The following is a 144,179-nucleotide window of genomic DNA, read 5'->3' as shown; positions in this document are numbered from 1 at the left end:
AAGATTCAGTAACCGTTTTAAAGTTTCTAGCCGCCATAACGCCACATTTTTCTCGTTTTAAGCCATGTTTAAACCAGTTCCAATTACGTACTTCGATTTAAACAATGAAAATCTGTAAATTGGACAACCGAGCGGATATATATCGCCAACTATATCTGTACTTCGATTGCTGATTTCTAATTCGAACCCCCTGTTTCGATCCCGACAGGTGTGGTGGTTTGGTCTGTAAGGGACACTGATCAAATCGAAACAAATCAAGTGAAATCTACCTATTAAATGAACTTCAGGGTCAATGACTGCTTTAAGAGTTTAAGAAAGATCAGTTTTTCGTTGTAACGTGGTCTTTTCGGGTTTTACCTGGTTTTTCGTTGAAACCATATTTTCTTGATCTTAATTCGCAGTAGAAAACGAAAGGTTAGATTTTACTTTATCTGAAAATACGGATTGACCCGACTTAGTGACCAGTTTATTCCAGTTCAGGATTGGGTCTTATCTCATACCTGTAAATAAATTGTCAAATCTCCATCTACCGAGACCCGATAGATTATGTCCCACCTGTAACGTTTTAGGCGACGAACTACATTTCATTTTTGACTGTAAATTACTTACCGTATTCCGTGAAAGCTACCTAAATTCAAATACCTTTCGGAATCTTGATGTTTTAAAAAATCCAACTTTTAAACTTGCTAAATTTATCAAATTAGGTCTGGTTGTATATAGATCCCTCCGGTAGTGTGTGTAAATAGTGTGTTGTAAATAACGTTTGTTATGTTTCAAAGTGCTTTTATCTACTGTTTTTGTAAATAATTGTAAATACTGTTTTTTCCTCCATTTACCATGGGAATGGTTGGAGTGTAATGAATATTCGTATTCGTATTCGTATTCGTATTCGGGCCAATACGTCCAGAACGAAACCCTAGTTTTTGTTCCCGCAATCGAAAACTCTTTGAACCACCAATGTGTCCGAGGATCCATTTCGCGAAAAATGTCTAACTTCGCAACAAATCTATTGGCGGCTAGTTTACAGAGATATGGCCAAGTAAGTAAAAAGTAACTGAAAGAGCGCTCGTTGAATGTAAGATTTAGTAACCGTTTTAAAGTTTCTAGCCGCCATAACGCCACATTTTTGTCGTTTTGAGCCATGTTTAAACCAGTTCCAATTACGTACTTCGATTTAAACAAAGAAAATCTGTAAATTGGACAACCGATCGGATATATATCGCCAACTATATCTGTACTTCGATTGCTTTGCTGATTTCTAATTCGAACCCCCTGTTTCGTTCCTGGCAGGTGTCGTGGATGGGTCTGTAAGGGACACTGATCAAATCGAAACAAATCAAGTGAAATCTACCTATTAAATGAACTCCAGGGTCAATCACTGCTTTAAGATCTTAAGAAAGATCAGTTGTTCGTTGTAACGTGGTCTTTTCGGGTTTAACCTGGTTTTTTTTATTGAAACGATATTTTCTTAATTCGCAGTAAAAAACGATAGGTTAGAATTTTCTTTATCTGAAAATACGGATTGACCCTATAACTTATTTGATTGGTCGATTTCGTTTGTTTGTTTTTGTTTGAGTTGGTCTCCTCGAAAGGTTGGTGGTTTTAACGTGGCGTTAAAACGAATAGTGTAAAAATGTATAAAAAAGATTAGTGAATATCGAGTGTCGTATCTTTTTTAATATGGCCCGAATCTTATTGTCTTTCTGATGAATTTTTATGTTCTCTTTAAGATGAATTTCGATCGCAATTAGGACAACATTGAATTGAATATTCGATATAAATTTACTACCTAAATGTGATCAGTGAAATCTGAATACGAAATGCACCGCCGATGCGGTTGAGTCCTGGTATCATATTCGTTTAATCCCCCTGTTTTAACACAAACGTTCAGTTATTCATTTTCGACAATATAAAACAATGCATTTTATCGTTCAAGGCTTCAATAAACTGAGTTAGTTAGTTTTCTTGTTTAAAGCTTCAACAACATTATTATCAAGTGAAGAGAATTGATTAAATGGTACAGTTTTAGCGATATTAATATCGTTTATTTGTAATGAGAGTTTATCTTGCTTTAGAGTTGGATCTTGGTTTCACCACATACTAACCCTGTTGGGTTATCCATTTATCATGGTTTCACCTTCAGGATGGGATTAAGGCCCCGTACACTGTACACAGCCAGCAGGACTCAGCAGAACCAGCTTGTAACTTAGCGCTGAACTGGTTTTCCCAAGGCTAACCCCGCGGGATTCTATCCCGACGGGACCAAGGTCTGCAAAGTGTTGCCCGCACACTCTATAAGCAGCCAGCAGGACTCGAAGCCCGCACACACTATATGCAGGCAGCAGAAATCGAACCCGATACCGCTCAACACTGATAGTGAATGCATCTCGCCTTATCCCACTGACTACTGGGACTGACTCGGAACCGTTCGGCGACAGTTACAGCGGAAAACACCGACAAGTTTGTGTCGGAAAACTCTCAGTGTTGTTACGTATATAAAGAAATTCACGCAGAAAACGCACTGTCGAGGAAGCGTTAATATCCGGGCTAATATATTCCACAGCATCCTAACAAAGAAGAAAATGATGGGGATTGTTCTAAAAGTGATTTTGAAGCCATTAATTCTCTGCACTAACGAGGACACCAAACTGGCCAACTTGTCCGTACAGTCACATATAGCGTATGGTAGAACTAGTACCAGATAAACAAGAAGTATTAGTAGGAGTGTTTTACTGGTTTCAGTTTTATGACGACTGTTGCCGACTGAGGCGCCAATACGTGTTTTACCTCCCCGGCGAATTCTAGCAGTTGCCACTGATGTTGTTACTACAATCAAAGCCGGGACTATAACCCGAATAAATACCGCAACAGATCTGTATGTTTGAACCATGACAGTGTTGTCAATATTACTGTAATGACTACAGTAGAACTCGTGGTCACTACTTAAAAATTTTAAGAAAGATCAGTTGTTCGTTGTAACGTGGTCTTTTCGGGTTTAACCTGTTTTTTTTTGTTGAAACCATATTTGCTGATTCGCAGTAAAAACGAAAGGCTAATTCTTTCTATATATTAAAATACGGATTGACCCTATAATTTATTTGATTGGTCGATGATTTCGTTTGATTTTTTGAGTTGGTCTCCCCGAAAGGTTGGTTGTAACGTGGCGTTAAAACGAATAGTGTAAAAATGTTAAAAAAAAATGATTAGTGATTATCGAGCGTCGTATCTTGTTGAATGTGGCCCGAATATTATTTTCTATCTGATGAATTTTTATGTCTTCTTTAAAATGAATTTCGATCGCAATTAGGACAACATTGAATTGTCGATATAAATTCACTACCTAAATGTGACCATTGAAATCTGAATGCGATATGCACCGCAGATGCGGTTTAGACCTGGTATATTGACCATATTTTCGTCAAATCCGCCCTGTTTTAACAAAAACGCTCAGTAATTCATTATCGACAATATAAAGCAATGCATTTTATCGTTCAAGGCTTCAATAAACTGAGTTAGTTAGTTTTCTTGTTTAAAGCTTCAACAACATTAATATCAAGTGAAGAGAATTGATTAAATGGTACAGTTTTAGTGATATTAATAACGTTTTATTTCAAATTAGTGTTTGTCTTGCTTTAGAGTTGGATCTTGGTTTCACCACATACTAACCCTGTTGGGTTCATTTATCATGGTTTTACCTTCAGGATGGGATTAAGGCCCCGTACACTGTACACAGCCAGCAGGACTAGAACCTGCTTGTAACTCAGCGCTTTACGTCAGTTGGATCTTAATTTCACCACACTAACCCTGTTGGGTTAATTATTACCATCGTTTACATTAGGATGGGAAGCTGGATTTGTGATTCTACACCGGATTGGTTTTCCCAAGACTGCCCCCCCCCCCCGAGATTCTATCCCGACGGGACCAAGGTCCGCGAAGTGTTGCCCGCACACTCTATAAGCAGCCAGCAGGACTCGAAGCCCGCACACGCTGCAGGCAGCAGGACTCGAACCCGATACCGCTCAACACTGATAGTGAATGCATCTCGCCTTATCCCACTGACTAACTCCCCGTAAAATAAACGAAAATAAATTACATAAACCGTGGTTATCATCTGGATTATTGAAATGTATTAAACACAAAAATCGCTTGTACAGAAAATCTTTGCGTAATAGATCACATTTGAAAAATTATTTGAATTACAAACGAACCTTGTCTCGTACACTCAAATATGCCGAGAAAAAGTATTATGAGACTAAATTACTTGCAGCCAAATCCGACATGAAAAAATCATGGAATATCTTAAACAGTCTAATTGGAAAATCTTCCAATGATCGGTGTAGATTACCTTGCTCTTTCAAAAGAAACGGTATCGTTGTAAACGGCTATGAAAATATCGCTAATGAATTTAATTCTTTCTTTGTAAATATTGGTAGCAACCTAGCCAATCAAATACCAGATACAGGTGTCAACTTCAGTGAATATCTGACAGATCCAGTAAATGAAAACTTTTTCTTTTTCCCGACCCACCCTGATGAAATCAGTCAGATTGTAAATGATTTCTCACCCAGCAAAGGCGCTGGTGCTGATGGTTTCTCTGTAAAAGTAGTTAAGAAAATAATTGATTCTGTAAAATACCCGCTAACTCATATATTTAACTGTAGCTTAAATTCCGGTATAGTGCCGGCTGAACTGAAGGTAGCGCGAATACGTCCACTCTATAAAGCTGGCAATAATGACTCTTTTGATAATTACAGACCGATATCCGTACTGCCTTGCTTTTCTAAAATTCTCGAAAAGATAGTGTATAATCGATTAACCGAATATTGTAACAAGTTTCATATCATTCAACCAAACCAGTTCGGCTTTCGAAAGAACCATTCAACTGCCATGGCCTTAACAATGATAACTGATGAAATTTCACAAAATTTAGAAGAAAACAAATCAACTATTGGGGTATTCTTAGATTTATCAAAAGCCTTTGACACCGTTGATCACGAAATCTTATTAAGAAAATTATGTTTTTATGGAATAAGAGGCATCTCTAACAACTGGTTTGAAAACTATTTGAAGAATAGAAAACAATTTGTTCAAATTCAAAATTATAAATCCTCGTTATGTACCGTTAAAACTGGAGTACCCCAAGGCTCAATTTTAGGTCCCTTGCTTTTTTTATTATATGTAAACGACTGTATTAAATTTTCTAATGTGTTAAAACTTATATTGTTTGCCGATGACACAAATGCCTTTTATAGTGACATTAATTTAGACAGATTAGTACGTACAGTAAACATTGAATTATCAAAATTGTATACCTGGTTTCAAACAAACAAGCTGTCATTAAATGTAAAGAAGACGTCATTTATGGTGTTCGGTAAACTATTGAAACATAACTTGAGAATATCAATTAACAATATAGAGATCAAACAAGTCAATGTCACAAATTTTCTTGGAGTTTTTATTGACAGAAATTTAACCTGGGACGATCACATAAAATCAGTTGAAAAAAAAGTTTCTCGAAGCATTGGTATAATAAATAGAGTAAGACATAAGCTGCCAGTGAGTTCTCTTCGTACCCTTTATTTGTCGCTTATTGATCCTTACCTCCAGTATTGTAACTTAGTTTGGGGACGAAATTTTGAAAATAAACTTCAGCCATTAATTGTATTGCAAAAAAGAGCTATCAGGCTAATTTCTAATTCCTATTATTTGGCGCACACTGACCCTATATTCAAAGCTTTTAATATCCTCAAGCTCAAAGATATCAATAAACTTCAGCTAGGTACTTTTATCTACAGATCTGTCCACTCCGAATTACCGAAATCATTCGAAAATTATTGGAACCAAAATTTTCAAATCCACAGTCACGATACTCGGCGACGTCAAGATTTACAAACACTTTCTTTCAATAGTCTAAGAAGAAAATTTTCAGTAAAAGTATCCGGCCCTTTACTTTGGAATAACATCAGTGAAAATCTAAAAAACATGGAAATTCTAAACTGTTCCTAAGAAATTATAGAAAGCAACTTTGTGCTTGATTTTATCATACAGTTATTCGAACTAAAATTATTGTTTTTGGAATATTTCAGAAAATAACTGGCTTATTAAATGATTATATCTTAATCGAGCTGTTATCATAGTTTACTTTGATTGCATTTTGTGTGTTAAGGGTTGACTGTGAGCATATTATTTTCTTTATTGCATTTCTCTTTTTTTCTTTTCTCTTTTGAGGGACCTGTTTTATACAAACTATTCCTTAGTTTCTACAGGCCCCTCCAGGTCTAATTTACTGTATTTTGTATTATGCTTTGTACACTATGCTGTAAATTATATTTGAAAAATAAAGTGTTCAAATCAAACAAATCAAACTACAGGGACTGACTCTGAACCGTTCGGCGACAGTTACAGCGGAAAACACCGACAAGTTTGTGTCGGAAAACTTTCAGCGTTGTTACGTATATAAAGAAATTCACGCAGAAAACGCACTGTCGAGGAAGCGTTAATATCCGGGCTAATATATTCCACAGTTTCCTAACAAAGAAGAAAATGATGGGGGTTGTTCTAAAAGTGATTTTGAAGCCATTTATTCGACGCACCAACAAGGGCACCAAACTGCTCAACTTGTCCGTACAGTCACATGTAGCGTATGGCATTACTAGTAACAGATAAACAAGAACTATTAGTAGAAGTGTTTTACTGGTTTCAGTTTTATGACGACTGTTGCCGACTGAGGCGCCAATACGTGTTTTACCTCCACGGCGAATTCTAGCAGTTGCCACTGATGTTGTTAATACAATTAAAGCCGGGACTATATCCCGAATAAATACCGCAACAGATCTGTATGTTTGAACCATGAGAGTGTTGTCGGGATTATTATAACTACATAAGTATAAGCCAATCTTTGATAACCTAATTCGATTAAATATCGGTAAATCCAAGTTTAAAATGAAGGCAAAAACGACTACAATTATTATGGCGAATCTACGTCGAGTTTCTGTGAAATGTTGCATGTGAAGAAAAGGAAAACGAACGGAAACAAATCTCTCGATAGAAATCACAACGATGATATAATTAGACACAGTGATCGCTTGATTATTGAACAAATTATCGATGTAACAAACCGGAGTATACCGTTCAATTACACGATAGAAATAATGCCAATAATAATAAATCGATGGACATGATGCGATGCCCTTTTGACGCCCAAGTAGTGTCCAACTTTTACATTCCGGATAGTATCCTAATCCACGGGTTAGGATTGACACAATGGTGTTCGCGAATTTCCTTAAACCAAACAATACGACAAGTTGATCCGAAAACGCTAGTGTTATGAGATAGGGGAACGTGTAACGAACCGACTGAAATCTGCGACACTTCATCAGTAAAATGATCGTCAGAAAGTTGAACGCGCTTCCCAGCGGATACAGGAACAATACTTCAGCGATATCAACGCGCATAAAAACATTGTTTTCGTAGAGGAATTTATTGAAAGCCCTGATAAACTGCGGCATTGGCCGCGAAGGTGGCGGCCGTGTCGGTAGTAGCTGTCGTGTCGGTAGTAGCTGCCGTGTCGGTAGTAGCTGCGGTAGCGGCGACAGCGTAAAATTTCTCATCGTATATAAATCTCACGAGCGTTTGAGAAATAACCTGAAGTTTTCCTCCTTCGCGTCAACTGATTCAGTTCTACGTAACATCGAGTTTACGATATCTCTCCCTCACTCTGCCATCTCTCTCTCCTCCCTCTCTCTCTCCAACTCTCTACTCCCTCTCTCCTCCCTCTCTCACTCCCTTACGTCAGACTGCCGGTAAGCTCTCTAAATTGACACTCACTATCTTTTTCCATACATGGTTGTTGAACGTGCTTCGAATCTGTCGGCTTTATGCAGCAACATGCAAATTACAGACGAACTGTGAACATATTTCTCGTCGTGTATTATTTTTGAAATCACACGCATAAATATGTATATACATATAACATGTTCTATTTGGTGGTTTGATGCGTCAATATGAGAGGAATTTAACTATGTTGTTGTAGATATATATTCACCACTAAAGCTACAGCATAACTTCCAGAATTTCCAGAACCAATCCATCCAACTGTCCGTGCTTCGATTTCCGATCGACTTTTCAAATCAAACCCCTACATTTCATTGAATCACCAGTGTCCGAGGATCCATCATTTCGCGAAAAAATTTGCTGCCATGCCCCCAGAGAGATTTGAACTCTCGACCCCTGGTTTACAAGACCAGTGCTCTAACCCCTGAGCTATGGAGGCTTGTCGTCAAGTTTGCTTCGGGGCATCGTGTCACATCTGGATGATCTGTCGTGATTGATATTACCCCAACTGTGGTTATAACGGTCACACGTGGTTGAAAATTGATTTATAATCAATATACCAGAAACATTGAGCCTATCTTGTAGAACTTTGCTTATTAGATTCGACAATCTGACTTGACAATTTAAGAGATGTTTTCGCAATTTTTGAAATCGGCCGCGTTTTCGCCACACTGGGTTTCGCCAGATGCTCGGTCGTGTTTGTCGCATTACAATAAACAGGTGACCGGTCACTTTGTACCAGTCCCTCATATATCTTTCACCGCTGCATTCAACTACACGAACCACGACACAGAACACTGTCCTTCCTAGAACGTTTATGACGTTTTGCGATAAACTGGAACCTCGCAACAAATGTATAGACAGTTTAGATAGAGATGGCCAAGTAAGGAATAAGTATTTGAATGAGCGCGCATTGGATATAAGTTTTAGTAACCAATTACTAGCCGCCATTTTGTTAGGGTACTTTTGTCCTGGATTCAGTACCTGACTCAGAGTTAACTCATTGGAAATGAACTGATTTTAACTCAGAGTTAACTCTAACTCATGACTGTCGAACAAGACCCTGTTTGTTGTGCCGTTTCTTTTGAGAAAATATTTGTACCACGTGTTTCTTTATATTTCATAGGTCCCGAGATCGATTTTTAAAACTATTTTCAAACTGGTCACATTCAAAATCGCGTTAATGTCTAGTTTTCAGGGAGATGAAATTCATTTCGCTAATTTGCAACTACGCGACATGAGAGCGATTGAAAACAACTGACGACTTCTTGAATCACGCGTACAATTTCAGTGTTCTCAACTTCGAATATAGTTATTTTGACGCGGTTTTATTCAATGTTGTTCTCGCGGTGTTCAGTCCACACGACAAGCGATTTACCTTATCGGAATATACATTTCTAAAGTTCGCTAACGTTTTCCATCCATAACTTGAGGAAATTAGACTCGGGATTATCTCATCAACTGAATCCGGAAACCATAAAAGGAAGTGCGCACAGAAGTCTGAAGGTCGTTGGCAATAATCATTGTTTGGTAAGTAGGATTTCTGTTTGTTTTAAAGCGCAACCATTTTTGAAATGCAAATGTTGTTTTCACTGCATTTTTTACTTCACGCTCGCTTTTTAAATGGAAATCTTTCTTCTAACTTGTAACGAAACAGAGACAATGTTTCGACCTTCCTACAGAGTGTGGAATCGTCCATATACGAACAAAGCTTAGGACTTTTTAAGGGAATCGTCGCCTTATCCCACTGAGCTACCGCGGGACTGACTCAGAATCGTTCGGCGACAGTTACAGCGGAAAAAACTGACAAGTTTGTGTCGGAAAACTTTCAGCGTTGTTACGTATATAAAGAAATTCACACAGAAAACGCACTGTCGAGGAATCGTTAATATCTGCGTAAAGAATGGCCACAGCATTACTGTATAAAAGTGAATGGTGGGGGTTCGTTGTTCAGTGATTCTGAAGCCATTAATTCTATGCACTAACGAGTTCACCAAATTACTTAACTTGTTCGTACAGTCACATATAGCGTATGGTATTACTAGTACCAGATAAACAAGAACAATTAGTAGAAGTGTTTTACTGGTTTCAGTTTTATGACAACTGTTGCCGACTGAGGCGTCAATACGTGTTTTACCTCCCCGGCGAATTCTAGCAGTTGCCACTGATGTTATTACTACAATCAAAGCCGGGACTATATCCCGAATAAATACCGCAACAGATCTGTATGTTTTAACAATGACATTGTATCGGTGATATCGGTAAATCTATGTGTAAAATAGTAGCAAACACGACTACAATTATTACGGCGAATCTACGTCGAGTAACGGTAAAATGTTGCATGTGAAAAAAAGGAAAACGAACGGAGACAAATCTCTCGATAGAAATCACAACGATGATATTATTAGACACAGTGATCGCTTGATTATTGAACAAATTCTCGATGAAACATATCGGAATATTCCGTTCTATTACACTATAGAAATAGTACCAGTAATAGTAAATCGAAGGACATAATGCACTTGCCTCTTTACTTTCAAACACCATCCAACTCTTACATTCCGGATAATATCCTAATTCGTCGATAACAATTATCATAATGGTGTCAGCGAATGTTCTTAAACCAAACAACACGACAAGTTGATCCGTAAACGCTATAGTTATGAGATAGGGAAACGTGTAGCGAACCGACTGAAATCTGCGACACTTTATCAGTAAAATGATTGTCAGAAAGTTGAACACGCTTCCCAGCGGATACAGGAACAATACTTCAGCGAAATCCATGCGTCTATAAACATCGTAATCACGGAGGAATTGCGCGAACGCCCGGATAAACTGTGGCGGTGGAAGCGGACGTGGTGGGGGTAGCGGTGTTAGGGTTAGATTTCTCATCGTAAATTAATCTCACGAGCGTTTGAGAAATAACTTGAAGTTTTCCCCTTCGCACAAACTGATTCAGTTCTATGTAACATCGAGTTTACGATATCTCTCCTCACTCTCTCCTCCGGTAAGCTCTTTAGATTGACACTCCCGGTTTTTTCCGTACATGGTTGCTGAACGCGCTACGAATCTGTCGGCTTTATGCAGCAACATGAAAATTACAGACGAACTGTGAACATATTTCTCGTCGTGTATTATTTTTGAAATCACGCGCAGAAATATGTATATACATGTAACATGTATGCATATTCTATTTCGTGGTTTGATGCGACAATATGAGATGAACTCAAACTATATGTATTCACTACTAAAGCCGCGGCATAACTTTGAATATCCAGAACCAATGCTAAAACATCCAGCTATCCGTGCTTCGGTTTCCGATCGATTTTCAAAATCGAAACCCTAGTTTCTCGTTGTCGCAATCGAAAACTCTTTGAACCACCAATGTGTCCGAGGATCCATTTCGCGCAAAAATGTCTAACTTCGCAACAAATTTATTGACAGCTAGTTTACAGAGATATGGCCAAGTAAGTAACAAGTAACTGAAAGAGCGCTCGTTGAATGTAAGATTTAGTAACCGTTTTAAAGTTTCTAGCCGCCATAACGCCACATTTTTCTCGTTTTGAGCCATGTAAACCAGTTCCAATTACGTACTTCGATTTAAACGAAAAAATTCTGTAAATCCGACAACCGATCGGATATATATCGCCAACTATATCTGTACTTCGATTGCTAATTCGAACCCCTTGTTTCGATCCCGGCAGGTGTGGTGGATGGGTCTGTAAGGGACACTGATCAAATCGAAACAAATTAAGCGAAATCTACCTATTAAATGAACTTCAGGGTCAATGACTGCTTTAAGATTTTAAGAAAGATCAGTTGTTCGTTGTAACGTGGTCTTTTCGGGTTTAACCTGTTTTTTTTTATTGAAACCATATTTGCTTAATTCGCAGTAAAAAACGATAGGTTAGAATTTTCTTTATCTGAAATTACGGATTGACCCTATAATTTTTTTGATTGGTCGATTTGGTTTGATTTTTTTTTTTGAGTTGGTCTCGCCGAAAGTTTGGTTTTAACGCAGCGTTAAAACGAATAGTGTAAAAATGTAAAAAAAAGATTAGTGAATATCGAGTGTCGTATCTTTTTTAATATGGCCCGAATCTTATTGTCTTTCTGATGAATTTTTATGTTCTCTTTAAGATGAATTTCGATCGCAATAAGGACAACATTGAATTGAATATTCGATATAAATTTACTACCAAAATGCAACCAGTGTGAAATCTGAATACGACATGCACCGCCGATGTAGTTGAGTCCTGGTATCATTTTCGTTTAATCCCCCTGTTTTAACACAAACGTTCAGTTATTCATTTTCGACAATATAAAGCAATGTATTTTATCGTTCAAGGCTTCAATAAACTGAGTTAGTTAGTTTTCTTGTTTAAAGCTTCAACAACATTGATATCAAGTGAAGAGAATCGATTAAATGGTACAGTTTTAGTGATATTAATAACGTTTGATTTGTAATGAGAGTTTATCTTGCTTTACGTCAGTTGGATCTTGGTTTCACAACATACTAACCCTGTTGGGTTATCCATTTATCATGGTTTCACCTTCAGGATGGGATTAAGGCCCCGTACACTGTACACAGCCAGCAGGACTAGAACCAGCTTGTAACTCAGCACTGAATTAGTTTTCCCAATGCTTACCCCACGGGATTATAACCCGACGGGACCAAGGTCTGCGAAGTGTTGCCCGCACACAATAAGCAGCCAGCAGGACTCGAAGCCCGCACACGCTATAAGCAGGCAGCAGGACTCGAACCCGATACCGCTCAACACTGATAGTGAATGCATCTCGCCTTATCCCACTGACAAATGGGACTGACTCGGAATCGTTCGGCGACAGTTACAGCGGAAAACACCGACAAGTTTGTGTCGGAAAACTTTCAGCGTTGTTACGTATATAAAGAAATTCACGCAGAAAACGCACTGTCGAGGAAGCGTTAATATCCGGGCTAATATATTCCACAGCATCCTAACAAAGAATCGAATGATGGGGGTTTCTCTACGATTGGTTTTGGAGCCATTAATTCTCTGCACTAACAAGGACACCAAACTGGCCAACTTGTCCGTACAGTCACATATAGCGTATGGCATTACTAGTACCAGATAAACAAGAACTATTAGTAGAAGTGTTTTACTGGTTTCAGTTTTATGACGACTGTTGCCGACTGAGGCGCCAATACGTGTTTTACCTCCCCGGCGAATTCTAGCAGTTGCCACTGATGTTATTACTACAATCAAAGCCGGGACTATATCCCGAATAAATACCGCGACAGATCTGTATGTTTGTTTCATTAAAATAATGTCAGGATCATTATAACTACAGTAGAACTCATAGAAGCCACCATCATTCCTTTTTATTAACCTAATCCGATATAGTATCGGCAGATCCAAGTTCAAAACGGTCGCAAAAACGATCACAATTATGATGGCGAATCTGCGGCGAGTTACTGTGAAATGTTGCATGTGAAAAAAAGGAAAACGAACGGAGACAAATCTCTCGATAGAAATCACAACAATGATATAATTAGACACAGTGATCGCTTGATTATTGAACAAATTATCGATGTAACAAACTGGAGTATACCGTTCAATTACTCGATAGAAATAATGCCAATAATAGTAAATCGATGGACATGATGCGACGCCCTTTTGACGCCCAAATAGAGTCCAACTTTTACAATCCGGATGATATCCTAATCCATCTGTTATGGTTAACACGATGATGTGAGCAAATGATCGTAAACCAAACAATACGACAAGTTGATCCGAAAACGCGAGAGTTATGAGATAGGGGATTGTGTAACGAACTGACTGAAATCTGCGACACACTATCAGTAAAATGATCGTCAGAAAGTTAAACACGCTTCCCAGTGGATATATTAATAATACTTCAGCGATTTTAACGCGCCATACAACATTGTATTCGTTGAGAAAATGTACGAAAGCCCTGATAAACGGCGGCGATTGTGGCCGTGGCGGATGTGGCGGCCGCGTCGGTAGCGTAAAGTTTCTCATCGCGTTTGAGAAATAACTTGTTTTCCTCCTTCGCATCAACTGATTCAGTTCTACGTAGCATCGAGTTTACGATATCTCTCCACCGATAAGCTCTTTAGATTGACACTCCCTGTTTTTCCCGTACATGGTAGTTAAATGCACTTCGAATCTGTCGGCTTTATGCAGCAACATGCAAATTACAGACGAACGGTGAACATATTTCTCGTCGTGTATTTTTTTTTTTAAATCACACGCAGATATATGTATATACATGCGACAATATGAGAGGAATTTAACTATATGTTGTATATATATATATATATATATATATATATATATATATATATATATATATATATATATATATATATATATATATATATATATATATATATATATATATATATATATATATATATATATATATATATATATATATATATACATATATATATTCACCATTAAACCTACATCATCACTTTATACGTATAGCTTCTCGCTATACGCACTTCGATTTTCACAGTCGACCCCTAGCGTTCACAGTCGACCCCTAGCGTTCACAGTCGACCCCTAGCGTTCATTCCCGCAATCGACAACTCTTTGAACCACCAGTCTAAACAAATTCCCACAGAGAGATTTAAACTCTCGACCCCCGGTTTACAAGACCAGTACTCTAACCCCTCAGCTATGGAGGCTTGTCATCAATTTCGCTTCGAGGCATCGGGTGACATCTGAATGATCTGTCGTGATTGATGTTATCCCAACTGTCGTTATAACGGTCACACGTGGTTGAAAATTGATTTATAATCAATATACCTGAAATATTGAGAATAATCTTGTAGAACTTTGTTTATTTGATTCGATAATCTGACTTGACAATTTTTAGAGATGTTTTCGCGATTTTTAAAATCGGCCGCGTTTTCGCCACACTGGACGTTTCGCCAGATGCTCGGTCGTGTTTGTCGCATTATTACAATAAACAGGTGACCGGTCACTTTGTACCAGTCCCTCATATATCCTTCACCGCTGCATTCAACTACACGAACCACGACACAGAACACTGTCCTTCCTAAAACGTATAATATGGTGTTTTGAAATAAAATTGACGCTCGCAACAAATGTACAGACAGTTTAGATAGAGATAGCCAAGTAAGGAAAAAGTATTTGAATGAGCGCGCATTGGATATAAGTTTTAGTAACCAATTACTAGCCGCCATTTTGTTAGGGTACTTCTGTCCTGGATTCAGTACCTGACTCAGAGTTAACTCATTGAAAATGAACTGATTTTAACTCAGAGTTAACTCTTACTCATGACTGTCGAACAAGACCCTGTTTGTTGTGCCGTTTCTTTTGAGAAAATATTTGTACCACGTGTTTATTTATATTTCATAGGTCCCGAGATCGATTTTTAAAACTATTTTCAAACTGGTCGCATTCAAAATCGCGTTAATGTCTAGTTTTCAGGGAGATGAAATTCATTTCGCTAATTTGCAACTACGCGACATGAGAGCGATTGAAAACAACTGACGACTTCTTGAATCACGCCTACAATTTCAGTGTTCTCAATTTCGAATATAGTTATTTTGACGCGGTGTTATTCAATGTTGTTCCCGCGGTCTTCAGTCCACACGACAAGCGAGTTACCTTATCGGAATATACATTTTTAAAGTTCGCTAACGTTTTCCATCCATAACTTGAGGAAATTAGACTCGGGATTATCTCATCAACTGAATCTGGAAACCATAAAAGGAAGTGCGCACAGAAGTCTGAAGGTCGTTGGCAATAATCATTGTTTGGTAAGTAGGATTTCTGTTTGTTTTAAAGCGCAACCATTTTTGACCGGCAAATGTTGTTTTCACTGCATTTTTTACTTCACGCTCGCTTTTTAAATGGAAATATTTCTTCTAACTTGTAATGAAACAGAGACAATGTTTCGACCTTCCTACAGAGTGTGGAATCGTCCATATACGAACAAAGCTTAGGACTTTTTAAGGGAATCGTCGCCTTATCCCGCTGAGCTACCGCGGGACTGACTCAGAATCGTTCGGCGACAGTTACAGCGGAAAACACCGACAAGTTTGCGTCGAAAAACTCTCAGCGTTGTTACGTATATAAAGAAATTCACGCAGAAAACGCACTGTCGAGGAAGCGTTAATATCTGGGCTAATATATCCCACAGCATCCTAACAAAGAAGAAAATGATCGGGGTTGTTCTAAAAGTGATTTCAAAGCCATTAATTCTATACACTAACGAGGACACCAAACTGCTCAACTTGTTCGTACAGTCACATATAGCGTATGGCATTACTAGTAACAGATAAACAAGAACTATTAGTAGAAGTGTTTTACTGGTTTCAGTTTTATGACGACTGTTGCCGACTGAGGCGCCAATACGTGTTTTACCTCCCCGGCGAATTCTAGCAGTTGCCACTGATGTTATTACTACAATCAAAGCCGGGACTATATCCCGAATAAATACCGCAACAGATCTGTATGTTTGAACCATGAGAGTGTTGTCGGGATTATTATACCTACATAAGTATAAGCCAATCTTTGATAACCTAATTCGATTAAACATCGGTAAATCCAAGTTTAAAATGAAGGCAAAAGCGACTACAATTATTACGGCGAATCTACGTCGTGTTTCTGTGAAATGTTGCATGTGAAAAAAAGGAAAACGAACGGAGACAAATCTCTCGATAGAAATCACAACAATGATATAATTAGACACAGTGATCGCTTGATTTTTGAACAAATTATCGATGTAACAAACCGGAGTATACCGTTCAATTACACGATAGAAATAATGCCAATAATAGTAAATCGATGGACATGATGCGACGCCCTTTTGACGCAAAAGTAGTGTCCAACTTTTACATTCCGGATAGTATCCTAATCCACGGGTTATGTTTAACACAATGGTGTGAGCGAATGATCTTAAACCAAACAACACGACAAGTTGATCCGAAAACGCTAGTGTTATGAGATAGGGGAACGTGTAACGAACTGACTGATATCTGCGACACTTTATCAGTAAAATGATTGTCAGAAAGTTGAACACGCTTCCTAACGGATACAGGAACAATACTTCGGCGATATCAACGCGTATTAAAACATTGTATTCGTTGAGAAATTTATCGAAAGCCCTGATAAACGGCGGCGGCAGCGAAGGTGGTTGCCGTGTCGGTAGTAGCTGTCGTGTCGGTAGTAGCTGTCGTGTCGGTAGTAGCTGCGGTAGCGGCTGCAGCGTAAAATTTCTCATCGTATATAAATCTCTCACGAGCGTTTGAGAAATAACTTGAAGTTTTCTTCCTTTGCGTCAACGGATTCAGTTCTACGTAACATCGAGTTTACAATATCTCTCCTCCCTCTCTCATTCCCTCACGTCAGACTGCCGGTAAGCTCTTTAGATTGACACTCCCTGTTTTTTCCGTACATGGTTGTTGAACGCGCTTCGAATCTGTCGGCTTTATGCAGCAACATGCAAATTACAGACGAACTGTGAACATATTTCTCGTCGTGTATTATTTTTGAAATCACGCGCAGAAATATGTATATACATATAACATGTTCTATTTCGTGGTTTGATGCGACAATATGAAAGGAATTTAAACTATATATATTCACTACTAAAGCTGCAGCATAACTTTGAATATCCAGAACCGATGCTAAAACGTCCAGCTATCCGTGCTTCGATTTCCGATCGATTTTCAAAATCCAAACCTTAGTTTCTTGTTGTCGCAATCGAAAACTCTTTGAACCACCAGTGTGTCCGAGGATCCATTTCGCGAAAAATGTCTACCTTCGCTACAAATTTATCGACAGTTAGTTTACAGAGATATGGCCAAGTAAGTAAAAAGTAACTGAAAGAGCGCTCGTTGAATGTAAGATTTAGTAACCGTTTTAAAGTTTCTAGCCGCCATGACGCCACATTTTTTCTCGTTTTGAGCCATGTTTAAACCAGTTCCAATTACGAACTCCGATTTAAACGAAAAAAATCTGTAAATCCGACAACCGATCGGATATATATCGCCAACTATATCTGCACTTCGATTGCTTTGCTGATTTCTAATTCGAACCCCCTGTTTCGTTCCCGGCAGTTGTCGTGGGTGGGTCTGTAAGGGACACTGATCAAATCGAAACAAATCAAGTGAAATCTACCTAATTAAATGAACATCAGGGTTCATCACTACTTTAAGATTTTAAGAAAGATCAGTTGTTCGTTGTAACGTGGTCTTTTCGGGTTTAACCTGGTTTTTTTTATTGAAACGATATTTTCTTAATTCGCAGTAAAAAACGATAGGTTAGAATTTTCTTCATCTGAAAATACGGATTGACCCTATAACTTGATCGGTCGATTTCGTTTGTTTGTTTTTGTTTGAGTTGGTCTCCTCGAAAGGTTGGTGGTTTTAACGTGGCGTTAAAACGAATAGTGTAAAAATGTAAAAAAAAAGATTAGTGAAGGTCGAGTGTCGTATCTTATTTAATATGGCCCGAATCTTATTGTCTTTCTGATGAATTTTTATGTTCTCTTTAAGATGAATTTCGATCGCAATTAGGACAACATTGAATTGAATATTCGATATAAATTTACTACCAAAATGCAACCAGTGTGAAATCTGAATACGACATGCACCGCCGATGTAGTTGAGTCCTGGTATCATATTCGTTTAATCCCCCTGTTTTAACACAAACGCTCAGTTATTCATTATCGACAATATAAAGCAATGCATTTTATCGTTTAAGGCTTCAATAAACTGAGTTAGTTAGTTTTCTTGTTTAAAGCTTCAACAACATTAATATCAAGTGAAGAGAATTGATTAAATGGTACAGTTTTAGTGATATTGATAACGTTTTATTTCAAATTAGTGTTTGTCTTGCTTTAGAGTTGGATCTTGGTTTCACCACATACTAACCCTGTTGGGTTCATTTAACACGGTTTACCTTCAGGATGGGATTAAGGCCCCGTACACTGTACACAGCCAGCAGGACTAGAACCTGCTTGTAACTCAGCGCTTTACGTCAGTTGGATCTTAATTTCACCACACTAACCCTGTTGGGTTAATTATTACCATCGTTTACATTAGGATGGGAAGCTTGATTTGTGATTCAACACCGGATTGGTTTTCCCAAGACTGCCCCCCCCCCCCCCGAGATTCTATCCCGACGGGACCAAGGTCTGCGAAGTGTTGCCCGCACACTCTATGAGCAGCCAGCAGGACTCGAAGCCCGCACACGCTATAAGCAGGCAGTAGGACTCGAACCCGATGCCGTTCAACACTGATAGTGAATGCATCTCGCCTTATCCCACTGACTACTGGGACTGACTCGGAACCGTTCGCCGACAGGTGCAGCGGAAAACACCGACAAGTTTGCGTCGGAAAACTCTCTGTGTTGTTACGTATATAAAGAAATTCACGCTGAAAACGCACTGTCGAGGAAACGTTAATATCCGGGCTAATATATTCCACAGCATCCTAACAAAGAATCGAATGATGGGGGTTTCTCTACGATTGGTTTTGGAGCCATTAATTCTCTGCACTAACAAGGACACCAAACTGCCCAACTTGTTCGTACAGTCACATATAGCGTATGGCATTACTAGTACCAGATAAACAAGAACTATTAGTAGAAGTGTTTTACTGGTTTCAGTTTTATGACGACTGTTGCCGACTGAGGCGCCAATACGTGTTTTACCTCCCCGGCGAATTCTAGCAGTTGCCACTGATGTTGTTACTACAATGAAAGCCGGGACTATATCCCGAATAAATACCGCAACAGATCTGTATGTTTGAACCGTTAAAATAATGTCAGGATCATTATAACTACAGTAGAACTCATAGAAGCCACCATCATTCCTTTTTATTAACCTAATTCGATATATTATCGGCAGATCCAAGTTCAAAACGGTCGCAAAAACGATCACAATTAGGATGGCGAATCTACGGCGAGTTTCTGTGAAATGTTGCATGTGAAAAAAAGGAAAACGAACGGAGACAAATCTCTCAATAGAAATCACAACAATGATATAATTAGACACAGTGATCGCTTGATTATTGAACAAATTATCGATGTAACAAACCGGAGTATTCCGTTCAATTACACGATAGAAATAATGCCAATAATAGTAAATCGATGGACATGATGCGATGCCCTTTTGACGCCCAAGTAGAGTCCAACTCTTGCATTCCGGATAGTATCCTAATCCACGGGTAATGGATAACACGATGGTGTCGGCGAATGATCTTAAACCAAACAATACGACAAGTTGATCCGAAAACGCTATAGTTATGAGATAGGGGAACGTGTAACGAACTGACTGAAATCTGCGACACTTTATCAGTAAAATGATCGTCAGAAAGTTGAACACGCTTCCCAGCGGATACAGGAACAATACTTCAGCGTTTTTAACGCGCCATACAACATTGTATTCGTTGAGAAAATATACGAAAGCCATGATAAACGGCGGCGGTGTCGGAGGTGGCGGCCGCGTCGGTAGCGTAAAGTTTCTCATCGCGTTTGAGAAATCACTTGTTTTCCTCCTTCGCGTCAACTGATTCAGTTCTACGTAGCATCGAGTTTACAATATCTCTCCTCCCTCTCTCATTCCCTCACGTCAGACTGCCGGTAAGCTCTTTAGATTGACACTCCCTGTTTTTTTCCGTACATGGTTGTCGAACGCGCTTCGAATCTGTCGGCTTTATGCAGCAACATGCAAATTACAGACGAACTGTGAACATATTTCTCGTCGTGTATTATTTTTGAAATCACGCGCAGAAATATGTATATACATATAACATGTTCTATTTCGTGGTTTGATGCGACAATATGAAAGGAATTTAAACTATATATATTCACTACTAAAGCTGCAGCATAACTTTGAATATCCAGAACCAATGCTAAAACGTCCAGCTATCCGTGCTTCGATTTCCGATCGATTTTCAAAATCCAAACCCTAGTTTCTTGTTGTCGCAATCGGAAACTCTTTGAATCACCAGTGTGTCCGAGGATCCATTTCGCGAAAAATGTCTAACTTCGCAACAAATTTATTGACAGCTAGTTTACAGAGATATGACCAAGAAAGTAAAAAGTAACTGAAAGAGCGCGCGTTGAATGTAAGATTCAGTAACCGTTTTAAAGTTTCTAGCCGCCATAACGCCACATTTTTCTCGTTTTGAGCCATGTTTAAACCAGTTCCAATTACGAACTCCGATTTAAACGAAAAAATTCTGTAAATCCGACAACCGATCGGATATATATCGCCAACTATATCTGTACTTCGATTGCTGATTTCTAATTCGAACCCCCTGTTTCGTTCCCGGCAGGTGTCGTGGGTGGGTCTGTAAGGGACACCGATCAAATCGAAACAAATCAAGCGAAATCTATCAATTAAATGAACTTCAGGGTCAATCACTACTTAAAAATTTTAAGAAAGATCAGTTGTTCGTTGTAACGTGGTCTTTTCGGGTTTAACTTGTTTTTGTTTTGTTGAAACCATATTTGCTGATTCGCAGTAAAAACGAAAGGCTAATTCTTTCTATATATTAAAATACGGATTGACCCTATAATTTATTTGATTGGTCGATGATTTCGTTTGATTTTTTTGAGTTGGTCTCCCCGAAAGGTTGGTTGTAACGTGGCGTTAAAACGAATAGTGTAAAAATGTAAAAAAAAAAATGATTAGTGATTATCGAGCGTCGTATCTTGTTGAATGTGGCCCGAATATTATTTTCTATCTGATGAATTTTTATGTCTTCTTTAAAATGAATTTCGATCGCAATTAGGACAACATTGAATTGTCGATATAAATTCACTACCTAAATGTGACCATCGAAATCTGAATGCGATATGCACCGCAGATGCGGTTTAGACCTGGTATATTGACCATATTTTCGTCAAATCCGCCCTGTTTTTAACAAAAACGCTCAGTAATTCATTTTCGACAATATTAAGCAATGCATTTTATCGTTCAAGGCTTCAATAAACTGAGCTAGTTAGTTTTCTTGTTTAAAGCTTCAACAACATTAATATCAAGTGAAGAGAATTGATTAAATGGTACAGTTTTAGCGATATTAATAACGTTTTATTTCAAATAAGAGTTTATCTTGCTTTAGAGTTGGATCTTGGTTTCACCACATACTAACCCTGTTGGGTTCATTTAACACGGTTTACCTTCAGGATGGGATTAAGGCCCCGTACACTGTACACAGCCAGCAGGACTAGAACCTGCTTGTAACTCAGCGCTTTACGTCAGTTGGATCTTAATTTCACCACACTAACCCTGTTGGGTTAATTATTACTATCGTTTACATTAGGATGGGAAGCTGGATTTGTGATTCAACACCGGATTGGTTTTCCCAAGACTGCCCCCCCCCCCCGAGATTCTATTCCGACGGGACCAAGGTCCGCGAAGTGTTGCCCGCACACTCTATAAGCAGCCAGCAGGACTCGAAGCCCGCACACACTATAAGCAGGCAGCAGGACTCGAACCCGATACCGCTCAACACTGATAGTGAATGCATCTCGCCTTATCCCACTGACTACTGGGACTGACTCGGAACCGTTCGGCGACAGTTACAGCGGAAAACACCGACAAGTTTGTGTCGGAAAACTTTCAGCGTTGTTACGTATATAAAGAAATTCACGCAGAAAACGCACTGTCGAGGAAGCGTTAATATCCGGGCTAATATATTCCACAGCATCCTAACAAAGAAGAAAATGATGGGGGTTGTTCTAAAAGTGATTTTGAAGCCATTAATTTTCTGCACTAACGAGGACACCAAACTGGCCAACTTGTCCGTACAGTCACATATAGCGTATGGTAGAACTAGTACCAGATAAACAAGAAGTATTAGTAGGAGTGTTTTACTGGTTTCAGTTTTATGACGACTGTTGCCGACTGAGGCGCCAATACGTGTTTTACCTCCCCGGCGAATTCTAGCAGTTGCCACTGATGTTGTTACTACAATCAAAGCCGGGACTATATCCCGAATAAATACCGCAACAGATCTGTATATTTGAACCATGACAGTGTTGTCAATATTACTGTAATGACTACAGTAGAACTCGTGGTCACTACTTAAAAATTTTAAGAAAGATCAGTTGTTCGTTGTAACGTGGTCTTTTCGGGTTTAACCTGTTTTTTTTTGTTGAAACCATATTTGCTGATTCGAAGTAAAAACGAAAGGCTAATTCTTTCTATATATTAAAATACGGATTGACCCTATAATTTATTTGATTGGTCGATGATTTCGTTTGATTTTTTGAGTTGGTCTCCCCGAAAGGTTGGTTGTAACGTGGCGTTAAAACGAATAGTGTAAAAATGTAAAAAAAAAATGATTAGTGATTATCGAGCGTCGTATCTTGCTGAATGTGGCCCGAATATTATTTTCTATCTGATGAATTTCTATGTCTTCTTTAAAATGAATTTCGATCGCAATTAGGACAACATTAAATTGTCGATATAAATTCACTACCTAAATGTGACCATTGAAATCTGAATGCGATATGCACCGCAGATGCGGTTTAGACCTGGTATATTGACCATATTTTCGTCAAATCCGCCCTGTTTTTAACAAAAACGCTCAGTAATTCATTTTCGACAATATTAAGCAATGCATTTTATCGTTCAAGGCTTCAATAAACTGAGTTAGTTAGTTTTCTTGTTTAAAGTTTCAACAACATTAATATCAAGTGAAGAGAATTGATTAAATGGTACAGTTTTAGTGATATTAATAAAGTTTTATTTCAAATAAGAGTTCATCTTGCTTTAGAGTTGGATCTTGGTTTCACCACATACTAACCCTGTTGGGTTCATTTAACACGGTTTTCCTTCAGGATGGGATTAAGGACCCGTACACTGTACACAGCCAGCAGGACTAGAACCTGCTTGTACCTCAGCGCTTTACGTCAGTTGGATCTTAATTTCACCACACTAACCCTGTTGGGTTAATTATTACCATCGTTTACATTAGGATGGGAAGCTGGATTTGTGATTCAACACCGGATTGGTTTTCCCAAGTCTGCCCCCCCCCCCCCCCGAGATTCTATCCCGACCGGACCAAGGTCTGCGAAGTGTTGCCCGCACACTCTATAAGCAGCCAGCAGGACTCGAAGCCCGCACACGCTATAAGCAGGCAGCAGAACTCGAACCCGATGCCGCTCAATACTGATAGTGAATGCATCTCGCCTTACCCCACTGAGCTACTGGGACTGACGCGGAACCGTTCGGCGACAGTTGCAGCGGAAAACACCGACAAGTTTGTGTCGGAAAACTCTCAGCGTTGTTACGTATATAAAGAAATTCACGCAGAAAACGCACTGTCGAGGAAACGTTAATATCCGGGCTAATATATTCCACAGTATCCTAACAAAGAAGAAAATGATGGGGGTTTCTCTAAAAGTGATTTTGAAGCCATTTATTCGACGCGCTAACGAGGACACCAAAATGGCCAACTTGTCCGTACAGTCACATATAGCGTATGGCATTACTAGTACCAGATAAACAAGAACTATTAGTAGAAGTGTTTTACTGGTTTCAGTTTTATGACGACTGTTGCCGACTGAGGCGCCAATACGTGTTTTACCTCCCCGGCGAATTCTAGCAGTTGCCACTGATGTTGTTAATACAATTAAAGCCGGGACTATATCCCGAATAAATACCGCAACAGATCTGTGTGTACGAACCATGAGAGTGTTGTCGGGATTATTATAACTACATAAGTATAAGCCAATCTTTGATAACCTAATTCGATTAAATATCGGTAAATCCAAGTTTAAAATGACGGCAAAAGCGACTACAATTATTACGGCAAATCTACGTCGAGTTCCTGTGAAATGTTGCATGTGAAGAAAAGGAAAACGAACGGAGACAAATCTCTCGATAGAAATCACAACGATGATATAATTAGACACAGTGATCGCTTGATTATTGAACAAATTATCGATGTAACAAACCGGAGTATACCGTTCAATTACACGATAGAAATAATGCCAATAATAGTAAATCGATGGACATGATGCGATGCCCTTTTGACGCCCAAGTAGAGTCCAACTTTTACATTCCGGATAGTATCCTAATCCACGGGTTAGGATTGACACAATGGTGTTCGCGAATTTCCTTAAACCAAACAACACGACAAGTTGATCCGAAAACGCTAGTGTTATGAGGTAGGGGAACGTGTAACGAACTGACTGATATCTGCGACACTTTATCAGTGAAATGATCGTCAGAAAGTTGAACACGCTTCCCAGCGGATACAGGAACAATACTTCAGCGATATCAACGCGCCTAAAAACATTGTTTTCGTAGAGAAATTTATTGAAAGCCCTGATAAACTGCGGCATTGGCAGCGAAGGTGGCGGCCGTGTCGGTAGTAGCTGCGTGTCGGTAGTAGCTGTCGTGTCGGTAGTAGCTGCGGTAGCGGCGACAGCGTAAAATTTCTCATCGTATATAAATCTCACGAGCGTTTGAGAAATAACCTGAAGTTTTCCTCCTTCGCGTCAACGGATTCAGTTCTACGTATCATCGAGTTTACGATATCTCTCCCTCACTCTGCCATCTCTCTCTCCTTCCTCTCTCTTTCCCTCTCTCTCTCCAACTCTCTACTTCCTCTCTCCTCCCTCTCTCACTCCCTTACGTCAGACTGCCGGTAAGCTCTCTAAATTGACACTCCCTGTTTTTTCCGTACATGGTTGTTGAACGCGCTTCGAATCTGTCGGCTTTATGCAGCAACATGCAAATTACAGACGAACTGTGAACATATTTCTCGTCGTGAATCTTTTTTGAAATCACGCGCAGAAATATGTATATACATATAACATGTTCTATTTCGTGGTTTGATGCGACAATATGAGAGGAATTTAAACTATATATATTCACTACTAAAGCTGCAGCTTAACTTTGAATATCCAGAACCAATCAATCCAACTGTCCGTGCTTCGATTTCCGATAGGTTTTACAAATCAAACCCCTAGTTTTTTTTGAATCACCAGCGTCCGAGGATCCATTTCGCGAAAAAAATTGCAGCCATGCCCCCAGAGAGATTTGAACTCTCGACCCCAGGTTTACAAGACCAGTGCTCTAACCCCTGAGCTTTGGAGGCTTGTCGTCAAGTTCGCTACGAGGCATGGAGTAACATCTGGATGATCCATCGTGATTGATGTTACCCCAACTGTCGTTATAACGGTCACACGTGGTTGAAAATTGATTCATAATCAATATACAAGAAATATTGAGCCTATCTTGACAATTTTTAAAGATGTTTTCACGAGTTTGAAATCGGCCGCGTTTTCGCCACACTGGGTTTCGCCAGATGCTCGGTCGTGTTTGTCGCATTACAATAAACAGGTGACCGGTCACTTTGTACCAGTCCCTCATATATCTTTCACCGCTGCATTCAACTACACGAACCACGACACAGAACACTGTCCTTCCTAGAACGTTTATGACGTTTTGCGATAAACTGGAACCTCGCAACAAATGTACGGACAGTTTAGATAGAGATGGCCAAGTAAATATTTGAATGAGCGCGCATTGGATATAAGTTTTTGTAACCATTTTCAATCAAGTTGCTAGCCGCCTTTTGTTAGGGTATATTGTCCTTGATCCAGTACCTGGCTCAGAGTTAACTCATTGAAAATGAACTGACTTTATTTAACTCAGAGTTAACTCTAACTCATGACTGTCGAACTGGACCCTGTTTTTTGGGCCGTTTCTTTTAAGAAAATATTTGTGTCACGAGTTGCTTCATATTTATTTCATCGGTCCCGAGATCGATTTAAAAAACTATTTTCAAACTGGTCACATGCAAAACCGCGTTAATCTCTAGTTTTCAGGGATATGAAATTCATTTCGCTAATTTGCAAATAACTGACGACTTCTTGAATCACGCGTACAATTTCAGTGTTCTCAACTTCGAATATAGTTAATTTTGACGCGGTGTTATTCAATGTTGTTCCCGCGGTGTTCAGTCCACACGACAAGCGATTTAACATATCGGAATATACATGTTTAAAGTTCGCTCGCGTTTACTCTCCATAACTTGAGGAAATTAGACTCGGGATTATCTCATCAACTGAATCCGAAACCATAAAAGGAAGTGCGCGCGGAAGTCTGAAAGTTGTTGGCAATTAATGATTGTTTGGTAAGTAGAGTTTCTATTTTTCGATCGGCAAATGATGAATTTCACCGCATTTTTTACTTCGCGCTCGTTTTTTTGAATTGAAATATTTCTTCAGTCTTATATGAAACGGGGACAATGTTTCGACCGTCGTACAGTAGGCGGAATCGTCCTTATACAAACAGTATTTTTGAAGGGAATCGTCGCCTTAACCCACTGAGCTACTGGGACTGACAAGCGGACTACAGCGGAAAACACCGACAAGTTTGTGTCGGAAAACTCTCAGCGTTGTTACGTATATAAAGAAATTCAGGCAGAAAACGCACTGTCGAGGAAGTGTTAACATATTGGATAATGTGTTCCACAACGTTAAAACAAAGAAGAAAATGATGGGGTTTTCTGTAGGAGTGATTACGAAGCGATTAATCATAATCGATAACGAGAACACCAAATGGAACAAATTGTTCCAACATTCACATATAGCGTATGGCATTACTAGTACCAGATAAACAAGAACTATTAGTAGAAGTGTTTTACTGGTTTCAGTTTTATGACGACTGTTGCCGACTGAGGCGCCAATACGTGTTTTACCTCCCCGGCGAATTGTAGCAGTTGCTACTGATGTCGTTACTACAATCAAAACCGGGACTATATCCCGAATAAATACCGCAACAGATCTGTATGTACGAATCACGACAATGATGTCGAAATTAAAACTACTATGACTACAGGAGAACACATCGTAGCCACCATAAATTGTTTTTACTAACCTAATTCTATTGAATATCGGTAGATCTAAGTTCAAAATGATTGCAAAAACGACCACAATTATTAGGGCATATCTACGGTTAGTTGCGGTGAAATTTTTCATGTGAAAAAATGGAAAACGAACGGAGACAAATCTCTCGATAGAAATCACAACAATGATATAATTAGACACAGTGATCGCTTGATTATTGAACAAATTCTCGATGTAACATATCGGAATATTCCGTTCTATTACACTATAGAAATAATACCAGTAATAGTAAATCGATGGACATAATGCACTTGCCTCTTTACTTTCAAACACCATCCGACTCTTACATTCCGGATGATATCCTAATTCGTAGATAACCAATGTCCTGATGGTTACAGCGAATGTTCTTAAACCAAACAACACGACAAGTTGATCCGAAAACGCTAGTGTTATGAGATAGGGGAACGTGTAACGAACCGACTGATATTTGCGACACTTTATCAGTAAAATGATTGTCAGAAAGTTGAACACGCTTCCCAGCGGATACAGGAACAATGCTTTAGCAAAATCCATGCGTCTATAAACACCGTTATCACGGAAAAATTGCGCGAACGCCCGGATAAACTGCAGCAGTGGAACTGGACGTGGCGGAGGTAGCGGGGTTAGGGTTAAATTTCTCATCGTAAATTAATCTCACGAGCGCTTGAGAATTAACTTGAAGTTTTCCTCCTTCGCGTCAACTGATTCAGTTCTATGTTACATCGAGTTTACGATATCTCTCCTGCCTCTCTCCTCCGGTAAGCTCTTCAGATTGACACTCCCTGTTTGTACATGGTTGTTGAATGCGCTTCGAATCTGTCGGCTTTATGCAGCAATACGCACATTACAGACGAACTGTGAACATATTTCTCGTCGTGTATTATTTTTGAAATCACGCGCAGAAATATGTATATACATGTAACATGTATATACATGTAATAAATGTATATGTATGTATTTCGTGGTTTGACGCGACAATATGAAAGGAATTTAAACTATATATATTCACTACTAAAGCTGCAGCCTAACTTTGAATATCCAGTCTAGAACCAATGCTAAAACATCCAGCTATCCGTGCTTCGATTTTCGATCGATTTTCAAAATCCAAACCCTAGTTTCTTGTTGTCGCAATCGAAAACTCATTGAACCACCAGTGTCCGAGGATCCATTTCGCGAAAAATGTCTAACTTCGCAACAAATTTATTGGCGGCTAGTTTACAGAGATATGGCCAAGTAAGTAAAAAGTAACTGAAAGAGCGCGCGTTGAATGTAAGATTCAGTAACCGTTTTAAAGTTCCTAGCCGCCATAACGCCACATTTTTCTCGTTTTGAGCCATGTTTAAACCAGTTCCAATTACGAACTCCGATTTAAACGAAAAAATTCTGTAAATCCGACAACCGATCGGATATATATCGCCAACTATATCTGTACTTCGATTGCTGATTTCTAATTTGAACCCCCTGTTTCGTTCCCGGCAGGTGTCGTGGGTGGGTCTGTAAGGGACACCGATCAAATCGAAACAAATCAAGCGAAATCTATCAATTAAATGAACTTCAGGGTCAATCACTACTTAAGAATTTTAAGAAAGATCAGTTGTTCGTTGTAACGTGGTCTTTTCGGGTTTAACCTGTTTTTTTTTTGTTGAAACCATATTTGCTGATTCGCAGTAAAAACGAAAGGCTAATTCTTTCTATATATTAAAATACGGATTGACCCTATAATTTATTTGATTGGTCAATGATTTCGTTTGATTTTTTGAGTTGGTCTCCCCGAAAGGTTGGTTGTAACGTGGCGTTAAAACGAATAGTGTAAAAATGTAAAAAAAAAAATGATTAGTGATTATCGAGCGTCGTATCTTGTTGAATGTGGCCCGAATATTATTTTCTATCTGATGAATTTTTATGTCTTCTTTAAAATGAATTTCGATCGCAATTAGGACAACATTGAATTGTCGATATAAATTCACTACCTAAATGTGACCATTGAAATCTGAATGCGATATGCACCGCAGATGCGGTTTAGACCTGGTATATTGACCATATTTTCGTCAAATCCGCCCTGTTTTTAACAAAAACGCTCAGTAATTCATTTTCGACAATATTAAGCAATGCATTTTATCGTTCAAGGCTTCAATAAACTGAGTTAGTTAGTTTTCTTGTTTAAAGCTTCAACAACATTAATATCAAGTGAAGAGAATTGATTAAATGGTACAGTTTTAGCGATATTAATAACGTTTTATTTCAAATAAGAGTTTATCTTGCTTTAGAGTTGGATCTTGGTTTCACCACATACTAACCCTGTTGGTTTCATTTAACACGGTTTACCTTCAGGATGGGATTAAGGCCCCGTACACTGTACACAGCCAGCAGGACTAGAACCTGCTTGTAACTCAGCGCTTTACGTCAGTTGGATCTTAATTTCACCACACTAACCCTGTTGGGTTAATTATTACCATCGTTTACATTAGGATGGGAAGATGGATTTGTGATTCTACACCGGATTGGTTTTCCCAAGACTGCCCCCCCCCCCCGAGATTCTATCCCGACGGGACCAAGGTCCGCGAAGTGTTGCCCGCACACTCTATAAGCAGCCAGCAGGACTCGAAGCCCGCACACGCTGCAGGCAGCAGGACTCGAACCCGATACCGCTCAACACTGATAGTAAATGCATCTCGCCTTATCCCACTGACTACTGGGACTGACTCGGAATCGTTCGGCGACAGTTACAGCGGAAAACACCGACAAGTTTGTGTCGGAAAACTCTCAGCGTTGTTACGTATATAAAGAAATTCACGCAGAAAACGCATTGTCGAGGAAGCGTTAATATCCGGGCTAATATATTCCACAGTATCCTAACAAAGAAGAAAATGATGGGGGTTGTTCTAAAAGTGATTTTGAAGCCATTTATTCGACGCACCAACAAGGGCACCAAACTGCTCAACTTGTCCGTACAGTCACATGTAGCGTATGGCATTACTAGTAACAGATAAACAAGAACTATTAGTAGAAGTGTTTTACTGGTTTCAGTTTTATGACGACTGTTGCCGACTGAGGCGCCAATACGTGTTTTACCTCCACGGCGAATTCTAGCAGTTGCCACTGATGTTGTTAATACAATGAAAGCCGGGACTATATCCCGAATAAATACCGCAACAGATCTGTATGTACGAACCATGAGAGTGTTGTCGGGATTATTATAACTACATAAGTATAAGCCAATCGTTGATAACCTAATTCGATTAAATATCGGTAAATCCAAGTTTAAAATGGTTGCAAAAACGACTACAATTATTACGGCAAATCTACGTCGAGTTCCAGTGAAATGTTGCATGTGAAGAAAAGGAAACCGAACGGAGACAAATCTCTCGATAGAAATCACAACAATGATATAATTAGACACAGTGATCGCTTGATTATTGAACAAATTCTCGATGTAACAAACCGGAGTATACCGTTCAATTACACGATAGAAATAATGCCAATAATAGTAAATCGATGGACATGATGCGATGCCCTTTTGACGCCCAAGTAGAGTCCAACTTTTACATTCCGGATAGTATCCTAATCCACGGGTTAGGATTGACACAATGGTGTTCGCGAATTTCCTTAAACCAAACAACACGACAAGTTGATCCGAAAACGCTAGTGTTATGAGATAGGGGAACGTGTAACGAACCGACTGATATCTGCGACACTTTATCAGTGAAATGATCGTCAGAAAGTTGAACACGCTTCCCAGCGGATACAGGAACAATACTTCAGCGATATCAACGCGCCTAAAAACATTGTTTTCGTAGAGAAATTTATTGAAAGCCCTGATAAACTGCGGCATTGGCAGCGAAGGTGGCGGCCGTGTCGGTAGTAGCTGTCGTGTCGGTAGTAGCTGTCGTGTCGGTAGTAGCTGTCGTGTCGGTAGTAGCTGCGGTAGTGGCGACAGCGTAAAATTTCTCATCGTATATAAATCTCACGAGCGTTTACGAGTTTACGATATCTCTCCCTCACTCTGCCATCTCTCTCTCCTTCCTCTCTCTCTCCCTCTCTCTCTCCAACTCTCTACTTCCTCTCTCCTCCCTCTCTCACTCCCTTACGTCAGACTGCCGGTAAGCTCTCTAAATTGACACTCCCTGTTTTTTCCGTACATGGTTGTTGAACGCGCTTCGAATCTGTCGGCTTTATGCAGCAACATGCAAATTACAGACGAACTGTGAACATATTTCTCGTCGTGTATTATTTTTGAAATCACGCGCAGAAATATGTATATACATATAACATGTTCTATTTCGTGGTTTGATGCGACAATATGAAAGAAATTTAAACTATATATATTCACTACTAAAGCTGCAGCATAACTTTGAATATCCAGAACCAATGCTAAAACATCCAGCTATCCGTGCTTCGATTTTCGATCGATTTTCAAAATCCAAACCCTAGTTTCTTGTTGTCGCAATCGAAAACTCTTTGAACCACCAGTGTGTCCGAGGATCCATTTCGCGAAAAATGTCTACCTTCGCTACAAATTTATCGACAGTTAGTTTACAGAGATATGACCAAGTAAGTAAAAAGTAACTGAAAGAGCGCTCGTTGAATGTAAGATTCAGTAACCGTTTTAAAGTTTCTAGCCGCCATAACGCCACATTTTTCTCGTTTTGAGCCATGTTTAAACCAGTTCCAATTACGAACTCCGATTTAAACGAAAAAAATCTGTAAATTCGACAACCGATCGGATATATATCGCCAGCTATATCTGTACTTCGATTGCTGATTTCTAATTCGAACCCCCTGTTTCGTTCCCGGCAGTTGTCGTGGGTGGGTCTGTAAGGGACACTGATCAAATCGAAACAAATCAAGTGAACCTAATTAAATGAACTTCAGGGTCAATCACTACTTTAAGATTTTAAGAAAGATCGGTTGTTCGTTGTAACGTGGTCTTTTCGGGTTTAACCTGTTTTTTTTTGTTGAAACCATATTTTCTTAATTCGCAGTAAAAAACGATAGGTTAGAATTTTCTTTATCTGAAAATACTGATTGACCCTATAACTTATTTGATTGGTCGATTTCGTTTGTTTGTTTTTGTTTGAGTTGGTCTCCCCGAAAGGTTGGTTGTAACGTGGCGTTAACACGAAAAGTACAAAATGTAAACAAAAAAATGAATGATGAATATCGAGTGTCGTATCTTTTTTGATGTGGCCCGATCCTTATTTTCTATCTGGTGAATTTTTATTTCTTCTTTAAAATGAATTTCGATCGCAATTAAGACAACATTAAATTGTCGATATATATTTACTACCTAAATGTGATCAGTGAAATATGCACCGCGGATGCGGTTGAGTCCTGGTATGATATTCGTTTAATCCTCCGTGTTTTAACACAAACGTTCAGTTATTCATTATCGACAATATAAAGCAATGCATTTTATCGTTCAAGGCTTCAATAAACTGAGTTAGTTAGTTTTCTTGTTTAAAGCTTCAACAACATTGATATCAAGTGAAGAGAATTGATTAAATGGTACAGTTTTAGTGATATTAATAACGTTTTATTTCAAATTAGTGTTTGTCTTGCTTTAGAGTTGGATCTTGGTTTTACCACAAACTAACCCTGTTGGGTTCATTTATCATGGTTTCACCTTCAGGATGGGATTAAGGCCCCGTACACTGTACACAGCCAGCAGGACTAGAACCTGCTTGTTACTCAGCGCTTTACGTCAGTTGGATCTTAATTTCACCACACTAACCCTGTTGGGTTAATTATTACCATCGTTTACATTAGGATGGGAAGCTGGATTTGTGATTCAACACCGGATTGGTTTTCCCAAGTCTGCCCCCCCCCCCCTGAGATTCTATCCCGACGGGACCAAGGTCTGCGAAGTGTTGCTGCACACTCTATAAGCAGCCAGCAGGACTCGAAGCCCGCACACGCTATAAGCAGGCAGCAGGACTCGAACCCGATACCGCTCAACACTGATAGTGAATGCATCTCGCCTTATCCCACTGACTACTGGGACTTACTCAGAATCGTTCGGCGACAGTTACAGCGTAAAACACCGACAAGTTTGTGTCGGAAAACTCTCAGCGTTGTTACGTATATGAAGAAATTCACGCAGAAAACGCACTGTCGAGGAAACGTTAATATCTTGGCTAATATATTCCACAGCATTATAGCAAAAAAGAAAACGATGGGGGTTTCTGTAGGAGTGATTTCAAAGCCATTTAATCGACGCACTAACGAGAACACCAAATTGTACAACTTGTCCCAACAGTCACATATAGCGTATGGCATTACTAGTACCAGATAAACAAGAACTATTAGTAGAAGTGTTTTACTGGTTTCAGTTTTATGACGACTGTTGCCGACTGAGGCGCCAATACGTGTTTTACCTCCCCGGCGAATTCTAGCAGTTGCCACTGATGTTGTAACTACAATCAAAACCGGGACTATATCCCGAATAAATACCGCAACAGATCTGTATGTACGAATCATGACAGCGTTGTCACGATTGCTATAATAACTACAGTAGAACTCGTGGTAGCCACCATTACGCCTTTTTGATAACCTAATTCTATTGAATATCGGTAAATCCAAGTTTAAAATGACGGCAAAAGCGACTACAATTATTACGGCGAATCTACGGCGAGTTACGGTGAAATGTTTCATGTGAAAAAAAGGAAAACGAACGGAGACAAATCTCTCGATAGAAATCACAACAATGATATAATTAGACACAGTGATCGATTGATTTTTAAACAAATTATCGATGTAACAAACTGGAGTATACCGTTCAATTACTCGATAGAAATAATGCCAATAATAGTAAATCGATGGACATGATGCGATGCCCTTTTGACGCCCAAGTAGAGTCCAACTTTTACATTCCGGATAGTATCCTAATCCACGGGTTATGGTTGACACGATGGTGTGAGCGAATGATCTTAAACCAAACAACACGACAAGTTGATCCGAAAACGCTAGAGTTATGAGATAGGGGAACGTGTAACGAACTGACTGATATCTGCGACACTTTATCAGTAAAATGATTGTCAGAAAGTTGAACACGCTTCCCAGCGGATATATGAACAATACTTCAGCGATTTTAACGCGCCATACAACATTGTATTCATGGAGAAAATGTAAGAAAGCCCTGATAAACTGAGGTGGCGACGCAGGTAGCGGCCGTGTTGCAGGGGGCGTTGGTAACGACGGCAGCGTCAAGTTTCTCATCGTACATAAATCTCACGAGCGTTTGAGCGATAACCTGAAGTTTTCCTCCTTCGCACAAACTGAGCCAGTTCAGTAGCATCGAGTTTACGATATCTCTCCTCCCTCTCTCTCCCCTCTCTCTGTCTGTCTCTCTCACGGCAGACTGCCGGTAAGCTCTCTAGATTGACACTCCCTGTTTTTTTTTCTTTTCCGTACATGGTAGTTGAACGCGCTTCGAATCTGTCGGCTTTATGCAGCCGTAGGCACATTACAGACGAACTGAGAACGCAGAGAACGAGCGCGCTTTGAATGTAAGTTTTAGAAACCATTTTAAAGTTGCTTGCCGCCGTTTTGTTAGGATACTTTTCGTCCGGTTGGTTGAGCCATATTTTCTCTTAAATAAAAACAAATATTTGTGTTGCGTGTTTATTCATATTTGATCGGTCCTATAATCGATTTTGACAACATTTGGTAAAATTCTAACCGTGTGAATATCTTGCTGGCATCAGACAACAATTAGGTTAGCAGCTCGAAGGTGCGTAGGGCCGGGCCCCAAAAATAGTACCCAGGAAGAAAGACACTAAATATTTGGATGGATATATGAAAGCTGTGGGTACTGGAGTGTGTATAGGGTAGTGTAGTGTGATCTGTGTGCATTTGTGGCCAGCACACAGATCACATTGTTCATTGGGGTTTGGTCCAGGACTCGCGAGATTTTCAACGACACGGAAGTAACGTGTAATAAATGATGACTTGAATTGCATGACTACCTACCACCCCTCATTATTGTTGGAAAACTAAACGTTCCGCACTGACTAAAAATAAGTAATAACATTTTAGAAATGGCCAGCTTAACTTAGGTTCTATCTCATTTTTATTTTACAATTGCGATTGGTATAATTTTTTTTAAACGGCCGTTAAGGCTTCATGTTTCGTCTGCAATTCACTGGAAATAGTTACGCAACTACGCACATTTCAGTGTTATTGGCAGCTGTACACTCAATCGGCACCGTTCGTGACTAGCTTCACTGCGGAATTATCATTAATTAACATCGCCATATCACATCATCAACTAGTATTGTGCCTTAAAACCCTAACAGCCGAAATAATTGAAATGCACACACGATTTCTATCATTGAAAATTGAGAGAGTGGCCATGTTTGTGTTCTGCTGCTTCGCATAAATCCCGCGCGGTGGCGCAACCGCGTGGCGTGGGGCCGATACGTCCAGAACGAAACCCTAGTTTTTGTTCCCGCAGTCGAAAACTCTTTGAACCACCAATGTGTCCGAGGATCCATTTCGCGAAAAATGTCTAACTTCGCAACAAATCTATTGGCAGCTAGTTTACAGAGATAAGGCCAAGAAAGCAAAAATTAACTGAAAGAGCGCTCGTTGAATGTAAGATTTAGTAACCGTTTTAAAGTTTCTAGCCGCCATAACGCCACATTTTTCTCGTTTTGAGCCATTTTTAAACCAGTTCCAATTACGTACTTCGATTCAAACAAAGAAAATCTGTAAATTGGACAACCGATCGGATATATATCGCCAACTATATCTGTACTTCGATTGCTTTGCTGATTTCTAATTCGAACCCCCTGTTTCGTTCCCGGCAGGTGTCGTGGGTGGGTCTGTAAGGGACACTGATCAAATCGAAACAAATCAAGTGAAATCTACCTAATTAAATGAACATCAGGGTCAATCACTGCTTTAAGATTTTAAGAAAGATCAGTTGTTCGTTGTAACGTGGTCTTTTCGGGTTTAACCTGTTTTTTTTTGTTAAAACCATATTTTCTTAATTCGCAGTAAAAACGATAGGTTAGAATTTTCTTCATCTGAAAATACTGATTGACCCTATAACTTATTTGATTGGTCGATTTCGTTTGTTTGTTTTTGTTTGAGTTGGTCTCCCCGAAAGGTTGGTTGTAACGTGGCGTTAACACGAAAAGTACAAAATGTAAACAAAAAAATGAATGATGAATATCGAGTGTCGTATCTTTTTTGATGTGGCCCGATCCTTATTTTCTATCTGGTGAATTTTTATTTCTTCTTTAAAATGAATTTCGATCGCAATTAGCACAACATTAAATTGTCGATATAAATTTACTACCTAAATGTGATCAGTGAAATCTGAATACGAAATGCACCGCGGATGCAGTTGAGTCTTGGTATCATATTTTCGTTTAATCCTCCGTGTTTTAACACAAACGTTCAGTTATTCATTATCGACAATATTAAGCAATGCATTTTATCGTTCAAGGCTTCAATAAACTGAGTTAGTTAGTTTTCTTGTTTAAAGCTTCAACAACATTGATATCAAGTGCAGAGAATTGATTAAATGGTACAGTTTTAGTGATATTAATAACGTTTTATTTGTAATGAGAGTTTATCTTGCTTTAGAGTTGGATCTTGGTTTCACCACATACTGACCCTGTTGGGTTATCCATTTATCATGGTTTCACCTTCAGGATGGGATTAAGGCCCCGTACACTGTACACAGCCAGCAGGACTAGAACCAGCTTGTAACTCAGCGCTGAACTGGACGTATCGGCCCCACTCCGCGCGGTTGCGCCACCGCGCGGGATTTACGCGAAGCAGCAAACACAAACATGGCCACTCTCTCAATTTTCAATGATAGAAATCGTGTGTGCATTTCAATTATTTCGGCTGTTAGAGTTTTAAGGCTCAATATAAGTTGATGATGTGATATGGCGATGTTAGTTAATGATAATTCCGCAGTGAAGCTAGTCACGAACGGTGCCGATTGAGTGTACAGCTGCCAAAAACACTGAAATGTGCGTAGTTGCGTAACTATTTGCAGTGAATTGCAGACGAAACATGAAGCCTTAACGGCCGTTTAAAAAAAAATTATACCAATCGCAATTGTAAAATAAAAAAGAGATAGAACCTAAGTTAAAATTCTGGCAATTTCTAAAATGTTATTACTCATTTTTAGTCAGTGCCGAACGTTTAGTTTTCCAACAATAATGAGGGGTGGTAGGTAGTCATGCAATTCAAGTCATCATTTATTACACGTTACTTCCGTGTTGTTGAAAATCTTGCGAGTCCTGGACCAAACCCCAATGAACAATGTGATCTGTGTGCTGGCCACAAATGCACACAGATCACACTACACTACCCATTACACACTCCAGTACCCACAGCTTTCATATATCCATCCAAATATTTAGAGTATCTTTCTTCCTGGATGTCTTACAGTCGTTTCAATGCCCAACACTTTCTAAATGGAGGTCAGACGTCAAATATGGCCACCAGGGTAGCCATCTTGGATTTCTTGTTCAGCACGATACAGACTGGAATATCTGATGGATATCGATGAACTTGAGAGTTAAGACAAGCAGGTTTATCTTTTTGAGAAAAAAGCAAAAATGAGCTTCAACCTTTTGCGGTTTTTCCGAAAAGGGAGGGGTTAGGGTAGTGTGTGTGTCGATGACGTGCACTACGTCATCGATATTGGCGTTTCACAAACCGGCGTCAATATAAAATACAGTTGAGAACATTTTGGCCATTATTTTACAATAAGCAAAATTTTGTGAATTATATTTTTGGTAATGAATCTTAATTGACTACTAGGATTCCATTGGGGCAATATTAGTTGCCGATCAATATTATCGATTCAATGGATTGAATTGATGATATGTTTTTTTTCTACCAAAACATGGCCAGTGAGATCTGAATACGCCGTACATCGCAGATGCGAATGAATCTTGGTATCATATTCGTTTAATGCTGTTCCCATTGTCATTCAGTTATTCATTATCGAAAACATTAATCAATATATTTCATCGATCGAGGCTTCAATAAAACTAAGTTAATTTCCTTGTTCCTAGCTTCCACGACATTAAATATCAAGTTTAGGTAATTGATTAAATGGTACAGCTTAAGTGATATTAATATCATTTATTTCAATCCTTTTGGATCATTGATTTACCATCATCTACCGTCACGATTGGACAACAGCCCCGCACGCACTGTAAGCAGCCAGCAGAACTCAAACCCGTTTGCCACTCGACACTGATAGGGTAGTGAATGAATGCAACAGCATCACGCCTTACCCCACTGACTACTGGGACTGACTCGGAATCGTTCGGCGACAGTTACAGCGGAAAACACCGACAAGTTTGTGTCGGAAAACTCTCAGCGTTGTTACGTATATAAAGAAATTCACGCAGAAAACGCACTGTCGAGGAAGCGTTAATATCCGGGCTAATATATTCCACAGTATCCTAACAAAGAATTGTAGGATGGGGGTTTCTCCGATAGTGATTTCAAAGCCATTAATTCGACGCACTAAAAAGGGCACCAAACTGCTCAACTTGTCCGTACATTCACATATAGCGTATGGCATTACTAGTAACAGATAAACAAGAACTATTAGTAGAAGTGTTTTACTGGTTTCAGTTTTATGACGACTGTTGCCGACTGAGGCGCCAATACGTGTTTTACCTCCCCGGCGAATTCTAGCAGTTGCCACTGATGTTGTTACTACAATGAAAGCCGGGACTATATCCCGAATAAATACCGCAACAGATCTGTATGTTTGAACCGTTAAAATGTTGTCAGGATTATTATAACTACAGATAAACTCATCAAAGCCACCATCATTCCTTTCTATTAACCTAATTCGATTTATTATCGGCAGATCCAAGTTCAAAATGACGGCAAAAGTGACTGCAATTATTACGGCAAATCTACGTCGAATTTCGGTAAAATGTTGCATGTGAAAAAAAGGAAAACGAACGGAGACAAATCTCTCGATAGAAATCACAACAATGATATAATTAGACACAGTGATCGCTTGATTATTGAACAAATTCTCGATGTAACAAACCGGAGTATACCGTTCAATTACTCGATAGAAATAATGCCAATAATAGTAAATCGATGGACATGATGCGATGCCCTTTTGATGCCCTAATAGAGTCCAACTTTTACATTCCGGATAGTATCCTAATCCACGGGTTATGGTTAACACGATGATGTGAGCAAATGATCGTAATCCAAACAATACGACAAGTTGATCCGAAAACGCTAGTGTTATAAGATAGGGGAACGTGTAACGAACTGACTGAAATCTGCGACACTTTATCAGTAAAATGATTGTTAGAAAGTTAAACGCGCTTCCCAGCGGATATATTAATAATACTTCAGCGATTTTAACGCGCCATACAACATTGTACTCGCTGAGAAAATGTACGAAAGCCCTGATAAACTGCGGCATTGGTGGAGTAGGCCGTGTCGGTAGCGGAGGTAGCGTAAAGTTTCTCATCGTGTTTAAATCTCAGGCGCGTTTGAGAAATAACTTGAAGTTTTCCTCCTTCGCACAAACCAATTCAGTTCTATGTAACATCGAGTTTACGATATCTCTCCTGCCTCTCTCCTCCGGTAAGCTCTTTAGATTGACACTCCCTGTTTTTTCCGTACATGGTTGTTGAACGCGCTTCGAATCTGTCGGCTTTATGCAGCAACATGCAAATTACAGACGAACTGTGAACATATTTCTCGTCGTGTATTATTTTTGAAATCACGCGCAGAAATATGTATATACATATAACATGTTCTATTTCGTGGTTTGACGGAACAATATGAAAGGAATTTAAACTATATATATTCAAAAGCTGCAGCATAACTTTGAATATCCAGAACCAATCCTAAAACATCCAGCTATCCGTGCTTCGATTTCCGATCGATTTTCAAATTCTAAACCCTAGTTTCTTGTTGTCGCAATCGAAAACTCTTTGAACCACCAGTGTCCGAGGATCCATTTCGCGAAAAATGTGTAACTTCGGAACAAATTTATTGACTGCTAGCTTACAGAGATAAGGCCAAGTAAGTAAAAAGTAACTGAAAGAGCGCGCGTTGAATGTAAGATTCAGTAACCGTTTTAAAGTTTCTAGCCGCCATAACGCCACGTTTTTCTCGTTTTGGGCCATGTTTAAACCAGTTCCAATTACGTACTCCGATTAAAACGAAAAAAATCTGTAAATCCGACAACCGATCGGATATATATCGCCAACTATATCTGTACTTCGATTGCTGATTGCTAATTCGAAGCCCCTGTTTCGATCCCGACAGGTGTCGTGGGTGGGTTTGTAAGGGACACTGATCAAATCGAAACAAATTAAGCGAAATCTACCTATTAAATGAACTTCAGGGTCAATCACTGCTTTAAGATTTAAAGAAAGAACAGTTGTTCGTTCTAACGTGGTCTTTTCTGGTTAAACCTGGTTTTTCGTTGAAACCATATTTTCTTGATCTTAATTCGCAGTAAAATACGAAAGGTTAGAATTTTCTTTATCTGAAAATACGGATTGACCCTATAACTTATTTGATTGGTCGATTTCGTTTGTTTGTTTTTGTTTGAGTTGGTCTCCTCGAAAGGTTGGTTGTAACGTGGCGTTAAAACGAAAAGTACAAAATGTAAAAAAAAAACTGAATGATGAATATCGAGCGTCATATCTTTTTAATGTGGCCCGAATCTTATTTTCTATCTGATGAATTTTTATGTCTTCTTTAAAATGAATTTCGATCGCAATTAGGACAACATTAAATTGTCGATATAAATTTACTACCTAAATGTGTCCAGTGAAATATGCACCGCAGATGCAGTTGAATCCTGGTATCATATTCGTTTAATCCTCCCTGTTTTAACAAAAACGTTCAGTTATTCATTTTCGACAATATAAAGCAATGCAATTTATCGTTCAAGGCTTCAATAAACTGAGTTAGTTAGTTTTCTTGTTTAAAGCTTCAACAACATTAATATCAAGTGAAGAGAATTGATTAAATGGTACAGTTTTAGCGATATTAATATCGTTTATTTGTAATGAGAGTTTGTCTTGCTTTAGAGTTGGATCTTGGTTTCACCACATACTAACCCTGTTGGGTTCATTTAACACGGTTTACCTTCAGGATGGGATTAAGGCCCCGCACACTGTACACAGCCAGCAGGACTAGAACCTGCTTGTAACTCAGCGCTTTACGTCAGTTGGATCTTAATTTCACCACACTAACCCTGTTGGGTTAATTATTACCATCGTTTACATTAGGATGGGAAGCTGGATTTGTGATTCGACACCAGATTGGTTTTCCCAAGACTGCCCCCCCCCCCGAGATTATATCCCGACGGGACCAAGGTCTGCGAAGTGTTGCCCGCACACTCTATAAGCAGCCAGCAGGACTCGAAGCCCGCACACGCTATAAGCAGGCAGCAGGACTCGAACCCGATGCCGTTCAACACTGATAGTGAATGCATCTCGCCTTATCCCACTGACTACTGGGACTGACTCGGAACCGTTCGCCGACAGGTGCAGCGGAAAACACCGACAAGTTTGCGTCGGAAAACTCTCTGTGTTGTTACGTATATAAAGAAATTCACGCTGAAAACGCACTGTCGAGGAAACGTTAATATCCGGGCTAATATATTCCACCGCATCCTAACAAAGAATCGAATGATGGGGGTTTCTCTACGATTGGTTTTGGAGCCATTAATTCTCTGCACTAACAAGGACACCAAACTGCTCAACTTGTCCGTACAGTCACATATAGCGTATGGCATTACTAGTACCAGATAAACAAGAACTATTAGTAGAAGTGTTTTACTGGTTTCAGTTTTATGACGACTGTTGCCGACTGAGGCGCCAATACGTGTTTTACCTCCACGGCGAATTCTAGCTGTTACCACTGATGTTGTTACTACAATCAAAACCGCGACTATATCCCGAATAAATACCGCAACAGATCTGTATGTTTGAACCGTTAAGATAATGTCAGGATCATTATAACTACAGTAGAACTCATAGAAGCCACCATCATTCCTTTTTATTAACCTAATTCGATATAGTATCGGCAGATCCAAGTTCAAAACGGTCGCAAAAGCGACAACAATTATGATGGCGAATCTACGTCGAGATTCTGTGAAATGTTGCATGTGAAAAAAAGGAAAACGAACGGAGACAAATCTCTCGATAGAAATCACAACAATGATATAATTAGACACAGTGATCGCTTGATTATTGAACAAATTCTCGATGTAACAAACTGGAGTATTCCGTTCAATTACACGATAGAAATAATGCCAATAATAGTAAATCGACGGACATGATGCGACGCCCTTTTGACGCCCAAGTAGTGTCCAACTTTTGCATTCCGGATAGTATCCTAATCCACGGGTTAGGATTGACACAATGGTGTTCGCGAATGTTCTTAAACCAAACAACACGACAAGTTGATCCGAAAACGCTAGTGTTATGAGATAGGGGAACGTGTAACGAACCGACTGAAATCTGCGACACTTTATCAGTAAAATGATCGTCAGAAAGTTGAACACGCTTCCAACGGATACAGGAACAATACTTCAGCGATATCGACGCGCATAAAAACTTTGTATTCGTAGAGGAATTGAAAGAATGCATCGATAAGCTGTGTCGGCGGAAGCGACGGTAGTGTAGAATTTCTCATCGGTTATTTCGCGAGCGTTTGAGAAATAACTTGAAGTTTTCCTCCTTCGCGCAAACTGAGTTAGTTCAGTAGCATCGGGTTTACGATATCTCTCCCCCCTCTCCGTATCTCTCTCCCTCTCTCCGTCTCTCTTACTTCTGACCGCCAGTATCCTCTATAGATTGACACTCCCTGTTTTTTCCATACGTGTTATAGTTGAACGCGCTTCGAATCTGTCGGCTTTATGCAGCAACATGCAAATTACAGACGAACTGTGAACATATTTCTCGTCGTGTTTTATTTTTGAAATCACGCGCAGAAATATGTATATACATGTAATATATATATGAATATGCATGTATTTCGTGGTGTGATGCGAAATGAGAGGAACTGAACGATGTTGTTGTAGATATATATTCATCACTTAAGCTGGTGCAAAATTTTGAGTATGCAGAACCAATCCATCCAACTATACGGGCTTCGATTTCTGATCGCTCTTTCCGAGGATCGATTTTGCAAAAATGTTTGCAGCTATGCCCCCAGAGAGATTTGAACTCTCGACCCCTGGTTTACAAGACCAGTGCTCTAACCCCTGAGCTATGGAAGCTTATTGTCGCTTTAGAATGGAAACTTGTTGTCAAATCTGAATGATCTGTTGCGATAAACGTTACCAACAGTCGTTGCCGCACATGGTCGAAAATTGATTTGTTATCAATACGCCGGATATATTGTGTATAATCCTGTAGCACATGTTCTCTTTAGTCAATAAATAAATTTGAATTACAAATTTTAAGATTTAAATTTAAAGATGTTTTCACGATTTTAAAATCGGCCGCGTTTTCGCCACACTGGGTTTCGCCAGATGCTCGGTCGTGTTTGTCGCATTACAATAAACAGGTGACCGGTCACTTTGTACCAGTCCCTCATATATCCTTCACCGCTGCATTCAACTACACGAACCACGACACAGAACACTGTCCTTCCTAGAACGTTTATGACGTTTTGCGATAATCTGGAAGCTTCGCAACAAATTCATCGACAGTTTAGATAGAGATAGCCAAGTAAGGAAAAAGTATTTGAATGACCGCGCCTTGGATGTAAGTTTTAGTAACCAATTACTAGCCGCCATTTTGTTTGGGTACTTTTGTCCTGGATCCAGTACCTGACTCAAGAGTTAACTCATTGAAAATGAACTGACTTTATTTAACTCAGAGTTAACTCTAACTCATGACTGTCGAACTGGACCCTGTTTTTTGGGCCGTTTCTTTTGAGAAAATATTTTGTGCCACGTGTTTCTTTATGTTTCATCGGTCCCGAGATCGATTTTTAAAACTATTTTCAAACTGGTCACATTCAAAATCGCGTTAATCTCTAGTCTTCAGGGATATGAAATTCATCTCACTAATTTACAACTATGCGACAAGAGAGCGATTGAAAACAACTGACGACTTCTTGAATCACGCGTACAATTTCAGTGTTCACAACATCGAATATAGTTATTTTGACGCGGTGTTATTCAATGTTGTTCCCGCGGTCTTCAGTCCACACGACAAACGATTTATCTTATCGGAATATACTTGTTTGAAGTTCGCTCGCGTTTCAATCCATAACTTGAGGAATTAGACTCGGGATTATCTGATCAACTGAATCCGGAAACCATAAAAGGAAGTGCGCGCGGAAGTCTGAAAGTAGTTGGCAATTAATGATTGTTTGGTAAGTAGAGTTTCAATTTTTCGATCGGCAAATGATGAATTTCACTGCATTTTTTACTTGGCGCTCGTTTTTTTGAATTGAAATATTTCTTCAGTCTTATATGAAACAGGGACAATGTTTCGACCGTCGTACAGTAGGCGGAATCGTCCTTATACAAACAGAGCATAGTATTTTTGAAGGGAATCGTCGCCTTATCCTGACTGAGCTACTGGGACTGACAAGCGGACTACAGCGGAAAACACCGACAAGTTTGTGTCGGAAAACTCTCAGCGTTGTTACGTATATAAAGAAATTCACGCAGAAAACGCACTGTCGAGGAAGCGTTAATATCTTGGCTAATATTTCCCATAGCATCTTTACATAGAAGAAAATGATGGGGTTTTCTCTTAAATCGACTTTGAAGCCATTAATTCTATGCACTAACGAGTTCACCAAATAGTACAACTTGTCCCAACATTCACATATAGCGTATGGCATTACTAGTACCAGATAAACAAGAACTATTAGAATAAGTGTTTTACTGGTTTCAGTTTTATGACGACTGTTGCCGACTGAGGCGCCAATACGTGTTTTACCTCCCCGGCGAATTCTAGCAGTTGCCACCGATGCTGTAACTACAATCAAAACCGGGACTATATCCCGAATAAATACCGCAACAGATCTGTATGTTTGAACCATGAGAGTGATGTTGATATTACTTTTACAGTAAAACTCATAGTAGCCACCTTTAATTCTTTTTGCTAACCTAATTCGATTAAATATCGGCTGATCCAAGTTCAAAATGATTGCAAAAACGACTACAATTATTAGGGCAAATCTACGTCGAGTTACGGTGAAATGTTTCATGTGAAAAAATGGAAAACGAACGGAGACAAATCTCTCGATAGAAATCACAACGATGATATAATTAGACACAGTGATCGCTTGATTTTTGAACAAATACTCGATGAAACAAACCGGAGTATACCGTTCAATTACACTATAGAAATAGAACCAATAATAGTAAATTGAAGGACATGGTGCAATATCTTCTTTACTTCTTAACGCGCCAAACATCTTACATTCCGGATAGTATCCTAATTCGTTGATTATGTTTATCAATAGTTTGTTAGCGAATTGTCTTAAACCAAACAACACGACAAGTTGATCCGAAAACGCGAGAGTTATGAGATAAGGGAACGTGTAACGAACTGACTGAAATCTGCGACACTTTATCAGCAAAATGATCGTCAGAAAGTTGAACGCGCTTCCCAACGGATACAGGAAGAATACTTCAGCGATATCAACGCGCATAAAAACTTTGTATTCGCGGATGAATTGTAAGAAAGCCAGGATAAACTGCGGCCGTGGCGGAGGTGTCGGCCGCGTCGGAGGTGGCAGCGGTAGCAGAGGTAGCGGAGGTAGCGTAAAGTTTCTCATCGTATATAAATCTCACGAGCGTTTGAGAAATAACTTGAAGTTTTCCTCCATCGCATCAACTGATTCAGTTCTATGTAGCATCGAGTTTACGATATCTCTCCTCCCTCTCCGTATCTCTCTCCTCCCTCTCTATCTCTCTTACGTCGGACTAACGGTATGCTCTTCAGATTGACACTCCCTGTTTTTTCCATACGTGGTATAGTTGAACGCGCTTCGAATCTGTCGGCTTTATGCAGCAACATGCACATTACAGACGAACTGTGAACATATTTCTCGTCGTGTTTTATTTTTGAAATCACGCGCAGAAATATGTATATACATGTAATATATATATGAATATGCATGTATTTCGTGGTTTGATGCGAAATGAGAGGAACTGAACGATGTTGTTGTAGATATATATTCACCACTAAAGCTGGTGCAAAATTCTGAGTATGCAGAACCAATCCATCCAACTATACGGGCTTCGATTTCCGATCGCTCTTTCCGAGGATCGATTTTGCAAAAATGTTTGCAGCTATGCCCCCAGAGAGATTTGAACTCTCGACCCCTGGTTTACAAGACCAGTGCTCTAACCCCTATGGAGGCTTGTCGTCAAGTTTGCTTCGGGGCATCGTGTCACATCTGGATGATCTGTCGTGATTGATGTTACCCCAACTGTTGTTATAACGGTCACATGTGGTTGAAAATTGATTTATAATCAATATACCAGAAATATTGAGAATAATCTTGTAGAACTTTGTTTATTTGATTCGATAACCTGACTTGACAATTTTTAGAGATGTTTTCGCGATTTTTAAAATCGGCCGCGTTTTCGCCACACTGGACGTTTCGGCCCCACTCCGCGCGGTGGCGCCACCCTCGGGATTAAGGCGAAGCAGCAGAACACAAACACGGCCATTCTCGCAATTTTCAATGATAGAAATCGTGTGTGTATTTCAATTATTTCGGTTGTTAGGTTTTTAAGGCACAATATAAGTTGATGATGTGATATGGCGATGTTAATTAATGATAATTCCGCAGTGAAGCTAGTCACGAACGGTGCCGATTGAGTGTACAGCTGCCAAAAACACTGAAATGTGCGTAGTTGAGTAACTATTTGCAGTGAATTGCAGACGAAACATGAAGCCTTAACGGCCGTTTAAAAAAAAAATTATACCAATCGCAATTGTAAAATAAAAATGAGATAGAACCTAAGTTAAAATTCTGGCCATTTCTAAAATGTTATTGATTATTATTACTAATTTTTAGTCAGTGCGGAACGTTTAGTTTTCCAACAATAATGAGGGGTGATAGGTAGTCATGCAATTCAAGTCATCATTTATTACACGTTACTTCCATGTTGTTGAAAATCTCGCGAGTCCTGGACTTAACCCCAATGAACAATGTGATCTGTGTGCTGGCCACCAAAATGCACACAGATCACACTACACTACCCATTACACACTCCAGTACCCACAGCTTTCATATATCCATCCAAATATTTAGTGGCTTGGTTTCGCCAGATGCTCGGTCGTGTTTGTCGCATTACAATAAACAGGTGACCGGTCACTTTGTACCAGTCCCTCATATATCTTTCACCGCTGCATTCAACTACACGAACCACGACACAGAACACTGTCCTTCCTAGAACGTTTATGACGTTTTGCGATAAACTGGAAGCTCGCAACAAATGTACGGACAGTTTAGATAGAGATGGCCAAGTAAGTATTTGAATGAGCGCGCATTGGATATAAGTTTTTGTAACCATTTTCAATCAAGTTGCTAGCCGCCTTTTTGTTAGGGTACTTTTGTCCTTGATCCAGTACCTGGCTCAGAGTTAACTCATTGAAAATGAACTGACTTTATGTAACTCAGAGTTAACTCTAACTCATGACTGTCGAACTGGACCCTGTTTTTTGGGCCGTTTCTTTTAAGAAAATATTTGTGTCACGATTTTCTTCATATTTATTTCGTCGGTCCCGAGATCGATTTAAAAAACTATTTTCAAACTGGTCACATGCAAAACCGCGTTAATCTCTAGTTTTCAGGGATATGAAATTCATTTCACAAATTTGCAACTATTCAACATGAGAGCGATTGAAAAAACTAACAACTCCTTAAAATCACGCGTACAATTTCAGTGTTCTCAACTTCGAATATAGTTATTCTGACGCGGTGTTATGCAATGTTGTTCTCGCGGTGTTCAGTCCACACGACAAGCGATTTAACATATCGGAATATACATGTTTAAAGTTCGCTCGCGTTTTCTATCCATAACTTGAGGACATTAGACTCGGGATTATCTCATCAACTGAATCCGGAAACCATACAAGGAAGTGCGCGCGGGAGTCTGAAGGTCGTTGGCAATAATCATTGTTTGGTAAGTAGGATTTCTGTTTGTTTTAAAGCGCAACCATTTTTGACCGGCAAATGTTGTTTTCACTGCATTTTTTTGTTTAACGCCCGCTTTTTAAATGGAAATCTTTCTTCTAACTTGTAATGAAACAGAGACAATGTTTCGACCTCCCTACAGAGTGTGGAATCGTCCATATACGAACAAAGCTTAGGACTTTTTAAGGGAATCGTCGCCTTATCCCACTGAGCTACCGCGGGACTGACTGGGAATAGTTCGGCGACAGTTACAGCGGAAAAAACCGACAAGTTTGTGTCGGAAAACTCTCAGCGTTGTTACGTATATAAAGAAATTCACGCAGAAAACGCACTGTCGAGGAAGCGTTAATATCTGCGTAAAGAATGGCCAAAGCATTACTGTATAAAAGTGAATGGTGGGGGTTTGTTGTGTAGTGATTCTGAAGCCATTAATTCTATACACTAACGAGAACACCAAATTACTTAACTTGTTCGTACAGTCGCATATAGCGTATGGCATTACTAGTACCAGATAAACAAGAACTATTAGTAGAAGTGTTTTACTGGTTTCAGTTTTATGACGACTGTTGCCGACTGAAGCGCCAATACGTGTTTTACCTCCCCGGCGAATTCTAGCAGTTGCCACTGATGTTGTTAATACAATGAAAGCCGGGACTATATCACGAATAAATACCGCAACAGATCTGTATGTTTTAACAATGACATTGTTGTCCTGATAACGGGTACTACAAAAGAACTGTTGGATACCACTTAAAAACACTATTCGATCATAGAATATCGGTAAATCCATGTTTAAAATAGTAGCAAACACGACTACAATTATTACGGCGAATCTACGTCGAGTAACGGTAAAATGTTGCATGTGAAAAAAAGGAAAACGAACGGAGAGAAATCTCTCGATAGAAATCACAACAATGATATAATTAGACACAGTGATCGCTTGATTTTTGAACAAATTCTCGATGAAACATATCGGAATATTCCGTTCTATTACACTATAGAAATAATACCAGTAATAGTAAATCAATGGACATAATGCACTTGCCTCTTTACTTTCAAACACCATCCGACTCTTACATTCCGGATAGTTTCCTAATTCGAAGATAACAATTATCATAATGGTGTGAGGGAATGGTCTTAAACCAAACAACACGATAAGTTGATCCGTAAACGCTATAGTTATGAGATAGGGGAACGTGTAACGAACCGACTGAAATCTGCGACACTGTATCAGTAAAATGATTGTCAGAAAGTTGAACACGCTTCCCAGCGGATACAGGAACAATACGATAGCGAAATCCATGCGTCTATAAACATCGTAATCACGGAGAAATTGCGCAAACGCCCGGATAAACTGTGGCGGCGGAAGCGGACGTGGTGGGGGTAGCGGTGTTAGGGTTAGATTACTCATCGTAAATTAATCTCACCAGCGTTTGAGAAATAACTTGAAGTTTTCCCCCTTCGCACAAACTGATTCAGTTCTATGTAACATCGAGTTTACGATATCTCGCCTGCCTCTCTCCTCTGGTAAGCTCTTCAGATTGACACTCCCTGTTTTTTCTGTACATGGTTGTTGAACGCGCTTCGAATCTGTCGGCTTTATGCAGCAACATGCAAATTACAGACGAACTGTGAACATATTTCTCGTCGTGTATTATTTTTGAAATCACGCGCAGAAATATGTATATACATGTAACATGTTCTATTTCGTGGTTTGATCCAACAATATGAGATGAACTCAAACTATATATATTCACTACTAAAGCCGCGGCATAACTTTGAATATCCAGAACCAATGCTAAAACATCCAGCTATCCGTGCTTCGGTTTCCGATCGATTTTCAAAATCGAAACCCTAGTTTCTCGTTGTCGCAATCGAAAACTCTTTGAACCACCAGTGTCCGAGGATCCATTTCGCGAAAAATGTCTAACTTCGCAACAAATCTATTGGCAGCTAGTTTACAGAGATAAGGCCAAGAAAGTAACAAGTAACTGAAAGAGTGCTCGTTGAATGTAAGATTCAGTAACCGTTTTAAAGTTTCTAGCCGCCATAACGCCACATTTTTCTCGTTTTAAGCCATGTTTAAACCAGTTCCAATTACGTACTTCGATTTAAACAATGAAAATCTGTAAATTGGACAACCGAGCGGATATATATCGCCAACTATATCTGTACTTCGATTGCTGATTTCTAATTCGAACCCCCTGTTTCGATCCCGACAGGTGTGGTGGTTTGGTCTGTAAGGGACACTGATCAAATCGAAACAAATCAAGTGAAATCTACCTATTAAATGAACTTCAGGGTCAATGACTGCTTTAAGAGTTTAAGAAAGATCAGTTGTTCGTTGTAACGTGGTCTTTTCGGGTTTTACCTGGTTTTTCGTTGAAACCATATTTTCTTGATCTTAATTCGCAGTAGAAAACGAAAGGTTAGATTTTACTTTATCTGAAAATACGGATTGACCCGACTTAGTGACCAGTTTATTCCAGTTCAGGATTGGGTCTTATCTCATACCTGTAAATAAATTGTCAAATCTCCATCTACCGAGACCCGATAGATTATGTCCCACCTGTAACGTTTTAGGCGACGAACTACATTTCATTTTTGACTGTAAATTACTTACCGTATTCCGTGAAAGCTACCTAAATTCAAATACCTTTCGGAATCTTGATGTTTTAAAAAATCCAACTTTTAAACTTGCTAAATTTATCAAATTAGGTCTGGTTGTATATAGATCCCTCCGGTAGTGTGTGTAAATAGTGTGTTGTAAATAACGTTTGTTATGTTTCAAAGTGCTTTTATCTACTGTTTTTGTAAATAATTGTAAATACTGTTTTTTCCTCCATTTACCATGGGAATGGTTGGAGTGTAATGAATATTCGTATTCGTATTCGTATTCGTATTCGGGCCAATACGTCCAGAACGAAACCCTAGTTTTTGTTCCCGCAATCGAAAACTCTTTGAACCACCAATGTGTCCGAGGATCCATTTCGCGAAAAATGTCTAACTTCGCAACAAATCTATTGGCGGCTAGTTTACAGAGATATGGCCAAGTAAGTAAAAAGTAACTGAAAGAGCGCTCGTTGAATGTAAGATTTAGTAACCGTTTTAAAGTTTCTAGCCGCCATAACGCCACATTTTTGTCGTTTTGAGCCATGTTTAAACCAGTTCCAATTACGTACTTCGATTTAAACAAAGAAAATCTGTAAATTGGACAACCGATCGGATATATATCGCCAACTATATCTGTACTTCGATTGCTTTGCTGATTTCTAATTCGAACCCCCTGTTTCGTTCCTGGCAGGTGTCGTGGATGGGTCTGTAAGGGACACTGATCAAATCGAAACAAATCAAGTGAAATCTACCTATTAAATGAACTCCAGGGTCAATCACTGCTTTAAGATCTTAAGAAAGATCAGTTGTTCGTTGTAACGTGGTCTTTTCGGGTTTAACCTGGTTTTTTTTATTGAAACGATATTTTCTTAATTCGCAGTAAAAAACGATAGGTTAGAATTTTCTTTATCTGAAAATACGGATTGACCCTATAACTTATTTGATTGGTCGATTTCGTTTGTTTGTTTTTGTTTGAGTTGGTCTCCTCGAAAGGTTGGTGGTTTTAACGTGGCGTTAAAACGAATAGTGTAAAAATGTATAAAAAAGATTAGTGAATATCGAGTGTCGTATCTTTTTTAATATGGCCCGAATCTTATTGTCTTTCTGATGAATTTTTATGTTCTCTTTAAGATGAATTTCGATCGCAATTAGGACAACATTGAATTGAATATTCGATATAAATTTACTACCTAAATGTGATCAGTGAAATCTGAATACGAAATGCACCGCCGATGCGGTTGAGTCCTGGTATCATATTCGTTTAATCCCCCTGTTTTAACACAAACGTTCAGTTATTCATTTTCGACAATATAAAACAATGCATTTTATCGTTCAAGGCTTCAATAAACTGAGTTAGTTAGTTTTCTTGTTTAAAGCTTCAACAACATTATTATCAAGTGAAGAGAATTGATTAAATGGTACAGTTTTAGCGATATTAATATCGTTTATTTGTAATGAGAGTTTATCTTGCTTTAGAGTTGGATCTTGGTTTCACCACATACTAACCCTGTTGGGTTATCCATTTATCATGGTTTCACCTTCAGGATGGGATTAAGGCCCCGTACACTGTACACAGCCAGCAGGACTCAGCAGAACCAGCTTGTAACTTAGCGCTGAACTGGTTTTCCCAAGGCTAACCCCGCGGGATTCTATCCCGACGGGACCAAGGTCTGCAAAGTGTTGCCCGCACACTCTATAAGCAGCCAGCAGGACTCGAAGCCCGCACACACTATATGCAGGCAGCAGAAATCGAACCCGATACCGCTCAACACTGATAGTGAATGCATCTCGCCTTATCCCACTGACTACTGGGACTGACTCGGAACCGTTCGGCGACAGTTACAGCGGAAAACACCGACAAGTTTGTGTCGGAAAACTCTCAGTGTTGTTACGTATATAAAGAAATTCACGCAGAAAACGCACTGTCGAGGAAGCGTTAATATCCGGGCTAATATATTCCACAGCATCCTAACAAAGAAGAAAATGATGGGGATTGTTCTAAAAGTGATTTTGAAGCCATTAATTCTCTGCACTAACGAGGACACCAAACTGGCCAACTTGTCCGTACAGTCACATATAGCGTATGGTAGAACTAGTACCAGATAAACAAGAAGTATTAGTAGGAGTGTTTTACTGGTTTCAGTTTTATGACGACTGTTGCCGACTGAGGCGCCAATACGTGTTTTACCTCCCCGGCGAATTCTAGCAGTTGCCACTGATGTTGTTACTACAATCAAAGCCGGGACTATAACCCGAATAAATACCGCAACAGATCTGTATGTTTGAACCATGACAGTGTTGTCAATATTACTGTAATGACTACAGTAGAACTCGTGGTCACTACTTAAAAATTTTAAGAAAGATCAGTTGTTCGTTGTAACGTGGTCTTTTCGGGTTTAACCTGTTTTTTTTTGTTGAAACCATATTTGCTGATTCGCAGTAAAAACGAAAGGCTAATTCTTTCTATATATTAAAATACGGATTGACCCTATAATTTATTTGATTGGTCGATGATTTCGTTTGATTTTTTGAGTTGGTCTCCCCGAAAGGTTGGTTGTAACGTGGCGTTAAAACGAATAGTGTAAAAATGTTAAAAAAAAATGATTAGTGATTATCGAGCGTCGTATCTTGTTGAATGTGGCCCGAATATTATTTTCTATCTGATGAATTTTTATGTCTTCTTTAAAATGAATTTCGATCGCAATTAGGACAACATTGAATTGTCGATATAAATTCACTACCTAAATGTGACCATTGAAATCTGAATGCGATATGCACCGCAGATGCGGTTTAGACCTGGTATATTGACCATATTTTCGTCAAATCCGCCCTGTTTTAACAAAAACGCTCAGTAATTCATTATCGACAATATAAAGCAATGCATTTTATCGTTCAAGGCTTCAATAAACTGAGTTAGTTAGTTTTCTTGTTTAAAGCTTCAACAACATTAATATCAAGTGAAGAGAATTGATTAAATGGTACAGTTTTAGTGATATTAATAACGTTTTATTTCAAATTAGTGTTTGTCTTGCTTTAGAGTTGGATCTTGGTTTCACCACATACTAACCCTGTTGGGTTCATTTATCATGGTTTTACCTTCAGGATGGGATTAAGGCCCCGTACACTGTACACAGCCAGCAGGACTAGAACCTGCTTGTAACTCAGCGCTTTACGTCAGTTGGATCTTAATTTCACCACACTAACCCTGTTGGGTTAATTATTACCATCGTTTACATTAGGATGGGAAGCTGGATTTGTGATTCTACACCGGATTGGTTTTCCCAAGACTGCCCCCCCCCCCCGAGATTCTATCCCGACGGGACCAAGGTCCGCGAAGTGTTGCCCGCACACTCTATAAGCAGCCAGCAGGACTCGAAGCCCGCACACGCTGCAGGCAGCAGGACTCGAACCCGATACCGCTCAACACTGATAGTGAATGCATCTCGCCTTATCCCACTGACTAACTCCCCGTAAAATAAACGAAAATAAATTACATAAACCGTGGTTATCATCTGGATTATTGAAATGTATTAAACACAAAAATCGCTTGTACAGAAAATCTTTGCGTAATAGATCACATTTGAAAAATTATTTGAATTACAAACGAACCTTGTCTCGTACACTCAAATATGCCGAGAAAAAGTATTATGAGACTAAATTACTTGCAGCCAAATCCGACATGAAAAAATCATGGAATATCTTAAACAGTCTAATTGGAAAATCTTCCAATGATCGGTGTAGATTACCTTGCTCTTTCAAAAGAAACGGTATCGTTGTAAACGGCTATGAAAATATCGCTAATGAATTTAATTCTTTCTTTGTAAATATTGGTAGCAACCTAGCCAATCAAATACCAGATACAGGTGTCAACTTCAGTGAATATCTGACAGATCCAGTAAATGAAAACTTTTTCTTTTTCCCGACCCACCCTGATGAAATCAGTCAGATTGTAAATGATTTCTCACCCAGCAAAGGCGCTGGTGCTGATGGTTTCTCTGTAAAAGTAGTTAAGAAAATAATTGATTCTGTAAAATACCCGCTAACTCATATATTTAACTGTAGCTTAAATTCCGGTATAGTGCCGGCTGAACTGAAGGTAGCGCGAATACGTCCACTCTATAAAGCTGGCAATAATGACTCTTTTGATAATTACAGACCGATATCCGTACTGCCTTGCTTTTCTAAAATTCTCGAAAAGATAGTGTATAATCGATTAACCGAATATTGTAACAAGTTTCATATCATTCAACCAAACCAGTTCGGCTTTCGAAAGAACCATTCAACTGCCATGGCCTTAACAATGATAACTGATGAAATTTCACAAAATTTAGAAGAAAACAAATCAACTATTGGGGTATTCTTAGATTTATCAAAAGCCTTTGACACCGTTGATCACGAAATCTTATTAAGAAAATTATGTTTTTATGGAATAAGAGGCATCTCTAACAACTGGTTTGAAAACTATTTGAAGAATAGAAAACAATTTGTTCAAATTCAAAATTATAAATCCTCGTTATGTACCGTTAAAACTGGAGTACCCCAAGGCTCAATTTTAGGTCCCTTGCTTTTTTTATTATATGTAAACGACTGTATTAAATTTTCTAATGTGTTAAAACTTATATTGTTTGCCGATGACACAAATGCCTTTTATAGTGACATTAATTTAGACAGATTAGTACGTACAGTAAACATTGAATTATCAAAATTGTATACCTGGTTTCAAACAAACAAGCTGTCATTAAATGTAAAGAAGACGTCATTTATGGTGTTCGGTAAACTATTGAAACATAACTTGAGAATATCAATTAACAATATAGAGATCAAACAAGTCAATGTCACAAATTTTCTTGGAGTTTTTATTGACAGAAATTTAACCTGGGACGATCACATAAAATCAGTTGAAAAAAAAGTTTCTCGAAGCATTGGTATAATAAATAGAGTAAGACATAAGCTGCCAGTGAGTTCTCTTCGTACCCTTTATTTGTCGCTTATTGATCCTTACCTCCAGTATTGTAACTTAGTTTGGGGACGAAATTTTGAAAATAAACTTCAGCCATTAATTGTATTGCAAAAAAGAGCTATCAGGCTAATTTCTAATTCCTATTATTTGGCGCACACTGACCCTATATTCAAAGCTTTTAATATCCTCAAGCTCAAAGATATCAATAAACTTCAGCTAGGTACTTTTATCTACAGATCTGTCCACTCCGAATTACCGAAATCATTCGAAAATTATTGGAACCAAAATTTTCAAATCCACAGTCACGATACTCGGCGACGTCAAGATTTACAAACACTTTCTTTCAATAGTCTAAGAAGAAAATTTTCAGTAAAAGTATCCGGCCCTTTACTTTGGAATAACATCAGTGAAAATCTAAAAAACATGGAAATTCTAAACTGTTCCTAAGAAATTATAGAAAGCAACTTTGTGCTTGATTTTATCATACAGTTATTCGAACTAAAATTATTGTTTTTGGAATATTTCAGAAAATAACTGGCTTATTAAATGATTATATCTTAATCGAGCTGTTATCATAGTTTACTTTGATTGCATTTTGTGTGTTAAGGGTTGACTGTGAGCATATTATTTTCTTTATTGCATTTCTCTTTTTTTCTTTTCTCTTTTGAGGGACCTGTTTTATACAAACTATTCCTTAGTTTCTACAGGCCCCTCCAGGTCTAATTTACTGTATTTTGTATTATGCTTTGTACACTATGCTGTAAATTATATTTGAAAAATAAAGTGTTCAAATCAAACAAATCAAACTACAGGGACTGACTCTGAACCGTTCGGCGACAGTTACAGCGGAAAACACCGACAAGTTTGTGTCGGAAAACTTTCAGCGTTGTTACGTATATAAAGAAATTCACGCAGAAAACGCACTGTCGAGGAAGCGTTAATATCCGGGCTAATATATTCCACAGTTTCCTAACAAAGAAGAAAATGATGGGGGTTGTTCTAAAAGTGATTTTGAAGCCATTTATTCGACGCACCAACAAGGGCACCAAACTGCTCAACTTGTCCGTACAGTCACATGTAGCGTATGGCATTACTAGTAACAGATAAACAAGAACTATTAGTAGAAGTGTTTTACTGGTTTCAGTTTTATGACGACTGTTGCCGACTGAGGCGCCAATACGTGTTTTACCTCCACGGCGAATTCTAGCAGTTGCCACTGATGTTGTTAATACAATTAAAGCCGGGACTATATCCCGAATAAATACCGCAACAGATCTGTATGTTTGAACCATGAGAGTGTTGTCGGGATTATTATAACTACATAAGTATAAGCCAATCTTTGATAACCTAATTCGATTAAATATCGGTAAATCCAAGTTTAAAATGAAGGCAAAAACGACTACAATTATTATGGCGAATCTACGTCGAGTTTCTGTGAAATGTTGCATGTGAAGAAAAGGAAAACGAACGGAAACAAATCTCTCGATAGAAATCACAACGATGATATAATTAGACACAGTGATCGCTTGATTATTGAACAAATTATCGATGTAACAAACCGGAGTATACCGTTCAATTACACGATAGAAATAATGCCAATAATAATAAATCGATGGACATGATGCGATGCCCTTTTGACGCCCAAGTAGTGTCCAACTTTTACATTCCGGATAGTATCCTAATCCACGGGTTAGGATTGACACAATGGTGTTCGCGAATTTCCTTAAACCAAACAATACGACAAGTTGATCCGAAAACGCTAGTGTTATGAGATAGGGGAACGTGTAACGAACCGACTGAAATCTGCGACACTTCATCAGTAAAATGATCGTCAGAAAGTTGAACGCGCTTCCCAGCGGATACAGGAACAATACTTCAGCGATATCAACGCGCATAAAAACATTGTTTTCGTAGAGGAATTTATTGAAAGCCCTGATAAACTGCGGCATTGGCCGCGAAGGTGGCGGCCGTGTCGGTAGTAGCTGTCGTGTCGGTAGTAGCTGCCGTGTCGGTAGTAGCTGCGGTAGCGGCGACAGCGTAAAATTTCTCATCGTATATAAATCTCACGAGCGTTTGAGAAATAACCTGAAGTTTTCCTCCTTCGCGTCAACTGATTCAGTTCTACGTAACATCGAGTTTACGATATCTCTCCCTCACTCTGCCATCTCTCTCTCCTCCCTCTCTCTCTCCAACTCTCTACTCCCTCTCTCCTCCCTCTCTCACTCCCTTACGTCAGACTGCCGGTAAGCTCTCTAAATTGACACTCACTATCTTTTTCCATACATGGTTGTTGAACGTGCTTCGAATCTGTCGGCTTTATGCAGCAACATGCAAATTACAGACGAACTGTGAACATATTTCTCGTCGTGTATTATTTTTGAAATCACACGCATAAATATGTATATACATATAACATGTTCTATTTGGTGGTTTGATGCGTCAATATGAGAGGAATTTAACTATGTTGTTGTAGATATATATTCACCACTAAAGCTACAGCATAACTTCCAGAATTTCCAGAACCAATCCATCCAACTGTCCGTGCTTCGATTTCCGATCGACTTTTCAAATCAAACCCCTACATTTCATTGAATCACCAGTGTCCGAGGATCCATCATTTCGCGAAAAAATTTGCTGCCATGCCCCCAGAGAGATTTGAACTCTCGACCCCTGGTTTACAAGACCAGTGCTCTAACCCCTGAGCTATGGAGGCTTGTCGTCAAGTTTGCTTCGGGGCATCGTGTCACATCTGGATGATCTGTCGTGATTGATATTACCCCAACTGTGGTTATAACGGTCACACGTGGTTGAAAATTGATTTATAATCAATATACCAGAAACATTGAGCCTATCTTGTAGAACTTTGCTTATTAGATTCGACAATCTGACTTGACAATTTAAGAGATGTTTTCGCAATTTTTGAAATCGGCCGCGTTTTCGCCACACTGGGTTTCGCCAGATGCTCGGTCGTGTTTGTCGCATTACAATAAACAGGTGACCGGTCACTTTGTACCAGTCCCTCATATATCTTTCACCGCTGCATTCAACTACACGAACCACGACACAGAACACTGTCCTTCCTAGAACGTTTATGACGTTTTGCGATAAACTGGAACCTCGCAACAAATGTATAGACAGTTTAGATAGAGATGGCCAAGTAAGGAATAAGTATTTGAATGAGCGCGCATTGGATATAAGTTTTAGTAACCAATTACTAGCCGCCATTTTGTTAGGGTACTTTTGTCCTGGATTCAGTACCTGACTCAGAGTTAACTCATTGGAAATGAACTGATTTTAACTCAGAGTTAACTCTAACTCATGACTGTCGAACAAGACCCTGTTTGTTGTGCCGTTTCTTTTGAGAAAATATTTGTACCACGTGTTTCTTTATATTTCATAGGTCCCGAGATCGATTTTTAAAACTATTTTCAAACTGGTCACATTCAAAATCGCGTTAATGTCTAGTTTTCAGGGAGATGAAATTCATTTCGCTAATTTGCAACTACGCGACATGAGAGCGATTGAAAACAACTGACGACTTCTTGAATCACGCGTACAATTTCAGTGTTCTCAACTTCGAATATAGTTATTTTGACGCGGTTTTATTCAATGTTGTTCTCGCGGTGTTCAGTCCACACGACAAGCGATTTACCTTATCGGAATATACATTTCTAAAGTTCGCTAACGTTTTCCATCCATAACTTGAGGAAATTAGACTCGGGATTATCTCATCAACTGAATCCGGAAACCATAAAAGGAAGTGCGCACAGAAGTCTGAAGGTCGTTGGCAATAATCATTGTTTGGTAAGTAGGATTTCTGTTTGTTTTAAAGCGCAACCATTTTTGAAATGCAAATGTTGTTTTCACTGCATTTTTTACTTCACGCTCGCTTTTTAAATGGAAATCTTTCTTCTAACTTGTAACGAAACAGAGACAATGTTTCGACCTTCCTACAGAGTGTGGAATCGTCCATATACGAACAAAGCTTAGGACTTTTTAAGGGAATCGTCGCCTTATCCCACTGAGCTACCGCGGGACTGACTCAGAATCGTTCGGCGACAGTTACAGCGGAAAAAACTGACAAGTTTGTGTCGGAAAACTTTCAGCGTTGTTACGTATATAAAGAAATTCACACAGAAAACGCACTGTCGAGGAATCGTTAATATCTGCGTAAAGAATGGCCACAGCATTACTGTATAAAAGTGAATGGTGGGGGTTCGTTGTTCAGTGATTCTGAAGCCATTAATTCTATGCACTAACGAGTTCACCAAATTACTTAACTTGTTCGTACAGTCACATATAGCGTATGGTATTACTAGTACCAGATAAACAAGAACAATTAGTAGAAGTGTTTTACTGGTTTCAGTTTTATGACAACTGTTGCCGACTGAGGCGTCAATACGTGTTTTACCTCCCCGGCGAATTCTAGCAGTTGCCACTGATGTTATTACTACAATCAAAGCCGGGACTATATCCCGAATAAATACCGCAACAGATCTGTATGTTTTAACAATGACATTGTATCGGTGATATCGGTAAATCTATGTGTAAAATAGTAGCAAACACGACTACAATTATTACGGCGAATCTACGTCGAGTAACGGTAAAATGTTGCATGTGAAAAAAAGGAAAACGAACGGAGACAAATCTCTCGATAGAAATCACAACGATGATATTATTAGACACAGTGATCGCTTGATTATTGAACAAATTCTCGATGAAACATATCGGAATATTCCGTTCTATTACACTATAGAAATAGTACCAGTAATAGTAAATCGAAGGACATAATGCACTTGCCTCTTTACTTTCAAACACCATCCAACTCTTACATTCCGGATAATATCCTAATTCGTCGATAACAATTATCATAATGGTGTCAGCGAATGTTCTTAAACCAAACAACACGACAAGTTGATCCGTAAACGCTATAGTTATGAGATAGGGAAACGTGTAGCGAACCGACTGAAATCTGCGACACTTTATCAGTAAAATGATTGTCAGAAAGTTGAACACGCTTCCCAGCGGATACAGGAACAATACTTCAGCGAAATCCATGCGTCTATAAACATCGTAATCACGGAGGAATTGCGCGAACGCCCGGATAAACTGTGGCGGTGGAAGCGGACGTGGTGGGGGTAGCGGTGTTAGGGTTAGATTTCTCATCGTAAATTAATCTCACGAGCGTTTGAGAAATAACTTGAAGTTTTCCCCTTCGCACAAACTGATTCAGTTCTATGTAACATCGAGTTTACGATATCTCTCCTCACTCTCTCCTCCGGTAAGCTCTTTAGATTGACACTCCCGGTTTTTTCCGTACATGGTTGCTGAACGCGCTACGAATCTGTCGGCTTTATGCAGCAACATGAAAATTACAGACGAACTGTGAACATATTTCTCGTCGTGTATTATTTTTGAAATCACGCGCAGAAATATGTATATACATGTAACATGTATGCATATTCTATTTCGTGGTTTGATGCGACAATATGAGATGAACTCAAACTATATGTATTCACTACTAAAGCCGCGGCATAACTTTGAATATCCAGAACCAATGCTAAAACATCCAGCTATCCGTGCTTCGGTTTCCGATCGATTTTCAAAATCGAAACCCTAGTTTCTCGTTGTCGCAATCGAAAACTCTTTGAACCACCAATGTGTCCGAGGATCCATTTCGCGCAAAAATGTCTAACTTCGCAACAAATTTATTGACAGCTAGTTTACAGAGATATGGCCAAGTAAGTAACAAGTAACTGAAAGAGCGCTCGTTGAATGTAAGATTTAGTAACCGTTTTAAAGTTTCTAGCCGCCATAACGCCACATTTTTCTCGTTTTGAGCCATGTAAACCAGTTCCAATTACGTACTTCGATTTAAACGAAAAAATTCTGTAAATCCGACAACCGATCGGATATATATCGCCAACTATATCTGTACTTCGATTGCTAATTCGAACCCCTTGTTTCGATCCCGGCAGGTGTGGTGGATGGGTCTGTAAGGGACACTGATCAAATCGAAACAAATTAAGCGAAATCTACCTATTAAATGAACTTCAGGGTCAATGACTGCTTTAAGATTTTAAGAAAGATCAGTTGTTCGTTGTAACGTGGTCTTTTCGGGTTTAACCTGTTTTTTTTTATTGAAACCATATTTGCTTAATTCGCAGTAAAAAACGATAGGTTAGAATTTTCTTTATCTGAAATTACGGATTGACCCTATAATTTTTTTGATTGGTCGATTTGGTTTGATTTTTTTTTTTGAGTTGGTCTCGCCGAAAGTTTGGTTTTAACGCAGCGTTAAAACGAATAGTGTAAAAATGTAAAAAAAAGATTAGTGAATATCGAGTGTCGTATCTTTTTTAATATGGCCCGAATCTTATTGTCTTTCTGATGAATTTTTATGTTCTCTTTAAGATGAATTTCGATCGCAATAAGGACAACATTGAATTGAATATTCGATATAAATTTACTACCAAAATGCAACCAGTGTGAAATCTGAATACGACATGCACCGCCGATGTAGTTGAGTCCTGGTATCATTTTCGTTTAATCCCCCTGTTTTAACACAAACGTTCAGTTATTCATTTTCGACAATATAAAGCAATGTATTTTATCGTTCAAGGCTTCAATAAACTGAGTTAGTTAGTTTTCTTGTTTAAAGCTTCAACAACATTGATATCAAGTGAAGAGAATCGATTAAATGGTACAGTTTTAGTGATATTAATAACGTTTGATTTGTAATGAGAGTTTATCTTGCTTTACGTCAGTTGGATCTTGGTTTCACAACATACTAACCCTGTTGGGTTATCCATTTATCATGGTTTCACCTTCAGGATGGGATTAAGGCCCCGTACACTGTACACAGCCAGCAGGACTAGAACCAGCTTGTAACTCAGCACTGAATTAGTTTTCCCAATGCTTACCCCACGGGATTATAACCCGACGGGACCAAGGTCTGCGAAGTGTTGCCCGCACACAATAAGCAGCCAGCAGGACTCGAAGCCCGCACACGCTATAAGCAGGCAGCAGGACTCGAACCCGATACCGCTCAACACTGATAGTGAATGCATCTCGCCTTATCCCACTGACAAATGGGACTGACTCGGAATCGTTCGGCGACAGTTACAGCGGAAAACACCGACAAGTTTGTGTCGGAAAACTTTCAGCGTTGTTACGTATATAAAGAAATTCACGCAGAAAACGCACTGTCGAGGAAGCGTTAATATCCGGGCTAATATATTCCACAGCATCCTAACAAAGAATCGAATGATGGGGGTTTCTCTACGATTGGTTTTGGAGCCATTAATTCTCTGCACTAACAAGGACACCAAACTGGCCAACTTGTCCGTACAGTCACATATAGCGTATGGCATTACTAGTACCAGATAAACAAGAACTATTAGTAGAAGTGTTTTACTGGTTTCAGTTTTATGACGACTGTTGCCGACTGAGGCGCCAATACGTGTTTTACCTCCCCGGCGAATTCTAGCAGTTGCCACTGATGTTATTACTACAATCAAAGCCGGGACTATATCCCGAATAAATACCGCGACAGATCTGTATGTTTGTTTCATTAAAATAATGTCAGGATCATTATAACTACAGTAGAACTCATAGAAGCCACCATCATTCCTTTTTATTAACCTAATCCGATATAGTATCGGCAGATCCAAGTTCAAAACGGTCGCAAAAACGATCACAATTATGATGGCGAATCTGCGGCGAGTTACTGTGAAATGTTGCATGTGAAAAAAAGGAAAACGAACGGAGACAAATCTCTCGATAGAAATCACAACAATGATATAATTAGACACAGTGATCGCTTGATTATTGAACAAATTATCGATGTAACAAACTGGAGTATACCGTTCAATTACTCGATAGAAATAATGCCAATAATAGTAAATCGATGGACATGATGCGACGCCCTTTTGACGCCCAAATAGAGTCCAACTTTTACAATCCGGATGATATCCTAATCCATCTGTTATGGTTAACACGATGATGTGAGCAAATGATCGTAAACCAAACAATACGACAAGTTGATCCGAAAACGCGAGAGTTATGAGATAGGGGATTGTGTAACGAACTGACTGAAATCTGCGACACACTATCAGTAAAATGATCGTCAGAAAGTTAAACACGCTTCCCAGTGGATATATTAATAATACTTCAGCGATTTTAACGCGCCATACAACATTGTATTCGTTGAGAAAATGTACGAAAGCCCTGATAAACGGCGGCGATTGTGGCCGTGGCGGATGTGGCGGCCGCGTCGGTAGCGTAAAGTTTCTCATCGCGTTTGAGAAATAACTTGTTTTCCTCCTTCGCATCAACTGATTCAGTTCTACGTAGCATCGAGTTTACGATATCTCTCCACCGATAAGCTCTTTAGATTGACACTCCCTGTTTTTCCCGTACATGGTAGTTAAATGCACTTCGAATCTGTCGGCTTTATGCAGCAACATGCAAATTACAGACGAACGGTGAACATATTTCTCGTCGTGTATTTTGTTTTTTAAATCACACGCAGATATATGTATATACATGCGACAATATGAGAGGAATTTAACTATATGTTGTATATATATATATATATATATATATATATATATATATATATATATATATATATATATATATATATATATATATATATATATATATATATATATATATATATATATATATATATATATATATATATATATATATATATATATATATATATATATATATATATATACATATATATATTCACCATTAAACCTACATCATCACTTTATACGTATAGCTTCTCGCTATACGCACTTCGATTTTCACAGTCGACCCCTAGCGTTCACAGTCGACCCCTAGCGTTCACAGTCGACCCCTAGCGTTCATTCCCGCAATCGACAACTCTTTGAACCACCAGTCTAAACAAATTCCCACAGAGAGATTTAAACTCTCGACCCCCGGTTTACAAGACCAGTACTCTAACCCCTCAGCTATGGAGGCTTGTCATCAATTTCGCTTCGAGGCATCGGGTGACATCTGAATGATCTGTCGTGATTGATGTTATCCCAACTGTCGTTATAACGGTCACACGTGGTTGAAAATTGATTTATAATCAATATACCTGAAATATTGAGAATAATCTTGTAGAACTTTGTTTATTTGATTCGATAATCTGACTTGACAATTTTTAGAGATGTTTTCGCGATTTTTAAAATCGGCCGCGTTTTCGCCACACTGGACGTTTCGCCAGATGCTCGGTCGTGTTTGTCGCATTATTACAATAAACAGGTGACCGGTCACTTTGTACCAGTCCCTCATATATCCTTCACCGCTGCATTCAACTACACGAACCACGACACAGAACACTGTCCTTCCTAAAACGTATAATATGGTGTTTTGAAATAAAATTGACGCTCGCAACAAATGTACAGACAGTTTAGATAGAGATAGCCAAGTAAGGAAAAAGTATTTGAATGAGCGCGCATTGGATATAAGTTTTAGTAACCAATTACTAGCCGCCATTTTGTTAGGGTACTTCTGTCCTGGATTCAGTACCTGACTCAGAGTTAACTCATTGAAAATGAACTGATTTTAACTCAGAGTTAACTCTTACTCATGACTGTCGAACAAGACCCTGTTTGTTGTGCCGTTTCTTTTGAGAAAATATTTGTACCACGTGTTTATTTATATTTCATAGGTCCCGAGATCGATTTTTAAAACTATTTTCAAACTGGTCGCATTCAAAATCGCGTTAATGTCTAGTTTTCAGGGAGATGAAATTCATTTCGCTAATTTGCAACTACGCGACATGAGAGCGATTGAAAACAACTGACGACTTCTTGAATCACGCCTACAATTTCAGTGTTCTCAATTTCGAATATAGTTATTTTGACGCGGTGTTATTCAATGTTGTTCCCGCGGTCTTCAGTCCACACGACAAGCGAGTTACCTTATCGGAATATACATTTTTAAAGTTCGCTAACGTTTTCCATCCATAACTTGAGGAAATTAGACTCGGGATTATCTCATCAACTGAATCTGGAAACCATAAAAGGAAGTGCGCACAGAAGTCTGAAGGTCGTTGGCAATAATCATTGTTTGGTAAGTAGGATTTCTGTTTGTTTTAAAGCGCAACCATTTTTGACCGGCAAATGTTGTTTTCACTGCATTTTTTACTTCACGCTCGCTTTTTAAATGGAAATATTTCTTCTAACTTGTAATGAAACAGAGACAATGTTTCGACCTTCCTACAGAGTGTGGAATCGTCCATATACGAACAAAGCTTAGGACTTTTTAAGGGAATCGTCGCCTTATCCCGCTGAGCTACCGCGGGACTGACTCAGAATCGTTCGGCGACAGTTACAGCGGAAAACACCGACAAGTTTGCGTCGAAAAACTCTCAGCGTTGTTACGTATATAAAGAAATTCACGCAGAAAACGCACTGTCGAGGAAGCGTTAATATCTGGGCTAATATATCCCACAGCATCCTAACAAAGAAGAAAATGATCGGGGTTGTTCTAAAAGTGATTTCAAAGCCATTAATTCTATACACTAACGAGGACACCAAACTGCTCAACTTGTTCGTACAGTCACATATAGCGTATGGCATTACTAGTAACAGATAAACAAGAACTATTAGTAGAAGTGTTTTACTGGTTTCAGTTTTATGACGACTGTTGCCGACTGAGGCGCCAATACGTGTTTTACCTCCCCGGCGAATTCTAGCAGTTGCCACTGATGTTATTACTACAATCAAAGCCGGGACTATATCCCGAATAAATACCGCAACAGATCTGTATGTTTGAACCATGAGAGTGTTGTCGGGATTATTATACCTACATAAGTATAAGCCAATCTTTGATAACCTAATTCGATTAAACATCGGTAAATCCAAGTTTAAAATGAAGGCAAAAGCGACTACAATTATTACGGCGAATCTACGTCGTGTTTCTGTGAAATGTTGCATGTGAAAAAAAGGAAAACGAACGGAGACAAATCTCTCGATAGAAATCACAACAATGATATAATTAGACACAGTGATCGCTTGATTTTTGAACAAATTATCGATGTAACAAACCGGAGTATACCGTTCAATTACACGATAGAAATAATGCCAATAATAGTAAATCGATGGACATGATGCGACGCCCTTTTGACGCAAAAGTAGTGTCCAACTTTTACATTCCGGATAGTATCCTAATCCACGGGTTATGTTTAACACAATGGTGTGAGCGAATGATCTTAAACCAAACAACACGACAAGTTGATCCGAAAACGCTAGTGTTATGAGATAGGGGAACGTGTAACGAACTGACTGATATCTGCGACACTTTATCAGTAAAATGATTGTCAGAAAGTTGAACACGCTTCCTAACGGATACAGGAACAATACTTCGGCGATATCAACGCGTATTAAAACATTGTATTCGTTGAGAAATTTATCGAAAGCCCTGATAAACGGCGGCGGCAGCGAAGGTGGTTGCCGTGTCGGTAGTAGCTGTCGTGTCGGTAGTAGCTGTCGTGTCGGTAGTAGCTGCGGTAGCGGCTGCAGCGTAAAATTTCTCATCGTATATAAATCTCTCACGAGCGTTTGAGAAATAACTTGAAGTTTTCTTCCTTTGCGTCAACGGATTCAGTTCTACGTAACATCGAGTTTACAATATCTCTCCTCCCTCTCTCATTCCCTCACGTCAGACTGCCGGTAAGCTCTTTAGATTGACACTCCCTGTTTTTTCCGTACATGGTTGTTGAACGCGCTTCGAATCTGTCGGCTTTATGCAGCAACATGCAAATTACAGACGAACTGTGAACATATTTCTCGTCGTGTATTATTTTTGAAATCACGCGCAGAAATATGTATATACATATAACATGTTCTATTTCGTGGTTTGATGCGACAATATGAAAGGAATTTAAACTATATATATTCACTACTAAAGCTGCAGCATAACTTTGAATATCCAGAACCGATGCTAAAACGTCCAGCTATCCGTGCTTCGATTTCCGATCGATTTTCAAAATCCAAACCTTAGTTTCTTGTTGTCGCAATCGAAAACTCTTTGAACCACCAGTGTGTCCGAGGATCCATTTCGCGAAAAATGTCTACCTTCGCTACAAATTTATCGACAGTTAGTTTACAGAGATATGGCCAAGTAAGTAAAAAGTAACTGAAAGAGCGCTCGTTGAATGTAAGATTTAGTAACCGTTTTAAAGTTTCTAGCCGCCATGACGCCACATTTTTTCTCGTTTTGAGCCATGTTTAAACCAGTTCCAATTACGAACTCCGATTTAAACGAAAAAAATCTGTAAATCCGACAACCGATCGGATATATATCGCCAACTATATCTGCACTTCGATTGCTTTGCTGATTTCTAATTCGAACCCCCTGTTTCGTTCCCGGCAGTTGTCGTGGGTGGGTCTGTAAGGGACACTGATCAAATCGAAACAAATCAAGTGAAATCTACCTAATTAAATGAACATCAGGGTTCATCACTACTTTAAGATTTTAAGAAAGATCAGTTGTTCGTTGTAACGTGGTCTTTTCGGGTTTAACCTGGTTTTTTTTATTGAAACGATATTTTCTTAATTCGCAGTAAAAAACGATAGGTTAGAATTTTCTTCATCTGAAAATACGGATTGACCCTATAACTTGATCGGTCGATTTCGTTTGTTTGTTTTTGTTTGAGTTGGTCTCCTCGAAAGGTTGGTGGTTTTAACGTGGCGTTAAAACGAATAGTGTAAAAATGTAAAAAAAAAGATTAGTGAAGGTCGAGTGTCGTATCTTATTTAATATGGCCCGAATCTTATTGTCTTTCTGATGAATTTTTATGTTCTCTTTAAGATGAATTTCGATCGCAATTAGGACAACATTGAATTGAATATTCGATATAAATTTACTACCAAAATGCAACCAGTGTGAAATCTGAATACGACATGCACCGCCGATGTAGTTGAGTCCTGGTATCATATTCGTTTAATCCCCCTGTTTTAACACAAACGCTCAGTTATTCATTATCGACAATATAAAGCAATGCATTTTATCGTTTAAGGCTTCAATAAACTGAGTTAGTTAGTTTTCTTGTTTAAAGCTTCAACAACATTAATATCAAGTGAAGAGAATTGATTAAATGGTACAGTTTTAGTGATATTGATAACGTTTTATTTCAAATTAGTGTTTGTCTTGCTTTAGAGTTGGATCTTGGTTTCACCACATACTAACCCTGTTGGGTTCATTTAACACGGTTTACCTTCAGGATGGGATTAAGGCCCCGTACACTGTACACAGCCAGCAGGACTAGAACCTGCTTGTAACTCAGCGCTTTACGTCAGTTGGATCTTAATTTCACGACACTAACCCTGTTGGGTTAATTATTACCATCGTTTACATTAGGATGGGAAGCTTGATTTGTGATTCAACACCGGATTGGTTTTCCCAAGACTGCCCCCCCCCCCCCGAGATTCTATCCCGACGGGACCAAGGTCTGCGAAGTGTTGCCCGCACACTCTATGAGCAGCCAGCAGGACTCGAAGCCCGCACACGCTATAAGCAGGCAGTAGGACTCGAACCCGATGCCGTTCAACACTGATAGTGAATGCATCTCGCCTTATCCCACTGACTACTGGGACTGACTCGGAACCGTTCGCCGACAGGTGCAGCGGAAAACACCGACAAGTTTGCGTCGGAAAACTCTCTGTGTTGTTACGTATATAAAGAAATTCACGCTGAAAACGCACTGTCGAGGAAACGTTAATATCCGGGCTAATATATTCCACAGCATCCTAACAAAGAATCGAATGATGGGGGTTTCTCTACGATTGGTTTTGGAGCCATTAATTCTCTGCACTAACAAGGACACCAAACTGCCCAACTTGTTCGTACAGTCACATATAGCGTATGGCATTACTAGTACCAGATAAACAAGAACTATTAGTAGAAGTGTTTTACTGGTTTCAGTTTTATGACGACTGTTGCCGACTGAGGCGCCAATACGTGTTTTACCTCCCCGGCGAATTCTAGCAGTTGCCACTGATGTTGTTACTACAATGAAAGCCGGGACTATATCCCGAATAAATACCGCAACAGATCTGTATGTTTGAACCGTTAAAATAATGTCAGGATCATTATAACTACAGTAGAACTCATAGAAGCCACCATCATTCCTTTTTATTAACCTAATTCGATATATTATCGGCAGATCCAAGTTCAAAACGGTCGCAAAAACGATCACAATTAGGATGGCGAATCTACGGCGAGTTTCTGTGAAATGTTGCATGTGAAAAAAAGGAAAACGAACGGAGACAAATCTCTCAATAGAAATCACAACAATGATATAATTAGACACAGTGATCGCTTGATTATTGAACAAATTATCGATGTAACAAACCGGAGTATTCCGTTCAATTACACGATAGAAATAATGCCAATAATAGTAAATCGATGGACATGATGCGATGCCCTTTTGACGCCCAAGTAGAGTCCAACTCTTGCATTCCGGATAGTATCCTAATCCACGGGTAATGGATAACACGATGGTGTCGGCGAATGATCTTAAACCAAACAATACGACAAGTTGATCCGAAAACGCTATAGTTATGAGATAGGGGAACGTGTAACGAACTGACTGAAATCTGCGACACTTTATCAGTAAAATGATCGTCAGAAAGTTGAACACGCTTCCCAGCGGATACAGGAACAATACTTCAGCGTTTTTAACGCGCCATACAACATTGTATTCGTTGAGAAAATATACGAAAGCCATGATAAACGGCGGCGGTGTCGGAGGTGGCGGCCGCGTCGGTAGCGTAAAGTTTCTCATCGCGTTTGAGAAATCACTTGTTTTCCTCCTTCGCGTCAACTGATTCAGTTCTACGTAGCATCGAGTTTACAATATCTCTCCTCCCTCTCTCATTCCCTCACGTCAGACTGCCGGTAAGCTCTTTAGATTGACACTCCCTGTTTTTTTCCGTACATGGTTGTCGAACGCGCTTCGAATCTGTCGGCTTTATGCAGCAACATGCAAATTACAGACGAACTGTGAACATATTTCTCGTCGTGTATTATTTTTGAAATCACGCGCAGAAATATGTATATACATATAACATGTTCTATTTCGTGGTTTGATGCGACAATATGAAAGGAATTTAAACTATATATATTCACTACTAAAGCTGCAGCATAACTTTGAATATCCAGAACCAATGCTAAAACGTCCAGCTATCCGTGCTTCGATTTCCGATCGATTTTCAAAATCCAAACCCTAGTTTCTTGTTGTCGCAATCGGAAACTCTTTGAATCACCAGTGTGTCCGAGGATCCATTTCGCGAAAAATGTCTAACTTCGCAACAAATTTATTGACAGCTAGTTTACAGAGATATGACCAAGAAAGTAAAAAGTAACTGAAAGAGCGCGCGTTGAATGTAAGATTCAGTAACCGTTTTAAAGTTTCTAGCCGCCATAACGCCACATTTTTCTCGTTTTGAGCCATGTTTAAACCAGTTCCAATTACGAACTCCGATTTAAACGAAAAAATTCTGTAAATCCGACAACCGATCGGATATATATCGCCAACTATATCTGTACTTCGATTGCTGATTTCTAATTCGAACCCCCTGTTTCGTTCCCGGCAGGTGTCGTGGGTGGGTCTGTAAGGGACACCGATCAAATCGAAACAAATCAAGCGAAATCTATCAATTAAATGAACTTCAGGGTCAATCACTACTTAAAAATTTTAAGAAAGATCAGTTGTTCGTTGTAACGTGGTCTTTTCGGGTTTAACTTGTTTTTGTTTTGTTGAAACCATATTTGCTGATTCGCAGTAAAAACGAAAGGCTAATTCTTTCTATATATTAAAATACGGATTGACCCTATAATTTATTTGATTGGTCGATGATTTCGTTTGATTTTTTTGAGTTGGTCTCCCCGAAAGGTTGGTTGTAACGTGGCGTTAAAACGAATAGTGTAAAAATGTAAAAAAAAAAATGATTAGTGATTATCGAGCGTCGTATCTTGTTGAATGTGGCCCGAATATTATTTTCTATCTGATGAATTTTTATGTCTTCTTTAAAATGAATTTCGATCGCAATTAGGACAACATTGAATTGTCGATATAAATTCACTACCTAAATGTGACCATCGAAATCTGAATGCGATATGCACCGCAGATGCGGTTTAGACCTGGTATATTGACCATATTTTCGTCAAATCCGCCCTGTTTTTAACAAAAACGCTCAGTAATTCATTTTCGACAATATTAAGCAATGCATTTTATCGTTCAAGGCTTCAATAAACTGAGCTAGTTAGTTTTCTTGTTTAAAGCTTCAACAACATTAATATCAAGTGAAGAGAATTGATTAAATGGTACAGTTTTAGCGATATTAATAACGTTTTATTTCAAATAAGAGTTTATCTTGCTTTAGAGTTGGATCTTGGTTTCACCACATACTAACCCTGTTGGGTTCATTTAACACGGTTTACCTTCAGGATGGGATTAAGGCCCCGTACACTGTACACAGCCAGCAGGACTAGAACCTGCTTGTAACTCAGCGCTTTACGTCAGTTGGATCTTAATTTCACCACACTAACCCTGTTGGGTTAATTATTACTATCGTTTACATTAGGATGGGAAGCTGGATTTGTGATTCAACACCGGATTGGTTTTCCCAAGACTGCCCCCCCCCCCCGAGATTCTATTCCGACGGGACCAAGGTCCGCGAAGTGTTGCCCGCACACTCTATAAGCAGCCAGCAGGACTCGAAGCCCGCACACACTATAAGCAGGCAGCAGGACTCGAACCCGATACCGCTCAACACTGATAGTGAATGCATCTCGCCTTATCCCACTGACTACTGGGACTGACTCGGAACCGTTCGGCGACAGTTACAGCGGAAAACACCGACAAGTTTGTGTCGGAAAACTTTCAGCGTTGTTACGTATATAAAGAAATTCACGCAGAAAACGCACTGTCGAGGAAGCGTTAATATCCGGGCTAATATATTCCACAGCATCCTAACAAAGAAGAAAATGATGGGGGTTGTTCTAAAAGTGATTTTGAAGCCATTAATTTTCTGCACTAACGAGGACACCAAACTGGCCAACTTGTCCGTACAGTCACATATAGCGTATGGTAGAACTAGTACCAGATAAACAAGAAGTATTAGTAGGAGTGTTTTACTGGTTTCAGTTTTATGACGACTGTTGCCGACTGAGGCGCCAATACGTGTTTTACCTCCCCGGCGAATTCTAGCAGTTGCCACTGATGTTGTTACTACAATCAAAGCCGGGACTATATCCCGAATAAATACCGCAACAGATCTGTATATTTGAACCATGACAGTGTTGTCAATATTACTGTAATGACTACAGTAGAACTCGTGGTCACTACTTAAAAATTTTAAGAAAGATCAGTTGTTCGTTGTAACGTGGTCTTTTCGGGTTTAACCTGTTTTTTTTTGTTGAAACCATATTTGCTGATTCGAAGTAAAAACGAAAGGCTAATTCTTTCTATATATTAAAATACGGATTGACCCTATAATTTATTTGATTGGTCGATGATTTCGTTTGATTTTTTGAGTTGGTCTCCCCGAAAGGTTGGTTGTAACGTGGCGTTAAAACGAATAGTGTAAAAATGTAAAAAAAAAATGATTAGTGATTATCGAGCGTCGTATCTTGCTGAATGTGGCCCGAATATTATTTTCTATCTGATGAATTTCTATGTCTTCTTTAAAATGAATTTCGATCGCAATTAGGACAACATTAAATTGTCGATATAAATTCACTACCTAAATGTGACCATTGAAATCTGAATGCGATATGCACCGCAGATGCGGTTTAGACCTGGTATATTGACCATATTTTCGTCAAATCCGCCCTGTTTTTAACAAAAACGCTCAGTAATTCATTTTCGACAATATTAAGCAATGCATTTTATCGTTCAAGGCTTCAATAAACTGAGTTAGTTAGTTTTCTTGTTTAAAGTTTCAACAACATTAATATCAAGTGAAGAGAATTGATTAAATGGTACAGTTTTAGTGATATTAATAAAGTTTTATTTCAAATAAGAGTTCATCTTGCTTTAGAGTTGGATCTTGGTTTCACCACATACTAACCCTGTTGGGTTCATTTAACACGGTTTTCCTTCAGGATGGGATTAAGGACCCGTACACTGTACACAGCCAGCAGGACTAGAACCTGCTTGTACCTCAGCGCTTTACGTCAGTTGGATCTTAATTTCACCACACTAACCCTGTTGGGTTAATTATTACCATCGTTTACATTAGGATGGGAAGCTGGATTTGTGATTCAACACCGGATTGGTTTTCCCAAGTCTGCCCCCCCCCCCCCCCGAGATTCTATCCCGACCGGACCAAGGTCTGCGAAGTGTTGCCCGCACACTCTATAAGCAGCCAGCAGGACTCGAAGCCCGCACACGCTATAAGCAGGCAGCAGAACTCGAACCCGATGCCGCTCAATACTGATAGTGAATGCATCTCGCCTTACCCCACTGAGCTACTGGGACTGACGCGGAACCGTTCGGCGACAGTTGCAGCGGAAAACACCGACAAGTTTGTGTCGGAAAACTCTCAGCGTTGTTACGTATATAAAGAAATTCACGCAGAAAACGCACTGTCGAGGAAACGTTAATATCCGGGCTAATATATTCCACAGTATCCTAACAAAGAAGAAAATGATGGGGGTTTCTCTAAAAGTGATTTTGAAGCCATTTATTCGACGCGCTAACGAGGACACCAAAATGGCCAACTTGTCCGTACAGTCACATATAGCGTATGGCATTACTAGTACCAGATAAACAAGAACTATTAGTAGAAGTGTTTTACTGGTTTCAGTTTTATGACGACTGTTGCCGACTGAGGCGCCAATACGTGTTTTACCTCCCCGGCGAATTCTAGCAGTTGCCACTGATGTTGTTAATACAATTAAAGCCGGGACTATATCCCGAATAAATACCGCAACAGATCTGTGTGTACGAACCATGAGAGTGTTGTCGGGATTATTATAACTACATAAGTATAAGCCAATCTTTGATAACCTAATTCGATTAAATATCGGTAAATCCAAGTTTAAAATGACGGCAAAAGCGACTACAATTATTACGGCAAATCTACGTCGAGTTCCTGTGAAATGTTGCATGTGAAGAAAAGGAAAACGAACGGAGACAAATCTCTCGATAGAAATCACAACGATGATATAATTAGACACAGTGATCGCTTGATTATTGAACAAATTATCGATGTAACAAACCGGAGTATACCGTTCAATTACACGATAGAAATAATGCCAATAATAGTAAATCGATGGACATGATGCGATGCCCTTTTGACGCCCAAGTAGAGTCCAACTTTTACATTCCGGATAGTATCCTAATCCACGGGTTAGGATTGACACAATGGTGTTCGCGAATTTCCTTAAACCAAACAACACGACAAGTTGATCCGAAAACGCTAGTGTTATGAGGTAGGGGAACGTGTAACGAACTGACTGATATCTGCGACACTTTATCAGTGAAATGATCGTCAGAAAGTTGAACACGCTTCCCAGCGGATACAGGAACAATACTTCAGCGATATCAACGCGCCTAAAAACATTGTTTTCGTAGAGAAATTTATTGAAAGCCCTGATAAACTGCGGCATTGGCAGCGAAGGTGGCGGCCGTGTCGGTAGTAGCTGCGTGTCGGTAGTAGCTGTCGTGTCGGTAGTAGCTGCGGTAGCGGCGACAGCGTAAAATTTCTCATCGTATATAAATCTCACGAGCGTTTGAGAAATAACCTGAAGTTTTCCTCCTTCGCGTCAACGGATTCAGTTCTACGTATCATCGAGTTTACGATATCTCTCCCTCACTCTGCCATCTCTCTCTCCTTCCTCTCTCTTTCCCTCTCTCTCTCCAACTCTCTACTTCCTCTCTCCTCCCTCTCTCACTCCCTTACGTCAGACTGCCGGTAAGCTCTCTAAATTGACACTCCCTGTTTTTTCCGTACATGGTTGTTGAACGCGCTTCGAATCTGTCGGCTTTATGCAGCAACATGCAAATTACAGACGAACTGTGAACATATTTCTCGTCGTGAATCTTTTTTGAAATCACGCGCAGAAATATGTATATACATATAACATGTTCTATTTCGTGGTTTGATGCGACAATATGAGAGGAATTTAAACTATATATATTCACTACTAAAGCTGCAGCTTAACTTTGAATATCCAGAACCAATCAATCCAACTGTCCGTGCTTCGATTTCCGATAGGTTTTACAAATCAAACCCCTAGTTTTTTTTGAATCACCAGCGTCCGAGGATCCATTTCGCGAAAAAAATTGCAGCCATGCCCCCAGAGAGATTTGAACTCTCGACCCCAGGTTTACAAGACCAGTGCTCTAACCCCTGAGCTTTGGAGGCTTGTCGTCAAGTTCGCTACGAGGCATGGAGTAACATCTGGATGATCCATCGTGATTGATGTTACCCCAACTGTCGTTATAACGGTCACACGTGGTTGAAAATTGATTCATAATCAATATACAAGAAATATTGAGCCTATCTTGACAATTTTTAAAGATGTTTTCACGAGTTTGAAATCGGCCGCGTTTTCGCCACACTGGGTTTCGCCAGATGCTCGGTCGTGTTTGTCGCATTACAATAAACAGGTGACCGGTCACTTTGTACCAGTCCCTCATATATCTTTCACCGCTGCATTCAACTACACGAACCACGACACAGAACACTGTCCTTCCTAGAACGTTTATGACGTTTTGCGATAAACTGGAACCTCGCAACAAATGTACGGACAGTTTAGATAGAGATGGCCAAGTAAATATTTGAATGAGCGCGCATTGGATATAAGTTTTTGTAACCATTTTCAATCAAGTTGCTAGCCGCCTTTTGTTAGGGTATATTGTCCTTGATCCAGTACCTGGCTCAGAGTTAACTCATTGAAAATGAACTGACTTTATTTAACTCAGAGTTAACTCTAACTCATGACTGTCGAACTGGACCCTGTTTTTTGGGCCGTTTCTTTTAAGAAAATATTTGTGTCACGAGTTGCTTCATATTTATTTCATCGGTCCCGAGATCGATTTAAAAAACTATTTTCAAACTGGTCACATGCAAAACCGCGTTAATCTCTAGTTTTCAGGGATATGAAATTCATTTCGCTAATTTGCAAATAACTGACGACTTCTTGAATCACGCGTACAATTTCAGTGTTCTCAACTTCGAATATAGTTAATTTTGACGCGGTGTTATTCAATGTTGTTCCCGCGGTGTTCAGTCCACACGACAAGCGATTTAACATATCGGAATATACATGTTTAAAGTTCGCTCGCGTTTACTCTCCATAACTTGAGGAAATTAGACTCGGGATTATCTCATCAACTGAATCCGAAACCATAAAAGGAAGTGCGCGCGGAAGTCTGAAAGTTGTTGGCAATTAATGATTGTTTGGTAAGTAGAGTTTCTATTTTTCGATCGGCAAATGATGAATTTCACCGCATTTTTTACTTCGCGCTCGTTTTTTTGAATTGAAATATTTCTTCAGTCTTATATGAAACGGGGACAATGTTTCGACCGTCGTACAGTAGGCGGAATCGTCCTTATACAAACAGTATTTTTGAAGGGAATCGTCGCCTTAACCCACTGAGCTACTGGGACTGACAAGCGGACTACAGCGGAAAACACCGACAAGTTTGTGTCGGAAAACTCTCAGCGTTGTTACGTATATAAAGAAATTCAGGCAGAAAACGCACTGTCGAGGAAGTGTTAACATATTGGATAATGTGTTCCACAACGTTAAAACAAAGAAGAAAATGATGGGGTTTTCTGTAGGAGTGATTACGAAGCGATTAATCATAATCGATAACGAGAACACCAAATGGAACAAATTGTTCCAACATTCACATATAGCGTATGGCATTACTAGTACCAGATAAACAAGAACTATTAGTAGAAGTGTTTTACTGGTTTCAGTTTTATGACGACTGTTGCCGACTGAGGCGCCAATACGTGTTTTACCTCCCCGGCGAATTGTAGCAGTTGCTACTGATGTCGTTACTACAATCAAAACCGGGACTATATCCCGAATAAATACCGCAACAGATCTGTATGTACGAATCACGACAATGATGTCGAAATTAAAACTACTATGACTACAGGAGAACACATCGTAGCCACCATAAATTGTTTTTACTAACCTAATTCTATTGAATATCGGTAGATCTAAGTTCAAAATGATTGCAAAAACGACCACAATTATTAGGGCATATCTACGGTTAGTTGCGGTGAAATTTTTCATGTGAAAAAATGGAAAACGAACGGAGACAAATCTCTCGATAGAAATCACAACAATGATATAATTAGACACAGTGATCGCTTGATTATTGAACAAATTCTCGATGTAACATATCGGAATATTCCGTTCTATTACACTATAGAAATAATACCAGTAATAGTAAATCAATGGACATAATGCACTTGCCTCTTTACTTTCAAACACCATCCGACTCTTACATTCCGGATAATATCCTAATTCGTAGATAACAAATGTCCTGATGGTTACAGCGAATGTTCTTAAACCAAACAACACGACAAGTTGATCCGAAAACGCTAGTGTTATGAGATAGGGGAACGTGTAACGAACCGACTGATATTTGCGACACTTTATCAGTAAAATGATTGTCAGAAAGTTGAACACGCTTCCCAGCGGATACAGGAACAATGCTTTAGCGAAATCCATGCGTCTATAAACACCGTTATCACGGAAAAATTGCGCGAACGCCCGGATAAACTGCAGCAGTGGAACTGGACGTGGCGGAGGTAGCGGGGTTAGGGTTAAATTTCTCATCGTAAATTAATCTCACGAGCGCTTGAGAATTAACTTGAAGTTTTCCTCCTTCGCGTCAACTGATTCAGTTCTATGTAACATCGAGTTTACGATATCACTCCTGCCTCTCTCCTCTGGTAAGCTCTTCAGATTGACACTCCCTGTTTTTTCTGTACGTGGTTGTTGAATGCGCTTCGAATCTGTCGGCTTTATGCAGCAATACGCACATTACAGACGAACTGTGAACATATTTCTCGTCGTGTATTATTTTTGAAATCACGCGCAAAAATCACTACTAAAGCTGCAGCCTAACTATGAATATCCAGTCTAGAACCAATGCTAAAACATCCAGCTATCCGTGCTTCGATTTTCGATCGATTTTCAAAATCCAAACCCTAGTTTCTTGTTGTCGCAATCGGAAACTCTTTGAACCACCAGTTTGTCCGAGGATCCATTTCGCGAAAAATGTCTAACTTCGCAACAAATCTATTGGCGGCTAGTTTACAGAGATATGGCCAAGAAAGTAACAAGTAACTGAAAGAGCGCGCGTTGAATGTAAGATTCAGTAACCGTTTTAAAGTTCCTAGCCGCCATAACGCCACATTTTTCTCGTTTTGAGCCATGTTTAAACCAGTTCCAATTACGTACTTCGATTTAGACCAAAAAAAATCTGTAGATCCGACAACCGATCGGATATATATCGCCAACTATATCTGTACTTCGATTGCTGATTTCTAATTCGAACCCCCTGTTTCGATCCCGGCAGGTGTGGTGGTTTGGTCTGTAAGGGACACCGATCAAATCGAAACAAATCAAGCGAAATCTATCATTTAAATGAACTTCAGGGTCAATCACTACTTAAAAATTTTAAGAAAGATCAGTTGTTCGTTGTAACGTGGTCTTTTCGGGTTTAACCTGCTTTTTTTTTGTTGAAACCATATTTGCTGATTCGCAGTAAAAACGAAAGGCTAATTCTTTCTATATATTAAAATACGGATTGACCCTATAATTTATTTGATTGGTCAATGATTTCGTTTGATTTTTTGAGTTGGTCTCCCCGAAAGGTTGGTTGTAACGTGGCGTTAAAACGAATAGTGTAAAAATGTAAAAAAAAAATGATTAGTGATTATCGAGCGTCGTATCTTGTTGAATGTGGCCCGAATATTATTTTCTATCTGATGAATTTTTATGTCTTCTTTAAAATGGATTTCGATCGCAATTAGGACAACATTAAATTGTCGATATACATTTACTACCAAAATGTGACCAGTGAAATCTGAATGCGATATGCACCGCAGATGCGGTTTAGACCTGGTATATTGACCATATTTTCGTCAAATCCGCCCTGTTTTTAACAAAAACGCTCAGTAATTCATTTTCGACAATATTAAGCAATGCATTTTATCGTTGAAGGCTTCAATAAACTGAGTTAGTTAGTTTTCTTGTTTAAAGCTTCAACAACATTAATATCAAGTGAAGAGAATTGATTAAATGGTACAGTTTTAGCGATATTAATAACGTTTTATTTCAAATAAGAGTTTATCTTGCTTTAGAGTTGGATCTTGGTTTCACCACATACTAACCCTGTTGGTTTCATTTAACACGGTTTACCTTCAGGATGGGATTAAGGACCCGTACACTGTACACAGCCAGCAGGACTCGAACCTGCTTGTAACTCAGCGCTTTACGTCAGTTGGATCTTAATTTCACCACACTAACCCTGTTGGGTTAATCATTACCATCGTTTACATTAGGATGGGAAGCTGGATTTGTGATTCTACACCGGATTGGTTTTCCCAAGACTGCCCCCCCCCCCCCAGATTCTATCCCGACGGGACCAAGGTCCGCGAAGTGTTGCCCGCACACTCTATAAGCAGCCAGCAGGACTCGAAGCCCGCACACGCTGCAGGCAGCAGGACTCGAACCCGATACCGCTCAACACTGATAGTGAATGCATCTCGCCTTATCCCACTGACTACAGGGACTGACTCTGAACCGTTCGGCGACAGTTACAGCGGAAAACACCGACAAGTTTGTGTCGGAAAACTTTCAGCGTTGTTACGTATATAAAGAAATTCACGCAGAAAACGCACTGTCGAGGAAGCGTTAATATCCGGGCTAATATATTCCACAGTATCCTAACAAAGAAGAAAATGATGGGGGTTTTTCTAAAAGTGATTTTGAAGCCATTTATTCGACGCACCAACAAGGGCACCAAACTGCTCAACTTGTCCGTACAGTCACATGTAGCGTATGGCATTACTAGTAACAGATAAACAAGAACTATTAGTAGAAGTGTTTTACTGGTTTCAGTTTTATGACGACTGTTGCCGACTGAGGCACCAATACGTGTTTTACCTCCCCGGCGAATTCTAGCAGTTGCCACTGATGTTGTTAATACAATTAAAGCCGGGACTATATCCCGAATAAATACCGCAACAGATCTGTATGTTTGAACCATGAGAGTGTTGTCGGGATTATTATAACTACATAAGTATAAGCCAATCTTTGATAACCTAATTCGATTAAATATCGGTAAATCCAAGTTTAAAATGAAGGCAAAAACGACTACAATTATTATGGCGAATCTACGTCGAGTTCCTGTGAAATGTTGCATGTGAAGAAAAGGAAAACGAACGGAGACAAATCTCTCGATAGAAATCACAACGATGATATAATTAGACACAGTGATCGCTTGATTATTGAACAAATTATCGATGTAACAAACCGGAGTATACCGTTCAATTACACGATAGAAATAATGCCAATAATAATAAATCGATGGACATGATGCAATGCCCTTTTGACGCCCAAGTAGTGTCCAACTTTTACATTCCGGATAGTATCCTAATCCACGGGTTAGGATTGACACAATGGTGTTCGCGAATTTCCTTAAACCAAACAATACGACAAGTTGATCCGAAAACGCTATAGTTATGAGATAAGGGAACGTGTAACGAACTGACTGAAATCTGCGACACTTCATCAGTAAAATGATCGACAGAAAGTTGAACGCGCTTCCCAACGGATACAGGAACAATACTTCAGCGATATCAACGCGCATAAAAACATTGTTTTCGTAGAGAAATTTATTGAAAGCCCTGATAAACTGCGGCATTGGCAGCGAAGGTGGCGGCCGTGTCGGTAGTAGCTGTCGTGTCGGTAGTAGCTGCCGTGTCGGTAGAAGCTGCGGTAGTGGCGACAGCGTAAAATTTCTCATCGTATATAAATCTCACGAGCGTTTGAGAAATAACTTGAAGTTTTCTTCCTTCGCGTCAACTGATTCAGTTCTATGTAGCATCGAGTTTACGATATCTCTCCCTCACTTTGCCATCTCTCTCTCCTTCCTCTCTCTCTCCCTCTCTCTCCTTCCTCTCTCTCTCCAACTCTCTACTCCCTCTCTCCTCCCTCTCTCACTCCCTTACGTCAGACTGCCGGTAAGCCCTTTAGATTGACAATTCCTGTTTTTTCCATACATGGTTGTTGAACGCGCTTCGAATCTGTCGGCTTTATGCAGCAACATGCAAATTACAGACGAACTGTGAACATATTTCTCGTCGTGTATATTTTTGAAATCCCGCGCATAAATATGTATATACATATAACTTGTTCTATTTGGTGGTTTGATGCGTCAATATGAGAGGAATTTAACTATGTTGTTGTAGATATATATTCACCACTAAAGCTACAGCATAACTTCCAGAATTTCCAGAACCAATCCATCCAACTGTCCGTGCTTCGATTTCCAATCGACTTTTCAAATCAAACCCCTAGATTTCTTTGAATCACCAGTGTCCGAGGATCCATCATTTCGCGAAAAAAATTGCTGCCATGCCCCCAGAGAGATTTGAACTCTCGACCCCTGGTTTACAAGACCAGTGCTCTAACCCCTGACCTATGGAGGCTTGTCGTCAAATTTGCTTCGGGGCATCGTGTCACATCTGGATGATCTGTCGTGATTGATATTACCCCAACTGTCGTTATTACGGTCACACGTGGTTGAAAATTGATTTATAATCAATATACCAGAAACATTGAGCCTATCTTGTAGAACTTTGCTTATTAGATTCGACAATCTGACTTGACAATTTAAGAGATGTTTTCGCGATTTTTAAAATCGGCCGCGTTTTCGCCACGCTGGGTTTCGCCAGATGCTCGGTCGTGTTTGTCGCATTACAATAAACAGGTGACCGGTCACTTTGTACCAGTCCCTCATATATCTTTCACCGCTGCATTCAACTACACGAACCACGACACAGAACACTGTCCTTCCTAGAACGTTTATGACGTTTTGCGATAAACTGGAACCTCGCAACAAATGTACGGACAATTTAGATATAGATGGCCAAGTAAGTATTTGAATGAGCGCGCGTTGGATATAAGTTTTTGCAACCATTTTCAATCAAGTTGCTAGCCGCCTTTTTGTTAGGGTACTTTTGTCCTTGATCCAGTACCTGGCTCAGAGTTAATTCATTGAAAATGAACTGACTTTATTTAACTCAGAGTTAACTCTAACTCATGACTGTCGAACTGGACCCTGTTTTTTGGGCCGTTTCTTTTAAGAAAATATTTGTGTCACGAGTTTCTTCATATTTATTTCATCGGTCCCGAGATCGATTTAAAAAACTATTTTCAAACTGGTCACATGCAAAACCGCGTTAATCTCTAGTTTTCAGGGATATGAAATTCATTTCGCTAATTTGCAAATAACTGACGACTTCTTGAATCACGCGTACAATTTCAGTGTTCTCAACTTCGAATATAGTTATTCTGACGCGGTTTTATTCGATGTTGTTCCCGCGGTCTTCAGTCCACACGACAAGCGATTTAACATATCGGAATATACGTGTTTAAAGTTCGCTCGCGTTTACTCTCCATAACTTGAGGAAATTAGACTCGGGATTATCTGATCAACTGAATCCGGAAACTATAAGGGAGTGCCCGCGGAAGTCTTCCAAAAAATGAATACATGGAATAGAAGAGTGGCGCTGTGCTATGGCAATTTAGTATCATTTGGTGAGTAGAATTTCTACTTGTTTTAATGCACACAAAAATTTGGCCAGAAGATCACGACCGTTACATCATTCTGAACGACACTGACCTATTTTTCACGGGATGGCAAACTGAACGAACTGGCAGTTCACACTGTATCAGTATGCCCTTCTAGATGTCTTACAGTCGTTTCAATGCCCAACATTTTCTAAACGGAGGTCATCAGACGTCAAATATGGCCACCAGGATAGCCTTCTTGGATATCTGATGGATATCGATGAACTTGATAGTTAAGACAAGCAGGTTTATCTTTTTGAGAAAAAAGCAAAAATGAGCTTCAACCTTTTTTTGGTTTTTCCGAAAAGGGGTTTGTGCAGTATGTGTGTCAATGTGCACTACGTCATCGATATTGGCGTTTCACAAACCGGCTTCAATATACAATACAGTTGAGAACATTTTGGCGATTATTTTACAATAAGCAAAACTTCGTGAATTATATTTTTGGTAATGAATCTTTATTGACTACTAGGATGACATTGGGGCAATATTAGTTGCCGATCAATATTATCGATTCAATGGATTGAATTGATGATATGTTTTTTTCTACCAAAACATGGCCAGTGAGATCTGAATACGCCGTACATCGCAGATGCGAATGAGTCTTGGTATCATATTCGTTTAATGCTGTTCCCATTGTCATTCAGTTATTCATTATCGAAAACATTAATCAATATATTTCATCGATCGAGGCTTCAATAAAACTTAGTTAATTTCCTTGTTCCTAGCTTCCACGACATTAAATATCAAGTTTAGGTAATTGATTAAATGGTACAGTTTAAGTGATATTAATATCGTTTATTTCAATCCTTTTGGATCATTGATTTTCCATCATCTACCGTCACGATTGGACAACAGCCCCGCACGCATTGTAAGCAGCCAGCAGAACTCAAACCCGTTTGCCACTCGACACTGATAGGGTAGTGAATGCAACAGCATCACGCCTTACCCCACTGAGCTACTGGGACTGACTCGGAATCGTTCGGCGACAGTTACAGCGGAAAACACCGACAAGTTTGCGTCGGAAAACTCTCAGCGTTGTTACGTATATAAAGAAATTCACACAGAAAACGCACTGTCGAGGAAACGTTAATATCCGGGCAAATATATTCCACAGTATCCTAACAAAGAAGACAATGATGGGGGTTTCTCCGATAGTGATTTCAAAGCCATTAATTCGACGCACTAACGAGGACACCACACTGGCCAACTTGTCCGTACAGTCGCATATAGCGTATGGCATTACTAGTACCAGATAAACAAGAACTATTAGTAGAAGTGTTTTACTGGTTTCAGTTTTATGACGACTGTTGCCGACTGAGGCGCCAATACGTGTTTTACCTCCACGGCGAATTCTAGCAGTTGCCACTGATGTTGTTACTACAATCAAAACCGGGACTATATCCCGAATAAATACCGCAACAGATCTGTATGTGCGTACCATGACAGTGTTGTCACGATAACTATACGAACTACAGTAGAACTCGTGGTAGCCACCATTACGCCTTTTCGGTAACCTAATTCGATTAAATATCGGCAGATCCAAGTTCAAAATTGTTGCAGAAACGACTACAATTATTACGGCGAATCTACGTCGAGTAACGGTGAAATATTTCATATGGAAAAAAGGAAAACGAACGGAGACAAATCTCTCGATAGAAATCACAACAATGATATAATTAGACACAGTGATCGCTTGATCATTGAACAAATACTCGATGTAACAAACCGGAGTATTCCGTTCTATTACACGATAGAAATAATGCCAATAATAATAAATCGATGGACATGATGCGACGCCCTTTTGACGCCCATGTAGAGTCCAACTTTTACATTCCGGATGATATCCTAATCCATCTGTTAGGGTTGACACAATGGTGTTAGCGAATTTCCTTAAACCAAACAACACGACAAGTTGATCCGAAAACGCCAGTGTTATGAGATAGGGGAACGTGTAACGAACCGACTGAAATCTGCGACAGTTTATCAGTAAAATGATTGTCAGAAAGTTGAACGCGCTTCCCAGCGGATACAGGAACAATACTTCAGCGATTTTAACGCGCCATACAACATTGTATTCATGGAGAAAATGTAAGAAAGCCCTGATAAACTGAGGTGGCGACGCAGGTAGCGGCCGTGTTGCAGGGGGCGTTGGTAACGACGGCAGCGTCAAGTTTCTCATCGTACATAAATCTCACGAGCGTTTGAGCGATAACCTGAAGTTTTCCTCCTTCGCACAAACTGAGCCAGTTCAGTAGCATCGAGTTTACGATATCTCTCCTCCCTCTCTCTCCCCTCTCTCTGTCTGTCTCTCTCACGTCAGACTGCCGGTAAGCTCTCTAGATTGACACTCCCTGTTTTTTTTTCTTTTCCGTACATGGTAGTTGAACGCGCTTCGAATCTGTCGGCTCAATGCAGCGGTAGGCACATTACAGACGAACTGAGAACGCAGAGAACGAGCGCGCTTTGAATGTAAGTTTTAGTAACCATTTTAAAGTTGCTAGCCGCCATTTTGTTAGGATACTTTTCGTCCGGTTGGATGAGCCATGTGTTTATTCATATTTGATCGGTCCTATAATCGATTTTGACGACACTTTGGTAAATTTTAACCGTGTGAATCTCTCGCAACTAAGCGACATGTATCTTAGCTAATTCGGGCCGCATTGAAATAAAGATATGAAACTATTTAAATGACACAATATGACTATTTTCTTTTCTACATTTTACACTTTTCGTCTTGAGCCACGTTACAACCAGTTCCAGATACGTACTTCAAAAAAACATGTAACAAAAACGATTCTGTAAATTCGACCGCCGATCACGCAAACTATATCTGTACTTCGATTCGTGATTTCAAATCAAAATGAAAACCGCCTGTGTCCGATCCCGGTAGGCGTCGTGGGTTTGTAAGGGACAACGATCAAATCGAAACAAATTAAACGAAATCTATCTATTGAATGAACTTCAGGGTCAATCGCTACTTATGACATATATGATTTAAAGAAAGAACTTCGTTGTGACGTGGTCTTTTTGTTTTTAACGTGGTTTTTCGTTGAAGCCGTATTTTCTAATTCGCAGTAAAAACGAAAGGTTAGTTTTTTCTTTAACTTAAAATAGGGATTGACCCCGTAATTTATTTGATTAGTCGATTTCGTTTGATTTTTTTTTGAGTTGGTGTCCGTGAAAGGTTGGTTTTAACGTGTGCGACACTTTATCAGTAAAATGATTGTCAGAAAGTTGAACGCGCTTCCCAGCGGATACAGGAACAATACTTTAGAGAAATTAATGCGTTTATGAACACCTTAATCACGGTTGAATTCTAAGAATTCATCGATTTCTCATCCATATACAAATCTCACGAGCGTTCGGGATATTACTCGAAGTTTTCTTCCTTCGCCACCTGTTTTAGTAACCGATATAGCGTCGAGTTTATCATTACCCTGTCCTGTCTACTCTTTCTCTCTCTGTCTCTCTTTCTTTCTCTCTCTCTCTCTCTCTCTCTCTCTCTCTCTCTCTCTCTCTCTCTCTCTCTCTCTCTCTCTCTCTCTCTGTCTCTCTTTCTTTCTCGTCCGGTAAATTTTCAAATAATGTTCACGACGAATATGGTCACAGTCCGTCTGTAATGTGTCTAGAGGTTCGAAGCGTATCAGTTCCACAGGTGATCAATTCTCTGATTACCTTTTCTTGTCATACTATGACGTCACAGGAAACACCTCTATAGAAATTTGCCCGTCAGTGCCGGGGACTTGCCGTCTGCCAACAAAAGATAATCAGCAGGACCCAGTTCCACAGTTGTGAGTTAAAATTTGAGTCTTGATTTAACTCATTGAAAATGAACTAATTTTAACTCAGAGTTAACTCTAACTCACAACACTGTGGAACTGGTTCCAGGGATTTACAAACTTCAAGGGTCTGCCATGTGAATCAGTTATTGCAATTGACCATCAATGGTCGAAACGTCGAAAAAGTACATGGCCGCTAAATGTCCCTACCGTCTGCTCTAGTAACGAAAAACCGTTAGAACCGTTACAGTTTGAATTTCGAATCGAAAAAAAACCAGCGTACCACAAAATTCCCCGACTAATCTATTTATTGTGCGAATATGATGATGATACATGCTAGTAGTAGTAGTATTGATCGCGAAATGAATATCGAAATTTCTCGAAATGAATTTCCTAGTCTTCACTTCATCGACGACGGCGTTTGGGCGTCGCTTTCTCCACTTTAGCTTCAACGTCCGCTTCCGCTTCCGTTCCCGCTTCCGCTTCCGCTTCTGGGGCTACAAATAAAAAAACTCACAGCGATTATTAAAAAAAAAACTGACAAAGCAGTTTTTTTCAGAAAGAATCGGCTCCGAAAAAGTTTTTCTTAAAAATTGGAGCACCGTGCGCTAGCGCCATCTATGTATTACATATGCATCATTTTCTGAAATTTCATATCCCCATCCAATGTAAATCTTTTTAATTATCTCCTCAATACAATATAGTGTACGCATTTTCAGAAAACCCTCACTCCCCTTATTTGCATAAACAATAAATGGATGACACTTAGTCAAATGTAGGAGCATAAAATACCGCATCATTTTGTGAAGAAAGCTCTGACCAGAAACAGAATATACTTTTTTTTGGCCTTACAGAATTGAGTCTAAACGTCACTACTCTCTTAGTTTTTAAAAATGTCTCATAGAATTGAGTTTAAACGTCACTACTCTCTTAGTTTTTAAAAATGTCTCATAGAATTGAGTCTAAACGTCACTACTCTCTTAGTTTTTAAAAATGTCTCATAGAATTGAGTCTAAACGTCACTACTCTCTTAGTTTTTAAGAATGGCTCATAGAATTGAGTCTAAACGTCACTACTCTCTTAGTTTTTTAAAATGTCTCATAGAATTGAGTCTAAACATCACTACTCTCTTAGTTTTTGAAAATGGCTCATAGAATTGAGTCTAAACGTCACTACTCTCTTAGTTTTTTAAAATGGCTCATAGAATTGAGTCTAAACGTCACTACTCTCTTAGTTTTTGAAAATGGCTCATAGAATCGAGTCTAAACGTCACTACTCTTTTAGTTTTAGAAATGGCTCATAGAATTGAGTCTAAACGTCATTACTCTCTTAGTTTTGAAAATGGCTCATAGAATTGAGTCTAAACGTCACTACTCTCTTAGTTTTGAAAATGGCTCATAGAATTGAGTCTAAACGTCACTACTCTCTTAGTTTTGAAAATGGCTCATAGAATTGAGTCTAAACGTCACTAATCTCTTAGTTTTTAAAAATGTCTCATAGAATTGAGTCTAAATGTCACTACTCTCTTAGTTTTGAAAATGGCTCATAGAATTGAGTCTAAACGTCACTACTCTCTTAGTTTTTAAGAATGTCTCATAGAATTGAGTCTAAACGTCACTACTCTCTTAGTTTTGAAAATGGCTCGTAGAATTGAGTCTAAACGTCACTACTCTCTTAGTTTTGAAAATGGCTCATAGAATTGAGTCTAAACGTCACTACTCTCTTAGTTTTAAAAATGTCTCATAGAATTGAGTCTAAACGTCACTACTCTTTTAGTTTTAAAAATGGCTCATAGAATTGAGTCTAAACGTCACTACTCTTTTAGTTTTAAAAATGTCTCATAGAATTGAGTCTAAACGTCACTACTCTCTTAGTTTTGAAAATGGCTCATAGAATTGAGTCTAAACGTCACTACTCCTTTAGTTTTAAAAATGTCTTATAGAATTGAGTCTTAATGTCACTACTTTCTTAGTTCTTCTTCAAAATTATCTTATCTATATAATTTTGATATGGATAGTAAGTCAACGAGTCCTCCGAATATTTGCTGATAGAAATCGTATGATTTATGCTTTATTCGTTGAACGCACCTGTTTCGGAATCGTCTGCTCTGCCTCGCGTCCGACGCGAACGATCTCCGACCGACTCCACCATGTGAGGGCCCTTCTTCTTCGCATCGGCGCCATCAGCACCGGCCGCCGCCGCCGCCGCCGCCGCCGCACCCGACACCGCCGAATTTTTTTCGATCGGTCCTTGCCCCGGGAGGAAGTACTCGTTACTGGTCTCGTCTGCGACCGGCTCGGAGCGAGGTTGAACGATCGCGGTCGCCGCGTTACCCATCAACACGCGCTCGACTCTCATGCGGCGGTCGTCGAATACATATTTGGCCGGTTGCTGCGGCGCGTATGAATTATCCCTAGGCCCGGCCTGCATCGGCATTTGCGCTGGTTGCTGATAAGCGTTTGGGCTGTAAGTGTTTTGGTTAACATTGAAACCATTCGGGGCGGCATTGAAAGGCGCGTTGAAACCATTATTGGTGTTTGTATTGAACCCATTTTGGTTATTGTTGAAACCAGTCGGGTTCGTGTTGAAACCATTTTGGATGTTATTGAAGGCATTTGGGTGAGTGCCGAAACTATTTGGGTTAGTGTTGAAGCCATTGGTGTTGGTGTTAGGTACCGGGTTGGAGTAAGTCGGGTTGTTGTAAATCCCTGGGTTGTTGTAAGTCGGGTTTGTGTTAGTCCCTGGGTTGGTATAAGTCGGGTTGGTGTTAGTCCCTGGGTTGGTGTAAGTCGGGTTGGTGTTAGTCCCTGGGTTGGTGTAAGTCGGGTTGGTGTTGTAACCAATCGGGTTGCTATTGAAATTATTCTGAGGGCTGTATCCAGCCGCAGGCCACGGTGAATTATTATTACCACCAGCTGTAGGCCAATATGACGTCGAACTCGGAGCCGTCTGCTGGTTGTTGGTTGGCCAGTACGACGGCGTCGCGCTGCCACCTACCGGCCAATACGAAGGCGTTCCGCTGGTTCCGGTGCTAGGTGCCGCGTTGTAAGTCGGCTGGTAGGCGGGTTGAGCGGCGGGCCAGCCGCTTCCTAGGAAATACCTCCCTTGGACTTCAGGGTCTCCCGCTTCGTCCGACGCTACCGGTGGTTTGGCGGCTGGCTTCTTACCGGAGGCGTCCTTCTGATCTGGGGATATTTGACCGCCGTCAGCAGCTAGAACATAAACAATCGGTACATTACAGCAATCAGTTTTAACCAGATGTCTATGACACATACGGTGCTAGCTACAGCGTGTTGCGTGCCCTATATCAACTGGTGTTTCGTCGTTTGCGCTATTAAAAAAAAAATATCACAGAATTTATATAATAAAAACTAACTTTGTACAGATTACAAGTTTTTGAAAACAAGAATTAATTAAAACAAAAATTACTGACGCCTCCGTTACGAAAATTCACTAGAGATCATCGCCAGTAGATGGCACTGCACAGTCGTGACTTAACTCCAAAACGTCGTCTTAAATATCAAGACTGGTCTTAAAATATAGAACTAAGTTGGTCTTCGACCGGTCTTAGGTCTGGGCCGTGATAACACAACTGGCCTCAGGTGACGATGACGATAACGATGACGGTAACGATGATCTGCAGTGAGAGTTCGAACGTGCATCGTGATGTCATTTCTGATTTTTCTATTTAATAAAGTCTTGGTTTTAGAAACCTGTACATTGTGGGTTTTCATCAAACCTAGTCTGTTCTACGCGTTTTAGTGCGTGGTTATTCTTTAGACGAAGAACTATTTTCAAGAAATATGAGTACTGATTTATCGAGGTGTTTTCAAAGACTGATGTACTTACGCATTTCCGAGAGAGCTCGCACTTACCCGCAATCGAATTTGCGTGAATGAAAAGTTGCGTCGCGATAAAAAACGATATAAGCCACATTCTGCAAAAACGTACGACAGAAAAATGTATGAGAATAATTGAGAAGTTTCTATTCTGCTATTCCCTCAAAGTTTGTTTGGTGGTTTGTTCTTACATTCTATATTTACATCATTGTAACGATGTAAAATGTACATAATATATAAACTATTGTATGAATATATATAATGTAAAAACAATCGCAGTAAATAAAGTTATCGATATATAAAGTAATCATAGTCAGACGCAGTTGTTGTAGGCAGACGACTGCTTGGCAGACGGGACGATAATTAGGCTGACGACTTACACGAATACCTATTGGGACTCGAAAAATAGAGTTGACCTAAGACTTCGACTACGGAAAATTAGGCGAGGCTTTACGCCGGTTAAATGTTCAGAATCCATTAGTCTTCTGTTAAGTTATACCTAAGTGCCAAAATCACTTCGAACCGACAACGGTCTTTTCTGAATGAAACGTGAACTACTATTGTCTTCAATACCGCGCGTGATAAAAATAGTCTATTTTTTGCGTCCAGGGTTCAGAGTTATAGATATGAATAGGTACAACTTAAGTCGCAAGGAATGTATTTTTAAGTCGGTACTTATTGTGGCGATGATAGCCATGTACTCATTGCTCCAAGGGCTTTACAGTGTTTTACCCCATCTATAGAACTAAACAGTGGCCAACGGTCTGATTAAAAAAGAAAACACTCGCAATACCTTAGTTGGTATCTAGACCTTTTTTTAAATGTAATGAATGCCTTCTTGAATTCGGCTGCTGGTTCGCGGGTCATCTTACCTGCGTTCTGGTATTGTAACTCTAAATAAAATTCCCTTCAAAATTGCTTAGATCCTTGTTTCGATCGCAGAGTTGATCATAATATCAATAATATTAAGATCAAACTAAACAACAGCGCGCGAGCTCAGAACAACGCGAACCATACGCTTTATACATAGAATCCATCTATCATGTTTTGCAGGACGGAAAGATTTCCCCGTTTGATGACGCTAACACGGCCATTAACGCCACCTGTCGACGGTCGCAGGTGTCATTTATCGGTAGTTTCGACACATTTAGATAGTCGCTTCTCCCCGAATGCCGACCCATTCTCATTTGGCATCGCATTCAATTCTAAAAGCTCTTAAAACCAAAAGAACGACCCATCTGTTTAGCTATTGTTTAGCCATCTAAAAACTCCTACGCTACGAATTAAATAGAGTCATCAATAATCTTTACATTCAGTCAGATATCGCGCCATTTTAACGCCAGAACCTTATTTATCGTTTATCGAGCTCCGCAATTCCAGGGCCGGGGAGTTGGGGCAAATGCCTTCGTCTAGAAATCTTGATTTCAGTTTCTATTTTTATCTACGTTCTACGCCATTTTTAGAAACGTATTCGTATTTGGTCGTTCTTCAGTGTCGAATAGGTCTTAGGTCCCCGAATACGCGGCATATGGCAAACTCTTCCACAAAGCGTTAGAAAAATAAACAACCAAACACGTTTAATGTTACAATTCATCCACTTGTGCAGTATGATTTTTTGACCCCGTCAAAACCGTAACAATAATGTCTATGTAAAAAGATGAAATGTTAGGTGATCTCTAGGGTGAGATCGGAACGTCGTGTATTCTATATATTTTAGATTGAATAAATAAATTCTTGTTTTTAAATTATTTTAATCTGTAGATAGTGGGTTTTTTTCTTATTATCCTTTCACCACGTTTGAGTGTGGTTATCGTTCCCCGATGTCTATATACATTGTGCGTTATCCTAGTATCCGTTATGTAAGGGGTTCTGTGCGAGTCGATGTGCACTACAACATCAATATTGCCGTTTAGAAATAATAATTACTTGTGAATTTTGGCGTCTATTTTGCCGATGAATTGATTTCAAAACTCGTTTTTCCATGATTTGATAGATTTTAATGGTTATTTTTGAAAGGATGTGCACTACGTCATTACTTCAATATATCGGGGCTAGACTGGTTGCCGGTCAATTCAATAATCCATGCAAATTCACTTCATTCAAAACTGTATTGATCTTTGACATTATATTATCGATATCATATCATTTATCGTCAACGATATTAAGCCAAAGTTAGTTTTCTCGTTCAGTGGTGGTATGAAATACCGATGAAATAACCAATAGAAATTCAATCTCTTATCCAGCGGTGCTCTACAAGTATCTTGTAATTGGCCTAACGCAGGTTTTTGTTGAGGTCTACAAGAAGAATCGTTCTATCGTGTTTGATTCTACGTTACTGCCCTATTTAGGGTTCCTATGCCCCACGCAAATTCTATTTACTGCCCCCAGTTCTCGGTCAAACTGCGCAGTGTTTAAACATCGAAAACGAACTAATTTCAACTCTGAGAGCTATCGAGGTTTTTAGTCCAGTCCGACAACGGGACTCGTTTTCAGGGTAGGATCACTTTGACGTGAAAACTTTATCCCGCAAAAAAGCCGAGTCAGTTTTAAAGACTAGTATATCGACTGGAACAAAACTTTGAAGTTAGTTCTATAAACTGACACTACAAAGGTCGTTGGGTTACTCGGCTAGACAATCTTGAAGGAAGAATTTTTGCAGAGCCTTTGTACGAGGGCATCCTTAGGATTTACCGCTCTAGACTTGGCCTACCTCCGCGCCGTATATGTCTTATAGAGTGGAATAGATTGTGATCTCTTCGTTCGAAAAAAAAACGAACGAACAAATAACAGGGGAAAAGAAGCGGCTATTTCTAGGTCCGCGACGACGAATCCAAATATAGAAGATAAATGATAGCCTCAGATCAGACGTAATGATGGCATTTCCATGGCTACATCTTATCAAAGTTCCGTTCGCGCTGCACCTGAGATTGTATTTCCTGAACGAACAGCGTGGTGCGCATTGTCATCAATGAAATCACTATCATACGCACGCGATACGAGTAGCGAGCACGGATTATCTTATGATATTCATTATCTTATCAACATTTCGTCTAGATACGTGTACGTATGAGTCGATTCTAAGATACGCACGTATGGGATGCGCGACTAGCTCGAAGATCGGCTGCATCATATCGGCCGATTGCAGCGCCGCCATTTTGCAGAAAACGTCGTCCGAAAACGCCCGACGTCGCAAGGGTCGTCTGCGCATGACAGATATCGATGACGTACTCGGTTACGCGATGGTTTACAATATGGGAATGAAGAGGAACGTTCCCGTTCGGTTTCGCGGCAAGATACTGCCCAGAATTTCGGAGTCATCCCACGAAGATGGATAAAAAATCGTTCCGCACAATAGCGAATTTCGTGTTTCGAAAACCGTCTCGTTTCGTAATACTCGCAGACAACACTAGATGGCGCACGACACGAAAACCGGCGTCTTTAATACGTACATATACCACCACTAGAGGGCGACATACGCCGACCAGTGTCTTTGATACACGCATACACCACTAGAGGGCGTGATACAAAAACCGATGTGTTCAATACATACATTCACCACTAGAGGCCGTGATACGGAAACCAGTTTTTTTAAGCAGCTGCCGCTAGAGGGCTTCGTTTTTCAGCAGACGAGTCGCCTCAGTAAATTAGTGCTAGTGGATAAGGAGCGATGATATTACCCTAACCCCAATCCTTTGGACCCTCTTAACCTAATACTCTAACCCTCCGGACCCTTTAGATACAGTTAGTCCGATTTAAAAAGCCGCCATTTTGTATCGACCATCAAGACTAGGATTTACCGATAATAACCCCGTTGCATTCACTATGGCTGCTGAATGACAAGTGGGTTCGAGTCATGATCAACGAAAATGAAACGGATTTTTTGTCTTGGACATCATTTTGTTAATTAATGAATTTCTCCACCGTTTGACGAGTGGCCGTAGAACGAAGCCCGATTCCGCCAATGCGTTTGACATTTCATACCGGAAACGGAAGCGATAAAGAAACTCTCCATCACGGAACACCAGCGCTGCGACGCCATGTTGACACTGAATGTCAAAAAGCTTTTTAACTTGTGTAACATTATATTGTGAGCGTTCGTATCTAAGGACGATTCCTAAACTATGACGTATTTTTCTCGTACATTTATTTTTTCGAATAAATAATATTTATTCATTATCAAATGATAAAAATCAATACACTTTTAAACAATATATTTACACAGAATATAGATAACAAAACTTAACACAGATTTTGTCTTTATTTGTATAAAAAAGGGATCATTGAAGTTGTGAAAAGAAACGCCTTCTTCCATGAGTTTGATTTTGAGGGTATGATTTAATCTGTATGCAGTCCGACGGTTGCGCGAGTTTAAATTGACTCTGAACCCAGTTCCGATGGTTGTTTTGGCTTTAATTTGTGTCTGGATCCAGTTCCACAGTTGTGTGGGTTTGATTTGACTCTGAATCCAGTTCCGCAGTTGTGTGGGTTTGATTTGACTCTGAATCCAGTTCCGCAGCTGTGTGGGTTTGATTTGACTCTGGATCCAGTTCCACAGTTGTGTGGGTTTGATCTGACTCTGAACCCAGTTCCATAGTTATGCGGGTTTAATTTGAATCTAAACCCAGTTCCACAGATGTGTGGGTTTGATTTGACTCTGAATCCAGTTCCGCAGTTATGTGGGTTTGATCTGACTCTGAACCCAGTTCCATAGTTATGCGGGTTTAATTCGAATCTAAACCCAGTTCCACAGTTATGCGGGTTTAATTCGAATCTAAACCCAGTTCCACAGTTATGCGGGTTTAATTCGAATCTAAACCCAGTTCCACAGTTATGCGGGTTTAATTCGAATCTAAACCCAGTTCCACAGTTATGCGGGTTTAATTCGAATCTAAACCCAGTTCCACAGTTATGCGGGTTTAATTCGAATCTAAACCCAGTTCCACAGTTATGCGGGTTTAATTCGAATCTAAACCCAGTTCCACGGTTGTTCTCATGAAGATGATTCCTCAAAGTATTCGAAAACGCATTTTTTCTAATGGAACACCAAATATCGAAATCCGGCTCGTGGATGCAGGATCCTAGAACAACCATACAACATTTAAGACGAAAAGTGCCACCGCAGCGGTGACGTCGAATCGCAAAGGTGTAAGATTCGTCGACCGATTACAGAATCCCGACCAACAGCATTCAGGGGTGACCCGGTAAATTCCGTTCAGCGTCCACACGTCCGGGCACGCGTCCGGTTGACATCCGTGATAAGCGTAGGCGACGTTGTTGATGGTGGTGTGCGCAAACTGAAGTGAAAAAAAAAACACGCGGAGTCAAATTAGTTTAGTTAACGTCGCGAATTTGTATTTTCATCCGCAGTTCAGAAGTTGTTTGTTCAATGAGGTACCGACGTACACCGTCAGATGGCGGTACGGTCAGTCCAAAATCACTTCATGTTCCACATTGAACTGAATTTTCAAAACACGAGCTACTAAAAAGATGCAAGATTCTATTTTTTTACTTAAAAGTGTTTAGTATAGTTTAAAAGGTTGATTCCGTTTTGAATAGGAAATGTAGATGAAATTGATTAGTAATGATTACTTCCAGCGACATCAGATCCTGATCTGCTACCAACGGTCGTTTGAGCCAGTACCCGATTTGAAACTCGGTCGCGAATATGAACCCAGTTCATCAGTTGGGTTTAATTTGAATATGGACCTAGTTCCACAGTTGTGTGGGTTTAATTTGAATAGGGACCCAGTTCCACAGTTGTGTGGGTTTAATTTAACTCTGAACCCAGTTTCACAGTTGTGTGGGTTTAATTTGAATAGGGACCCAGTTCCACAGTTGTGTGGGTTTAATTCAACTCTGAACCCAGTTTCACAGTTGTGTGGGTTTAATTTAACTCTGAACCCAGTTTCACAGTTGTGTGGGTTTAATTTGAATATGGACCCAGTTCCACAGTTGTGTGGGTTTAATTCAACTCTGAACCCAGTTTCACAGTTGTGTGGGTTTAATTTGAATATGAACCCAGCTCCACAGTTGTGTGGGTTTAATTCAACTCCGGATCCAGTTCCACAGATAATGAATTCGACAATTAAGGCGTTATAGCGTAGTAGATTGCCAATACTTACGAAACACACTTTACCACGGCATTCTGACCAGTGACCACATCCGGCGCTTCCACATGTCCTCATATAGCACGTGACACCCTCAGTACCGGTAAAACCTAAACGAAAAAAAAAATACTCATTGAATCATCAACTCTTACCAATTCACTGACTCAGACATGTATCTATCACTAGGAAGCTTTAATATTGTGGAGCTTTAATATTGTGGCCCCTATCGTAAACCCACTAAAATGTGAAACTGGGTCCGAAGGATAACTTGAAGCCGTACAACTGTGGAACTGAATTCAGAGACAAATCAAACCCACACAACTGGAACAAGTGGAACTGGATCCAGAGCCGACACAACTGTGGAACTGGATTTAGAGTGATATTGAACTTATACTATGTGGAAGTGAATGCAGTGTCGAATTAGACCCATACAACTGTGACCCTGGCTCCAGAGATAGATGAAGCCCACACAACTGTGGAACTGGGTCCAGAGACAGATGAAACCCACACAACTGTGATACTGGCTCTAGAGACAGATTAAACCCACACAACTGCGGAATTGTATCCAGAGACAGATTAAACCCACACAACTGTGGAACTGGATTCAGAGTCGAAATTAACCCATACAACTGTGGAACTGGGTCCAGAGACAGATAAAACCCACGCAACTGTGGAACTGGATCCAGAGACAGATTAAACCCACGCAACTATGGAACTGGGTCCAGAGACTGATTAAACCCACACAACTGTGGAACTGGATTCAGAGTCGAAATTAACCCACACAACTGTGGAACTGGATCTAGAGACGGATAAAACCTACACAACTGTGGAACTGGATCCAGAGACAGATAAAACCCACACAACTGTGGAACTGGATTCATAGTCGAAATTAACCCACACAACTGTGGAATTGGGTCCACAGACAGATTAAACGGCTCAGGCTCAGGGAGGGTCAGGGTATATTCTATAACATTCAGTAAGTGCAATTTGATATGGAAGTAATTTTTTGTAACTCACCGATAAATAGCATGTAAACTAACAGCGCCGTAACAGCTGTAAATCTCAATCGAAAAAACTCCATATTCACCGCGCGCTGGTTTCACACCGCACAACAACAGTCGCATCTATATTCAAAACGATCTAATCCCGAATAAAAATACACCACTAATCCATATCAGTTTAGAATGCGGCGGCACCGGCTGCGAATTTAAAACCGAGTCGTAAAAACACTGTCGCCGTTTTATGACGATCGTCTGCGGAATCGATTACGTAATGATGTCGGTTTATCGTCGGAATTCAAACAGTCAGTCAGTCAGTCAGCTATCTCGATCAGTAAAATGTCCTACATCGTCTTTTTCTATCGCGATGGATATTTTCATCCGACACAAAAATTCCGAAATTCTTCGAAAAAAGTTATTTCCCCTCCGACTGAAAATCGACTTTTTCAATACTTGATATCCTATAGTATATGTATCAATTACGCCTAGTCGGGATCCGCCACTGTTTTGGAAATACGTAAATTTTCATCAGATTTTTTTTACTGTTGTAACAGGTACCCGTCGAAACCCTGCAGCACAACAGTTTTAGGAAACGTTTTCAGAGATTTTGCTAGTTTGATATCTCGTTGCTCGGTCCTAGCATACGTAAACGAACGGCCGGGTTGTTACCCTTCCGGAGCACGGAATCTGCTGACTGATTCCGGATTGTGTATAGGCAGGGTTTTTAGCTGTCAGTCGATCGTGGCCGACACCGGGAATATAGTATCCAATCTTTGGCGAAATTATTGAATCTTCAATGAGCCTCAACTGAAAGCGAATCGACCGATACACTTCGTTTCACCAACTTAAAGCCTAAAGTCTAAAGATGTTGGTTTTTAGGCGGAATAATGCTTCCGATATTTTCAGATGTATAAATGTTCGCCGAACGAGAACTCGACGTCTGCTTATATCGAAGCCGGACGATATTGATGATATCGCGTTCGATCATTCGAGGAAATCCCCGCAAATTGAAAGCTCACCCGATTCGTCGATACAATATTCGTAGCTGACACCGAACTGTTTACGAGATGTCTCCATCGACCGCGATTCCGCGGGCCGGCGGCTTCCTCGAGAGCGATTTGTTGATTGTGTTGCTGAAAGAAGTGATCGACTGATACGGAGATCTCTCGGGCTTTCATCAACCGTATAAAACCGCCTTATCTCCTCTAACACGCACACTCGTAGTTGTTGGTCCTCCTTTTTTTCCTCGGATGGTTAATTTATTTCGCGTCGCGCGCCGGCGCACTGACCGCCTGACCGACTCACCGCTATTTCCGCACGTATTCGCTGGTGGTTGTTGTTGTGTGTGCGGAGCGATCCAGCGATAAACTCACTGTTGCGTTACCCGCCGGATAAAGTGGCTATCAGGCGTCTGGTTTTTTATTTAGCGTATTAGCGAATCCTCGGGGATCGTACGTTATACCGACTGTTATCGTTTGGGCGTGAAATTTAGCTTTTTGCGATAAAAGTAGCGAAAAAACCTTCGCTATATATGTCTGCATTATTCATTAAGGGCCGTTCATTGAATAACGCCATCCCTCTCCCTCTCCCTCTCCCTCCCTCCCTCTCCCTCCCTCCCTCCCTCTCCCTCTCCCTCTCCCTCTCCCCCTCTCTCTCTCCCTCTCCCTCTCCCTCTCCCTCTCCCTCTCCCTCTCCCTCTCCCCCCTCTCCCTCTCCCTCTCCCTCTCCCTCTCCCTCTCCCCCCTCTCCCTCTCCCTCTCCCTCTCCCTCTCCCTCTCCCTCTCCCTCTCCCTCTCCCTCTCCCTCTCCCTCTCCCTCTCCCTCTCCCTCTCCCTCTCCCTCTCCCTCTCCCTCTCCCTCTCCCTCTCCCTCTCCCTCTCCCTCTCCATCTCCCTCTCCCTCTCCCTCTCCCTCTCCCTCTCTCTCTCTCTCTCTCTCTCTCTCTCTCTCTCTTCCTCTCCCTACATTCAGCACGAACATTTATAAAAATTATATTCAAAGAAAACGTTGGCAGACTTTGAATTTTTCTCCCTTTTTATGGCGTCAATTTTATCTTCAAAACGTCCGCAATTCCTGTGAAACGACTTTGTTCGCGCGGAATAACACCGGATACAGGAACCCGAGGTAAAACCATCTATGAGGTCGATCCGCATATATCGCATGAAATAGAACATCGAATTGAGCCGCGAAAATAATTTCCACGCAAAAATAGAACCGTATAATTTGTCATCGGTTCGCTTAAGTAAACGATATGTATGCGAGGCACGTAGATTTTTAGTAATCCCGGTATTCCAGAGAGTTCGTCTATCCGTCGGGAGAATCGAATGGAGTGAAAACTGAAAAAAATATATCGCTGTTTGATAGTTATTGCCGTCCAAATTGGTTTTTCAGTCAGTTGGTGTCGCAGACGGGATTCTCCCAGGCCACTCGTATCATGTGGATCGATGCTTGCGGATAAAATGTGTGTCGAATACATCGTCGATAGGATTGGTCGATTTGTGTGACATTCGATATTAAGACCAATACGAAATCTGCACATATTATCAAAAATACATGAAAAGGATGTATTTTTGATATTATATATATCGATTGTGGAACTGATGGTTCCGATCTCGGACGGTTTGGTCCAAAGTCGAATTTAGTGCGTTTAACTGTGGAACTGGGTTCACATTCAAATTGAACCCGCACAACACTGTGGATCTGGATTCAGACTTGGATTAAATCCACACAGCTGGATCAAGAGTTGAATTCAGAATATACAACTGTGGAACTGGGTCCAAAGTCCAATTTAGTGTGTTCAACTGTGTGAGACTGGGTTCAGCATCAAATTGAACCCTAGAACTGGATCCACAGTTAACTTAAACCCAAACAACTGTGGAACTAGATCCAAAGACAAATTGAACCCATACAACTGTGGAACTGGGTTCAGAGTCAAATTAAACTCATATAACTGTGGAAATGGATCCAGAGACAGAATGGACTGGGATCATGGTCAAATTAAACCCAATGGAACTGGATCTAGAGTCAAATCAAACCCACAATTACTCACACAACTGTGGAATTGGGTTCAGAGTCAACTTAAACCCATACAACTGTGGAACTGGGTTCAGAGTGAAATTATACCCATACAACTGTGGAACTGGGTTCAGAGTGAAATTAAACCCATACAACTGTGGAACTGGGTTCAGAGTGAAATTAAACCCATACAACTGTGGAACTGGGTTCAGAGTCAAATTAAACCCATACAACTGTGGAACTGGGTTCAGAGTCAAATCAAACCCACACAACTGTGGAACTGGATCAAGAGTCAAAAATCATTAATCGTATTCAGATTTCACTGGTCACATTTTGGTAGTAAATTTATATCGACAATTCAATGTTGTCCTAATTTCAATCGAAATTCATTCTAGAGAAGACATAGAAATTCATCAGATAGAAAATAAGATTCGGGCCACATTGAAATAGATATGACACTCGATATCCAGTGGTTATTTCATTTCTAAACATTTTACACTTTTCGTCTCAACGCCGCGTTAAAACACACCTTACGAGGAGACTAACTCAAAAAACAACAAACGAAATCTACCGATCAAATAAATTACGGGGTCAACCCCTATTTTAAGATTAGAAAAAAAACTAACCTTTCGTTTTTACAGCGAATTTGTGAAAATATGGTTTCAACGAAAAACCACGTTAAAAACAAAAAGACCACGTTACAACGAAAAACCGTTCTTTTTTTGAATCTAAAAGTAGTGATTGACCCTGAAATTCATTCAATTTGTAGATTTCGTTTGATTTGTTTCGATTTCGCTGGTAGTGTCCCTTGCAGAACCGCGACACCTGCCGGGAGCGAAACAGGGGGTTTGATTTTGAAATCCGAAATCGAAGTACATTTATGTATAGTTGTGTGATCGGCGGTCGAATTTTCGTTTGAATCGAAGTACATAATTAGAAATTTTAAGTGGCGTTAAAACGGAAAAATGTAAATTGTAGAAAAGAAATCGTTGGATATTGAGAGTCATATTTTTATTTCAATGCGGCCCGAATCAGCCTCGATACATGTCGCGTAGTAGCGAGATATTCACACGGTTAGGATGTTAATAAAGTGTTGTCAAAATCGATTATAGGACCGATCTAATACGAAATACGCAACACAACTATTTGTTTTCTTTTGTTACGAGAAAATATGGCTCAATCTACCCGGACAAAAGTATACCCTGACAAAATGGCGGCCAGCAACTTTGAAATAGTTACTAAATCTTATATTCAACGAGCGCTCTTTCAGTTACTTTTTACTTACTTGGCCTTTATCTCTATGTAAACTGTCAATAAATTTATTGCCAAGTTACACATTTTCGCAAAATGGATCATCGACACACTGGTGGTTCAAAGAGTTTTCGATTGCGACAACAAGAAACTAGGGTTTCGATTTTGAAAATCGATCGAAAATCGAAGCACGGACAGTTGGATTGATTGGTTCTGGATATTCAAAGTTAGGCTGCAGCTTTAGTAGTGAATATATATAGTTTAAATTCCTTTCATATTGTCGCATCAAACCACGAAATAGAACATGTTATATGTATATACATATTTCTGCGTGTGATTTCAAAAATAATACACGACGAGAAATATGTTCACAGTTCGTCTGTAATTTGCGTATTGCTGGTGGTTCAAAGAGTTTTCGCTTACTTGTTACTTACACGTTAGAACACCAATGTGTTCTATATTCGCTCAGTGCATCAGTGAAAATATTACAACATCATATGAAAGATTGATTCCCGGCAAACCCGACCAAACTGAATAAAATCTGAGAACAGTTTGAAAATGTAATTGGCAGCAATCGATATAACTTCGCGTAGAAACGTGAAACTGAAACTTGTTGCACAGATATATGGTAATTACTCGCAGGCTCGTTATTTTCGTCGCTTTGAAGCTCAGAGAAAAAAAAAACATTTTAATGATGCACGAGTCAGGATATCGCTTTACAAGTCATCGGTGGCTGAAATAGGTAGAATTGCTGATGGAAGCGAATAATTCGATTCATACGTCTGCCGAATCGCTCAATTGAAGCTATCTTTGCCCGGCGCGTGGACGGCCGAGCTGTGATAGGATCGCGTGGACGTGAATCGCGAAGGAATATCGTTAATTGTATTTCGTGTTGGTGTTGTTCGGTATGGAGCAGCGACTGAGAGCGCTGTTTATAGCGTCGCTGATCGTCTGTCGAGTCAGCATCGCGCGCGCTGATCGCGCAGACTCTATCGAGGAATCGTCTGTGACGGTGCGTTCGTCTTGTAACAGCACGTGGTACCCGCTAGATTCTACGTCCGGTTACATCGTTTCACCGAACTATCCGTCGTTTAATACGCGCGGTGTCGAATGCCGTTGGTTCATCAATAGTTCTTTATCTGGAACTTTCCAAGCGCAAGTTTACCACGACATCGAGCCGTCGATATTCTGTATCGATAACTATCTTCTCGTCGACGAGTTTGGTGACAGATTCTGCGGCGATGGAAAACACGAAATCCGCCGTAACGATTCGTTTTCGTTGATGTTTAGGAGTAAAGTCGATGGAGCGCGAGGTAGTCGGGTTTATATCATATATCGTTATGAACGAAGCCGTTTAAGAATCAGTCATCGCTGTAGTTCTAGCCTTAATTTAGTAGAACTTCGCTCAACGACCGGTTATAAATTCTTCATGCAAATAAACCGTAACTGCAAAATGTTTGTTGAGTGGATTGGAATATCACGCGATCATGCGATGAATCTCACATTTATACAAACCATAATGAAGTCAGATCCTAGGCGACAGTCTGTGGCTATAGAAATATTTGACGGATGGAACAGCACCAGTGAACCTATAGCTGTTATACGAGAACAAACCGGACATCCGCCTTCATCGTTTTATACTAAAACTAATAAAGCCCTCATCTCTCTGGTAAATCACTTCTCATATCCTCCCAATCAGTTCAGACTTTTAGTTGAGCTGTACAATGTATCAGATTGGAACAACTCAAATCCGTTGATTCAGATCTCTAATAACGAGTCGGGAGTGCTCATTCCCGATGACAACAGTTTACACGTAATAACTCGATCAAAACACTTACACTGCTGGTCTATCACGGAGCAGGTGTTACAGTACGTCGTCTTCAACTGGACACGTGATCTCAGCACATCCGGTGACGTCATTGGTGTATATATACTAGAAGGGTTACGCGTTGCAGGAACTGATATTTTACTCGGTTACAACTATCTGCAATCACTGAGTGTCAAATCTGACAGCTTTCTCGTCACACTGTGCATTTTAGTAAAAGCTGAATCCTTAGAAAAGATAGAAATAGACTTTCAAGTGAACAATAAGTCAACAGAAGATTTACACATCACGGTAAATAAATTCAAATAGTCGTTGTAACTGACAATCCTGAGATGTATAAAAATATCTATATTTTGAAGCCGTTGTGTACATCGCGATACCTAGATGTGTAATTTAAATGTGAGTCGATGTGCACTACGTCATCAAAAGATGTGTATTCAGGCTTCAAGATAGCAATCAAAATATCGTGAATTTTGGCGTTAATTCAATAGTCAAATATATTTCCATAATTTTGAACTTTTTTGATAAAGTTTGATCACATTTCTGAGGATGTGCATTACGTCATCAATACATCGGGGAATAGACTGGTTGCCGGTCAATCAATTAGATTATCGATGTATTCGAATCGATTAATATAATATACATTATTATATATTATATGATTATATGAATCATTTCATACTATTTATTGTCCATAGGCAGTGTATGTGTTTTTAAGGCGTCAATAAACATTCAAGTCAGTTTTCTTCTTTATAGGTGCGAAACACTCAATTAGGGTCCATAGATGCTCGCTCGGTGTTTCGACCATTGGAAAAGAAGGCTTTTACATACGGCATTACATCTTTTTTATTCAAATGGAAAGTTGATATCACTGAAGAGAATATGGAACTAAGAGTGCTATCAGAGAACTGCGAGCGAGCTGGTTTTTATATATTTGATGGTAGTTATTTCACAGCTAGACGCTATGGTCCGTATTGTCCTGGTTCATACTACGGTCGATCTGTCGTCAGCCTGATTACATCAGGTGGACCGGTTACCGTAGTAGCATACGCTTATAACTGGGATATGCAGTTAACAGGCGATAGGAAATCGTATCTCGTATTTCGTCCTACTGACTGTGACGGGTACGCTTTAAAGGAAGGAGAACGTCAGATCATTATGACGTCACACTGTCTCGTGATTACACCTGAAAATCGACGCCTTGGTTTGAAAAATATTCACATATTATCGGAGCACGAATATCAAATTGACCGATGTTTTCCAGAAGAGAAATTATTGACACCATGTAACAGGTATCTGAGTTTGACTAGTCAGTTTCTCAATGGTAGTTTCGCATTGAACGTCGTTAGAATATGGAATCAGAATGCATTCCGGATATATTCGTTAACACTTAAACTGCGACGTAGATGTCAGCGATCAAAGAAAGCGAATACGCCGTCCATCGCACAGTACGGACTTCTCACCGATTCGTGCGGCATCATTCAGTCACCAGGCTACCCACGAGGACAAGCTACGTCCGGAAAAACAATAACATTTACATTTAGATTATTGAGAACCTCGGCGATTCGATATTACAGATTTATCATAAAACGTATTGCAGTGATCCGGTGTGAGAAGGCAAAAGCGTCAGACACGAATTCCATTCTCTTAAAACAAACTATCTTTGATAAAATTAATCACCGGTCACAACTACAAGTTTACAAAATATGTGACAAAATTGCGAATCCGGGAGTTGTATTTCATAGTTTTCTCGATTACAACCTGTATTTTGAGACGGGAAATTACATTCCTATATTTCAAATGCAATATACATTAGAACAGCCGTTAACGGTAAAACGTTTTAAAAATGTCTGTAAATCAGGATTTCTATATGCGGGAATTTCCTGCATCAAATACATCAGAGATGAACGTCTGAATTGGGAGAACGCTGAAATATACTGTAGACAGAAGTACGCGGGACATCTACTTAGTATCAACTCAGAACAGGAGATGATTTCAATCAAACGATTATTCGCTACAAAACTTCTGGTATACGCATATTCACAGAAAGCGCTCATAATGATGATTGGATTAAAGCAGCTGGTATTCATAGTTTTGTTTCTCAAATTTCTTATGAATTGATTCAAGTTTTAAAAATTCTTTCTTGAATATTTGAAACGCATTTTTTCACCTATCGATAGGTAGTGGTTGCTCGTCTTCAATTTGAATTTCAATGATTATTTCTCATTTGATTTCTAGCCAAGTTCTGGTTACTACACGTGGTCTGACGGTAAACCATTGAGCTTCACAGAGTGGTATCAACCTATAAATAACGAAACGATACCAGAAGTTATTCGAGGATTGATATCTCCGATAAGAAAACAGCCGATAAATGACGTCAATATGCCGTGTACGGCGATGATACTGAATAATCCACGAGGATCGGCAAACTGGGTTCGATTCCCGTGTCAAATCGAGGAGGTTCACACGAGTTTCATTTGTGAATCAGGAAGAATTGATATCGAAAATGAAATGGTTGCAGAGTCAGATTCAAAAAACAACGACACACTTTTGACACAAGAAAATATATTTCAAGCCACTGGTTTGAACAATTCCAGCTGTACAATTGGATGGTTGAGCATGAATAAACAATGCTATCAAATACTGACAGAGTGGAACAAACATCGAGGTTTAGATAAGAAAACTGCTAGAGATATGTGTCATAGCGTCCATGGTGAAATAGCCACTGTGATAACCAGTTACACAGAAAAAGAAATTAACAACTTGATAAGAACATTTGAATATCAACATCAGTATAGTTCCATACTAGCGATGACTTCTGATGGCAGACTACTAGTTATAAACCCAAAAATCACCAGAGACGAAATTACTTATATTCAATCAGTTGAATGGATGATGAAACAGTTCGATAATGTCACAGATGAAGCGCATTCTGTTTTGTGTTCATATAATGTAACTGGTGAAGAGTCAGCTTCTTTAAGCGGTTGTAAATCGTGGCAGTTTGAATGTTACGATCAAAGATGTATTAGCGACCATCGCGTATGTGATACCAGACACGACTGTCAACACGGTGAAGATGAACTCGATTGTACGGATATCAATTTACACAGTCAGTTCCGCTGTAACGATGGACAGGTTATATCGATTAGCGGTTTCTGCGACTTTATTAGAGATTGCGTCGATGGCTCGGATGAGAACTCGTGTTTTCATCCCCCGTGTTCGTTCGGACAATTTCGCTGTATCAATGGTCAATGTGCCAGTACGATCAACAGATGTGACGGAGTTGCTGATTGTCAAGATGGCTCTGATGAAACGGGATGCACTGCCCAACTGTGTCTAGGGTTTCTGTGTAACAGTGGGGACTGTATCAGTTCTCAGTTGTATCAGGATGGTGTCGTAGACTGCAGTGGAAACCTTGAGGAAGACGAATTAGTAACAAATACTAATATTACGGTTAATCCTTCGGTTGATTGCAATCTTGAAATCCACTGTACAACTAACTTCACAAATCTATGTATGGAATCTGATGAACAGAGATGTTCTTTCAAATCTCCTCATTGTTACTCTAGACGTCACAGGTGTGTTCTAGAAAGAATGTCAAATGGTCACCCAGTTTGTAGAAATCTTGAGCACGTGTTGAGATGTGAAGAATTTGAATGTCCTGATGGTACTGTTAAATGTCCAGCATCCTACTGCATACCTATCAGACAGGTGTGCGATGGTCGATCAGATTGTCCTAATTCAGAAGACGAGCATAACTGCAAGACAATTTCGTGTCCGGGAATGTTTAAATGTGGTCAGGAAAATCGATGTATTCCACAATCAGACGTTTGCGATGGTGTTGTAAATTGTAAATATGCAACTGATGACGAGTCTTTCTGTAACGCTACTTGTCCTAGAGGTTGTAAATGTCAAGGTCACTTGGTTGATTGTAAACATCTTGGTTTAGTAGACATAACTCGTCTTTTCTCAGCATCAACTCGAGTTTTAATTTTGTCGAATAATTCTATATTTTTGAACGAGTCGACGTTCTTCTCCGTCGTTTACCTTCGGTCGCTCAACATCTCGTTCAATGGATTGTCTTACATTTTACCGAATTCGTTCTCAAACCTGCACAATCTGCATACATTAGACCTTACATTTAACAACATAACATCATTATCCACAAACACATTTACAGGTTTGTATAGTTTGGAAAATTTACTCGTAACTGAAAATCCAGTGCGCCATTTAGAAGACGATACTTTTCAAGATTTGAAGTCACTGAAAATTCTTGATCTTCGAGGGCTATCTTTATCGTTTCTCGGTAGAAATGTATTTCGGGGTTTGTCTTCATTGCAGATGTTGAATATCAGCAGTAACAAAATCCATCAAATATCGTTGAACGCATTTTCTGGATTAACTTCACTTGAAATCCTCGATATAACCAACAATTACGAAGTCATTTCCACCGATAGAAAGGTTTTCGATAATTTGACAACGTTAGTATCTTTAGCGTCTGATGCTTACAAATTTTGCTGCATGGCACCGAAGGTTGACCAGTGCCTTCCTGGAGCTGATCAGTTTTCCTCCTGTTCAGATCTGATGGGAAACACAGTCCTCAGAGCCATCATCTGGGTCATCGCTTCATTCAGTTTTTTCGCTAACGGAATCGTCATTTCTCTTCGCGTTCATGCAATTCGATTCTCCTCCTCTTCAAATTTATCTTCAGACATCATCATCATTAATGTTGCTGTGTCTGATTCTATGATGTCTATATATTTGTTTTTGATCGCTGGAGCCGATTACATTTATAAAGGCATTTATTTTCTTCATTCAGACTCATGGACGGACAGTTTATTCTGTCGTCTTGCTGGTATCTTGGTGTCTATTTCTTGCGAAGGATCGTTGATATTCTTACTTTTCATGACGCGTCATAGATTTTCAAATATAGTTAATCCATTTTCTGGAAGCCCATTTACATCTCCGAAATATGTGTCCATTATTTGTTGCATGTGTTGGATTGGCTTAAGTATTGTTGCATTAATACCTCTTTTACCTGTTTCTTACTTTGGAAGCAACTTCTACGGCACAACCGGAGTTTGTTTGCCTATGAATTTGATCTCAATTGACGTCAATGGCTGGCAATACTCATTCGCAATATTCTCATTAGCCAACTCGGTCATACTTGCTACGATAATGGCGACGTACGCTCAGATGTATAGACTCGTATCTGGAAGCAGGTCGGGCTCGGGTAGAGCCGATCCTACCGAACTGGTTTTAGCTCGAAGGAGTTTAGTAATCAATCTTTGTAATCTATTTTGCTGGCTACCGATAATAATCGTTCAGTTTTGCGCCGTATTTTCGGTCGAGATACCGAACCAGGTGGCCGCTTGGCTGGCCGTTCTATTTTTACCGATCAACTCGTCTCTGAATCCGCTTCTTTATACCATACTGACTATTGATTTGAAATCAATACGAGCTAAAACAAAACGCCGATAGTGGTCGAGAAAATGCAAACCATCTCTGAAAGTCCTACGCAACTACTGATTGCGGTGTATCATAATCCCTGTAAATCCCATTTTTGCAAATCGTATATTACGGAACGGGGCAGGGGGGAGTATGCGAAAAGAAATCAGTTAAGAAGTCAGTTAAAATCACTCTCCAGGAGTCGGAGGGGTATTTCATCCTATTGCAATTTGATTTCTATACCCTGTTCCAGATGAAACATTTTTTAACAGTGGTGTTTTTAGATTTCTCTTAGATATTGCTATAATTTTTCCATGTACAGAAATTGATTCTAAATTCGATATTTTCGGAAAAAGGCTAGAAACCCGCCGTATATGTTCAAAGTCGGAGGATCTTTCTTGGACCCACAAGGTCCGACTTACACACGGTGTACTGTATTAACGAATTGAATGGCGGAATCAATAGAATACGATTCCGTCTTGAACGGAAGATACGTACTGGAAAGCCCCTAATACGGTTAACGCGAGCTACGCGAACACGGTGCTAAAACAGAAACGTCAAAACAGAATTTAAAAAAAAACGCTGGCTCTGCGGGGCCTGTGTGTTCGAATCCTGATTTAGGTCAAAATAATTCTCCGATATTGCAGATATTGATATTCGTGATTTTGCAATTTGCAGATAAACATTTCCTACATGCACCAAAAATCTGAAATTCTCCGTCCGGTGTGGGAATCCCCGCGCGCGCTGCTCGTCTTCGCCGTAATGAATTCAAATTCGATGTATCGATTTATTCCGCGGAAAAACAATGAGTCTTGAAGCGCGTAATGCCTCCTAAAAACAACACTTGAATAATCAGACATTGATATCGATAACGATATGGATCATCCAAAGCGCACTTCACAATGAGTTTAGGCTATAAAGAATAGGTGGGTTAAATTTTGAGAAACTAATTTCAGCATCCCTTTCTTTCACGTGTAAGACGTGAGTCGTTTTATCATAGAAACCACAAAACCGGGTATTTAAGTACGTATACATATATCCAGTATGCAACTGGAATGATTATTTCGTACTACCACCAGGCAATAAAGAAGTTTCCACAGTTTCTAGGCGCCATTTTGTGGAGGTCTCCATTGTTGCGATAATTTGCGCTCATTTTCAAAACGTTAGTTTAGATTGAATATCATATAGTTCTGCAGCCCCTTGCTTGATGAACTTAAAACCCTTTTAGGTTCTAGTTTTTTTACACTGTGACTACCCTAGAAATTCAATTATTTTCGGCCATTGTTGCGCTTTTTGAGAACTCATATTTGAAGCCATAAAGTTCAAAAATTATCAGTCCTATAGCTTAGCAGCGAAAAAAAGTTTGTAGACAATATTATGACCTTTCATATGATACCAGGTTTGAGTATTTTAATGACATAGTATTGGTCAGTATCTGTCAGATTCATCAGAGTCGGGGCCAGGACTTGGCCTTGCCTTGAGAAGGGTTTGAATATCATCTGAACTGTTTTTTAAAGTCACTGGATTCACTGTCTATAAGCTCTAAATCATCGTCTCCAAACTCATCATAAGCAAAAATTTATAATAAAACTTGATCTGTATTCTTGATTTTACCTTATTTATTTCGAAAAAAATTACAAATTTTGACTCAAATTTGTTCAAAAATAATGAATTGCAACTATCAAAAAAATTTTTCGGTGAATAATCGACAGAAACGCCATCTACCGACGAATGATGTGCTATGACGAAAACCTGTAGGTGAAACGACGATATTAATTTACGCTTTTACAGCGCACGCCGGGGCTCGACCTACGGTCGAGCATGAACGTAAAGCCAATGTCTTTCCGTCTCGACCTAGGGTCGACCATGAACTTAAAAGGGTTTTAAGTTATACACCATTTTAAAGGAAATGAAATGCAGATATTTGTTGGCGATTCTTGGATTTTTTGAACGCAAGAATTGAGAACGGTGATGATGTGAAACCAAGGAAAGCTCCCTGTTATCATCAAAGTTGTTTTGACTAAACTTGGTGTATCGGTATACTTTGTACAGTAGCCCGTCTGGATTTACATGTCAGGTGTAAGTGGAAAGGTTGCGCTCCATTAAAATAACCTCGCAATCTGTGTACCGTATACGCTTCGTTATACAACCCTTAACCCAGCGAGCCAGAAAACCCGTTATCGCTGCTTGGCAGCTATATTCTGCAATTAATTTTTTTTCTTTATGAACTGTATTAATCATTACATGGGAGTAAAGTTTCATGTAATATTTTTCTAATGTGCCTGCCAATGATAATTTCATGAGCAAAGCAAGGGTCTCGTCACGGCCGAGTGACAGGCCTAGTATCCCGTAAACATATTAAATCTTTTTTTAAAATTTGTGAGGGTTTCTTATGACTCTGGATCCAGTTCCACAGTTGTAGGATTTTAATTTGTCTCTGTATCCTGTTCCACAGTAGTGTGGGTTTAATTTGACTCTGAATCCAGTTCGACAGTGTTGTAGGAGTTTAATATTATTCTGAATCCAGTTCCACAGTTGTACGATTTTAATTTGACTCTGGAGTGGACCCAGTTCCACAGTTGTGTGGATTATATTTGACTCTGAACCCAGTTCCACTGTTGTGTGGATTATATTTGACACTGAACCCAGTTCCACAGTTGTGTGGGTTTGATTCTATGTCGACATATCATTTTATTCGTGGGTATCAATTCGCGCACAATGAAAATGTGCAAATAATGACAAAATCCTTGTTAATCCAATTACCAACAACTAACTATTAAGATAACATTTCCAATAATGAACACACGATCTTCCCGTATTGTTTTTGTATTTGGATATTTGTAGACCAAAACGTATGTCCGGACAGATCCATATTGCTCGAAGGTCAGAATTTCCAATTTATCGCGGCGTTTTGAAAATATTGTCTTTCGATTGGAAATGATACAGTGATAAAACTCCATAGTTATTTTCGAAAGATCGATTAAAGATAAACTGAGTTTTAGATGGATTTGAATTATATGAAAATAATTATCGCTCTATAACGCCCGGAGCGTGAAGCAAACGTATTTAAAATCGTCCGTACTTCGCCCCAACTTCAGTCGAGGCCTTTAATACTGATTTCGACTTCGTTCAACATGAGTTCTGCTACATATTTAGTGGTTGTATGCGCGTTCATGTCGTGGTAAGTATTTTCTGTCAGTAAAACGCAAAATTTCTAAAATTCACAAGAACAGGAATGATACAGTTGATAGGCCACGTAGTTAATGTCAAAACGATTTCCGATTTCAAAATCAAACCCCCTGTTTCGCTACCGGCTGGTGGGTCTGTAAGGGACACTCAATCAAAAAATCAAACGAAATTTACCAACCAAATAAATAACATGGACAATCCCTATTTTAAGATCAAAAATGTCAAAACCTGTGCCATGATATTAGTTCACTACATGTCTTAGCGGTACCCGCAGTGCTACTAGTGGCAATCGAGGATTCCACTTAGCAGTGTGGCAGGCGAGGATCCGCCAGGTTCGCCAGTGGTTACTCGGTTACCGCGCTTCAATTTTTTCTACATTTCAATTGAATTCGAATCAACTTTTCTCATTAGTAAATCAATTTTCAGTTAAACTATACCATACTCTCATTGGGTGTATCAATATCCAATCCGTTTGATGACTTATTTGACGAGATTTTGGAGCCTAAAAGTTCTTCATAGTTCATCGAAAATGAACTAATTTTCACTGAATTTATTAAAAAGCCACCTGGTGTGTGCCGGTGCCAAGTTACGAATCCAACCCGCAGTCGAATTTCGGCCAGCAGTATCTGAAATCGATATCTTCATACTTGCGTGTTCCATTTTGAATTCCAACCGTTAAAAACACGAATTATTTCTTTCTGACCGCGCAGCGTATCGGCGTCGACGTCGCAACATGATTTGGCGGAGGCGCTTCACAAACTGTCAACGATTGAGTTAGACCAGCAGCCGCCACGGGGGAAATGTGGCTTTTCATACGTCGACCCAACTAAGCATCTATGTTGCGCGGGAAAACCATACGGGCGTCCGTTCTTCGACGCCTGTTGCGGCGCAAAGGGCTACCACAGTAATTGGGGTTTTTGCTGCAATAACCAACTTCACAAACGAGAATCCACGAAAACCTGCTGCAACGACCAAATCGTCACACTGAAACCCGGTGAAATTTGCTGCGACAAAAAAACGACCGAATTAAAGTTCCCAACTCAGAAATGTTGCGGAGGCTCGTACCTATACGACGACTCGCTTCGGTCGGGTGTCACGTGTTGCGGCGGTCGTCTGACCACAAAAGCGCATCCTTATTTGGGCAAATGCTGCGGCCGCGTGTCCTACGATTATCTGCTGTACGCGTGCGTCGACGAGGGAAGTAACCGAGTGACGTCACGCGCGTCCCTGCGGGAGGCTTTTTGCGGCGGTAAGCCGTACCAGCTCGGTTCCGGGTATGTGTGTTGCGGTAACCAGTTGCAGCGAACCCCTTGTAACTCGTTGAAGCGTTCTATAGCCTTCTATCATCACATGAAAAAATGTGGCAAGCGTTATATGCACCACCGATCGGATAGCTGCTGCGGAGACCAAGTCATTCGAATCGATACAACCGGGTAAGTTTAGATATTAAATTTGAAGTTAAGGCTTATCGAACATAAATAAAAGAAAGGGATCAATCAGTTTCGTAGACGTATACGACCCTGGGTCCAGTTCCACAGTTGTGAGTTAAGATTTGACCCTGGGTTAAAACATTGAAAATGAACTAACTTTAACTCAGAGTTAACTCTAACTCACAACTGTGGAACTGGGTCCTGGATCCAGTTCCACAGTCGCCAGTTAACACTCTGAATAAATAACCAGACGGGTAGTGCTATATAGGTTAACTATTGATTTGATGCACGCTACAAGGGGGTACAGTATAGCTTCATCGGATGAATGAAGCTTCCATATACATATCCCTCGTTCTCCTGAGGCGTTTTTATGAGCATTCGATTTTTTGCGACCGATCGGAGAAACGCATTTACGAGCGCCGATTTTTGCGATCGATTTCACGATCGGCGTTTCTACGAACACGATTTTCCGATCGATTTTTTGCGATCGGCGAGCGATTTGGCAATTTGCTTTCCAAGATGGCGGCTCCGGGTAGTTCAAAAGATACCCGATTTTTCTCAACGTCGCCATATTTATGTCATGTGATCAGCAAAAACCATGATCGTCATTTTTACGAACGTCCGATTCGATCGCACGATCGGAGCAAGTCGTTCACGAAATCGATCGCAAAAATCGTCTGCTCGTAAAAACGCCTCTGATGTAGCTACTATACATTAGTGGCGTAAGCTCGTGCGTCAAATAAATAGTTAACCTATAAAGTACTACTCGTCTGGTTAGTTATTCTAAACCCGGTTAACACCAGGCTACTCTACGAGTTAACTCTGAGTTAAAACTAGTTATAATTATCAATAAGTTTTTCTTGGTCAAATCCAAACTTGGAATATTATGGTACTTGGTCCAGGTTTGGTAGGTTGGCCCACCGAGCACCACTCAATGTTGTTATCAGTAGGCGCGATGCTTATTTTTCCTTCAACCATCGGAGGCAATATTTATAAGGCTGATTTGCCTATTTCTACTCGCCGAACAGCTGTACTCAGGGTATCATCGGCAGGTGCACGGTTTTCCAATCCCTTCAATCGTGAGAACCTTCGTATCAAACATAGGTTCGAACCCCAAAAACCTGGTCGTGACCTCTATAATCACCGATATCCAATTCTACATAGTCGTAATATGATCTGATTCGCAGGTGCTGTGCTGGTAAAGCCTACGAGTTGAATTCGACTACGCATCGATGCTGCAACGGTCGTCTGCTGGTAACCAACGGGACTGCAACTAATTCGTCGTGCTGCGGGGACAAGCTTTACGATTACAGGCGAGACATATGCTGTCCGGGAAATGAGATAAAACGGCATTGCCCGACAACATCTGCCACATACTGGAAGCCCGATAGAGATTCCGAAAAGCCATGATCGGTGATCGTCTGCGATCATTTTTGATTCTAATACATACACGTACTGGACGGGAATTAAAATTGAAAATAGAAATTATGTCCTAAGAATCAACGATGTACAATAAACGACAAAGGCATCTCTACTAAGTTGTCAAAATAATCGTATCCTATTTGTTAAGCATTTTTTTCAGAAAGCGGTCCAGTGGCTCAGTGGGATAAGGCTTGGTGCTGATGCATTCACTATTATCAGTGCTGAGCGACAAGCGGGTTCGAGTCCTGCTGCTGCTTACAGTGTGCAGGAAACACTTAAAGGTCGTGGTCCTGGCGCGAGGTTAATCGAACAATTATTGATATAGGGTTAGTCTATGGAAATCAGATCCAAACGAACGTAAAGCAAGATGGACTTAATTATTGATAGAATGACGTCAAAGTATTCTAAGATTAAAAGATTTCTGCAAAACTCTTACCTTTTAGATTCCAAGGGTGCCCAAAAAAAAACTCATTTCCACTCATTTCACTTCCCATTATGAAATAAAATACTTGTCTAAATACTTTAGTTTGTGATTTGCGTTAATCGTGCATTCGTAGCCAGTGAACTTTATACATGTCGATGAAACCAATTTTCGATAGATAAATGACAAAGACGATTGCTGAATGAAAATAACGATTTATTCCCGTTGCATTAAAAATCTTTAAAGCTGAAAACGTTGCTGAATTATTTATTGGCTCAAACAAGATTCGTAAATTTGCCTTTTGGGTTCATGAAATATTTACACGGTCAATATTTACAGATATCTAAAAACGTTTAAGAAATGACTGAAAGAAGTTGTGTTATTCATTTTCACGTTAGGTCATGTAGTCGCCCAGTCAATAATTCGGATGGTAATTTCGCTAAGTCGCCGCCGATCAGGTCCGTTGAGCTGACCGGCTGACTGATGTTCGGACTCTGAGGCGGCACCGAGCTGTGGCCTTCCACTATGTCATCGTCGTCGTTTCGGCCGAAAGGTGGCGTCGTCGTCGTCGTAGGGCTTTGTCTGTAAGGTGATTCGAGCATTTTTGACTGAGGGCTGGGAGTGCCCGTCTGAGGCGCCAGAATCGGGTCGACCTTTTGACCGGAGAAGTTGAAGAAAGTCGGCTGTTCTTTCTGTGGTTTGAAATCCTGCAGGAAAATTTAAATGGATCGAAATGTAGAAAACAATCTCTCTATGGAACACAATTTCTGATTGGTTCAGATATATTATGTATTCATTTTTCAACCAATCAGAAATCATAGAAGGTTTCGTAATATGCAAAACGATCTCTGATTGGTCCACAGGGAGTGTATCTCTGCAAATCAACCAATCAAAACAAAGAAGGATGAAAGTATGAACTCATCGGCGTCCAATATGCAAAACAATCATACGTAACACGATCTCTGATTGGTCCTCACGCAGAAGTATCCCGCTTAACGACCAATCAGTACAAAGCATAGTAGTAACTTCAGAGTTTCGAAAGTGGAAAATTGTATGAATTCATATCAAAACGTACGCTGAATTGTAGAATGGTTTTCTGTAAATCGCGGAATGTCGTTCCCGGTAAATCGCGGTCGAGCCAGTCCGGTTCGCGGGCGTAGCGGATCTGGTCGGAGGCGATGTGTCCGAATCCGAGAAGATCTTTCTGTTTCTGGTGAAGTTTTTTGTGACTCATCGGAGCCGGTTTTACTTTTTGACGCTTCACTTCGTCTACAACATCGTAAATACAAGATAATAATTACAGGCATATGGCATCTGTTCGGTGTATCACAGATGCCGATCCAGGAAAAACTAACCGCATTGGGCAATGGAATACTAACCGTGCCCCATACGGTATAGAATTTAAATGCTCTTCGAAATAAAGCGGTTTATTGATTCTGATAGCCTCCAGAGGCCAGTTGTTGCACAATCACGGCTTAGACTTAAGACCAGTCTTGTCCCATCTTAGTTCTATATCAAATCGAATGGCTCGCGAATTTGCAACTTGGCCGCCCAGAGGCCCTACGTCATTGTGTAGGCCTTGTACAACAAGATCCTCAATAGTTTGAGTCGCATTTTTCTGAATGAAGTCGTAGATTTTTACTGGCTTACTATGTGAATTCTTATAAATCACATTTAACGCAGTCTCAAATGTTTTGTGACTTTCTCAAAATGTATCAAAAATTTAACTAATTTCTAGTACATAAGTCCTCAAATATTCATAAATGAACAGTTAAAAATTGTTGAAACATGTCGACTCTGCCGTAAAATCAACCTATTAACAGTCCGGAATTTGGGATAATATTGGGCTTTAGAGAACATAATGCCCCCGAGGTCTTCACATTTACAGAAAAGATTACGTAAGTGATTCACGCGCAGCGCGCGATTTTTCCAGATAGGGACAGATTTTCAACTTTGAAATGCTGCAAAGAATGCATCCATCAAGGAATTTTCAATTGCAACGTCTTGTTAATACGCCTCCGAATGATATGATAGAAAATGATAGAAAATGGACTGGAGGAGTGTCATAAGATCTTTAATAGTAGGCATTGTATCTGTGACCCTGAGTCACGGCTGCACTACGAACCTTTATTGTCGAACAAGCTTGGATTATGGCGTTCCTGAGACAGAGCGGTCAGTTTGACCATTCCCGATTTGGGCAGCGTCGCCTTGGCTACGTTCAGCGCCGGTTTCGGCATCATGCGTCCTTGGGCCGCGGTCGACATGGCGCCGTGAAGATAGATTTTAGATCTCTGGAGAAAAAAATAGTTGATCGATAAATGAAAGTATCGGACAAAAAAAGTTACGATAAACACAAATGACGGGGTAATTGATAGTGTATATTTCACACTAAGAATTATGAAAAGAGCGTGAAATGTCTGACGATGACTTTCAGGAATATTGAAGATGACATGACACGTCGAATGTACATGTGTTCGCTCAGGAACTGTTCTTCTCCCTCGGTCATCGTGAATTCATTCTCTGTTTCTGGGGCTCATCATTTACGGTGACGTCATCAATTGATTTGGGTGGTAGCCACACTATGTAACTTTCATTCACAGATTGTAGACAAAGTATTTCTCTTTCTCCCTCCCCTATGACGTCATCGTAAGATTTGATGACATCATTTTTGGATTTTACGTTTATTTTCTGATTTTCTAGGTAATTTGATTAAGGGTTCCATGACGATGTCAAACATCTTTTCTAGATTGTTTACAGTACCCCGTGGAGATGTTTACCTCGCTCGAAGTACCGCTGGTGTGTCCGGCCGATTGTGATTGTCTCGATTGTGATTTTCTCAGATCCATGTCCGACATCGATAAAGCTGTGTTCATACGGCTGATTGTCATACTCGATCCTAATTCCCGTCCGCCGTCTCCATCCTGAAAATAGCGATAAATCAAAGAAAAAACGGATAGATGAAAATGATATTGCTCTTGAAATACTATTCGTGGGCCGTTTCGCAAATAGCCTAGATTTCGACTAACGAACATGTTTAGATTACCGACTGTTTTGAGTAAGATTTTTTATTATCAACAAAAATCTTTTAGGGGTACTAACGCATACCTGCTGTTTAGAAAACACTAGCTAGTTTTGACTTCACTGGCGGAATGTGTTTGAAATGTTACTTTGATTAATAAATGTTACTGTCTTTCAAAAACTTCAACATTCCCAAAAAGGAGGCATTCCAAACAGAAGTTAGTTACTACGATATAATGGAGCACCTACCCGGACACAGTGCACCCTGATGCGGGTGCGCCCTATATTTTCATCCTGGGACATCCCCTAACCCTTACACAGGTGCACACTCTACAGGACTACTGCCCTCTTTATAGAGGTTTGCCCTTTATAGAGGCCCACCCTCTATATACATATGTGAACTTTCTTCCCAACCCATTTACCTTTTTACGCGTCATCCTTTTGGACGGTATAGACGCGCACGTGTGACTACGATACATGCCTATAGGTGGCGCCGGAGTTTTATTATCGTCGTTTTTCAGTGATCGGCCCAGGCCTAAAGTCGTCATTTTTAACGATAAAGTCTAGATATCTTTATCGTTGAGATAAATCCAGGCAATAGTCTGTAATCCCGCAGTAGCAAAATTCTTGCTATCGCAAGTCCGACTAATATTTTTGGTTTGAAAATATATCCTTCCTAACGCTATCTTACGGTTAGATTCGGGAATTTGCAGATATCAGGCCGCGGATTGTGTCCTGAGCTTATTTACCAAAATCCTAAATCCAGCGAACGGTCTCAAGTCCGAAAGTGAAATCATGTACAAAATCGTAGCAATTTTTGCTCAAATCCAACACTAACTTATCGAATACCTTCGATGGTTTTATATCCTTATGATATGTTCGAGTCTACTAAATTTTCAATTAAATTCCTTCGAAATATCACGGTCTGATTTTGAGCTATTTTACGTAGGTTGAACTCCGCGATTGCGATAAAGACGTCTTTCAACATTACTCGCAAATATTTCTTTTTCCGCGCGTAGAAACTCCTTCGCAGAACAATCGAAACATTGTGATATTCCACGAAAGCGTAGGTAGGTTACAAAATAACTACGATATTTGATATGGCGGCAGGAATCTGATATCGGCGGTCGTTGTTCGACGGTAGAATGTTTACAGTTTGCCTCGTACAGAACACGACACGTTTTGAATCTTCGAAATCCGATTAATTTCTCGCGAATTGCGGATTAGTTACAAACCATTTACGACGTTTTGAAAGACCTAATCAAAGGCTATTAACAAATCACGATAAACTAACGCCGCAATGAATGCACAATCTGATATCATATTCGGTATAGTCTTGTGGGAAACCACGATCCGAACCGTGTAAAGCAAAGTAAACAAACAAAGTCAGATCCGCTCTACTTGGATTTTTCCCACCTTATAAATGAATGTTATATCGTCCAAACTCGTATCGTTCTCAAATCGGGAAGATCCCTGCGGTCCACAGAATCTGACTTGAGCGGAGTATACTGTACCATCTAACTCAGATATCACTCTCAAGTCAAAAGATCAGACTTGAGCGGGGCCTACTGTACCATCCAACTCAGATATCACTCTCCAGTCAAAAGATCTGACTTGAGCGGGGCCTACTGTACCATCCGACTCAGATATCACTCTCAATTCAAAAGATCAGACTTGAGCGGAGTCTACTGTATCATCCAACTCAGATATCCGTTTGCCCGTTAGACGTGATACTGATGAAACCCAAGACTCTTCTGCCCTGAATGTTTAGAAGTCCGGATTAAACCGATACTCAAACGCAATCCCAATTTTCACGCGTAAATCCTTTCAAACGAGAGGTCGTTACCATAACTGAAATAATGAAGCGCTTTCAAAAAATGTCGTATTCAAATATTCCAAAACAACACGGCTACAAGCGCAGTATTTAAAACCTTTATCTCGTAGCGTCAAATTTCCCGATTGAATTGAAGCCAAACGCTGCGGAACTATCGAAGTATTCCGAAGAGTTCTGAACAAAACAGTAAACATCCAGTTTTTCCGCGTCTAATTTCAACCCCGTCGTTTCGAATAAATCCTACTCGCAGTATCCAAAACGGGAATTACGAATAGTCCGGTGTATATCGACTAGCGCTGAAACGGAGGTTTTATTGGCGGTGGTTTCAGTACTGGACAGAGCTCGGTGTGTGCGGGCTCGCGGTAGCGTGACATTAACAAACAGACTACGACCATTAAACGTTTGCGTTAATATAAATCCCAACTCGCGCTCTGTCGTCCATTAATCTTCAATTGTATGCGCAATATACTCCACGTTCAAATATACCTGGTGTTTATATAAAGTCAATTGGTTTTCTAATTACGGTTCGGTTTCGCTCGGCGATTTCAGCGCGCTCTCTACGATCAATGGATTGCGCGTTAAGAACCTATTGTCGTATATTCCATATTTTCACCTCAGAACGCGGGATTTCACCGGGAACCAATCGCGGCTTTGGCAGCGACGGTAGGTCACAAGTTGCCCGTGGCAAGTCGAGTTATACCGGACTTCTAAGTCGGTGGTGGAATAATCCAACTAAGAAGGGAGGGGTTCATTGAGAACCAAGATCCTACGTGTCTTTTCTTTTCCACTTTACTGATACCACGTGATAGAATAGACGGGCTCACTACGAATTATAGTTGGTATCCGTTCCATTCACAACCACTGCCCACCAAACAGGCACCAGACGGACGAGTCGTCTGACCTAGTCACTAACTCCGTGAAGCTAGGTGGCTGACTTTCCTAGTTCAGACGCTCTACCACTATCACGATCTTCACCAGATTTCTGGGAGAAAGTAACTACTTACAGAATCACTGAATGAATCCAACAAATGGTCAATTATAAACGTCTGTTATTGTACGCTAACGCACACTAGTTAAACAGTATAACAGTGTTTTTACGGTAAATGTTTTATCGACCTCGGTTATGGTTGCGGTTGACAACGTCTCATCATCTCCTATTGTGTATAACGTATTATCAGCATCATCGGAGCGAATGAGTCGTTTTTTATACGTGGGAACAGCGAGTATAAAACAGTCAATAATGTCTCCAGCGAGTTTCAACGGGAATCATCGGTTATTAGAAGGTAAACCGAAATACTAGTTCAAAATTAACTCGATTGGACCCAACTAACTGGGACGACTAAACCCATATTATCCTAGAACTGGGTTCAGAGTCAAAGTAAACCTACACAACTTAGGAACTGGATCTTGATTGAAATTAAACCCACACGACTGTGGAACTGGATATTGATTCAAATTAAACCCACACAACTGCGGAACTGTCTCCAGAGCCAAATTAAACCCACACAATTGTGAAACTGGGTCCAGAGTCAAATTATACCCACACAACTGTGGAACTGTATCCAGAGACAAATTAAACCCACACAACTGTGCAACTGGATCTTGATTCAAATTAAACCCACACAACTGCGGAACTGTCTCCAGAGCCAAATTAAACCCACACAATTGTGAAACTGGGTCCAGAGTCAAATTAAACCCACACAACTGTGCAACTGGATTTCGAGTCAAATTAAATCCGCAAAACTGTGGATCAAGGGGTCACTATATACCCTTGTCGTCTGGAGAATACCAACAGCAAATCCAACGAATCGACCACAGGTTTCAGCGCAGTATTTTGCCGTATCCACTGTTCGAAAAGCTATTCCTTGATTCCGTTTCAAACACAGTTTACGAATATTACACAAACAATAATTCGAAATTGACGTCGCTAAGAAATGCCACTAACGTAAGGAGCGACAATCATAACGGCGCAGAATTTACACCGGCGACCCGTAAGACATCGATAAGATACCGATATATACATAAACATGCCATAAAGTAACTGTCTTTTTTCACGCCTGTATGGGTTGACTAATTGTGACATAAATACGCCGAACTATAGTTATGTTCGTGTATACAACCTGTAGGCACGAGGTATTTTTGCGCGCACTTGTGCGGCGACTCTGAATTGGAGAGAAATGTCCATTATGAACTATATATCGTGAATTATTAAGAAACACGTTTCGCTCATTAACGACGAACTCTCGCGCGGTAGAATGTTCGCTTTGAAAAGATCGACACGCAATTTTTGTTCGATCGCGGTGTTAGTAATAATCTGGCCTTCAAGAGACAGTGACAACGTTTGTATAAATGCACGAGGAAGTATTTATTTTAACGTCAGACTTAGACGCCTGATGGAAACGATTATAGGGTTCTTACTATTTGCAGTCTTCAATTTTCAATACCTTTTCCATTGCCAAATATCCATGTTGCCATAATGGGGCATGTTTTACACTGTCTAAGGCAGAATTGAAAGTTTATCAAAATCAATATTAAGCCTGCAGCGCTAAACCCCAAGAATAAGAATTTAGACAATATTTCTAGAATTATAAACATTTTTCACGGCTTCAAACATAAAACTGAAAATTTCCAAGCCCTGAAAGAATGATTACTTATTTCAATAACTTTGATCTAGATGACGTTGATACCGTACCTGAAACCACTATTACTCACAATTACTAACAATTACTAACAACGCATTTTTTTTTCTAAAATTCAATAGATTTTTCACAACTGAAAATTTCACAACTTAATCAAGCCTTGAAAAAATAATCACTAATTGCTATGACTTTACCAGGATTTTCAGGACTAGTACGAACCCAGTTCGAAGGTACAGAACTGGTGAACTATAAATGAAATCGACCCTTAAACGCGCTTATTTCAGAAGGTTCTATTATTCGTGCAGAATTATTGTGAAATCAAGTTCTAAGATTTCTTGGAGATGCCTGAGATTGGAGGCCCTGAGATTTAAGTCAAAGTCGAGGGTTGAATTCAAATTCATCAAAACCCAGCACCAGGGGTAAATGTGTTTAGACGTTTGCGCTACTGACCTGGTACGGTCGTATGATGCTATGTTCGCTGGTCGATTTAGACAGTTTCGGGGTCGTCATACGGAACGCTCCGAAATCCTCTCGTCCTGCCGGGAACATGGACGGCGCCGGTGTTTTCGCAGACGGTATCGAAGGATATCCGCTCGTCGCCGCTATATTGTATAATACAGTATATTGACTTTGCTGAAAATAAAGAAAACACCAGACTCCAAAATGGGGGCCGAGATTAAAAAAGTTCCACAAAATTGAAAACTAGAATATATTTGCTTGAGGAAGATGACGGATATTAAAATGGCGGCGTCAAAAATTTAATTCTTTGTTTCAGAAAATGTCTTTTTCCTGTTCTGAGTGATGTCGAAATATTGCTACAATGCGGGGTTCGAACCCGGACGTACCTGATTCTTGAGTCCGTAGTGTATCAATTTATCGGCAGCCAATAGGATCTCGCGCGCGTATCGACCAATCAGCGTCATCTGATCGCTGAGCAAGAAGGCGATTGGTCGACTGAATATGCTCGCTTTCGGCGGTTGAAGTTTAGTATTTTCGATCAGTTGTCGCGCTGTGTTGAGCGCGAACACTTCTATCTGTTCTTCCCACGTCGTTTCGATCATAGGTGTCGCTACTATCGACGTACGGCGTTGTCGACCGCCAGGCGCCGGTGTGCGGGGGGTCGGTGGTAAGGCGCTGTGTAGAATAGAAACTCTGTTTTAGTGAAATCATAAAAGCTTGCAAGGGTCGACACTAGGATTTCTTTAATGGGGTCAGAATAAATACGAGTGGAACTATGCCATACTTCGCGCTGTATGCGCAGAGGGCCGAAGGCAAACGAGTATTTCTGAATCATTGAAATTGGATAAATGTTCTTAAATAGTGTTCATTTTTTTTCAGAGCACGTTTTAGAGTAAAATATTGATGAAATTTCCGGAATATGAAAAGTAAAACAAAATTTGGAAATCTAAGAATTCGGAACTTGGATTCAGAAAGCGGGGTTGTCACCAACCCGACCCCTCTGGTGACAACCACGCTTGCTCAGCCTATAGGTTCTTGCTATATTTCTAAGTATTAGTTAGTAAGCTTATGAATCTTTCTTGGATGCAGCCTATGAGGAGTGAGGTTTGAGGGTAACTGCTTATGAGGAGCAGCTAGGACTTGACTGACCTCGGTTCCATGTAGTTCTCTAAAGCTTCGTTTATCGCGTCGCCTTTATCGTAGGTGTCAATACCGGGCAACTTCTTCAATTCCTGTTAGAAAAACATCCATCTAGTTTCAGTAACAGTTTCACTATGGTCAAATTTAGCTTGAACTTGAAAATTTTTCATTCGTTCACTGCAGGATTATGTCCAGGGAGTCTTAGGGGTCTCGTACAAGACACTTAAGTTTTAAACTGCATGAACTCTCAGCTTTTTACTGCCTTATATTTTTTGGAGTCTGATTAATTACTCTAGTTTTCTGCTTAAGAATGCTTTAAAATGCATCTAATATAAACCTTCAGTAGGCCTTGCTATATACACCTTCGATATGCCGTTTCGATGATCGAAAATGTCTCAAAATGTTTCCAAAACCTTTTAGAAGTAGCCTAAGCTTAGTCATCCTCTCGGGCTTACCTGAATTCGACGGTTATTTTGAACATTTGAATATCGAAAACATATCTTACTCTATCGGCGATCCTCTGTTTCGCGGCGGGCATTTCTGACCGGATTTTTTTGTTAGCTATCGACATCGCCGCTGTTTCCTCGTTCAAAAACCGATCGGTGTACTGAACAAACGACTCGACGTGTTCCAGAATATCCCTTAGCTGAAACAAGTGAAGCGTTAATCACAAACTGAAATCAAAGTTCTTGTATATGACTAAATATTATCGACAAATGAATAATGATACAGCGTCTGATATCATTAATTTTGAATTTGAATTGAATTGACCGGTAACAATTCTAGCCTTACAATTTACAGTCCTTACAGTCGTGCATTACAGTTAATGCAAATCTATGCAAATGTATGCAAACTACAAAAAGACGACTGTTAGATAAATTGTGGAATTATGAATCGAAAGTCTTAAGTGTAGTAATTAGTGGTGTCATTATGATAATGCTAGCAAATTTTAATATTCATGTAAAGCAGGCTTCATATTTACAGCAGTTCAAATGTACTCCTCAAAGTAACTAACTGTCTGAAAAGGAGGGTCTTGATTGATTTGTCCTGATTCTTTCTGAATCCATTGATTCGTAGCGTGAGATATTTCTGAGTTAGGGAAATAAGGAAACCATGGAGGCAATTGTCTTTCCTGGTATCTTTCGTAATATAGATCCGCAAGCCTTGTTTCTCTAAAAGGGTCTTCTATGGCTTCAGAAAATTCTAAGAATCTCTCTTCACCTTGAAACTTTATGCGATGCGAAATCGGCAAAATTCGAACCTGTTTCAAAAAGGTTTCGTAGGTCAAATCGGTTTTGTGGGCCAGATCTTCCGGGTCGCAGTTTTCGCGCATCATTTTCGCTACGTTATACTGAGGCATTAACGCGTCCAGGTGTTCGGCCGGTTTACCTTCGATCGGCGGTAGAACGCTATACTGAAAATATACGATAGATGGCGTATTAGTAGTAGAAGTATTGCATACGACATTGTGATACAAGGTGAGTTGTCGAATTGCTGCTTGTGCCGCGCCGCTCCAAACTGCAATCACCATTTCTCACGTAAAGTACGGATGACCTGAAAAGGATCCCCGAAGCCCAGGGGGCAGGCATAGAAACTGTTAATACAACAACCTGCTTTACTCCTTCGGTTTGGATTTCTTTGTCGAACATTTTCTTCATACCGTTAACAGTCTGAAAAAGATTGAATAAAAAACATTTATTTCACTAGTAAAAAGATAGGAGCCTACGTGTACGAAGCACCAACTACTGGATTCGGTAATTCTTCGAAACTATTTCTAAATGTGATATTTCATTATCTTACCGCAGTATTCTTGTCGGTGGGTGCTGCCACTACCAGACCTAGATAGTCCAACTTGGAGTCGATGGCAGACGGGCCAGGCAGCTGAAATCATATTTTCAAATTTGTCTATTATTGAAAAAAAAATAATGTTGACTAAGCCGAGAAAGATTCTCAAGTCATCGCACCCGAAGAGAGTATAGATCAAGCACATTGCTGACCCATGGACTCTAAAGTGCATGGCTTATCTAATAAATTAAGGCCATTTTGACCTGGTTTTTACATTGCTGTTACAATAGCCCTTGAAGAGCCAATTTAACCAATAAAAACTGGGTCTACTTTAAGCTAGAATCGTTTTGCTTCATTGAAACCAAATGAATGCAACAAGTGGCGATGAAACCAAAAATTTAAGTTAACACTATTTCGTGAAAATGGACCCCGGTGTTGGCAGATATAGAGTCGCCGTGAAAGCGGATATTTGAAGTCTTTACCTTTTGGGTGTCCGGATCTGGAACAGGAGTCGGCATCGGAGCCTATACGAAACAATGAAAACGACTTCATTACGAGGCGTCAGAAAACAGAATCGGGGATAGATAGTATCCAGGGGCGGATCCAGCCTGCCACTACTACTGTTCGAGCAGGTTTAAAGAGGATGAGTTGATTGAGTTGACTGTCCTAGTTCTCTAATTCAGAACACGAGGCAGCTATCGTATAGGCATATTTTTGAGTAAAAGATTTTCTAGATTAAGGGCAATGAGTAAAAGATTTTCTTAAATTAAGGGCTCGGCTTTCGTTGGACGAGGAAACACTCGAACGGTTTTAAGCGATGTTAAAAAAGGCACGTAGGGCTCTACTTTATCAGCGGCGTGAAATATTACGGAAAAGTGTCTCTTGTAATGTCAAGCAAAATATGTTATACATAATTACGTACATTGAAATCTAAATAAACAACTTATCGACGGTTAGATCCGTTTAGAGCGAACGCGATTCGCCGACGAATTCGACACTTAATGCCGAGAACTGATTTACCGAAGAGCCTGTCGAGAGCTGTTGTAGAATTGATATCTCGTTGTTGGCGACGTTTAGCTGTTGTTGCAGTTTTTGTATGATCGCGTGACTTCGTTCGCGTTCGTGATTCAACTGTGTGAGCAACGTGTCCCCGTCCGGTTCCTGTTTACCCGTCGCCTAAATTGACCGGAAAAAATGCCGTCAGAATTTTTTCGTTTTCGACGATCGATTCGAAGAAGAACGCGTCATCGAGCGTCTTTTCTCCGAGTTTATAGTCGGATTAGGTACCGTAAATAGACGTCTTTTTAACGGTACAGAAAGTTCCCATAATATATAGCCCGACCCACACAGCGAGGCAAAAGATGTTTTGACAAACGTTTTCCCGTATATGCCGTGCGCGTCCGAGATCGAAAAATGGGATATTTGGATTAGTTTGAAACTGATGAATGTATACAACGCATTTTAGGCAAGTTCCGATTGACCAAATTCCAGCTTACGAAGGCAATTCTGGATTACACAAACTCTCTACCGGCCGCTTCTATCAGGTTTACAGATTACAAACTCTCTACCGGCCGCTTCTATCAGGTTTACAGATTACGAACTCTCTACCGGCCGCTTCTATCAGGTTTACAGATTACAAACTCTCTACCGGCCGCTTCTATCGGGTTTACAGATTACAAACTCTCTACCGGCAGCTTCTATCGGGTTTACAGATTACAAACTCTCTACCGGTCGCTTCTATCAGGTTTACAGATTACAAACTCTCTACCGGCCGCTTCTATCAGGTTTATAGATTACAAACTCTCTACCGGCCGCTTCTATCAGGTTTATAGATTACAAACTCTCTACCGGCCGCTTCTATCAGGTTTATAGATTACAAACTCTCTACCGGCCGCTTCTATCAGGTTAACCGATTAGAAGTAGAGATTATTCTAGTCGAAACGAACGTACCAGAAGTGTAGTACCATAATTCAAGCAGAGGCCAATCGAAACGCGCGAAAGTTTTTCAAATTGGTCCTTTTCAAATTTGTTACCAGTTGTATTTCTCCGCTCGAAGCCGCTTTCGTCTTCAACGTGCTCGGCGTCCTGGATACGCGACCTTGACATTTCGGGCAGACGTTCGAGACGATCTTGCGTTCCGACGGCCGTATCGTGATTCCGCTGAGACTTCCGCTGAAAAAGTATCATTGTGTAAGATAGAATACAGGGTATGGAGAGAGTGAGCGGGAGTGGGAGAGAGAGTGGGTGGGAGTGGGAGAGAGGGTGGGCGGGAGTGGGAGAGAGAGTGGGTGGGAGTGGGAGAGAGAGTGGGCGGGAGTGGGAGAGAGAGTGGGTGGGAGTGGGAGAGAGAGTGGGCGGGAGTGGGAGAGAGAGTGGGCGGGAGTGGGAGAGAGAGTGGGCGGGAGTGGGAGAGAGAGTGGGTGGGAGTGGGAGAGAGAGTGGGCGGGAGTGGGAGAGAGAGTGGGTGGGAGTGGGAGAGAGAGTCTCGCTGTGTTTATAGTACACCCGCGGTTAACACGCGGCTCCTCTACGAATATTTACAAAACGGTTGAAAATATATACACATGAATGGGCTCGCGAAAATATGGATATTACGAAATGTGAAATTATGATGATACTTAAGATATATAATAGCTATTGATTATTGAAAGAGATCATAATCTATTCTTCAGTACAGGGAGTAAAGAAACTGGCAAGATTTTCGAGAACAAAGAACCCACAATCAAAAATGTTTGCAATAAAAAACCCAATATCCTGAGTTATTTCCTATGAGTGATAAGAAAACTTTCAAAGCGTGAAGGATTTTGATAAGAATTGACAGTAGACAAACATCGACTAACTGTTAGTTTCTCTATAACTCTCTATCAACGTAAGGGGCTGGTTCCTTAGTTGAGACCTATAAGTCCAAAAAGGTCTTAAATCTTAAGACTGCTCTTAAGTTGTTAGATTAGTTATAGAACTAAGATGGTCTTACATCGGTCTTACGACTAAGCCATGGCTATGGAACTGGGCCAAAAAGTATAACTGCCGTGTACTTTTTCGACATGATTTACGCCGTTGGCAAACACAATGAGTAATTTACATGAAAGACCGTCAAAGTTTGTGAATCCCCAGTTTCGATTTGTTTTTGGTTTTGTACGGCAAGTGTCCTGCACTTGTTAGCCAAACATACTACACTACATATCTAAAACTGAATTTCATTTTCGATGCTTCTTGATGTCGATCTTTGCAACGATGCCCTGCATGGTTTTTTTAGATATCTCATACCTGAACGATCTGGAAGATTCTTTCCGTTCGGTTTTCGCCATTTCGATCATTTGTTTCGACAATTTATCGACGTTCTTTTTCAATCGACTTTTGTCCTCCTCAAGGTTCATTATCGTGTCCGCCTGAATAGTGGTAAAAACACATTCAGAATCCCTTAAATTTGATCGAGATTTCGCCACAAAAAAAAATATTCAAAAAATGTCGTTCGTATTTAGTCATCATTTACTTGATCCTCGTTGGTTTCGGTGAGTTTTTCAATTCTTTCCGTCATTTCTTCTTTTTCCTAGAAATAATAACTCGAGTTGTTAGAAGATCCGTTTCATTTCACATCAGAAAGATTATTCATTTTTAGACGTTAGTTTCTCAGTTGACATTCGAATTATCTGAACTTAATTAGACAAAACAAAACTCAATGGCCAGCTGCATACTCAGGGCTTGGCTTAGGTTTAAAACCTAGTTCTTTAACCAATCAAACAACTTAAGACCCGTCTTAAAATTTAAAAAAAAAACACTTTTAGACATGACTGCATAATTTCAATTTTAAAGAGGTTAAATGTACCTTTCTCAGATTTTCCAGTTGTTTGCGAGCGTCTTTGAGTTGAACTTTCAGAATGGTGGGATCTGGACCCCCTCCACCGCGGCTAAAGCCACCTCCACGCGACTAGACAAAAAATTAAGAAACATCTCTTTATATTAGCAAAACGTCGGAAAACATCAGCTTAGTAATATAGCTGCAAATAGCAGCGCAGCGATAACGGGTTTTCTGCCTATCAGCATCATTATGCAATCATCGAAAAAACATCATTTTTAGAGTATCTTATTATCGCATCTGCATTTTCTGTTTTGGTTAAAATCAACGCATTACAATTCTCAATCTTTCCTGGATTTATTTCCGAGAAAATTTATGAATTCGAGGTTTCTTATTTTGCTCAACCGACAGTCTATATGTCTATAGTTGAACGGAGCCTTTTTTCTAATAATCTCATATACTAACCGCTTCTTTATCTTCGTCTTCTTCGACGAAGACTTGTACGCTGGGGTCGTGCTTACTCAGTTCCTAAACGAGAGCGAGAAACCGCTGTACAGATATTCAACATTTTCAATGCCTGGAGTAGCACCCCCCGAGCAGTGTCATTGAACAGGCTTCTTTTAGTGGGAACCCCGCAACACCGTCGAAATATCGAATTAACATCTGCTCGATTGGTTCATTCCAATGATGGGATTTTATAGTTAATTAAGGTATCACTGAAATGAACTTGTGAATTTTTTTTGAATAGATTTAAACAATTGATTGACAATTACAGTGAATATTCATGAATGTATTTGATGTATTTGATATTGTATATCGTATTTTACCTTGGTGGCGTTCTTAAGTTTCTGCTTCATTTTAACCGAGTTCTCTTTAAGTCTCAGTATTTCGTTTTGCAGCACTTGATTCTCTTCCGACCACTTGTCGCAAATCTAAAACGTAGGAGGTTTATTGTAAGAACTTCATTGTTGTAAGAACTTCATTACGAGCGATCTTCAATCCGCGGATACGAAGCGTAAAAATAAATACTTCACTTAACTTGAACTCAAATCTACGGAAGCCCCTAGGTGACATATGAGATAATTTTTTTCATAATTTCGACTTATTAAGTCGAATTTCGACATAATAAGTCGAATTTCGACTTAATAAGTCGAATGTCGACTTAATAAGTCGAATGGATGTGTGTGCGTGCGTGCGTGCGTGCGTGCGTGCGTGCGTATGCGTATGCGTGAGTGTTGTGGTGCAGGGTTGTGTACATGTGTGTGTGTGCGTGCGTGTGTTTGATTTCTATGGGCGCCAGGGCCATGTTTTATGGATATAAGTTTGTAACTTCTCCTGGTGTCCATCGACTTGAATTACATTATTTTATTATATTATCTTGTTGTAATTTTCTAGTGTAATTTAATTCGTGAATAAAGAATAATAAAAAAAATAATTTCGACATAATAAGTTGAATTAACTCGAAATTCGACTTATTAAGACGAAATTCGACTTAATTAACACGAAATTCGACTAATTATGTCGAAATTCGACTTATTAAGTCGAAATTCGACTTATTAAGACGAAATTCGACTTAATTAACACGAAATTCGACTTATTAAGTCGAAATTCGACTTATTATGTCAAAATTCGACTTAATAAGTCAAAATTGTGGAAAAATTTTCTCGTATGTCACCTAGGGGCTTCCGTACAAATCCGAGAAAAATATACAATTTTTTCGACTAAATATGAAATGGTGATTTTGTAATATTTTACGTAAAATTTGAACTGACAAACTCTCTAATTCTGAACACAAGGGATTTTAAAACAGGTGATTTTCAGTTAACGATTTCAACGCTCACCAATTTCTTCTCCTGAAGTTCGGCATCCATTCTGAAGAAAATAAATAGCCATTCACTTTACTAATAAATGGCAGTGATTGAGGATGGGAAGTGATTGACACTGACGACATCTGTCGGTGATACTAGAAATTATGCCAATAACTATTTTGATCGTCGACGAGTAGTGGCCAACTCTCAGCCAATCACCGACGACGAATCGAGCAACCGACCAATCGTAGACGAGACCGTTAGTCACGTGATACTGCATTTGAGATCGGTTCATTCATCGTCCGATAGAGGCGCTATAGTCACGAGAATATCTCGTTTTAGATGCATTGTTCGTTCATACCTTTGTAGGTTCATCTGTTCGGATTCTAGGGTCTCTAAAAGATTGTTTAGATGTCTCTCGAATTCGGCAACATCTGAAACAATTTGAAAACATTTTTTTTTCTATTTTTAGTCTATACAGAAGATGTTGGGAACCGACGATCTTTTCTCGCTTCCGCGATGGCCGAACCTTGAATGCCTTTGTCGCGGACTTTGTGAAGCATCCCGCAGATTTCGGACGCGGCGTACTTCCAAGCGGCGTCTGTTCGTTCGAGGTTAGTGGCTTCTTCGGCGCTGACTGAAAATAAGCAACAAAACAAACATACAATATTTTGTACCAAGAGGAAAGTTGAATTTATTCGAAGTTGTTGCCGATCAATTAAAGTTTTCGTACCCTGTTTGACTTTCCGAAAATTTTCCAAAACCTCCGATTGCATTTTATCTTTTTCCCTGCGAAAACCAAAAGATTTATCGACAAAAATGCCTGGAACCATTCTTTTAAATGATATTCACCGTGCTGGTAGGATTGGCCTAACACTCGTAATAGCTTTTAGGTCAAAGTGGCCGCCAAAGTTGTCACGGCCAACCTCGAAGCCCGTTCCGTCGTGTCAATAGAGTTTCATGCACTAATAGCCTAAACTTTATCTTGTGACACTGATTTTCGTTCAATGTCTTGAGTGCATCATTCCTATATCGGTCTTGATATGGCCAGTTCGATTATGCAATCTGAATGAGCCATTATTTTGTCACATTTTTTGATCAGTTTACACTGTATTGAAGGAGTTCTGAGACTCTTATCTCTGTCAAATTGACTCTTAATCAGACTGCATTATTTCAACAGTCATAACACCAATTCGAAGTATGTGCTCAAAGATTAGAAGGTTATAATCCGTTTAGACCGACGATCAAATTAAATACAAAAACCCCTCCCGCCAGACCTAATTAGCCAGCGTTGGTAGCCAAATTTTCGAAATACCTTTGTAAGGCGGACGTATTTTCGCCCGAGACAAATTTCTGGTGCAAATCCTCCTGAATGTTCTTCAATTTTTGAAAACCGACCTTCGCGTCGGCGTACACAGTTCTATGTAGACACGAAATGTAAGGTCGGTAAAACATCTAAAATCTCTCGGAAAATATTGCATTCTAGATTTGTTATCACTTACTGCAATTCACCGTCGTCCTGTTTCTTAGCGAAAGACATCGTTAATGAATCCTAGTAAGACAGAAAACGGAGAAAATTCTTTTTAACAAAATCAAAATTCTACAAATTCTACAAACCGAACAAAATGAAACGTAAATTATCAAATATGGACAGATATGTGCTTTTTTGAAAAATAATCATTGAATATTTATTCTGCCTACCATATCAGTTCGGTCCATTGTAAACCACTGAAAATAAATTCAATACAAACTCTTCAAAAAATCGTGTTCTACTTTCTCTGTAAAGAGTTATTATAGCCTTCAGGCTTAAGGCGTGTGCTTCAAAGTTCATCGCAATGTTTTTGTAAGAGAAACCATAATCGTATGTAATTAAGGTCTATTTGAATGAAATTGATCAATAAAATGAAATAATCCCAAAATACATGATACGTGATATTTTCTATAGCGCTGTAAAACGCTCGAAAAATGAATATTTTTACGTAGATTGTTTAGAAAAAGATTCGGCCACTTACATCGGCTAGGTCGTACAATGCCTGAAATGCGGAAAGAAGCGATTTGAATATGCATAGACTGTATCGGAATTTCGTGCCGATTTCGAAATTGCTCGTCTTACCTCGTCACGTGACGAGTTAACCGAATTCATTTGCTTCGACATATCCTTGTAACGATTCAAGAACGTTTTGATTTTTACTTTCATCTATAAAATTAGGTAGAACGAAGTTGATTATACCGGTGTCTGTGTGGCTATTTTTGTAACGTTACTACGGCCAGATTTTGTCTTGTTCTGCTATAATTCTTTCTTATTACATCATAACTGACAAATTCATACTTACAGCGCCGCTTTCCATGCCGTTGACCTCTTCCGTCAACTCCGCCAACATATAGTCCTAGACAAAATAAACAAAGCAAACTTGTTTCGAAATCCTCAAAATCTCATGCAGTCACAAACTTTTGGAATTAAGTTTTCAAACGATTTTGACACAACGAGTTATGACTTGATATCAATCTGCATCCATTCTTATTGACTTTAAAACACTTTTGAATACTGTGAAGTGTGGATGATCGGTTTTTGAAAGTGTGCTGATAAAATGTCTGATGTCTGGTGTTCGGTGTTCATTTTCAATTAAAAATGTCTCAGATGAAGTACTGAATACATGTGAAGTGTGGATGATCAGTTTTTGAAAGTGTGCTGATAAAATGTCTAATATCTGGTGTATTTTAGTTTATTTTCAATTTACAAATGTCTCGGGTGAAGTACTGAACACATGTGAAGTGTGGATGATCAGTTTTTGAAAGTGTGCTGATAAAATGTCTAATATCTGGTGTATTTTAGTTTATTTTCAATTTACAAATGTCTCGGGTGAAGTACTGAACACATGTGAAGTGTGGATGATCAGTTTTTGAAAGTGTGCTGATAAAATGTCTAATATCTGGTGTATTTTAGTTTATTTTCAATTTACAAATGTCTCGGGTGAAGCACTGAACACGTGTGAAGTGTGGACGATCATAAACTAGAAGAATGGTTGTAAAACCATGCAATGCCGAGATTGCAGATTGATTTCTGAATTGTTTGGGGGAGTCTCGTGAATTTCTAATACGTCTCACCTCTTCAGATTGACTGTCGTCGTAGAGACTTTCGAAGTCGTTCAGAGCCTGAAATAATCAGGAAATGTAAAGACAGATTTTGAGTCGCATTGCTTCAAGGCAATAATTCAGCATTCAATTACGCCGTTAAGAATTCGAATCTAAATATCTCCCGCCGCAATATGGCGTCATTTTCATCTATTCAATTTCGTTCACCTTCGATAGTCGATCAGTAATCGATTCTAAAGCCGAGTTTTTGCGAGCTAGATTCCCTCCGACGATCGGTAGAATCGTGTTCGGGTCCGACATGAGATCCACGTCGACGCTGGGCGTCATCATTCTCTCGGTCGACTGCTGTTGAGGAACTACGACGCTCGGTACGACCTCCGGCCGCCTGATACCCGTACTGGTTCCCGGTAACGTGAACGACACGTCTTTCGTACCGGGCCCCCTGCGCTGGTCGCGGGTAGGTTGGAATTTCGACGGCCCCGGCATCGCGTGCGAAGGCCTAGACACTGGGTAGGCTGGTGAATTCGGTGGTTTCTATGACACCGTTTCTATAGAGCATGTTTTGTATCTAAGGTAGTCCTGGGAACTGTTACTCAGTATGTTCCTCGGTAACCTTACGAAGATATACATGGGCCCCGTTTTATAGACTGGTATTAACGTTAAGCAAGGGACTTATGAGAAAATTACTTGAGTTAGCCTCCGCATCAAAGTTGTGGGCAGTCTATGTCTGTTTCTTGTTGAGTAACTGAAAACAGACGCGTGGTCCTTGGGTGTACGCCGCTTACAGCAGTGACTAGAACAGACATATGCAGGGTTCTTGATGAACCTCCTCACATGCTGTGGTGGGAGGCAGTGACAAGAACCCATGTCGACGCACACACGGGTTCTTGGCGAACTCCCCTCATAGCTGTGTTGGGTGTGAGTGAATAGAACACACTCATGGGTTCTTGATGGGTGTGAGTGATTAAACTAGACGCGTTGGTTCTAAAAAGAACCTCTCACTCATAGCAGTGCTCGACAGAAAACCAGTCAGATTTCGTGTTCATTGCCGAACTTGGCTCGTCTGCCAATTTACAATGACCTTGATTAAAATGATGTGGTATTTAAGACGATCAATGGAACGATTCCGTGCAAATCGAGTCGTCAAACATTTTTGACATATTTACTCGCGACAAAAAGTCTGTCAAGTTTGAAAGGCGCAATCTCGAGTCGGAGAGTCAAGAAATAGATCTACTTTTCTCTTAACTCTACCACGACCTTGAATATATGTTATATGGACTTACGCAACACGTGGGTTTAGGCGTTGGTGGGAAACACTTCTTTGAGATTAATCCACGATAGCCGGGACCGTCGTTTCGGTCGGCGACGCGTTTAGTTTTATTCTTATCGAGAGGCTTTTGACATGGTTTTTTTTTCGCGCATTTTCTGCGCCAACGCCTTCTAGAAAATGGCGGCGTGAGATGAGTACGCTGTAATGTGACTCCGATATTGCGTCATCTAATCGTGTTATCTATACTTTGACATTGCGATTGATGTTTGGGAATATCATCTTCAACAGTCTGCGGAATTCCACGTTACTGAAACAAGAAAAAGGTGTGTACTTTTTGTTACCGTAATTTACGTCTTATATAACATTAAGTAGAGGATGCTCGTGACGTCACACTGCGTCATAATGACCGTCAAGCGCGAGCGGCTTATTGAAGTTAGACGTCACGATTGACTGCCAATTAAGGTCAATATGACGCATATCCGCAAGTAACCTCTACATCGCCTAATAACCACAGTTTAACGGTGCTTTGTCGGTAAAAATTTAGTAATGTTAAAGTTGGAAATGTACCACTTTTTACTCAGGGGTCAAACTTAACCAAAGCCCTCAAATTGTGACCTAGAATCAAATTTAACCTGCAGCTTTATTCAATTTAAAATCCAAATCTTTCTCGGTGATATGTGGTTGATTCTGATGTACACGTAGGGCCGGTTGCACAGTCATGGCTTAGACCAGTCTTAGACTAACTTAGCCCTAAAGCCAATCTAACAACTTAAGACCAGTCAGATTTAACACCACTTTTGTACTGAAGTCACGACTGTGCTACAGATCTTTGTCGGTGATATAGGGTTTATTTTGATAACACGCAGGCCTGTCTATGATTTATTTCTAAATCTTCAAAATACCAGCTTCGTGAAAATCGTAGCATTCAAATTGGGTTTCTGGTTGCTCAAAATTTCTATTTCTTCTTTCTATTTCAAATTCATGGTATCGTGTGCGATGTTATCAGAGATGAAGACTTTGCGAACGACATCCGCGCTGCCTGCTGCTACCGCGGCGGCGGCCATTTTACATTGTCTCTTTCTGATACCGTGCGTCGAGAGTATCGCATCTTCGGATACTCGGTGTATCTGTCCTCCGCAGACGACAACGCCGGAAGTGACGACTCTATCGTCCACACTTCCGCCGACGACTAGGCCGCTCACAGCGGCGCCTAATTTCAGTGAGTATGCCCGAAAGCTTGAAGATGACGTACATAGAAGATACATTAGGCGCAGGCCAACAACATTTTTCTGCCGTTTTGGTCGTTTCCCCCGATTTCATATTTCCGCTTTTCTCGATTTGAATTCGATTAAGAAAGTATATACACTTAGGGTCAGAAAAATATTTAACTCGAGCAGAGTCTGTTGCGATTGTTTTAAATTTCTGTCTTAAACGACGTCGACTTGTCATGTTGAAAATTGACTTATTTTCCCTATTTTTCTTCGATCGTGCGATGATTTCTCGTCGTAGAAAACGCTACACTTCCGGTGAAAGTCGTGTTCAAATTCAACACCAATTTAACCGATGCGCAAATACAGTTGATCAAAGAACTGATGGTAAGTATTTCAAACGGTTCGAGTCCTCAAACTTGCTGTATTTGACACCGTAATTACTAAAAGATATTTTCAAAAATGTTAATCATATACAAAATCTTCTGCAGGCAAAAATGTTGATGAAATCTGGAGCCGTCAAGTCTGTTAATGTCAATAATGTCACGTGAGTTCGATTTTTAATAAATAAAATGGTATATGTCTTACAAATCACTGGATCCAGTTCCACAGATCTGAGATAGAGTGAGAACATTGAAAATAAACTGATTTGTGCGTCAACTTTTTGAAACTCACCGCTGTGAAACCGGGGACCCCTGGCCGACGATCGATGATATGATTCAGATCATACAATATATACGTTCAGCATCGATCAAGTTATTTTGAATATCGACAATTTGATTGCCACGCACAGTCGAGCCCCAATTTTGGTGACGTTTTGCACATCCACTCACGCTATGTTCTAATAGTCATTAGAATAAATTATCAAGAAGGCACGAAATATGAAATATAGAACAAGAGGCATGAACTATATCTAATTACAAGATGAACATCAAAATTCACAATTGTAGCCGTTATTTTGTAACCCAAATATTGATGACGTAGTGCACATCGACTCATACACTTCCCATTTTGAAAATTGCCTTTTTGAGGCCATTAGCCATGTTAAACAATGCGATGTCTACTTGTTATTTATCAAGGCGAAAAAACAATTCAAGTTTAGTTTTCTTGCTAAGATCCAATTTCTCTCTGTTGCAGAAGCGGCAGTATACTGGTCGATACGGACCTTCATTTAGACGTAGAGTCGTTGAGGTCGTTGATGCGGGAACGCGGCGGTGACTTGCGTAAAGCCCTGCTTACCGTCGTTCAAATGGACGCCTCTCAACCGCGCCTCAGTTTGTTCGGAGTCGAAGCAAATGTTTCCTACACTCAACAAGGTTTCGACGGTACATATCTATATGCAGTGTTTGTTGAGCACCCGTTTCCAAATTTATGGGTTGGAATTTTCGTCATAAACTTAAAAACCCTTGCACTCAGTTCAACAGTTGTGTGTGAGTTAAACTCTAAGTTAGAATTAGTTAAATTGCAATGACTTAACTCCGAATCAAATCTTAACTCACAACTGCGGAACTGGATCCTCGATCCAACCACGCGATACTTAATATATTTCAGCTCCTAGAGGACGGTCCAGATCGGTTTTTCAAGCGTCAAACTTCACTATGAACTGTGGACCTGACCTAACTGGGTCCGGATCCGTACTCGAAATTATTATGTCAAAAGGTGGTCTTGGTCTTGGTTAGATTGACAATTAAACTAAGACAGTTTTGGACTGGTGTTGAATTGTTATATTGGTTATAGAACCAAAATGAGCTTAGACTGGTCTTAAGTTGTTAGATTGGTAATAGAACCAATATGAGCTTAGACTGGTAATAAGTTGTTAGATTGGTTATAGAACCAAAATGAGTTTAGGCTGATCTTTAGTTGTTAGATTCGCTTTGGAACTAATATAGTCTTGGGCTGGTCTTAAGTCTAGGCCATGACTATCCGATCCAGAGACCATACAGGCCCCTGCATCAACATTTAATCTTCAAGAAAATAAATTCTAAAATCGTGATGATTTTCCATTTTCAGCCACGTTGTCACGTGATACATCGCAACTCTGCTCGCACGTGATCTGTGACGTAGGTTACTCGTGCGTGGTCGTCGACGCTGATTCGCTGGCTGTTGATTGCGTCACGTCCTGTCAGACAATACGGTGTCCCTCACGGTCGTTCTGCATTCTCGACCACGTCTACTCGCCGATTTGCGTGTAAGTGTCTAAATCAATATGCCGAAGGCCACCGATACCTTCCGGGAATGAGGGCAGTTCCGATGACGCCCTCCTATGACGTCACCGATGTGTGGATTTGTAAACTACGTAGGCTCTGAAGATGTCATGTGCGATCTATCTTGGCGTCCATCTTTTGGAAGGATCTTTTCATATAGAATAACTAGCTAATTCAATGATGATGTCATAGGGGGATTTATGAAGGCAGTAAATATTCTGAGAGGGTATATTTAGGTAAAGGGGGATTTATGGCGGCAGCTTCACCTTTTCAACGGTTTATAAAATAACTGGAAAATTTAATGATGATGTCATAGGGGGAATAATGAAGGCATTCCGAGAGGATCGAATACAATTCCTCTGCAAATTTCATGATATCATTGATAGCTAGCCAACTTTTCCGAAATCGTCAGAGAACTTGTTAATTTTGTGACACGACCGGTTTTATAACGGCCATTTCGATATTTCGAAAATAAAACGAGTTTACGTTTCTGAACTAACCGTTTCGGTTTGAATTTCATTATTTCCAGGTCCAAGGTCGCGGCGACTGCTGCAGATTCGCCGAAACCGTAAACGATTATGGTCAAGTCGACGAGGATTCCGCGTTTGACCCGAAAAAATGCCATAATGTTTACTTATATCGTGGCCTTGTAAACACCTATAGCTAAATACCAACTCGGAGACTATAATCATACGTACCATCACGCACGCCCAGAGAAGGCAAAAAAATTCAAGAACTGTCAAAAGTGTTTTTAACAGCCGTCTACGGGGCCGATTTTTCGGTACATTTTCATTATATATCAAGTGTGATTTATATGTTCTTGCCATTAGAATTCGGATTTCCGACAGGTTCTACTTTCAGGACACACTGCGTGTAAAGTGTTCATGATCGTTTAGAGGAGGGACCTGTATAGGCTTAATACGTGTTCTAAGTGTGCCTCATTACGTATTCGGAGGTCGAGAGGTTTTTTCTTTTATTTAGAAAAAAAGGCGAAAAACACAACGTATCATTAAAAAAAAGAAAACAAAATGAGTCCTTGTTATTGAAATAATTATATATTATATAATAAGTCGCTACCACTAGAACTGAGTGTATTGTCATCCATTTTTGAATTTTGAATAAAGAATTCCGCTTTCAATCTTCTCAATTTCTTTACATAGTTTGTTTTGATCTTAAAATAAGGAGTTGCCTCGTTATCTATTTGATCGGTAGATTTCGTTTGATCTCCATTTCGATTTGGTATACAATCAAACCCGACACACCTGCTGGGAGCGAGAAACAGATCACTTATAACCCAAGATTTAACTCGAAATCATTCTAATTATCTAAACGCTTCTATTTGAAATTAGCGCAGTAGGTCAGTGGGATAAGGTGTGATTGCTGTTGCGTTTAGGCTAAACAAAAATGATACCTCGTTTCTCCGCAGCGGCCGGGTCATTTTTGTAAAATATGATAAAATTAATAAACAGTTCATTTCTATAGCGGCCGGGTCTGTTATGGTTAAATTGATCACGATTTAAAAAAAGTAATGTATAGGGTAGATAGGCGGCCGGCCGGGTCAACATTTAAGCTCAGCAGAGCGGAGAAACAAGGTATCAATTTTTTTAGCCTTACGTTCAGTGCTGAGCGACAAGGCCTGGTTCGAGTCCTGCTTAGGGCCGATTTTGAAATCAGAAAACGGTGACGGTTAAATATGAAAAGAATTGGCAGTCTAAATCGAAGCACGGGCGTATAAAAATAGTTTGTACGTCCATGATCTAAGTAAATGCAAAGTTGGTTTAAAACAATTATTCTGATCTCCCTCAGTACACGGGATATGCTACCAATACACAAATATGGCCATTTCGAAATGCCCCTATATTGATGACGTAGAACACTCAAAAATAACGCGCCACGTAGGTGTAGCAATGAATGAAGAAATTCCGAAATTCATTTCGGCATCAAAAAGCCAATTATTGACTGATTTGCCCGATAAAGCTACAACTAGGCAATGGTAGCGAAAACTCGTATGTCGTCTGAAAACGTCTACTCAACCTACAAAGTACTGAAGTGGATACTCTTTCGGATACAACGATTTTAATCATCGGATATATCAAATATATCGTAGAATTTCCTCCCAAAAAGTGTAAGGAAACTTAATTTATTTCATACTGGATTTAACGACCTATCGGTTATAACGAACAGATTTCCTGGTCCTGTGAAGTTCGTTGTAACGAGGTCCCACTGTGTATGTCTTCGCGCTCTTTACAGTAAGTCTGCTGGCAAGCCCAGCGCACACTCCGAAACAGAAAACACGTTTTTCAGAAAACGGTTTTTGCTCGTGAAAAACGTTTTTCAGTTCGGCGTTTTGTGTGTTTTGCCTCCCCCGCACACGGCATAACAAAAAACATCGAAAACGTTTTTTGTTCACGAGGAAAAAATGTTTTTTCGGTGCCGTGTGCGTTGGGCTGCACACGTGACGGCCAATATGACGACATACGCTTGGCGCGCGGTAAATATAGGCCACTCGCCGAGTCAATGCCATACAGAAAATATTGAAAATCTAAGAACAGAGTACACCCGGCAGTATGTTTGCATGTCGTACTATCGGTTTTTTGTCGAAGGTTTTGTTTTACGCGTACGTCAAACACCAACGAGCAGCTCTCGGGGTTCAGAAAGGAAACGCGGGTAATTATCGAATTTATATCGAAACTAGAATCGAGGAGTTTATGAGTGCGTAGTAGGCGTATTTCAAAACAACCAGTTTTTGTTTTGTTATGTTGCTACGGGCAACTATCTGGATAAGTTTTCCAGGAATTTATTACCGTTATTAGATATGTACTGAAGCGCTGGACCGGTTCCGAGTTAGAATTCATCGAAAATGAA

General features: G+C 39.9%; 2 protein-coding genes and 6 non-coding genes across 8 annotated transcripts; all 8 read right to left on the bottom strand.

Moving 5' to 3' along the window:
- Positions 1 to 8,199: 8,199 nt before the first annotated feature.
- Trnat-ugu (transfer RNA threonine (anticodon UGU)) lies at positions 8,200 to 8,272 on the bottom strand. Its single transcript has one exon. It is a non-coding gene; the product is annotated as a tRNA-Thr (tRNA).
- Positions 8,273 to 25,866: 17,594 nt separating this feature from the next.
- Positions 25,867 to 25,939, bottom strand: Trnat-ugu (transfer RNA threonine (anticodon UGU)). The gene has a single exon. It is a non-coding gene; the product is annotated as a tRNA-Thr (tRNA).
- A 17,980-nt stretch (positions 25,940 to 43,919) lies between these two features.
- Positions 43,920 to 43,992, bottom strand: Trnat-ugu (transfer RNA threonine (anticodon UGU)). Its single transcript has one exon. It is a non-coding gene; the product is annotated as a tRNA-Thr (tRNA).
- Positions 43,993 to 59,103: 15,111 nt separating this feature from the next.
- Trnat-ugu (transfer RNA threonine (anticodon UGU)) lies at positions 59,104 to 59,176 on the bottom strand. The gene has a single exon. It is a non-coding gene; the product is annotated as a tRNA-Thr (tRNA).
- Positions 59,177 to 76,795: 17,619 nt separating this feature from the next.
- Trnat-ugu (transfer RNA threonine (anticodon UGU)) lies at positions 76,796 to 76,868 on the bottom strand. The gene has a single exon. It is a non-coding gene; the product is annotated as a tRNA-Thr (tRNA).
- A 6,248-nt stretch (positions 76,869 to 83,116) lies between these two features.
- Positions 83,117 to 83,189, bottom strand: Trnat-ugu (transfer RNA threonine (anticodon UGU)). Its single transcript has one exon. It is a non-coding gene; the product is annotated as a tRNA-Thr (tRNA).
- Positions 83,190 to 96,897: 13,708 nt separating this feature from the next.
- Positions 96,898 to 99,246, bottom strand: LOC141911371 (uncharacterized). The gene is made up of 3 exons (XM_074802370.1): positions 99,079 to 99,246; positions 98,077 to 98,171; positions 96,898 to 97,248 (listed from the first exon to the last, which is right to left on the bottom strand). The coding sequence occupies exons 1-3, from the start codon at positions 99,140 to 99,142 to the stop codon at positions 97,033 to 97,035; spliced, it is 375 nt and encodes a 124-aa protein (XP_074658471.1). The 5' UTR covers positions 99,143 to 99,246; the 3' UTR covers positions 96,898 to 97,032.
- An 18,039-nt stretch (positions 99,247 to 117,285) lies between these two features.
- On the bottom strand, positions 117,286 to 123,116 carry LOC141910857 (uncharacterized). The gene is made up of 5 exons (XM_074801711.1): positions 120,501 to 123,116; positions 119,838 to 119,981; positions 119,186 to 119,351; positions 118,136 to 118,329; positions 117,286 to 117,767 (listed from the first exon to the last, which is right to left on the bottom strand). The coding sequence occupies exons 1-5, from the start codon at positions 120,624 to 120,626 to the stop codon at positions 117,450 to 117,452; spliced, it is 948 nt and encodes a 315-aa protein (XP_074657812.1). The 5' UTR covers positions 120,627 to 123,116; the 3' UTR covers positions 117,286 to 117,449.
- Positions 123,117 to 144,179: the final 21,063 nt, after the last annotated feature.

Source organism: Tubulanus polymorphus, chromosome 9 (assembly GCF_964204645.1).
Source record: "Tubulanus polymorphus chromosome 9, tnTubPoly1.2, whole genome shotgun sequence".
Classification (NCBI taxonomy): domain Eukaryota; kingdom Metazoa; phylum Nemertea; class Palaeonemertea; order Tubulaniformes; family Tubulanidae; genus Tubulanus; species Tubulanus polymorphus.
The sequence above is the reverse complement of the archived record's forward strand: the minus strand, read 5'-3'. Positions and strand labels throughout refer to the sequence as shown.

What these genes read in the sequence shown, in the direction of transcription:
- LOC141911371 (XM_074802370.1), bottom strand. Translation starts at nt 99,142, where the DNA reads ATGGAGTTTTTTCGATTGAGATTTACAGCTGTTACGGCGCTGTTAGTT. An exon ending in AGTTTACATGCTATTTATCG is followed by an intron (nt 98,172 to 99,078) that starts GTGAGTTACAAA and finishes TTTTTCGTTTAG; the next exon opens with GTTTTACCGGTACTGAGGGT. An exon ending in GCCGTGGTAAAGTGTGTTTC is followed by an intron (nt 97,249 to 98,076) that starts GTAAGTATTGGC and finishes TTTTCACTTCAG; the next exon opens with TTTGCGCACACCACCATCAA.
- LOC141910857 (XM_074801711.1), bottom strand. Translation starts at nt 120,626, where the DNA reads ATGACGACTTTAGGCCTGGGCCGATCACTGAAAAACGACGATAATAAA. An exon ending in AAAGGATGACGCGTAAAAAG is followed by an intron (nt 119,982 to 120,500) that starts GTAAATGGGTTG and finishes CGCTATTTTCAG; the next exon opens with GATGGAGACGGCGGACGGGA. An exon ending in AAGCTTGTTCGACAATAAAG is followed by an intron (nt 118,330 to 119,185) that starts GTTCGTAGTGCA and finishes ACGATGTTGTAG; the next exon opens with ACGAAGTGAAGCGTCAAAAA.